General features: G+C 36.9%; 22 protein-coding genes across 29 annotated transcripts in view; 12 read left to right on the top strand and 10 right to left on the bottom strand.

Moving 5' to 3' along the window:
- Positions 1-5,725: 5,725 nt before the first annotated feature.
- On the bottom strand, positions 5,726-8,121 carry LOC121811509 (phosphatidylglycerophosphate phosphatase 1, chloroplastic/mitochondrial-like). The gene is made up of 5 exons (XM_042212386.1): positions 7,336-8,121; positions 7,178-7,255; positions 6,967-7,040; positions 6,749-6,856; positions 5,726-5,881 (listed from the first exon to the last, which is right to left on the bottom strand). The coding sequence occupies exons 1-5, from the start codon at positions 7,961-7,963 to the stop codon at positions 5,768-5,770; spliced, it is 1,002 nt and encodes a 333-aa protein (XP_042068320.1). The 5' UTR covers positions 7,964-8,121; the 3' UTR covers positions 5,726-5,767.
- A 3,517-nt stretch (positions 8,122-11,638) lies between these two features.
- LOC121742528 (xyloglucan endotransglucosylase/hydrolase 2-like) lies at positions 11,639-12,956 on the top strand. Its single transcript, XM_042135685.1, has 3 exons — positions 11,639-11,964; positions 12,047-12,240; positions 12,428-12,956. The coding sequence occupies exons 1-3, from the start codon at positions 11,683-11,685 to the stop codon at positions 12,819-12,821; spliced, it is 870 nt and encodes a 289-aa protein (XP_041991619.1). The 5' UTR covers positions 11,639-11,682; the 3' UTR covers positions 12,822-12,956.
- Positions 12,957-17,607: 4,651 nt separating this feature from the next.
- On the bottom strand, positions 17,608-20,307 carry LOC121742527 (acetylornithine aminotransferase, chloroplastic/mitochondrial-like). The gene is made up of 3 exons (XM_042135684.1): positions 19,780-20,307; positions 18,442-18,876; positions 17,608-18,358 (listed from the first exon to the last, which is right to left on the bottom strand). The coding sequence occupies exons 1-3, from the start codon at positions 20,167-20,169 to the stop codon at positions 17,819-17,821; spliced, it is 1,365 nt and encodes a 454-aa protein (XP_041991618.1). The 5' UTR covers positions 20,170-20,307; the 3' UTR covers positions 17,608-17,818.
- Positions 20,308-29,588: 9,281 nt separating this feature from the next.
- On the bottom strand, positions 29,589-33,975 carry LOC121811594 (integrin-linked protein kinase 1-like). 2 transcript variants are annotated; one of them, XM_042212461.1, is made up of 12 exons: positions 33,664-33,975; positions 33,026-33,100; positions 32,814-32,909; positions 32,569-32,654; positions 32,329-32,449; positions 32,003-32,082; positions 31,550-31,612; positions 31,300-31,418; positions 30,930-31,015; positions 30,626-30,747; positions 30,309-30,420; positions 29,589-29,874 (listed from the first exon to the last, which is right to left on the bottom strand). In XM_042212461.1, the coding sequence occupies exons 1-12, from the start codon at positions 33,973-33,975 to the stop codon at positions 29,773-29,775; spliced, it is 1,374 nt and encodes a 457-aa protein (XP_042068395.1). In that variant the 3' UTR covers positions 29,589-29,772. The 2 variants fall into 2 exon arrangements, with proteins under 2 accessions (XP_042068395.1, XP_042068396.1); XM_042212462.1 differs by having other exon boundaries at positions 33,026-33,090; positions 33,664-33,743.
- A 3,917-nt stretch (positions 33,976-37,892) lies between these two features.
- Positions 37,893-45,869, top strand: LOC121810244 (serine/threonine-protein phosphatase 5-like). 2 transcript variants are annotated; one of them, XM_042211011.1, is made up of 13 exons: positions 37,893-38,137; positions 38,290-38,459; positions 38,593-38,664; positions 39,653-39,803; positions 40,391-40,594; positions 41,715-41,823; positions 41,996-42,113; positions 42,643-42,790; positions 43,460-43,708; positions 44,296-44,421; positions 44,505-44,605; positions 45,214-45,288; positions 45,530-45,869. In XM_042211011.1, exons 1-13 carry the CDS (start codon positions 38,053-38,055, stop codon positions 45,587-45,589), a joined length of 1,668 nt encoding a protein of 555 aa, XP_042066945.1. In that variant the 5' UTR covers positions 37,893-38,052; the 3' UTR covers positions 45,590-45,869. The 2 variants fall into 2 exon arrangements, with proteins under 2 accessions (XP_042066945.1, XP_042066946.1); XM_042211012.1 differs by lacking the exon at positions 40,391-40,594.
- Positions 45,870-46,174: 305 nt separating this feature from the next.
- LOC121811392 (receptor like protein 29-like) lies at positions 46,175-47,890 on the top strand. The gene has a single exon (XM_042212241.1). The coding sequence runs from the start codon at positions 46,439-46,441 to the stop codon at positions 47,801-47,803; it is 1,365 nt and encodes a 454-aa protein (XP_042068175.1). The 5' UTR covers positions 46,175-46,438; the 3' UTR covers positions 47,804-47,890.
- A 3,912-nt stretch (positions 47,891-51,802) lies between these two features.
- Positions 51,803-54,970, top strand: LOC121811274 (ubiquinone biosynthesis O-methyltransferase, mitochondrial-like). Its single transcript, XM_042212104.1, has 9 exons — positions 51,803-52,011; positions 52,118-52,207; positions 52,302-52,380; positions 52,623-52,700; positions 53,195-53,243; positions 53,554-53,603; positions 53,862-54,011; positions 54,549-54,629; positions 54,700-54,970. Exons 1-9 carry the CDS (start codon positions 51,803-51,805, stop codon positions 54,802-54,804), a joined length of 891 nt encoding a protein of 296 aa, XP_042068038.1. The 3' UTR covers positions 54,805-54,970.
- Positions 54,971-54,980: 10 nt separating this feature from the next.
- LOC121811273 (protein trichome birefringence-like 43) lies at positions 54,981-59,345 on the bottom strand. Its single transcript, XM_042212103.1, has 5 exons — positions 58,973-59,345; positions 56,828-56,999; positions 55,945-56,120; positions 55,563-55,721; positions 54,981-55,423 (listed from the first exon to the last, which is right to left on the bottom strand). The coding sequence occupies exons 1-5, from the start codon at positions 59,209-59,211 to the stop codon at positions 55,171-55,173; spliced, it is 999 nt and encodes a 332-aa protein (XP_042068037.1). The 5' UTR covers positions 59,212-59,345; the 3' UTR covers positions 54,981-55,170.
- A 1,186-nt stretch (positions 59,346-60,531) lies between these two features.
- Positions 60,532-62,835, bottom strand: LOC121741420. Of its 2 annotated transcripts, XR_006037861.1 has the most exons (6): positions 62,650-62,835; positions 61,950-62,063; positions 61,629-61,866; positions 61,409-61,530; positions 61,077-61,241; positions 60,532-60,762 (listed from the first exon to the last, which is right to left on the bottom strand). XR_006037861.1 is itself a non-coding variant. In XM_042134155.1 (5 exons), the coding sequence occupies exons 1-4, from the start codon at positions 62,746-62,748 to the stop codon at positions 61,445-61,447; spliced, it is 537 nt and encodes a 178-aa protein (XP_041990089.1). In that variant the 5' UTR covers positions 62,749-62,835; the 3' UTR covers positions 60,532-61,241; positions 61,409-61,444. The 2 variants fall into 2 exon arrangements, 1 of the variants encoding a protein (XP_041990089.1); XM_042134155.1 differs by having other exon boundaries at positions 60,532-61,241.
- Positions 62,836-62,981: 146 nt separating this feature from the next.
- On the top strand, positions 62,982-66,210 carry LOC121741419 (disease resistance protein RPP13-like). Of its 3 annotated transcripts, XM_042134154.1 has the most exons (3): positions 62,982-64,737; positions 65,335-65,910; positions 66,012-66,210. In XM_042134154.1, exon 1 carries the CDS (start codon positions 63,303-63,305, stop codon positions 64,311-64,313), a length of 1,011 nt encoding a protein of 336 aa, XP_041990088.1. In that variant the 5' UTR covers positions 62,982-63,302; the 3' UTR covers positions 64,314-64,737; positions 65,335-65,910; positions 66,012-66,210. The 3 variants fall into 2 exon arrangements, with proteins under 3 accessions (XP_041990088.1, XP_041990086.1, XP_041990087.1); XM_042134152.1 differs by having other exon boundaries at positions 62,982-65,910.
- A 341-nt stretch (positions 66,211-66,551) lies between these two features.
- On the bottom strand, positions 66,552-71,853 carry LOC121741535 (pentatricopeptide repeat-containing protein At4g33990-like). 3 transcript variants are annotated; one of them, XM_042134346.1, is made up of 5 exons: positions 71,656-71,853; positions 70,334-70,422; positions 67,533-70,066; positions 67,220-67,281; positions 66,552-66,967 (listed from the first exon to the last, which is right to left on the bottom strand). In XM_042134346.1, exons 2-3 carry the CDS (start codon positions 70,339-70,341, stop codon positions 67,615-67,617), a joined length of 2,460 nt encoding a protein of 819 aa, XP_041990280.1. In that variant the 5' UTR covers positions 70,342-70,422; positions 71,656-71,853; the 3' UTR covers positions 66,552-66,967; positions 67,220-67,281; positions 67,533-67,614. The 3 variants fall into 3 exon arrangements, with proteins under 3 accessions (XP_041990280.1, XP_041990279.1, XP_041990278.1); XM_042134345.1 differs by having other exon boundaries at positions 67,220-67,346; positions 67,528-70,066; positions 71,656-71,852; XM_042134344.1 differs by having other exon boundaries at positions 67,528-70,066; positions 71,656-71,851.
- A 1,772-nt stretch (positions 71,854-73,625) lies between these two features.
- Positions 73,626-75,906, top strand: LOC121741537 (heat stress transcription factor A-4c-like). Its single transcript, XM_042134347.1, has 2 exons — positions 73,626-74,417; positions 74,731-75,906. Exons 1-2 carry the CDS (start codon positions 74,202-74,204, stop codon positions 75,682-75,684), a joined length of 1,170 nt encoding a protein of 389 aa, XP_041990281.1. The 5' UTR covers positions 73,626-74,201; the 3' UTR covers positions 75,685-75,906.
- Positions 75,907-76,682: 776 nt separating this feature from the next.
- Positions 76,683-82,562, top strand: LOC121742035 (probable sugar phosphate/phosphate translocator At1g06470). Its single transcript, XM_042135052.1, has 13 exons — positions 76,683-76,900; positions 77,184-77,883; positions 78,008-78,174; positions 78,722-78,807; positions 79,641-79,690; positions 80,401-80,468; positions 80,563-80,663; positions 80,821-80,833; positions 81,005-81,189; positions 81,359-81,445; positions 81,586-81,680; positions 81,872-82,001; positions 82,279-82,562. The coding sequence occupies exons 2-12, from the start codon at positions 77,375-77,377 to the stop codon at positions 81,993-81,995; spliced, it is 1,485 nt and encodes a 494-aa protein (XP_041990986.1). The 5' UTR covers positions 76,683-76,900; positions 77,184-77,374; the 3' UTR covers positions 81,996-82,001; positions 82,279-82,562.
- A 6,750-nt stretch (positions 82,563-89,312) lies between these two features.
- LOC121740794 (cytochrome P450 CYP72A219-like) lies at positions 89,313-91,789 on the top strand. The gene is made up of 5 exons (XM_042133424.1): positions 89,313-89,612; positions 89,708-89,922; positions 90,225-90,469; positions 90,630-91,014; positions 91,114-91,789. The coding sequence occupies exons 1-5, from the start codon at positions 89,339-89,341 to the stop codon at positions 91,537-91,539; spliced, it is 1,545 nt and encodes a 514-aa protein (XP_041989358.1). The 5' UTR covers positions 89,313-89,338; the 3' UTR covers positions 91,540-91,789.
- A 1,294-nt stretch (positions 91,790-93,083) lies between these two features.
- LOC121811142 (cytochrome P450 CYP72A219-like) lies at positions 93,084-95,748 on the top strand. The gene is made up of 5 exons (XM_042211939.1): positions 93,084-93,472; positions 93,901-94,118; positions 94,213-94,457; positions 94,635-95,019; positions 95,183-95,748. The coding sequence occupies exons 1-5, from the start codon at positions 93,202-93,204 to the stop codon at positions 95,612-95,614; spliced, it is 1,551 nt and encodes a 516-aa protein (XP_042067873.1). The 5' UTR covers positions 93,084-93,201; the 3' UTR covers positions 95,615-95,748.
- Positions 95,749-103,718: 7,970 nt separating this feature from the next.
- On the bottom strand, positions 103,719-106,012 carry LOC121742609 (cytochrome P450 72A397-like). The gene is made up of 5 exons (XM_042135804.1): positions 105,778-106,012; positions 105,353-105,573; positions 105,035-105,270; positions 104,505-104,892; positions 103,719-104,269 (listed from the first exon to the last, which is right to left on the bottom strand). The coding sequence occupies exons 1-5, from the start codon at positions 105,899-105,901 to the stop codon at positions 103,841-103,843; spliced, it is 1,398 nt and encodes a 465-aa protein (XP_041991738.1). The 5' UTR covers positions 105,902-106,012; the 3' UTR covers positions 103,719-103,840.
- Positions 106,013-110,847: 4,835 nt separating this feature from the next.
- On the bottom strand, positions 110,848-111,576 carry LOC121742610. Its single transcript, XM_042135805.1, has one exon. The coding sequence runs from the start codon at positions 111,366-111,368 to the stop codon at positions 110,961-110,963; it is 408 nt and encodes a 135-aa protein (XP_041991739.1). The 5' UTR covers positions 111,369-111,576; the 3' UTR covers positions 110,848-110,960.
- Positions 111,577-115,424: 3,848 nt separating this feature from the next.
- Positions 115,425-117,722, bottom strand: LOC121810994 (cytochrome P450 CYP72A219-like). Its single transcript, XM_042211743.1, has 4 exons — positions 117,422-117,722; positions 116,979-117,199; positions 116,657-116,901; positions 115,425-116,380 (listed from the first exon to the last, which is right to left on the bottom strand). The coding sequence occupies exons 1-4, from the start codon at positions 117,699-117,701 to the stop codon at positions 115,573-115,575; spliced, it is 1,554 nt and encodes a 517-aa protein (XP_042067677.1). The 5' UTR covers positions 117,702-117,722; the 3' UTR covers positions 115,425-115,572.
- A 2,958-nt stretch (positions 117,723-120,680) lies between these two features.
- On the bottom strand, positions 120,681-124,087 carry LOC121741244 (cytochrome P450 CYP72A219-like). The gene is made up of 5 exons (XM_042133955.1): positions 123,799-124,087; positions 122,467-122,684; positions 122,132-122,376; positions 121,459-121,843; positions 120,681-121,298 (listed from the first exon to the last, which is right to left on the bottom strand). Exons 1-5 carry the CDS (start codon positions 124,067-124,069, stop codon positions 120,867-120,869), a joined length of 1,551 nt encoding a protein of 516 aa, XP_041989889.1. The 5' UTR covers positions 124,070-124,087; the 3' UTR covers positions 120,681-120,866.
- Positions 124,088-124,614: 527 nt separating this feature from the next.
- On the top strand, positions 124,615-125,268 carry LOC121810802 (secreted RxLR effector protein 161-like). Its single transcript, XM_042211528.1, has one exon. The coding sequence runs from the start codon at positions 124,615-124,617 to the stop codon at positions 125,266-125,268; it is 654 nt and encodes a 217-aa protein (XP_042067462.1).
- A 4,807-nt stretch (positions 125,269-130,075) lies between these two features.
- LOC121740864 (cytochrome P450 72A397-like) lies at positions 130,076-132,436 on the top strand. The gene is made up of 5 exons (XM_042133505.1): positions 130,076-130,482; positions 130,717-130,937; positions 131,020-131,258; positions 131,356-131,743; positions 131,855-132,436. Exons 1-5 carry the CDS (start codon positions 130,206-130,208, stop codon positions 132,272-132,274), a joined length of 1,545 nt encoding a protein of 514 aa, XP_041989439.1. The 5' UTR covers positions 130,076-130,205; the 3' UTR covers positions 132,275-132,436.
- A 3,526-nt stretch (positions 132,437-135,962) lies between these two features.
- The window catches only part of LOC121741553 (ATP-dependent zinc metalloprotease FTSH 2, chloroplastic), a 2,666-nt gene continuing 622 nt past the window's right edge, over positions 135,963-138,006 (top strand). Inside the window, exons 1-3 of the mRNA XM_042134383.1 lie at positions 135,963-137,148; positions 137,212-137,525; positions 137,840-138,006. The exon at positions 137,840-138,006 is cut by the window's right edge and continues 74 nt beyond it. Coding sequence (XP_041990317.1) covers positions 135,976-137,148; positions 137,212-137,525; positions 137,840-138,006 — 1,654 coding nt within the window. The 5' untranslated portion in view covers positions 135,963-135,975. The remainder of the gene's footprint in view (positions 137,149-137,211; positions 137,526-137,839) is intronic.

Raw genomic sequence — 138,006 nt, forward strand, 5'->3', positions numbered from 1 at the left:
TTGCTAGTGAATTATAACACGAGTTTTAATGCAAAATCATTAAGTATGATAAACATAAAAAAATAGTTAAGTACGGTCAATTCACATTATTAGAGAGTGAAACTTACTAAAAAAATAGAAATGACATTTTTTTTGGACGGCTTAAAATGGAAAAACACGACTATTGGTTGTAGCAGGAGGGAGTCGTATATTGGCAGCACTGCTTCATTCATCAAATAGTTAAGATGCAATTGTTGACAATATAGTGCCCTATGGTGCAAGCGTAGATTGTTCATTGCGGGGTAGTGAGTCGGGTTGTAGACTTGTCCATGCCGTATGAAATTGGTCAATCTGGGAGCACCACGTGTCATCGATAATTTGAAATTTTAAATTTTTAGTTTTTGTGGTCTGGCTTAATTTCGTGCCCTGTGAATTTTGGGTGCTCGGGTTTGGCCTAAAAATCTTATGTGAGAGTACGTGAACAATATAGGTTTGATTCGGATTTGTGGCATGTGATCTAAGTACCCTAGGTAAAACACCAATTTAGTACCTATTTCCCGCCTTTTTCTTATTTAAAAATCTACACGTTGAATAAAATGGATTAATTATGATAGTGATTAGGTGTTAATGATAGGTGTTGGACCAGGCTAGGTAGATGCAATACCACAATATTGTTAATTAATGTGCACGTTCCATTTTTGTGTCACAAAACTTTTATACTTAATTGAAGTCGGCATGTGTCAACGTTCACAAGTTCTTCCCATGCATATTAATTATGTTTGCAAAGTTTATCTTGTATTCTTCATTTTCTTGAACATTAGATTTGGCTTTGAGGAGTTTGTATAGTTTACTATATGGGCATCTTAGGATTATGTTTGTCAATTTTTGGCTTTGAGCATTTTTTATTTGTAAAAAACAATGAAATTATTTCAGCATTGTAGTTTAGAGATCTTTTTCTATTTATTTAATTCAACCATTAAAGAAATACTACTATATTGACAAAAGATCTCGTTTGCCAACTCAATATGCCCAAGACCAAAAAATTAAATTTGAAAATAAAAATAAAATCAAAACAAAACAAAATAAAACAGTTGCACAAGAAAATTAGAATTGAATCACAGTAAAGGCAGTGGCAGAGAAGTAGTTGAAAGGGCTGAAAAATGATGAAATTGCACTGCCACATTAAATTTGAATAATAAATGAGGTCCATCACCTAAAACATTACTATTAATAAAAGAATATTTGTGGCCTTTTTTACTACACCTTTTTTGTAAATTGCATCACTCTGATGAGAGATAGAGAGAGAGATGTGAAGTTTTGAAATATTTATTAAATTGAGCTGTCTATTCAATAATAACATAATTGGGGTAAGTTGTTGCTGGTGTGAGCTTTAATTGTTAGTAGTAGTATTATTCAAAGTTTTTAGTAGTGTATAAAATCATTTAATAACATTTGTAAAACTGTTAATTATACAAATATTTTCATTTTCGGTGATGATAGTGATAATAGACTATTGATAGAGGCCTGTGTGCCTATATCTCTAGTGGTGAAGCTTTTATTACTATTTGATTTACAGTTGAAATTTGTTGGTTTGCGAAGTAAATGGTGAATTTAATTTACTTAGTAAATGCATGTACGTTGATAATAATGCCCACTATAAAGAGCCATCTCTCTCACGAGGTTTCAGGCTTCATATTTGTTGCTACAGGTGAACAAAATATTTGGTCCGAATCAAATTGACATAAAAAAATTTGGTTTGATATTTTTTATATCATTTCAATTCTTTTTTGAGTTTTAGCAAATTTCAGTTTTTCAATCAGTTCGAATCGATTCATATATAAAATAAAAAAGTAAAAACACCAAATTTAATTTTAATATTATGTTATATTAATTATTATCATTTATATCATTTCTGATCAATACCAACTTCTGAAACGAGCATAACTTTTTAAATTTTCTCAATTATTAAACGATAGTCTAAATTGAAAGTAATTAGGTAAAGTCTGACATTAAAATATATTTATATTTGTTTATATTAAAAGATGTTATAATATTATGATTTTATTAAGATGGTAATTGTTTGAATATGTTAATTAATCTATACTATTTAAATTTTTTGCAAATTCAAAGACATATAACTTTTGGGTTTCTATATTTTTGTTTTTTAATATATTTGTGCAATTTTGGTTTTTGAATTCGAATTATTTTCATGGTTTAGATTTTGATTTATTTTCATTTTTTTGGATAATTCAATTTTGATCGATTTTATTTTTAAAAAGTCAGTTTTCAGTTCAATTCAGTTTAACAATACCGAACTTGATAAAGAATGCTTAACCTTATTTGTTGGTTTATTTCTGAGTGATTTGAGTATTAAATCTTCAAGCTTATGATGAAATTATGATGTTTAAGGTTCAATAAGATTGTCGCCTTTTGATAATGATAGTTATCAGTTAAGATAGACGATGATCGATCAACTTCAAGAATTAATGTTTCAGACTACAAGTCTCTTTTATTTGGAATTTTTTGCATCAGTGAATACTTTTTTTCTTATTGTTAAATCCAACAAATAAAATGAACGCAGTAAATTTTCTGAAGTTTGCATTTGTTGATGTATATGACTTTTTTTTTTCCAATTGTTAGAAATTCCTTTATCTATTTTTAAAATTGAAGTACTTAAAAGAATACTATAATTGTTTCAAAATTATTAGATACACAATTTATAATAGTAGCAACAGATAAACATAAAATTAACATACACATTATTGCTCATTAATTTGCTTCTATATAACATGGACATAACCGATAAATCAAGTGTTGAACATCTAAATTATTTTTCACTTACAAAAAGTGGTTAGGCTGCCCCACGTCATGAAATGATTTCCACAATGATTTGTTGAATTTAATTTCGTGCTTCATATAATTATTGCTAGCATTGAAGAATTTCAGCTTACTAGTTAAGTCAAATTTCATGGATTAAGATTTAGATGTCAGTTATACCTATCTAGGGTTGTAATCCGTTTGCTATCTTTTTCTTAAATTGCTAGCTTGCTAACTCATTTACGTAGTGTATTAAAAATATCAACACGATAATATTGAAATGTTAACATAAACTTACGTTGATGTTTTAATACATTGTGTTTTAATATTTAAATGTCAACATCATTTGTTAAAATGTCAACACAAATATGTGTTGACATTTTAATGTGATCGTGTTGACATTTTTAGTACACTACATTGATGAGTTAACAATTTAAGAAAAGTTAGCATTACAATTTGAAGTTTCTTCAGGGCTTCAATTTGATTTAATTGTACCATTCCCACTTTCAAAACTTAACCAATAAGAAATTCACTATCTTAGGACTCTCATAATTATGATAATTAGTAAAGATTAGTGGTTTTTAGTAAATATTCCATTTGTCTCATTAAAAATGAAACATTTCCTAAAATAGATTAACTCTATTTCTAATTTTTTTCATCTCTCTTACTTTACTCTTTCTTCACTAACTCACAAATAAATACTATATAAAATCCCGTGCCGATTCCCAAATGTTACATATTTAATGGGACGGAGGGAGTATGTCGCTCGGCTCTTGTCACTACGGCCCCCTTTGTGAGGAGGCATCCATTCTCTTAAAGTTATGAGGATTTTTGCCTAGGTAGATGACCACATGGTCCACATGTGTAGCTAGGAATGATACTATCAAATCATATTGAACCCTCTAAATCAAAGAAGACATTTCAAATTGAAATTAAAGCTTGTACTTATTTTGGTAAGATTTTAATTTTTTTTCTTTTTTGAGCTGGACAATAATATAGACTTTTAGGTCATCTTTCTAAATGAGTTGAAGTACATTGGGCTTAAATCAAATTGTTAATTTTGGAGCCCCTACCTATATCCCTTCCTTTTATCGAAACTAATAAATGTATTCGCCATACCACGTTTTTTTCACATTAGAATTTTATTTGACAAACAAGCTTAGTTGGAGAACTAATACAAATATTAGTCTTAATTACTACTCCCTCCGTCCCATGCTACTCGCACTTTTCATTTTTGGCCGTAAATTTGGGATTGATTTTTTTGTGTAATTAAAAAAGAATTTTAGGTGTAATGAGACATCACTTAATAAAAGAGCTCTTAACTTAAACTAACATATTAATTAAATGCATTAATTCTAACTTAAATTATAAATAGTGTAAGGACTTTGTGACGAGCCGAAAAGCAAACGTGCGAGTAGCACGGGACGGAGGGAGTATATTATAATTGAGAAGTTTTGCAACAGTAAAAAACTTTATACTTTCAAATTAAACCGCTTAACGAGCTAATCAGCTCAATTTTGTTGGTTTAAGTAACAAGCTAGAACAAATTTCTATTGCGTGCTCATGCACAAGGGGCACAAGTCCAACCCAGCCAAGTCCGATAATAACTTTTCAATCATAAGAACAATTACTTTTAAAAATACATTTTTTTCTTAGAACTAATGATCACGAGGTCAATAACATAGGATTTAATAATCCAGCCTGTGATGGTCCCATAATTCTGATCTATGAAAATCTGATGAAAAGAATGAAAAAATCATTTTCCCATCAAACTCGAAATACATAGCAGTAAATACGGCACTACCAAACGATACAAGAATTAAAAGGGCATTACCAATTTGTACAAGACTTTTTTTTTTCTTATTTTATAATTACTAGTACTTTTTTTCTCAATTCTGCGTCTTACCAACTGAATTGCATTTCATCGTCAAGACCTTAACAACTGAACTGCATTTCATCATCAAGACATGGCAGGGGAGGAATTAACACATTTAAAAACTATGGAAGATAGAAATATTGAGTTGCACCTGCTATTCATGTAAACTCTAACATTGATATCATTCCCCAGCACGAAACCAACCGTGCACTGCACTGCTCTTAGAGAAATACGAAAACAAGACTTCACTCAACGTGAGATACTGAGTTCAATTCTTACAAGTAGCGCGATATTCTAAACCATATCAACCATCATCATACTTAAATCAACAAGTTTCATGCATAAGTCCTATCCAAATTTCCTAACAAGTAAAGCATATAATGTTATTCCTTAAGCAAAAGACAACTTCAAAGAAGGGCAACAAGAATAAGTAGGCCATTCAGCAAGAAGAAAGAATTCAACGAAGCAACATCAAGTGCTATATTTTTCAAGCTCATGGTCATTTACTCGTTTCCCTCGTGAGTCTGCTATGATGTGTCATGTTGAGAGCCTAAAACCATATGGTTCATTTCATGAACAAATACACTCATGTAACAATCCGAGATATATTGCAACAAGGAAAATTCCAACACTAACTAACAATATAGCAGAATTTTGATAATATTCTCTTCCAATTGCTCATGAGTAAAACCAAAGAATACAGAAGGTTGCAGGGCAAGGTAATAGACTAATAGGTTAGCCATCAACCTACTGAAAAGTTCGATTATGCCTCAACACTTAAATGCAGCAGAAGTTACTAAGTTATGGGTAAATAAGCACACTAGTGATGTTTCATGATCATTCTAAAAGCACTCTCTAACTGATAACAAGTTTTTATAAAGAAAACACATAAGTGTAAGGTTTCTGACATTAAGTTGGCTCTTTAGCAACTGTGTGTGAGATCAACTATGGTCCTTTGGGTAACTAACTCATTGAGATGCTAATTTCTGATAATTTACTTAAGTCCTGCCAATTCACGAAAATATTTTTTGAAAAACGAAAAAAAAGAATATGTAAAGAATGAATGATCTTTTTCTTCATTATTAATGAGAATTTTCAGATGGGTACATCCTTAACACACTTTGCTGGGTCTGGAAATAGCTTGTGACTGACGGGCATTATACCCTTATTGGACCACCGTTTAATAAGGGCCACTTCAAGCAGCCTCACCTGCGTAGAATCCTTTCGTCAACAAATTTCACAATATAAAGATTTTGAAAAGAATTACATGACCAAAGTAGAAAATAAGAGTGAAAAAACAGATAATAAACCAAAATTCAATTTCTTCTTACTTTGACAATGTACAACTGTACAAGAGTGTGAAATAAGTGAAGTAATGATAGATAAACATCCACCTGTCCTTGAGGCTTGAGTTACAATCAGTTTACCCATCCTTAATGTTATGCAATCCGCACAATGGCTTTACGGATACTAGTTTTATATCCTTTAAGTGGTCAAATAGAACTTCAGAGCAATCATGCCCGAGGGCCCAAAATTATGTAGACTGGTCAAGTAAGGAAAATGAGGCCATTGGCATTTCAACCTTCAGTCATGATATAGTTAGTTAACATGCAATCTGCTGCCAAAAAGTTACAAAAACCACAGCCATCATGCCTCCAAACACAATATTGTCAGCTTTCAGCAACAACAAAGATTTGGTTTTAGCAGGATTATGGTAAAGACAATTAACATCTAAGGCTTCTATTCTATTATACGCCGCCGTGTTGCTACTTTTAAGCACCAGACGATACTAGTCTACCTCAAGATGTTTAAGCAGCCTTCGATATTACTCTTTTCTCTATTTATGAAGTTGAAATTATACTGCAGCACATGGATGCAACATTATTAGTTACAAAACAATCCGCAACCACCAACAGTTCCATGACAATTCAGTATACGCAAAAACTTCCCCACCATTCCGAAAGAGAAGTTAATAGTAAGACTCGTAACTAAAGCTCTATATCGACTAAATTTCAAATCACAATCAATAAAAGTTCTTAGGAAGCACAGAGATGAATATAATTTGAAGAGACCAACCTGCCTCACAATCAAAGGCTCCTTTTCATGAATAAGCGGTTCACTTAGTATTGTGAAAAAACCATTTCTGTTCCCATAAACAATGTCCGTGAAAGGCCGATCACCAACCTAGCATTTGCACAGCCAACATACCATAATCAACAGTATGAATTTTCAATCGAATCATACCAGAAATATAACGATAGAGAGGAAAAAACAATTACAAGACGGGATCTCACCATAATAAGTCTAGAGGATTCACAACCAAAGTTATTTTCGATTTCTTCAGCTGTTCCTGCTGGCTTCTTCACCTCTACAATAAATTGAACAAACGAAAGCAACAAACTCACTAAGTGATCCAACATTTTTCCCACATCAATTAATGCTAAACCTAATTAATACACACAATTATAAAGATTGAGATTTGGAAAGTGGAATGAGAAAACATACTGTGCCTTATGACTTTGATGCCGATTGCTTCCTCGAGAGCTCTTGCCTTTCTACCATCAGGGTCATACTCAGACAGCCCTAAATCAACAAACCACACACTTAATTAAGCAACAAAAACCAAAATTAGCTCAAATAAACGAAATAAAACCAAAAATTACCCGCAGAGTTGCTGAACACAGCGATATTCGAGCCGAACAAAGATTTACACTGCTCAATCGTAGGCGCAAGAGGCGCCCACAAGCTCAAGGAGTAAGGAACAGTGATAGTGTTATCCTTATCAAAAACCACACCTTGAAAACCCCTCTTTTTCAGCTCCGCCCAATCAATGTACCGGATATCAGGCACGGCGACATGCGGAATCGACAACTGCTTGTCTTTCGAGAAAATCCCAACGGAGCAAGCGATGCCTTCGAAATTAATCCGCTGCCCTAACTCGGCTTTGAAATCAGCCCACCCCATGCTCGACGAAATGCCTGAAGAAGTATCCGCCTCAAATCCCCGCTCCTCCTCGAAATTAGGTTCCTGATCTTCGATGGAAGAGCGGAATCCGTGCAGGAACTCGCTGTTTTCTCGATTGTTAAACTTGTGCTTGCTCTCTTGCTCCTTGCAGCAACTATGCGTGGAGGTGAGTGCGACGAGGTTGTGATTTGTGAATTGGGAATTACGAGGCCGGGAGTTGAGGGTGATGTTGGTGGGAATCCGAGGGTGGGAGAGATTATTGGGAAGGGGATAGTGGCAGCAGCAAGTGTGCCAGGAAGAGGGGATTGAAATTGAAGTAGCTTGCATAATTAAATAATTGACATGAGATTTGTTTGGTTAAATATGTGGAAAGTTCGGCAATGGTGGAAATTGCAAAGCTTGAATTTGGGAAGTGGAGATGAAGGCTAGAATCCAAAAGGTTTGAAGTGCCACAGCCATGGCGGAATTTTTCCAAGTCCATTGGGCCTTCTGATATCTCAGTTTGAGGCTTTCATTTTCGTAGCCATATCTTTTAATAGGACACGTGTATATTCTTTTTATTTTATTTTTATTTCAAAAAAAACAACAACTTAAAATTGACGATGATGGTAAATTGATGGATTTGATACTCATTTATAACAATTTAGTTTATTTTTATTATATTTAAATAGTTCTAATATTTATATATTATATTATAAATTAATATGACTCACGTTTTAATAGGTTTTTCAACTTATACTTTTTAAAAATTTGTGCTGAATAAAAAGTAGGACTAATATTGTTGGACGGGACAAAGTAACTCAATTTACACAATGGATTTATGATGCTCTTAAATTATGTCTAGTTCTACATTGGCGATCAAATTCACAATTCGAAATAGGTTAATTAGTGATTACAGGTTAAAACAGTCTAGTTCAAAGCTAGGCCAGGTTTGATTGTGAATTATATTAATAAATACGAATTATTCACAACTGGGCTATATTTTAACATTATTAAGAGTATTTATTACAAAGAGAGGTAATTCTAGTCGAAAACGGCATGATTTTGTGAAGAAAATGTGTACAAAATAAGGGCGTGTAGTGACACATTCTCCTTGATAAATATCACTAATAGAGTTTTGAGTTGAATTAATCTCTTCTTTTATATTGAAACCGCCATCATTTAATAAGTTCTTAGGTGGACAAACAATAGGTCTAGTAAATAAATTTCGCTAGACAATTAATGATAAATAACATTTAAATTTTTTCTTAATCGGCACCAAAATGAGTCATTTAATTTTCATCTTTTAAAAAAGTTGGAGGGAAGCATATTCCATAAGGAAATAAATCGCTATGAGTGTATTTTATGTATTAAATGTACTTTATACTTATGAAAAAGTCACAACTGAATAATTTATTTGTTAAAGCTTTGGGGTCCAATCATGTCCAGCTGCCTAGTATCTTAGCAAATTGCATTTTCTATCTATTTTATTGGTACATTTTTAATATTGTAACAGAAATCAAATTTGGTTAACGCACGATCGAACATTTATACCAGTCCTTTTATTTCCTTAATGTCCATATACAATATAGCATATATTTATAGAAAATAGTACAAATAAAAAAACTTTTATTGAAAAAGATCGCAATGAATTTAATTTAAGAGATAATATTCAAATTTTTCGTGCTCAAGCTCAATTGTTTTTACATTGATTGAATTTCGAGTTTGAATGAACTACAATAGCAATAATATTTATTAGGATCAGTTATCGAATTCATCCTGACCTCATTCTATCAATTTATCAAACTTTTGAAATTTTATCCTTACCATTTGTTAATAATAATGTTAGTTTTATCCCAATTTTGTAACTTATCGATTTTGTTTAATTCAACTTGTTTCTATTAATAAGTATTTCAGTTATTTCCAAAATATAAAAATAAAAATAAAATATCAATACTTTTATATACTAGTACAACTTATTTTAGAGAAAAATAATATTTCATCTTCTGTCAAGTTATGTTATAATTCCACGTGAAATTCGGTTATAAATTTGATACAAGTTGAAAGACTATAATATGATTGAATTGATAAGTTAATAAAATTGGAATTATTATAGGTAGGATAAAATTGATAAATTTCAAAAGTTGAATAAATTTGATAAAACCACTAATGTGACGTATTAAATACTAGCTGACTCTATTTATTAACAATCTTGGATATAATTTTCAATATAAATAAAACTCACGAGTTAATGAATATCTTAATTCATATTTTTGAATGGTCAAAAGTCAAAAGCCACCTATAAATCCTATGCATTTTATAATTCGGTGCATCTATAACACGGTATTCTATTTTTGTTAGTTAAATGTGACGTGTAAAAATAGAGTTATCATTAAATTCATTATTTTTTCTTCAACACTATATTTTTATAGCTGATTTGTGAATTTAATTTTAGTTTTTTCTTTGACGTCGAACAAATGAATGCATCACGAAAATAACGATCAGAAACATAAACGACAGAAAAAAGATCAAATCAACATATTAAAAGACTAATAATGTAGTACTATACAACATAAGAGATGTAACGTAGCAATGCAAGTAACACATGAGCATAAGGGTACTAGTTAAATGTCTGTTTAATCTAAGTCTAAATTTGGAAAGCTTTTAACCAATTACACACCACTGATAATGTGAATCTCACAATCCACTAACAATACTTCAATTATCTTTTTCCTCTCTTTTTCTTATTTGGTCACATCTCTCTCTTACTTTACCAATTGCACGTTAAAACCCGTGCCATATACTCCCTCTGTCCCAACTAAGTTGAGTTGTATTTCGTTTTGCGATGTCCAAACAAAGCTGAGTCATTTCTTTAAAAAAAAAAACAAAATATCCAACCACTCTTACTTTATGCAATTACCTACTTTACTCTCTCTTTATCTTTATTACTTTATTCACCTCTTCTACTTTTTAACACAATTTCTTAATTTTCATACTCAAAAATTTTGACTAAACTTAATCAGGATGGAGAAAGTTAAATCAGTCTATTTTTTTTAAAATGGAAGGAGTATACTAGTATTTGTCAAGTTTGTTGAAATTATCATATCCTCGATCGTTAGTTCGTTACATCCAATAAGAAAAAAGAATAATATAAATAAATGAAATTATGCGGTGAAGGTCGCTTAGAAAACGACTACATAACTCCAATTAGACTCTATTTAAAATAAAAAGAAGGCTACAATCATGGCATTTAATTTATCAAAGTGGTAAATTTAGTCCATATGAGATTAATACTCCATTTAGTTGTTGCAAATGACCAATTTCTCACGCTCGATTATCGTTTTACTTGCAAGCAAGTGGTCGATATATGAGGGCAAATTAACATTATTTATGAATTTTGGCAAATGAACAATTTCCCACTCTTGATTAACGTTTTACAATTGTACTTTTAATGCAAGCAAGTCGTCTATATAGGAGCGCAAATTAATATTATTTATCTTGATTGGATACATATAGCATAAAACTCTTACCTTAAGGCTTAGAATTAGACTAAGTTTTAATTCTATTTGCTATTACTTATAATTATAGTAAAAAAAAGTGTTTCGAATTGAATTGGCCATTTTTTATGGATAAATAAAAAAATTTAAAAGTCACGTGGATTCAAATCCGAAATCTTTACGTTTAGACATTAATCACTCTAGTCTAGACATTAATCAAACACAAGATATATTTGATCATTTCTTATCATATGCTGATAAATTCGATCATCCTTTATTACCACATAAAATTTCATATTAATTATTTTTATCGAAGGCATGATTTACAATATATTGGATACATAATTGATTGATGAACGAACCAAATTCAGACAATTTTTTTCCAGCTGTTTGCAGTTGTTATCATAAGATACGTCGTTGATCACTACTTCAAAGAATGTCAACTATTTGCCAACATTTTCCTCCACCTATATATATGTTACACCAATCCAAATTAAATACCACAATCACAATCACAAGAAGAAAAGCAAAAAAGTTAGAAAAAATAAACAAAAGAGAAGAATTCATTCCATGGATTCTTCTATTAGGGCTACAAAAGCTCTCTATGTTTTAGTAGCCACCGCATTCCTCCTCGTCTCCGCCGCGTCGGCCGGGAATTTCAACCAAGACGTCAGCGTAACGTTTGGCGGCCCCCGTACTCAGATATTCAATGGCGGGCAGCTTCTCACCCTTTCGCTCGACAACATCACCGGCTGCGGTTTCGAGTCCAAAAACCAATACTTATTCGCTAGGTTCGACGTGCAGCTCAAGCTCATCCAGGGAGACTCGGCCGGGACCGTGACCACTTTTTACGTACGAGAAAAAAATTATGCGCATTTTAACGCTTTTGGTATTATAAAATAATATTTCAATCTAATCTCGTATTTTACTGCAGTTGTCGTCCCTTGGCGCGAATCACGACGAGATCGATTTCGAGTTTTTGGGAAATTCGTCGGGGCAGCCGTATACCATCCACACCAATGTTTACACCCAAGGAGTGGGCAATAGGGAGCAACAATTCCGCCCTTGGTACGACCCAACTAATGCGTTCCACACGTACACTATTATGTGGAACCCACAACGCATAATGTAAGTCTATGTTACACATTAGTTCATTTACAAATAATTAACTAATATGATGATGATGATGATGATGATGATGATGATGATGATGATGATGATGATGATGATGATGATGATGATGATGATGATGATGATGATGATGATGATGATGATGATGATGATGATGTCATTTTATACACGTGGTTCTGTGCAGTTTCATGGTGGACAATATGCCAATTAGGGTTTTCAACAACTACGCGGCGCGTGGGGTTCCGTTCCCGACAAGCCAGCCGATGAGGTTGTACGCCAGCCTTTGGAACGCGGACGACTGGGCGACACAGGGCGGCAGGGTGAAGACAGATTGGACCAAGATGCCCTTCACGGCCTCGTACCAGAACTACAACGCAGTCGGGTGTGTGGTCGGCCCCTCTGGCAATTCGTGCAACGGAAACTTGAACGGGCAGCCATGGCAGACGCAGGGACTTGATGCAAATGGGAGGAACCGAATTCGATGGATCCAAGATAAGTACATGATCTATAACTATTGCTCCGATGTTAAAAGGTTTCTTCAAGGGCGTCCGAGGGAATGCAGGTTGCCGAGGTTTTAGATTGGAAATTTGACTACGGGAGAATGGATGATCGATGATCGAGTTTTTGTTGTTGTTGTTGTTGTTATTGATTGATACGTATTGGTTTCGATGTGGGAATTGAAGTGTTTTTATTTTACTCAAAAGCTCAATTGGATTTGTAACGTTGTTCAATAAAAATATATGCATTTATAAAAGTTGTTGGATTTTTACTTGATTTAAAGAAATAGTCTAGGGTTAGTTCTGTATTGATACTCTAATTGTAGCATGAGCTAAGTATTTGTCATCTTGTTAATTTCGGATTAATGATACAAATTACAATGACTTACTTAGGGCAGGAGGACTAGTACTGAGCTAGCATGGCACACATCAAGTAATTAGGTACCAATATAATATAATCTATAGAACATTGTAGCTTAAATTATACTCCTATATTATTTGATTGAGTTTTGATAAATTCATGTATATTTTGAATTAAACAGTAACTAATTATAAGTAGTTCGTAAGTGTCCATATAATGATTTTTTTTACTGGAGTTGGTGGTGGAGTGGAAGTCAACCCAACTACATACAGTCTTGATTAAAACCACACATGTTGCACATCGATAACTACACGTTCAACATAGTCAACCGAACCTCGCTATGATACAAGTGTAAGGGTTGAATGATGCACATCTGAACTCCATATTAGTTTAACATTACCGGACTTGAGTCGAGCTCTTGCAGTTTCACATTTGGAACAAACCCAAAAAAGTTAGTATGGATTTTAAAAACTTTTAATTATACTATATATGTGGAATGAGTTCGTACCTCATATTGAACTAGAATTTTATACTACTATTGATTGGAAGATAACTGAAATAATTTGAATTTTATACTACTATTAATTGGAAGATAACTGAAATTTATGATTTAAATGACCATTTCTGGTTATGATCTATTTCAAATTGGTGTTAGCCTGTTAGGTAGTTAATTAAAATCAATAGACGTTAATGCACAGAAGAAATTAGTTTGCATCTAGCAATTAGAATTAATTTCCTCAAAAGCAATTTTAATTAGTTACTGATTGTGAGAAGTATTGCTACATATCTAGCGCCGACCATGGCCCTATAAATATGTCACAAAATGGCAAGTGTCCTAATTACTAAGGCTTAAACTTCAAAAGTCAAAATAGCTAAGCTATTCCTTATCGAATTACTGAACATTAATCTCGTTCTTATTTTAAATGTAGGTTCTCATTTAAACATTTCAATAGATATAAGGTTTAGGGGATTCAAAGTCATGATTATTAAATTTATGCAACAAGGTGATGAATAATATCTCCAATCTATATCATCTAATTAAGGAATAAAAATAGTTCGTGGTTGACATTTAAAATAAAGTAATTTTCAAACAAAGAACATTCATTTATTAGCGATTTAGTGGAGGATCACTCGGTGTTTTTGTTTAATGTTCAAAAATCAAAATGTGGGTTGGTGATTCGACAAATTTCACAAATGTCCTTAGAATATCAAGGTCTCTTTCTATGTCTACTATATTGTAATATCCGAAAAAAAAATGTGTGAATATTGTTTTTTTTTAAGGAATGAATTTTGTGAATATCTTGTTTAAGATATGGTTTGGTAAGTCTTAATTGTTTTATATTATTTTTGGGATATGATTATTTACCTAAGCATCATGTAATTGAAATAATTAATTAAGCTATGAATTAAAATCCTAATTAACAAATTAAACCTCTCTCTCCCTATTTTCGAAACCCCTCCCCCTCACCCCACTATTTTCTCAACCTCCCCACTCCCACATAACCGATACATTATCCCCTTTCCAATCACAATCATCGGTTTCTCTCATCTCCCTCTCGCTTTTGTTCTCAACACCGGTAAGGTCTCTCTCTCTCTCTTTCTCCCTCTCGGTTCTCACCTTTCCCCCACTCACTCCCTCTCATTGATTTCTTGAATTCATCAAGGTATCACACTCTCGCGTACCGATTTGGAGTCGGAGTAGGGAAGGCTTTCGAACTACATTTGAACTCTTCGAGAAGGTAGTCCAAAACCCTATTTCCATACCCGAACCACATGCATTTAGGACGTTTTGAATGTTTTAGATGCTGAATAGGTTTTGTGATCATGTGTTTGTGTGGGGTATGTTTTCGGTGGTGACTGACAGTGGGTTCCGACCCCTTTTTGACTGATCAAACGATCTCCTTTTGGTACGAAATTTTAACTGTATAAACTTGGGTGTGTCTTCTGTGTGGTGTGTAAATTTCAGCTTCATTGGACGTCAGATGATTTTATAATGATTTTTGTAAGTAAACTGCGCAGTTCTGCGAGATGTACGTTTCTGGGTGATGTGTTTTTGTGCAATGGGTGTGAATCTGGGTGTTTTGATATTGTGATGTATGTGGGTGTGATTGGCCAGGGGATGGCTCGGAGGAATTAGCGTTTGGTTCGGGTGGTTTGTGTGTGTTGGCCGAGAGACTTAGGGTTTGGCCTAGGGTGGTGTAGTGGAGAGTTTTGGAGGTTTGATCTCATGTTTTCGGGTGTGTTTTGGGATGTAGAATGAGTGGTGTGAGTGTCGTATAAGGTTTGAGAATCGTTGGTTGGGGGAAAACTGGTGTGCACTTGATCGGGCCAGCGGCCGAGACGCCGAGCCAGATGCCGAGCCAGATGCCGAGACAGGTGCCGAGCCAGTGCCGAGAGAGGTGCCGAGACAGGTGCCGAGCCAGACGCCGAGACATGTGCCGAGCCAGGCGGCCGAGACGGTCGGCCGAGGTGCCGAGCCAGGGGCCGAGACGGTCGGCCGAGGTGCCGAGCCAGGCGGCCGAGACGGTCGGCCGAGGTGCCGAGCCAGGCCGAGACACCGAGCCTTTTCCGAACCTTTTCCGAGCCAAGTGAGCCGTTTGCACAAGGAGGGTATACCGGGAGTACGAGTGTTTCGGGTGTGTGTCGTGTGCGCGTCGTGGGTGCGTGGTATGCGTGTCGGGTGCGTGCGTGGTGTGTTTCGGACGTGTGATTTTGTGTGATTGACTTATAAGATGTTGTTAAGTGTGTGTACGTGTAACGTGCTAGATGTTGAAGTCATCCACGTAGGAATCATGCATTGTCGTTTAAACCTCGTCTTTCCTGACTCTAATCATGACATTTATTTATCTTTCAAAAGGGTGATCTTTTACGAGGAAATTGTGGTTGAAGAAGGGAACTGTTTAAAAGCTAAGCAATTGAGGTGGGCTTTTCTACCCTACTATTTTGTGGGTTATCTTTAATACGGACTCTGTTCCGGAAATGTTTATGGAGGTGAACTGTTTGTCTTGCCAACTGTTTTGCTTTGAAACCTATCTGAAGTGGTTTACCACATATGTTTAATCGAATTCGGGTCTGTAGGGCTGCGAACCCTCAGGCTAGTGTACACGAGACCGGGAGCCATCTGAGAGCAAGTTGGCCGGTCTAGTTGACCTGGGGTGTGGCCACGCCCCTTGTCACCCGTTGGATCAGATAGTGTATGATGGTGGGAATAAGGGTGGCAATAACTGAAAATGACTGCGCAGTCGAATTTATGAAATATGTTTTAGTGTACTTGGGTTATTTTCTTTACACTTAAAACCCCAAGGTTACACTGTTATGGCATGACAAACTATGATTTTGGCGTGTGTCCACTGAGTGAAATAGGTACTCAGCCCTGCATGTTGTTTTCTTAATGTGCAGGTTGAGCGACGATGGGGATGACGGATGTTGAGCAATTAAAGCCAAAATTGTGTTTTTACTTTGCCTTTTGGATGGTGTCGTGTCGTCATACCCGGCATTATCTATCTCTTGGTCTTTTCCGCTGCTTTGTAATCCGATACAATGTTTTTATTTAAACTCTGATTACTTTAACTTTAGTAATGTCGTCACAGTACAATGTTTTGAAGTGAACTTCCTTTTATTAAATGTTTTCGGGTCAAGTATTCTTGTTCTCCCCCTTTCTTCCCCGCTTCTTCATTCCTCCCCTAGTCGCGGTCCACCGTACTTCCTATCCTTAGGAAATGCGGGCGTGACATATATGATTTAGGATAACATAATCGATTTTCTCCCATTGTTGGGAGCTTTTATTTAAAAATGTCATCATTTGGTACTATTACTATTCTACTTTTAGGAGTAAATCGTCCTACAAAAAAATTTCAATAATATATCGACACGTAATAGTTGAAATTACACATTGATTACTTAATTGACTGAGTAATTTTGGTTGCTATGTCAATATTCCGATTGTCGAAATTATTTTCATGACATTTTAATCGAAAAAATGACACTATAGGTACTAAATGGTTATTTTAAAACGATGAGACATAAGTAACGCTCAAAACAATGTGACAAAATCGATCTGTTGCTCTATAATTTATACAGTAATGTAAACAGCTTTCCGATTATACTTTTCAGATATTTTACATTAAAAATCAATTTATAAATATTAATTAATTTAAAATAAATTGATACTAATCATTCAACAACTTTTAGAAAAATATGGAGTAATATTTTAAATTAATATATACAAATTTAAGAAAATATTACATTTAAATTAATCATAAATTTTCCATATCATTTCTTTTTTAATACTGTTGAATATTATAACTAATCACAAACCTTATGTTTTATATAATTCAGTTGAATTTCAAATTTAGGGGTATTGCGCAATTTATATAAATTTTTCTTTATTCAACTTTTTTAGTTTACACTTATTTAACATAATTGGTAATCCCTAAAAACATAAGTGTAGTAAATTAATACAAAAGAGTATATTCTTAATATACTTTCAACCAATTGAAATCCCTATTTTAATTTAAAGATTCATCATATGCTTCATTTCAATATAAAGTTCAAGACATTATTGCTACACATGTTTCAGAAATCAAATACTTCTATAGTACTCCATATAGTATAATATGGAAGCACATAATTAGACAACATATTACAATTCCAAACCTCAAAATCCAAGAAAAGGTGAAGAAAGTGATACTACAAGTAAAGGCAATTTCAATGGCAGCTAAGTGCTGGTAGCCTCATCAAGAACATGAATGCATTTCTTCAAGATCCCAACAGCTTTATCCACTTCCTCCTTGGATATGATCAACGGCGGCACGATCCGAACCACATTTCCCTTCCCCGCAGTTAAAACGAGCAGACCCGACTGCTGGCACGCTTCGACCAAGGGGGATGCGGACACATCCAGGTCTATGCCGATGATCAGCCCAAAGCCTCGAATCTCTTTCACGTGGGAGTTCCCTCCTATGCTTGAGACTAGTAAATCTTTGAAATACTGACCTTTCTCAGTAACACTGGCCAAGAAGCTCGGATCCGAAATTTTGTCAAGAACCGAGGTCGCAGCACTGCAGACGAGAGGGTTGCCAGCAAATGTGCTGCCATGGTCTCCATACTCGATGGCTGCAGCAACCTGTTCGGTCACTAGGACAGCACCGATGGGTAGACCTCCAGCTAGAGGCTTGGCAAGAGTCATTATATCAGGGTATACATTGTAAGCTTCATGAGCCCAGAGATAGCCCGTTCGACCCAAGCCACATTGTACCTGATGTGGATCCACACGTTTGTTATACTAATCCTCAATAGTAAACGCATCCTAATAAGGTCGAGAGCACCATGTATTATTACCTCGTCGAATACAAGAAGGCTCCCAGCTTTGTCACAGGCAGTTCGCAAGGATTGCAAGAATTCCTTCGTGGAGCTGTATATACCACCTTCGCCTTGGATTGGCTCCACAAACACTGCAGCAACCTTTCCGCTCTGAATCTTCTCCACTGCTGCTTGAGTATCACCGTATTCTAAGAAAGTGACCCCAGGCATGACAGGTTGGAACGGTGTCCTGTAGTGCTCTTTGCTCGTTAAAGCGAGAGCACCCATTGTTCTACCGTGGAAGCAGTTTGAGAAGGCGATGAACTCCATGGGAGGGTCAGTTTTATCTGGATTTGAATGTCGTTGGAACTTTCTTGAAAACTTAATTGCTGCTTCATTGGCCTCAGTTCCGGAATTGCAGAAGAATACACGATCAGCAAAAGAGCTGGCAACCAGCCGTTTTGCAAGCTCTACCTGCACACATCCACCAATTTGTGCGTAAAACGACAAAAACCATACTCCACTAGCAAATAGCAATCAGTCATCAGAGTTTATCAATAACACTTTCAAGGCGAGTGATAATTTGATACTATAAGCTAAATGATGCAGCTCTTAAGATAATAGTCAGAACTTTAATGAAATTATATCAATTTTGTAATAAGCATAGTTCTGAACTTCCGATGCAACAAAGAAAAAGAAGTGCAAAATTCTTAACAACATTAAGCTTCTCCTGCGTTTCTCATATCAATGACATTATCATCAGATACCTCCGTGAATGCGGAGTCTGAAATCACACAGCCCTGAAAAACCCATTACCACTCAAGAGTACTTTTTCCAAAGTGAGTTAGCATTTAGGGACGATAGCATACGCATTTCTCTCATACAAGAGGAACATTGTATCACTGTCAGCTGAAATATTTGCTTCATTCTCATCACATTCAGAAATGCAGACCAAAAAACCATGATATAAGCTCCAAACTCTGCCAATTCATATCATCCCCAGCAGTAATGAACTGTATATTCACTTGATGACCAAAAAGACTCTCTCTCATTCACACACACACACACAGTGTGCTTCACTCATCCTAATCAAAATCCAAGTTTTTTTCAGTACAACAACAGAATCCATTAACAGATAAATCAAAATACACATATACACTAAAAAGGGGGGAAAGAGTGTAATCAACAGTGCATTCACTTCTTTTTCTTCTTGATGACAAAAAGGACTCTTTCTCTCACTCTCACACACACACTATGTGATACACTCATCCTAATAAAAATCCAAGCTTTTTTCTGTACAACAGCAGAATAAAATCAAAATACACAGACATTCAAAGGGGGAAATATAAAAACAAAAAAGAAAAAGAAATCAATTACCTGCGGAAGAGAGTAGTAAACATTGCTGACATGCGCGAGCGCCTCAGCTTGCTGCGAAAGGGCGCGGAGCCAATCAGAATCCCCATGGCCCAGGTCATTGACGGCGATCCCTGAGGTGAGATCCAGATACTCCCGCCCTTCCACATCGTACAAATTACAGCCCTTGCCACTCTCCAGCACCACCGGCGCCCTAGCGTAAGTCCCCACGATGAATTTCTTCTCGTCGGCAATTATTTCCGAGCTCCGTTTGCCCTTGAGCGGCCTAGCCTGGTCGGAATCGGGTGCGCGCGTGTCCACATTGAGGCAGGCGGCGAAGTAATTGGCGGGTCTGGAGGTTAGCAAGCGGTGAGGGGCGGCGTTGTTGAGGGGGAGATGCAGCGACCAGCTCATTTTTTTTCAGGTGAAGAGGAAGTGATGATTGCGCTGTTGCTCAATTTGAAGTGAGAATGAACGGTGGTGGCGGCGGCGGCGGAGTTCAATCAAACAAATGGAATTATACAAATTGCAGAAAAATTGAGAAACTAACTAACTAATAAAGCGTCTTCAACAAATTCTCGTTTTGTCTATATTTAAATAGATTTATTTAATTTACAATTATTCTTTACTTTGGTTTTAGTGAGATGTAGATATGTGGGTGAATTTATAAAAGATTATTATAATTATTATTTTCAAGTATTTCTTTTTATGTGAAACGATGAAGGCACTGTATAATTACTTAACTTTTAATATTACTAGTATCAATACGTATCAAGTTTTCTTTATATAAAATTGAAAATGTAATTAAATAAATTATAATAAAAAGAAAATTTATATAAAGTTTTTAAATCACTAATACAATAAAAACCAATGACATTAATTACGAAGCAATCTTAATTATGTTATTAATTTTTTTGGTAATGTTGAAAAATTAAAATATCTTTCCATATTTTCTTATGGATTTTTTTTAACAATGTTGAAATTCTAATCTTATACTTATGTTTGAATTAATTACATTGTTCATCAATCCGTTTAATTATTAATCATATAACATTCAATAATTTCACTAATAGAAACAATTGATTGACAATAGAAAATTAATCAACTTCATTAATAAAATATTATAGATCAAATATTATAGATCATAATGCAACTAAGAAATGAAGAAATCGGTAAAAAATAGTAGAATCCAGAATCATCTATGCTCATGTAGCTCTGGCCCACCGCCCATCAGCCTCCATATATCTCCAATAGCTTTCATCTTCTCCGCTCATCGTCTTCAACACTTTTATCGTCCTGCGTCGACACCATCTTCTCCATCAGGTCAGTTTGCTCTCATATGTAGATAAGAACTTAAAACAAAAGTCAACTAAATACCCCATATTACAATTCGATAAATATTTTCATTCATGAACAATGCAAATACAACTTTACGTTTTGTACTATAAAATTTTATAAATTACTCACCGATTTCAAAACCAAATTTGGCAAGCGGAATGCTTCCATAATTTCAACATTTGATTGATAAAGTTGTGGTAGTTTGTAGATCACTAAGAGAGATTAATTCCATTTCCATAGTTTCAACCATCCTATCCGGTAAGAACACAACAACAAATATTAGTAACATAATAATCACACAAAAAATAATGCTTAAAGTGGTTAAATATAAAAAGATACTATTGATAAAAAGCATGAACCATACTGAAAACAAATATTTTTTTTTGTAGAAAATTTAGTGATGCAATAGATTATAGGTGAAGGTAATGAGAAAGTGGCTAATAAGCTCGCAAATGACACACACACACATATATATATATAGACAAAAAAATATAGAGAATATATAGTATGTTAAAATTTTCATTAACTTATTATTAATACAATTACTAATAATGTATAATAATGTGGCGGTTACAAAGTTAATCTCTAGTTCGTGTAATCCCAAATGATATTTATGACTGGTGAATTGTAACAACTACATTAAATAATTGAATTAATTTTTTTATATACCAACCAAAATATATAACATTTACAATACAATCCAAAACTTATAAATATTTGCAATTAAGGCTAAAGCTCGTCTTTTATATATGTATAGATAGATTATATGGTATATTTAGTGATTTTGTGGTAATATGTATTTTAATAAGACATATAGATATTGGGGTATGAAATTGCTAACTTGAATATAACGATTTCAAATTAAGATCAATTGTTAGTTATCTATACTACTTAAAAGTGGCATTTAGATAAAAAGCCGTTAATATTCTTTTTGGAGGGAAAATAGAAAGTGATGTGTAATAGATGTTGTGTCATTTATTTATTCACTTTATTTTGAGTCTCCCAAAATATTTACATAATTATTTCGCAGAGAGAGTTCTTAAAAGTTATGTTACTGCGATGTAGCTTTCATTTTCGGGAGTGGATCCTCTGCGGTGGATTAATCACATCAGAGGGTGCTGTGGAGTGAAACACGGTCGTTTTTAACACAAATATGAGATTCCTACTTTTACTTCTTTCTATCCTAAATATTTTATTCATTTCCAATGGTGCTATAGTGTTTTTTTCCTTTTTCTCCTATTATTTTTTTCTTTCGCCTTTTTTGTTTTTCTTTCTTTCATTGATTAATAAATTAGTTAGTGATTTTCTTATAGATAAGTGTTACTATTTTATTTTTCTATCTGTAAAATATAGCGTAACTCATTATTTTTGTATTCGCTCATAACTTATTTAATACAGTACATAAGTTCAAAATTTTATCAAATCTTGCAAAATATTTAAATAGTTCTATCACATCGTATTAAACTGCGTGTGATTGATCTTGCAAAATTTATAAATTATTTAATATAATTATTAATAGAATGTTAAGAGCCTCCTGCTCCTAACGTCGATAACTCCGATCGACAAACGTCCGGCGCCCTTAGCACAGGGTCGGCGGAATCCCGAAGGGGCTGTGCGCGAGTTCTACTCGTCGGGCAGCGCAGCTTCTGGGTTTTCTTGATAGTGAAGCAACGAAAATAGGCCAAGCAATATTCTTATTATTGAACGAGATGATTTCCAATAATACAAATCTAAGCCTATTTATAATACTAGGATATATGATAGGATATGGTGAATCCCTAATATTTCTAAACTACCCTAATATATCTAAACTAAATAATATAATAGAAGAGGCTCGTATCAACTCTCCCCCGGTTAAAATCCACCTTGTCCTCAAGGTGGAAACTACGAAGCAACAAAGTGTCGAACGCAAAAGCTTTGACGAGGTATCTCTGCCTGGATCAAAAACCCACCGAACAGTTGGATGTGTTACTTCACCTTTTCCATCAAAAATCATCAAGGTAGGATCCAAACAGTCGTCAAAATTCAGCGCTAATACGTGGAGCTTGTCAACACATCCATGAATTCCCAAACAAGTCGTGTAATTTCGCGGCGGGATCATCCGTGCGTCGATGGCAAGCAACGTAGGTCGATGAATCATTATTGCAACATCACTATCACGCAAATCTCCAATTTCACCCAAACCATTCTCAATAACCTCTTGGGATGTCACTCGAGCAACGACAACCTTCTTTACTTCCCCCATGGAATCACCCTCTTCTTCGTCATCTAACGGTGATTCGTCCTCACCCATGATATAGGGGCTGCACGGCGAAGAGATCACGATGGGTGGAGGAGGTTCATCTAACAATCCACCCTCTTTTCCAGCGTCGTCGTCGGGGCTGCAAGACGGGGCTGGTTGGGGAAGATTCGAAGATAGGACAGCAGTTGTAGAGGGCGGTGGCGCTACTGAATGGCAGTGGCTCGTCATGCTCGAGCGTTGTGGTGATTGGAAATCCGACCTGCGATTGGTGTACTCGATGGTGCGTTGTCGTGGTGGAGCCGATGAGATGTTGGGGGGTAAACCCAACGGCACAAAAGGGACCATGGTATTTCTCGATGGATGATACGTCATCTTTCGGAGTGGTGCCGAAACATTGGGCTGATCAAGATCGGGCTCGGGCTGCAGTGATCGGTATGTAGGCTGCTTGGCGCGGCCATTATGAAGATGTTGGTGTCGTCTCGGATACTCCTCAAAACCCTGTCGCTGACGGTGGTCTATGCGATCGTCCCACCCCCCTTGATCCCAATTGTTAGCAATGGTTCGCGGATGGGGTTGGTCGTGAAAGCGCCCCCGATACCTCGCGTTAGGATGTCGTGGAGGAGTTGGTCCCTCTGCGAGCGGGAGCGGCGATGGGTCTCGCCATGGTTGTCTTGTACTTCGATGTTCTCCCCGGTCGAAAACTGGCTCAGGTCGTGGCGGAGCATATGATCTTCCGATACGACGATCCGTGGCATCCCACTTGTTCTCCCACTTATCAAAAACAGCCAGGATATGATCCAGCTTGGCATGAATCTCTTGGTCGTGTGCGGTCTCTGCTGTTCTAGGAATCGTCGAGAAGCTGTACCTGTACGGCTGGTCGAGCGGCTGCTGTGGGTGGCCGAATTGCGAAGGCTCTCCTCCCTCGGCCTTCCAGGCTGCTGGAACCCGTTTGGGGGGCGGTTGAAAGCTGTTAAACCCGCGTGGCAACGCCTTGCGATAGTGAAACTCTAAATCGGGCAGCGGCTGTGTATGCTTGTGAACGAAATGGTGATGGTGATGGTGATTGTGTGTCATGATGACAGATCGAGGCGTTGCTGTGCGCGGAATGTTTTCCGTCGGGCAGCGGTGTCGCTTCGGTTCGAGATGGTGGGAGGGTCAGCTCTCAATGAAAGCACCAGTTGTTAAGAGCCTCCTGCTCCTAACGTCGATAACTCCGATCGACAAACGTCCGGCGCCCTTAGCACAGGGTCGGCGGAATCCCGAAGGGGCTGTGCGCGAGTTCTACTCGTCGGGCAGCGCAGCTTCTGGGTTTTCTTGATAGTGAAGCAACGAAAATAGGCCAAGCAATATTCTTATTATTGAACGAGATGATTTCCAATAATACAAATCTAAGCCTATTTATAATACTAGGATATATGATAGGATATGGTGAATCCCTAATATTTCTAAACTACCCTAATATATCTAAACTAAATAATATAATAGAAGAGGCTCGTATCATAGAACTATACTTTAAAAAACATAAATTATCACGGTCTACACGTAAGTTATCAAAACTATCAATTGAATCTTACATAGTACAAGTGTACAACCCTGAAAAATATGATATTCCCTCGTCATATAATAAATGTCACACTTTCTTTTTCAATTTGTCTCATAAAAAATGTTTCATTCTTGTTTTAGAAAATCGTTTCCAACCACCAAACACTGAGCAGCACGGGTGTGCTCGCAAATTTCTGACAACATTGCAAGCACATTTGTGAGCAAAAATTAAAATAAGTGAGCATTTTCCGAGCACATCTACATAGCCACAAAATATGTAAAATGATGAATATAACAAAGCAATTTCCAAGTACCATGAGTGGTGCTCGGAAGCAAATCCGGCGCGAATAGAGCGGTAGAAAGAAGTAAAACAAAACAACTTTATTGGGAATAAGCACATTCGTTTTTATATTTTTATGAGCTCTATTAGATAATTACACAATATGAAATAATTTATGTGCTTACCAAATGCTAATGAGTTATATTTCATTACTATATATTTCTTAGAAAATTAAAATAGCAGCACTCTCAATTGATAAGAAAATCGGTCGGTTATAGTAATATGTGAAAGAAAGAAAACAAACAAGACGAAAGAAAAAAATAACAAGGCAAAAAAGGAACAAAACACTGTAGCACCTTTGAAAATGAATAAAATATTTAAGAATAGAAAAAATGAATAAAATATTTAAGAATAGAAAGAAGTAAAAGTAGGAATCTCATATTTGTGTTAAAACGACTATGAAATGAGACAACTTTTGTGGGACGGGCGAAAATGAGACAAACTTTCATGGACGGAGGGAGTGATAAACTTAGTCAATTTCTCAATTAATATCACACACTAATATTATTATTGTGATAATAAATGTAATAGTAAAATAAAGTACATAATTTAATTATGAAAAGTTTCGAATTGTAACAAAAATTAATTATTACAAAACAATAATTTTTTAGAATAAGATTTAAAGATTGTTAATATTTAAGAATTTATTCTAATTTATTATTCTACTATGTTTTTATAAAACTTTAAGTTAAAAAAATAACTTAATTGATTATAAGTAAATAAAGAATAATATATTAAAATTGAAAATAACTAAATTACCAAACCTAAAATTTCAAAGTTATCGGCTTATAATTATAGTGAGATTTGAATATTCATTTGATGTATTTATGGAGTTAGTTCCCAATTAATTGTAGAAGTTAATTATAATAAATTATACTATATTACTAATTATATTCTGTTAGAGAAGTTACAACTTTAATTATATACAAATACCAAACCTAAAATTTCAAAAGTAATACGTTTTTAATTATTGTAAATTTTGATATTTATTTCGGTGTATATATGTAGTTAATTTGCAATTATTTGAGAACTAATTTATAGTAAGGTCTATGACACGAATCACATGTTAATCTTTACTGAAAAAATTAGTTTGTTAAAAAATTATTATAATTAATACTTATAATTTATACTTGTAGGTATATTTGGTTATGCTTTCATCAATCTTTTTAATATAATCATAAATTTTATTATTTTATAAATACTACTCCCTCCGTCCACGAAAAATAGGGCACTTTCTGAATTACACGGGTTTTAATGTAGAATTGGTAAAGTAAAAGAGAAGTGGTGTTAGTGGAATGTGAGGTCCATGTTATTAGTAGGATAGAAAGGAAAAAGGTAAAAAAGTAGTGTTAGTGAAATGTGTGGTCCATATTATTAGTAAGAGGGAAGGGAAAAAAGTAAGAGAGAAGTTGTAGAAAACTTTCCTTTTTTGAATGTGCCCTATTTTTCGTGGACGGATGGAGTATTATTTTCACTTTTGTATTTTAATTATAATAAAGTTAAAATAAATTCTTGTCAACAAACCAAACTAATGAACAATTTTTATTCCTTTCGGGTTATGCCAAAGTAGTTGAGTCATTATAAAAAATATACTACTTAATACAATTTCGACTTTAAATGTTTTTATTTTATTGATTGGTAAATTAAATTTATTGTGGTATAATTAAATTATTGTAATGAGTATTTGTAGATATAATTTATTTTATAATAAAATTATTAATCATATTTATAATACATTTACTTATTTTTGGCCGGGAAAGATAAAGAGAGAGTGATACGGAGGCGTCATTTTGTGTATTGTGCAGGGTTTGATGAAATATTATGTACTGTATATTGTTTGGGCTATTACGTATTCAGATTTATTTCTATGCCCATAATATTTACTTTAGCTATTCTATAGTGTATTCAGATTTATTTTTATGTCCAATGTATTTTATAATTAGGCAGTCTCTATATATTACGTTGTAGTAGTACATATTTGTTTCGTATATAGGTGCAAGTTTATCCAACACCAATCTGTGCGAAGTTAACCGATACAGACACGTACGTTTAGGGTTTGAGACCTTAGGTCTACCCAATAAGAACTCGAAGATTTCGGGTCTAGTTAGGGTCAGATTTCTTATCTCCCGTGCATAGCATTGATAATACATGATTCATTTATTTTTATTTTATTTTACTCCAAGAAACATTACATTACTAAATCAAATTTAAAACGAAAAGAAAGAAAGCCAGATTAAAATCACAATTACTAATATTCTTTTGACTCTCATCTCGTATAGGTTTCACAGATGCTATATAAAATTTGAAAATAATTAGCTAGTAACCCATATAAATATGAATATTGAACTCGTAGATGCAAATGTAACAATTATCCAGTGATTAATATCAAGAAAAGTATAATATGAGACTCGTAGATGCAAATGTAACAATTATCCAGCGATTAATATCAAAAAAAGTAGTACGGTACATAAAAAGAACACGCTACACTACCATATTCTTAATTGAACATTCAAAAGGAAAGCTCCCTCATTCTAAACAAGGAAGCACAAATCTCTTCAATAATCTCAAGAAACATCAGCTTCGGAGCCTTCACAACAAGCCTAGAAACGGCATAACACCGAAGCGTCGGCTTCTCCATCTCCGGAAAGCCCGAACACGAGTCTCCGCCATCAAGTTGAGGGTTTTCAAACAAAGCTGCGGACGCAGAAGAACATTTTGAATTTTTTTTTTAAAAACTGAAAATTATTTATAATAAATTTAATTTAACTTGTTTTAAAAAATTACTATCATATAGCTTTTGTGGGTAAATGTGTAATTTAAATAATATACTATAGATACAAATGACATTTTTTAAGTATTAAGATATTCTTTTGGGTTTAAATTTGTAAAGATGATAAAAAAAATAATATACTCCATCCGTCCGCAAATAGGAGTCTCATTTTTCCATTATAGTCTGCCCGCGAATAAGAGTAGGGTCTTATATTCTACAACTCATCCCACTCACATTTCATATAAAACTAATATATACAAGTGAGACTCATTTTGCACTAACTTTTTTCACTCAATCCTCTTAACATTTCTTAAAACTAATTTTTAAAAATCGGACCAGACCAGCCGATTCGACCCGGTCGGACCGCGAACCGGCAGCTAGTCTGGTCCGATTCGCCCCTTTAAACCAGCACCACATTGGACCACCGTGAACACGTGGAATCGGTGGACCGTGAACCGGAAAATGGGTTTTTATTATTTTTTTTATCAATTTTTTTTAGAATTTGTTGTTAGTAGAGTGCTTGAACACATGACCTCTCCTCTAATCAACAAGCTCTCTAACACTCCACTACAAGAGCCTCATTGAACAATTTGAACATTAAACATTCTTATACATTAAACATTAAATTTTTTTATCTACATAATCTAATAATTCTTTTTAATTTTATATTCTTTAATATAATTATTAATTATAATATACTATATAATTATCATCCTCTAAATTTTAATGATACTTTACTTGTTACTAACATTATTATTTTCATATAAGATTCATTATTTACTATAAATAAATATTAATGTAGTATATATTTAATTTATATCCTAACTACTTATATCAATGAATATTCTCATCTAAACTAAGTAATGATTCATATTTAATTATAATATTATTTTACCACATAAACGTTTTTGAATTAATATGAACTTTATCTATTTTAATACATGAAATATTAGATTTTTTATCTACACTAAATAATAATTTATATATTTGATTATATTTACTGAATTTTAATATATTTATATAGAACTAATTATCTGTAAGGTTCAATATTTTGTGATATATTATTAATTGTATTTTATCATTTCCTAAATTTAATATATTTTTTTGTATTATATATATTTGTAATAGTAAAACGGTTCAACCAGTGGTTTAACCGGCCCCACCGGTTGAACCATGAACCAGTAGCATTGCCAATTCACTTGCTGGTTCTGTTTTTAAAACAAGCTTAAAACCTGTGCCGCCAAGAAATGGACTCCTAATGGGTCATGGCTGACGGAGGAAGTAACAGTCAACACAGGCATCCATTCACCCTAAAAATTAATATTTGTTGGATGTACTTCAGTATTGTAGTTTAAATTTAATAAAATTTTGCCTTAATTTTGTTTCTTATATTTTTTACTAGTAATTTTTATCTAATATAGTCATATTGTCTAGAAAAATTATACAGTATTTGACACAGAGGGATGGATAAAATATAGGAATACACATATTCAGTGAAGTGAGAGAGTAGATTTGTGCAAGAAAAAGATTTGAGTAATATTTTTATGCATGATAAGAGCAATATCCTCTCCAAAAATAAAGGAATGAGAAGAACACAGAGAAACAGCTCTACAAAAAAGGATATGAAAAAATTCTGCATTTACAGAAACTTTTGCTAGCAAGTAGTGCTAAGGAAGCAACAAAAAATAGGAGGCAAATTTGCAAACCACAGAAATGATCGCTTTTAGCATTTTATTCTTCTTTTTTCCCATTTTCTTGGTCGTCGTCGTCAAAGAAATTAATCACTCATCTAACTGTTGAGCCAGAAGGATTACTCCGGGAAGAAGAAGTAGAATGATTCAACTTCAAGACTGACTCGAATTTACGGAGAATATTCAGTGCTTTTCTCTGCAGAAGATACCACAAACAAAGTTAGTATCCACTATTCAGTTAACTGACAAAAAGATATCTCAGTAAGCATGACTTTAAATGGGGATATTTATATGGCAATGATACATCTTATGACACTACTACTACTGATGCAAAGCAGATGAATTACCCTCAATTTCTGATTTGAAACTACGTAGAAACGCCTGTTCTAGACTACTGGGGAGTAAGCCTAATCTGTTAGGTTGTCATTGTATTGTACTCCACAATGCATAAAATGATTTCAATGGATATTGTGCTTCCTATAAGTATATTAAGTCCAGCAGCTGAATAGAATTATAAAAATTGCATAGAGTTGTTTGATGCGGCAGTATGTGGAAGTGTTTTTCTTTCCAAGGTCAAGAGTACATGTGTATGCAGCATAAAGACACAGAGCTATTGAGATAGATTCTTACCTTCCACCGTCTTTTCTTTATGAGAGTTTTGTTTGTTGCATCCAACTTCACAATTATTTCCTTGAAAGTTGGTCTTTTTGATGGCTTGTCGTGCCAACAATCTTCGATTAATCTGTTTGGAAGAACAGATTTAGAGGTTAAGAGAAGAAAACAGGAATGCTTCATTGAGGGATGTTTGGAAATAAGTTTAACATGACATGGGAGGTGAAGTGAATGTAGAGCCCAAGACTTGAACCTACTATCATTCTCCAAGAACAAAAGAAAACAATATTGGAAAAAACCCTTTGAACGGAACTACAGGAAATCGCAAGGCTTACCGTCGCAGTCCATAAGCATAATGTTTGATTGGAGCTTCAAAAGGTGGGCGCTCATTGGCAGCATATGCTTTAGCAACTTCAATGTCATTCCTTTTAGGAAAGGGTGGATGACCCTCAATCATCTGTGGGCAAAATATACAGGTTCAAACAGGAATCAAACCGAAAAAATTATTCCTACTTATAAAGGTAGTAAAACAATATGTTGCTCATACAAATCAAGTTCCATGTGTGCGAAATAGCAGCAATACTGAACCATTTAACATATATGTGCAGAAAGTGAAAGTAGGTCATTGAGAAGCATTACCTCTTGTAATATCAATGCAAATGAAAACACATCCACCTTAGTATCATATTCCTCATTTCTGAAAACTTCAGGAGCCATGTATCGCCCTGAGTTTGGGAAAGGGTTGGTCAATCATCAATTAGCCAATGTTCAGCACATGATCATTTTTAAGATAGCAATAATCACCGGTGCATCTTCTACATTTCAGGCATCTAAGATACATATTAATCAAACAATCATGTAAGTGAAGCAACATGTGATACAGGCTTCAACAATAATATTTAGAATAAAGAGTAAGGACAATGCTTTTCCAAATGATCAGTTATTAAATTGAAAAGTAACTATTCAGAAAAAAAAAGAAAGAACGTATGCCAATCAACTGGATACTTACAAGACGTCTGTTGCCAAGACACATGTTTGTCTTCTTTGACTGTTTTGGTAACTTTCATCAGCTTGCTTAGCCCAAAGTCAGCAACTTTAAGATGACCAGAATCATCCCGCAATATGTTTCTGTCATATTTGATAATCCTCAATTGATCAAAAGTTTTCATATACTATAATTTGAACAATCTTTAGAGCCAAAGATAGAGTTATTTAAATAAATATGGCATGGCTAAAAAAGGGAAGAAGAGAATACATACGACGGTTCAAGATCTCGATGTATTATGGCTTCAGGCTTATTCTCATGCAAGTAGTTCATTCCTCTGTAGTAAAAATCATGAAACAAACACTCATATGCATCAAGGCAACAAAAATACCACCATTCCCAAAAAAATCCCTTAAATTAGACAAAAAAATGAGTTTTACTCATCGCTTATAGCATGTATCCTTTTATTCCTTTTGCAGAAATAATTAATGTGATTGTGAAATTGATGACCAATATAGAAGGAATTAGTCCTTTACATGACATCATAAACTAAGCTGATCTTTTTTTAGATGAAGAAGAAGCTTGAAAATTATCACCATGAACAGCTACATGTATTATAAATCTACATGCATTTTGCTTCTAATTAGTGGTGAGCCATCATCTGCTAGGTGGAGCTCATGATGTGAAGTTAACAACCAAACATAGTGCAAGAACCTAAAAAACTAACCTCGCAATATCCAAGGCAAACTTGATAGTGGTTTTCAACTTTAAAGCATGTTTTCTTTTCAGGTATGCACACAAATCCCCCTGCAAAAAGGCTTTACTTAATTGTGATTGTTGTAAAAATAAATTACTCCTGAAGAAAATTAATAAGATCCTAAAGCATAATGCAATCTGCTCAAAATGGTGTAACCAACAAGACAGAGAAATAAGAATTTTCTTTTGATAAGAAAGCCCAATATTCTTTGTCATTTTTATAACTTTTCCAGCACGAAACGTCATAATGGAAAGGCTAAGCAGATAAAGTTCAAAGTTTAATAGTTTAAGAGATACCTTTGGGAGATATTCAGTAACAATCATCATTGGAGTACATTGAGTCACAGCACCAAGAAACTGTACGACATTCGGGTGGCGTATCTTTTGAAGTAGAGCAAGCTCATCCCTGAATGCATTTCTGCAAAACAACAGCTCACCTAGTAAAATAAACAGATCAATATTCCCCAGTACAAGAAAGGAGACCTTCGTTAATGGAAGCAAAAATTATCTTTCACGTAAAAGGTTAAACCAACCCACACTTTCTCTTCGTCAATGAAAAATTCCTCAGCAAATTTCTTAACAGCAACCTGAATCCCACGCCATGAGGCAATGCAAAATGTTCCCTGTAGCAATTTTGGTCAACAAAAACAAGTGAAAAGTTACAGTTAAGATCATTATTTAACTACAAATCTGAAGACATTGGGAAGAGCTTATGCTATATCCAAGCTTGTTTTACAACGAAGAGATGATACTACATGTAAAATAACACAAGAAGATCTTACCTTAGTTATTTCCACGCTGTTGGTGAAGTCTAGCTCTTTTGGATCAATTTCATACTCAGGAACCTCACGATCATTTTCAACATGCATGGGAGCCATCTAACAAAATTATTCAAAAAGATTTATGATCATAAAATGAAACAGCATAGATAAAACAAAAGCTGAAGGAGGATCACGAAGAAGATCTCCACACTGGACAGGCATGTGAAACTTACCGGAGGTTTTGCTCCGTTTGCCTCCAAAAGCTTTATAATGTCATTGTTTTTGTAGTAAATTGCATCTGCAAGGGGCTATTCAATTAAACCTTGTCATTACCATACCTATCCACTGTTCATTCGACAATCCATAACTAATATATTCGACACATAATGCATAAAAGGATGACTATAGTCTATAGGTAGCATCAAGTTTCACAAAATAGTAGTAATAGTTATACATTTTCACTTCTAGCCTAAGGAGCATCTCCAGCTCCAGTTGCAATTTGTTTAAACTAAAAAATAAGGTGAACAACAAAGCTGACAATGTCTTTATTCTGTACAATAAAATATTCCTTAAGAAGTTAATGGTCCACTAGCAAAAGGCAACTTCTTTTAATGGAATGACAGGACAGAAACCAATGCAAGTTTATCAACTTAGTTCATAGCACTCAGTTTCATTCTGATGGAGGTTTTCAAATCTACCAATAATTCTGTTATAACTAACTGCAACAGCTATATCTGTATATCATCACTACTTAACAGATCACCTCTCTGAGATGCGAAAACCTACAACTACAAATTGGAAGTCAAATCTAGCGATTAATATTCACATTGACAGTAAGATATTCACCAATTTGCAGAGAATTGACACATACCGTGCTGCCCCAGCGATCCTCGACGTCGACTTCGGCGCCGTGGCGGAGGAGCAAGTCCACGACGTTCGTCCGCCCCTGGCAGGCGGCGACGTGTAGGGCGCTGCGGTTGTCAATGTCTCTGAAATTGACGGCGGTTCCGGAGTCGAGCAGCTCCTGAATCCCCTCCAAATCGCCCTCGTTGGCCAAGTACATTAGCCTGACGCCGGAGTCCATGGCGTCCTCAATGCTTCCGGAGGCGAGAACTGCGTCGTTCTCAGGGTCGCCGGAAGACGGCCGCCCCGTCGTGAAACGCCGCTGAGGCTTTGAGTCCATTGAAAGCACCGATTTTGGAAAAAGCAGTAACTATATTTGTACGTATTTGTATATATAGGCAGAGCCACTGTGGGGCCCTCGCCCGATATGCGCAAATATATTCCATAATATTAAATGCGCAAATATTGGGAATATCTGTTTTTACATTTTTTATATATACATTGAATTTTATGGTGTAATTTTTTGATTAAATATGATTTCAAAATTATTTTAAAATATTGTTAAAAATTGACTCACTAATAACAACTCTGCATTGTTAAAATATTTGAGTACTAATAGCTTTATTGTATGTAAATGTATACGTATATATATATACAGAGAGAGTTGGAAATGCGAAAGGCGTGATTGCTCGTTTGCTTGAAGTAAAAGGAGAAATGAAGCAAAAGAGAGCCCATGAGATTGAAATAGCAGCTATATCTGAGTAGGAGAAAATGATAGAGAATATTACTAGTAATTATGAAAATGATTGCATTTTCCCTTTTTAGTCATTGAAACGTTCATAATTGCAAATATGTCCAAATATAACGCTGTACATTTTTTAAAATTTTATAGTAGAGATCATACTTGGATCGAAAGTTTTTGTTTGTATCAAATGCAATTTGATGGATAGATTTATGCATTTGAAAAGTAAAGCATTCACGTTTTGGAACCGGCAGTTCCCGTTCCGAAAAATGCAGAACTGAAACTAGCCAAACAAACGAAAATCGTGAGGCTTCGGTTCAAAATTGCTATTTTCTTGTTTTATCTTTACGGGTTTGTCATTTTATCTCACGTTTTTTATGATTATTTCACTGATTTTGAGTCAAGTGGAGATTAACAGCTGGTGACAGTTCCAAAAGTTTTAGAACTGAATTGGCATGTAGGAGTACATTGGTTCTGAATCTTCTGATTCAAAGTGGTTTCCATTTGAAAATTGAAATCGTGGATTCGATTCATGAGGAACCAATTGTTTGTATTTAACCATGTTTCCATACGAGTAATTGATTAGACACACCACGTGGCGATATATTCTTCGGGTTTTTTTTATTCTACAAAGTGGTGGAGTTATTTCACGTTAAATACATATAGTTTTACATGAAGTTATTGAAAAGGTACTAGATCATAAATGAAAATTTTGAAAGTCTGATGCCAAATGAACGACCAACGTAAATATAACTCGATTTTACACGACCCCTACAATTCTATCGAATCATTACAAGTTTAATTCCATACATTTTTACAAAGTTGTTGAGCTTAGTTGATACTCCATTAAACTTAGATCCTTGCCTCTAGTATAAATGAATATATACATTAATATCTTGTTTGAACTCAAAAAAAACATGACTACATTGTGTCAAATCAAGTATTAATTATAAACATAAAGTATTTACTTTTATTATACTCCCTCCCTCCGTCCCCCATTAATTGTCTACTTTAATTCCTACACGGGTTTTAAGGAAGGTAAAAGAAAGTGAGTTAAGAGCATCCTCAATGGCGGACGTCGACGCGGAATTCCCACGGATTTGGCGGAATTCCGTGGCGGACGTCCGCCATTAGGCCACACACGCGCGGATACAGAATTCGCATGAGGACGTCGCAGGTCCGCGCCCTTCCGCGGAATTCCGTTCTAACGTCCGCCATTGCGTGGATTGCCACGGAATTCCGCACGGAATTCCGATTTTTGCATTTATTTTTTTATTTTTAATTAATTATGTATCTTTTTAATGAAGTATGCTTTTTTAAAAATAAAGTGTGGTCGTTTTCTCCGTATTCGCGTCGAAATTTTAATTCCGCAAATTATTTACTTCCGGAAATTGGTTAATTTGTGAATTTGTGAATTTTTTTAATGTGGGAATTCCGTCGGGAATTCCGTAGGGGAATTCCGCCACTGTGCAGTGGGAAGTCCTTATGACGTGGCAGAGCAGTGAGAAGTCCTTATGACGTGGCAGTGGGAATTCCGCGGGGAGGGGTACCGGGACATCCGCACCACTGCGGATGCCCTAAAGAGTTAGTGGAATATGAGTCCCATTTTTATTTATTGGTTTTATAATAAAATGTGAGTGGAATAAGTTAGTGGGATGTGGAACATACTTATCGGTAAAAGTGAAAGTGGATAATTAATGGGAGACGGAGGGAGTATTACTCTATGCATGCAACGGTAAGGTTTCACCGTAAGCGCGCGCGCACTATGTCTGCGAGTGGCGAAACCACGTGCAAAAAAAGCAAGCTAATGCTAGGGTTTCAAGACCTAGCGTGAGATGATAGGGAAATGAAGTGAAAACGGTGAACTGGACTTTGAAGAGGAGCAAGGAGAGGGCAACACTATGGCTAAACTCAATGTTCACGACAGAGGCAATGTGTGATAGGCCACAATCTTAGTCAATCGTGGTTTCATAGGCAACGACACATGCTTCGACCATGACGGTTTAAAGCAGGTGATGATTTAGAAGAGGTGATGGGCTTGTGGAGCGTTGGCATAGCCATTTCAGCTCTTCACATTCATGGTGGATGTGCTTGCTAGTCGAATTTTTGTACGCACGAATGACAGAGAAAAAAGGTTGTCGTAAAAGCCACCCAACATAATGCACCAAAATGCAAAGCTTATGTATGCATTTGCGATTGTCGGAAAATCACAGAGATTTCATATAAGAAGAATACACGCAAATATTACCTCATTAAATTTCATGTAGGTAAGCCGTAGAAAATTCCGCAAGGTGATAATCCCAAAAAATGTAATTTCATAATTGAATACTACTCTTTTATTTCAAACCTTTACACAATACTAACAAGAATTTAACCAAAGTTTATACTACTAATATTAGGAACACATCTAACTAGGAGAGCTCACTAACTATCTTTGAATTTAGAGGGAACATAATTTTTAGTCCCTCAACTTTGCCAAAGTATCATTTTAGGTCCGTGAACTTTGAAAATATCATTTTAGGTCCGTGAACTTTGAGTTAGTATCATTTGAGGTACTGTTCAAGTTTTTTTGGACGAAAATACCCTCAATACCTTAAAGTGTATATATTTTTAATAAATTTATCATATACTCATAATTTTTTTTAAATATCTTTACAATATATTTTTGACAAATTTTCTAAATATAATTTGACCTTAAATATTATCGCTTAATTTTGTGACATGCAAGTAAAATTGCTTCTTCAATTTTTTATATTAATTTTTTTAAAAATTGAATAAAGAACTTTTCTTTAATAATAAAAAATTGACAAATATATTTTTTTTGACAAATTCTTTAAAAATTGACTTTACAATATATTTTTGACAAAATTAAGAAAAGTTCAATTCTTTAAAAATTGACGTTACAATATATTTTTGACAAATATATCTTTTATTCAATTTTTTATTATTAAAGAAAAGTTCTTTATTCAATTTTTTAAAAAATTAATATAAAAATTGAAGAAGCAATTTTACTTGCATGTCACAAAATTAAGTGATAATATTTAAGGTTAAATTATATTTAGAAAATTTGTCAAAAATATATTGTAAAGATATTTATAAAAAATTATGAGTATATGATAAATTTATTAAAAATATATACATTTTAAGGTATTGAGGGTATTTTCGTCCAAAAAAACTTGGAAATAGTAAAAAGTACCTCAAATGATACTAACTCAAAGTTCACGGACCTAAAATGATATTTTCAAAGTTCACGGACCTAAAATGATACTTTGGCAAAGTTCGTGGACTAAAAATGATGTTCCATCTTGAATTTATAACCCTTATTTTTTTATTTTTTATTTTTGTAATTTAGAAGACCAGTTTTTATTATTGGTTGGTTCGCAAAATAGATTTAATTTAATTTAATTTAATTTAATTTAATTTAATTTAATTTAATTTAATTTAATTTAATTTAATTTAATTTAATTTAATTTAATTTAATTTAATTTAATTTCACACTCCGAGACCGAGAAACATCTAGGTCAGAGACCTCTTTTCCCCTCTTCATCTTCGTCATCGTTCTCATCCTCTATAATCTCACACACCACTCCACACGCACTGAAAAGGTAATACAGAATCCACTTTCCACAAACAGCAAAGAGGACCAATCATTGCAGCTCCTTAATTTACCTTATTATGCCCCCTAGCATGGCGACTGAAAATTCCACAAACACTTCACGAGCTGAAGAATTCAAAGTCCAAGCAAATGAAGCCTTTAAAGGTAGTATTGCCAACGATTGTAATAAAAGTTTGTATTTTTATTTGTTTTTTTTTCTTTCTATTGCATATGTTTAATGGATGATACTGGTATTTGTAGTTTTGATTTTCATGTGTATGCGTGTTTAATAATCTATCGATTTATTGCGTTTGCAGCGCATAAATACTCGCAAGCAATTGATTTGTACACGCAAGCGATAGAGGTGAATAATGATAATGCGGTTTACTGGGCTAACCGTGCGTTTGCGCACGCTAAGTTGGAGGAGTACGGGAGTGCTATCCAGGATGCTACATCGGCTATTGAGATCGATCCGAAGTATTCGAAGGCAAGTACTGTTGGGTTCTGCTTTGTATTCGAGGGGAAGTGAGTTTTTTTTTTTGTGCATTTGAGGTCTGAGATTGGTGAAAGGGTGCAGTGATGTGGCTTGTTGGAAATGATATTCTTCTTTTTCAATGCAGGGTTATTACAGGCGAGGTGCGGCCTATTTGGCGATGGGGAAATTTAAGGAAGCTCTTAAGGACTTTCAACAAGTGGGGTTTCTTTACTGCTGTGTTTGATACTCCGCGTGTTTGCTGAATATTTGTTAATTTGGAATAAAACTGCAAGGGCTTTTTGTGCAAGATTTGGGCTTGGTGATTTTGGTTGGGGTTTTTGTGGAGTGCATTGGAGAAAATTAAGTAAGAGGAGCTGGGATCCATTCATCATCAAATAGCTAAATGGTTTAGTCACTATAAAATTACATATAACTGAGTGCATGCATGTGCTGATATGTAACATACCAAACTATTAGTATATTATACTTGTAGTGAAATAATCTAATGGTTTAATTGGTGTTTGCTTTGGATCTATAAACATGTGAGGGCTAATGGCATTTACTAAAGGGACACACCATGTTCATCTAAAAGATAAAAACATGCGTCATTTAAGAGAGAGTGGTGCTGAGTTTCTGTGTCGCCTTTACATAAATTTCTTGTATTACTCGTCTTATATATGAAGGTGATGGATAGTCTCTACGTTGTTACCTATAACATCCAAGATAAATCAAGGAGAACATCTTGTCTTGCATGAAAATTGAAAATGCTTGACTATTTTATTTGTTGTGATACTTTATATGATAGCTTCAATGTTTTGGTAATCTAAGTAAAAGATCACAATAGAATTAGAAGCACATGGAAGCAAAATTCATAATATAGGTGTAGCCAGGAATAAGTATCGATGTGGCTTTTAAGCTAACTAAACCGTTCTTGATGGATATTGGTTATGATATTCTGTTTATTCCCAAATAAGGGTTTGGAAGTTTCTTATTTTCCAGTCTGATCAAGGCTTGCACTGCGTATGGTAAGAAGTTTATAAGAAGTGCTGTTGAAACTTTAGGTTTTGGAGTATCTACTGCTTCGTGAATTTTTGTTACTGTATTTGTTTTTCTCTATTTTCCCCATTGTGGCCTTTTTGAGGCAAATTGTGATTGTTTTTATGTATTTTAATTTATGTCTTCTTTTGATTATTTATTAAATTTAGGTCAAAAGACTTTGCCCAAATGATCCTGATGCTGCCAAGAAATTAAAGGAGTGCGAGAAGGCGGTCATGAAGCTAAAATTTGAAGAAGCTATTTCTGTACCTGAATCAGAAAAGCGTTCAGTAGCTGACTCTATTGATTATCACACAATAGGTGTGTTCTTATTGATTGATGCGACAATTGTAGATTTTCTGCTGGTTTCGTACTCAATTTTTTATGCAAATTCAACTATTTTCAAACTTCTCTCTCATTATTTGATCAGTTCTGAGTATATTGCCACAGATTGAATTTTATATATGCCAATCTCTGTTCTATGTTGCTAAAAAGTAATGTCTTCCTTTGTAGTACATTATGGGGTAAATGAGTAATCCCATCTGTTCTAACTCTGATTCTATGGTAATCTGTTATATATTTTTTGACATGCAATTTATCCCGTGTCTGTCTTTCGAGTACTTGCACATTTCATGTGTCATGTATCATGGATATGCTACAACACTGGTTGTGAACTCATGAAGGTTATTAGAGGTATTAATGTGCATTATAGTATGCTATTGGGGCGGGGGGCTGGGCATGTTAGACCAAATAGTAATGCAGAGTGGATGAGTATTGGGTCGAAGACAGCCTTGTGTAATAACCGGGAGAAAGGCATTGAACTTGTGCGTTTCATGTTAACAAGTATGTAGAAATGTACATTGGTTACTCTTATACTTACTAGTACATTACCTATTTTATCATGATAGGGACTAGTCCTGGCTCATCTTATGTTTCCCTGAAAGTTACTGCTGTAGCAGCGGCAGTAGCACTACTGGCAGTATATGTTCGGACTAAAGGATCCATAGCAGTGGCAACAACAGCTATGACGATTGTATTGGTGGTCTTGGGAACATGTTGGCAAGGCCGATGCAAAGAAAGTGTCTTTACCAAGGGTCGAACACTTGACTTAGGTTAGACCTTTTAAGATCAAATGAAGCATTAAGAATAAATTAAAAAATGACAATGTCATAAAACTTTAGTCTTTACGTAGTAAGGGGCAGTACATGACATACATCAGTCTGTATGGAGAAGGATATTTTCTATAAGGCAATCAATGTTCACTGATTCTAGGACTTACTCCAGTGTGAAATGGCCATAATTTTAAAACTTTTCTTCGTCCTGCTGTGGAGCAATGAATTAATAAAACTACATTCCGGTGGTTGTATTTCCTTCTCTGGTTATTCATTTTTCGAAGGACTTCAAGGAAAAGATGGGAATTCTTTCCCCTTTGTTCATAATTATAGTTTGTGTGTGATTATAGCATAACTGTTTCAAACTGTCACTTAAAAGTAAAAGTATCTTAAAGGACAATACCTCAAGTCACTGATAATTATGTTCATCCATTGCTCGGTACTGATTGATGTTAGCTTTCTTTATTTATTAGATTGGTTGTATTATCAGTAATCTGAGCTAGTATATGTTGCTAGAGGCATATGACCTCTTCATTTAGGAGCACTTTTCTTTATGCTTGTGCTTCTACTTTGACTGACCTTCTAGTATAGAAAATCATTAGTGCGGAGATCCTCAGAAATTAAAGTAGAATGATACGAACCTCCTTTGTTGACTGAAAAGTGTTTCTTTCTTATGGCTGACATGATCAATTGCACCACTGTCCTGTGTCCTAAAGAAGTTACACATAGGTCTTTTCTTCAATGAAACTTAAACACGCATCTCCTGAATTATTTTTTCTTTTTATATTACTTCAACTATAATGACTGATTCTGCTGTGGGATTCCTCAGCCAATTTTACTTCAGTTCTTTTTTCGGTGATAAAATTTTCATCTTTTTATGACAGGTAGCAGAAATCAGTAATAAATGGAAAAACCACCCCATTGACTATGTTTTTTTGTCTGGGGCTCATTAATAAACAATTAATAATATTAATAATAACGGCTTATGTTGCTAAATGTTTGTTTCAAGCCCATTTTGACTTTTTTGTACACTTTAAAAAAGGATATGATAATTTGCTAGATATGCTACAGAACAATAAAACCAACCAATTGACTGTGTTTTGTGTTTTATTTCAAACAGAGGTTGACTCACAATATTCTGGAGCAAGAATAGAGGGGGATGTTGTTACATTAGATTTTGTCAAGAAAATGCTGGAGGACTTCAAGAATCAGAAGTTCCTACACAAAAGGTATACTGTTCAAGTGTAGTAAATTACATGTTTTGTTTTATTATTTCTTGTTTCTAGATGAGTATGCCTAGAGCAAGTCCTGCACTTCTATGGCTAATTTATGTTATTAATATTCCTTGTATTTTTTGAAGTGGTTTATTTAAATCTCAGTATTAGATTTTTTTGGTTACAGATATGCATGCCAGATCGTGCTGCAAATGAGAGATTTGTTGCGAGAATTGCCATCTCTAGTTGATATTCATGTTCCCGATGGAAAGCATTTCACTGTATGCGGTGATGTACATGGTCAGGTAGTACAGATCCTTTATTGTATAAGACTCAGTGAGCTGCCTCACCCCTTTAGTTCATATGTCAATTTGCCAACACTACTTAACTGTCTTAACTCTTAAGTGCCTTCATGACTGCCACATTCTGTCTTACAAATTTGCTGTCCAGGCTTTCATCTGGTCAACTGTCATATTCAATAAACATGTAGTTATGAAGTGCAATATGGATGGATATGCTACACGTACACTAGAGAGCTAAGCCATTTATTCAGCTTTTCATTTCCATTTATGAGTTGCTTGAATCTTTATTCAAAGCTGCATTTGAAAATCTTGCATCTTTAAACTCCAATAAAGGAAATCTTTAGGCTGCATTTCTTTCCTGTTCTTTTGACGGCTAATTTTCTAGGTTCTTCCGGGGTTTGTGTTTGATAAACAAATCTTATTTCCCTTATTATTGTGAAAACAACGACATGAGATGCTCTGTTGGACTTCTATTCATTATGTGTGACCTTCCTGAACTAATTTATTTTCATGACTCATATTGTGTTTGCAGTTTTATGATTTGATAAATATATTTGAGCTCAATGGACTTCCTTCCGAAGACAATCCCTATCTGTTCAATGGAGACTTCGTAGATAGAGGTTCATTTTCTTTAGAGGTTATACTGACACTGTTTGCCTTCAAGTGCATGTGCCCATCAGGTGATCCACACATCTTTGTTTTTATTTTTACTTGCATTCCTAGTTTCTTACATACCTGAGCCGTTTTCAGATTATCCTGCTCGCTTGAGTTCAAGAGATTCCCTTTCCTATAAATTGCATTTTATGCATCATGCATAGTTAGAACTCCCTCCGTTTCTTAAAAATAGAAACTTTCCATTTTAGGAAACTTCTTTCTTTCTAATGAGGTGGGACCCATTTTCTACTGGCATACTTTTTCTTTCTATCCCTCTCTTACTTTACCAATTTTGCTTTAAAACCCATGTCGTTTCAAAAGTTCCTATTTTTAAGAAACGTTAGGAGTACAAAAATTCTACATTCATGCCTGTTGATCAACTAATGTTGAGTATTTATAAGTGTAGGGCAGCATGATAAGGAGCCTAAAAAGTCACAAAATCTACAAATTATCACTGTGCATCAAGTTTTTAATATTTTGAGTATCTCTCTTAAGTGGTGGTTCATGAATTACCTCTTGTCCTGTTAATTATATACTGTATATTTTTAATTATTTATTTCAGCTTAGTCATAAATATTTTGTCTCTGACAGGTAGCCTAAAAAGTCACAAAATCTACAAATTATCATTGTGCATCATCTTAGTCATAAATATTTTGTAGCATTGGTTCTGACATATCTGCTTATTCTAATTTCAGCTATTTACCTTTCTCGAGGGAACCATGAAAGCAAGGGCATGAATAAGATTTATGGTTTCGAGGGTGAAGTTAGATCCAAATTGAATGATACATTTGTGGAACTATTTGCCGAAGTGTTCTGTTGCTTACCTTTGGCTCATGTCATAAACAACAAAGTTTTTGTCGTCCATGGAGGTCTTTTTAGTGTTGATGGAGTGAAGCTATCTGACATCCGTGCAATTGACCGTTTTTGTGAGCCTCCTGAGGAGGGTAAGCTTGAGATGCAACATTTCAGTTCCTTATTTATATGTTCTGTTTGCAGTACACTTTGGCTTTTAAAGTTCTTTATTAACTGGGGAATTTATCTCCCTTGAAATAAGTCTGCCACTTCACATTATCCAAAAAGAGTTATAAAGCATGTTTTATTGTGGAAAATATAAAAGGTAGAAGAAGAGTTTGGCTTCTCCTGCAACCGCAAGTAGCTTAGATCTATACTGTGACACCTTTTCTAGATTTTGAATCTTCATTCTCTGCCTTGACTACTGTCTAATATCTCCTTATTATCATTTCTTTTGTGTTCCCACGGTCCCACCTAATAATAAAATCATTATTAATTAGAAGCATTTTATCCAGATTCCATTGTCTTTTGATTCATTTCATTAATATTATCTTGTGCTTAAATCTGGTAGCTTAATGTTGATAGCATATTTCCTCGTGATCGTTCTATCTTGATAAATTTTATGATGCTGTTAGCTTGATAAAGCTCTAGCTGAACTCTGTAACAACATAAGTTATCTCAGTTAGCAAGGACAAGTGATTTAGGTAAGTTTAACGCATTATCTGTCACTGTTATCCAGGGTTGATGTGTGAATTACTGTGGAGTGATCCACAACCTCAGCTTGGCAGGGGACCAAGCAAGCGTGGTGTTGGTCTTTCGTTCGGTGGAGATGTAACGAAAAGATTTTTGGAGGACAATAACCTAGGTAAATCTCCGTCTTTCACGTAAACGACCATGTTTTCATTTACAAGTTCTACTTGTACTATTGCCCAACATATTATTTTACAGATTTAGTAGTGCGGTCACATGAAGTTAAGGATGAGGGTTACGAGATTGAGCATGATGGCAAACTCATTACTGTATTCTCTGCTCCAAATTATTGTGATCAGGTAATGTGTTTTTTTAATCCAGCTTATTCTTATAGCCTGTTTTGAGTCTACTCATCGAATGCTTCACAGTACTGGAGCTGGAGTTAGTTTCGGTGAACTGTTTTTTTGTAGGGGATGTGCACGTGCGTGTACATCATACTCTCTCCAACCCATTAGTGTTGAGGCGTTTCTTTTGGCCACGGAGATTAAGGAATAAATAATTAGTGATTTAATTGGAGTGAGAATAAAGTAGGAGAGATAATAATAGATAAGTAATTAGAGAACAAAGTAGGAGAGAGAAAAGTAAGAGATTAAGTGTGTTGGATTTTTTGCTAAAAGGGAAATGACTTAGCTATAATGGGGCAGCTTAGAAAAGAATACGATTCAACATTAATGGGATGGATGGAGTATTTGTTTGCTTCGAATTGTTCTGTTTTCCCATGTTAGGCTGCAGTAGTCTTAGTCTCCTTGTTACATTATTTTACACTTCATAATTCAAAAAATGATATGCTGAATGTCGCTCTCACTTCAGACACTCAAGTCTGCTTGTAAATTTTATTGCGATGAATTTACTTTGCTCGAAATTAAAGCCTGTCCCCGCATCTGAATTTCTTTTAATCTTGCCGCAGATGGGAAACAAAGGTGCATTTATTCGTTTTGAAGCACCAGATCTCAAACCCAATATCGCAACGTTCTCAGCAGTGGTTAGTAGCTTCTGTCCTTCGCGTGCCTTCTGAACTGCAACATTCACAAAAACGAAACATGAAACCTCGCCTTTGTTTTGTTCATCTGGAAACAAATTTTAATTTGCAAACAAAGGAAAAAAAAACTACTCAATTTTGTCAAGCATCATTGTTACATCTTCATTGTATTGGGCAACACCAATCTTTCCTTCCGTTTTTAGAAAATTAATCGACATTTTCCTTTGTATTCTTTGATCTGCAGCCGCACCCTGATGTCAAACCAATGGCATACGCAAACAACTTCCTACGGATGTTCTCGTAATCCTCGAGCCCTATTTATTACCTTTCTACTTTTCCTTTTAGTGCAAGACATTCTTCTTGCTTCCCAAAAGTGCAGAATCACGAAGGGCTCAAGACTCGGGCTATTCGATCAAACTATAACATGTGTACATTGGAGGAATTGCTGTTTTGCTTTAAAATTGAGTGCTAAGTTGCTAAAGGTGGCAACTAGGTGTACTGTACCTTGTACAACATGATTAATTTACATTAATTTTGTGTATGATTAATATAACCAGTTGGTTGTTCTTGGTTGCTGAATCTAAGATTTTGAAATTCATCATTAATCTCATGGTTGAAAGCAGTACAGTAAAATGACTGTAGAAAATTATTGTGTTAGGTGATAATTTAGGGACATTTGGTCTACTTCTAGGTTTAGTATCATAGGGTAGAAAGTTATTATAGTAGAGTAAATCTTGAGATATAACCCCAGAAATGGTAAAAATGATCGTGATAAGCCTATTGGCTCCTTTCACCTCAATACTTGCTTTATTTCTCCTTTAAATACTTTCATTCATTTTATTTGATGTTTGCCATTGTCATCATCAACTCTGATAATATGTAACATGTCCTATTTTTTTCTCAACTCATAATTCTCAAGAAACATCACTTGGCCCTACCCTTTGGTTTCAATTTTCTCACTCAAGCTCTTGACCCCACCTATCTTGTCAATCAAATCTTGGCTCTTGACTCCATTTACTCCCTCCTCTCTCTCTCTCTCTCTCTCTAAGTTTGAATCAAATGTGATTAAACAACTTTCTTCCCATATTAAAACAGTTCTCAGTCCATTAGCCTATTAGCAGCAAACACAAGACAAAGAAGAAACCAGAGAAAAATGCTCTCTCCATTCCTATTCCCTCTTCACATTCTGCTGCTATTCACCTTCTCCACCAATCAACCATCCTTAGCAGCTGACAACACCACACCTTCCAGCAGCATGAGCCGCCACGAGCTCGAAACGTTGTACAAGATCATGGAGAGCCTCTCGGCCGACCAGGACTGGAGAGTCGCTTACCCGAACCCCTGCCAGCCCGGCTCGGGCTGGCAGGGGATCGAGTGCAAGCACTCGACCCCCGACAACCTCTTCCACGTCACCCGCCTCGACCTTGGCACCTTTCCCAATCCATCTTGCAAGAACTCTGCCACATTCCCACCAGAAATCTTCCACCTCCCGAATCTCGACGCAATCTTCATCTTCCAATGCTTCACCAACGCCCCGACACGAATCACGATCCCTCCGAACAACCTCCTCCCTGCCTCCCCTCTCCAGCAGCTCAGCCTGAGATCAAACTCTGCACTCATTGGCACAATCCCACCTCAAATCTCCACTCTGAAGTCCCTCAAAATCCTCACATTGTCCCAGAACCGGCTAATGGGGCAAATCCCGACCGAGATCTTCACCTCCAGCGCCCTCGTGCACCTCGACCTGAGCTACAACGCCCTCACGGGCGCAATCCCATTAGAGCTAGGCAATCTTGGAAACCTTGTAGGCCTTGACCTGAGCTACAACAAGCTCACAGGGCCAATCCCTTCCGCAATAGGAGAGCTTCGGATTCTCCAGAAGCTCGACCTCAGCTCGAATCTCCTCACTGGAACCATCCCAGACTCCATCAATCACCTCCAGTCTCTAGTTTTCCTAGCACTCAGCAGCAACAGATTGCATGGTGCATTCCCCAAAGGCCTCATCAACCTCCACAGCTTGCAGTATTTCTTGATGGACAGCAATCCCATGTCCGTTTCCCTGCCCGTGGAACTCGGGCAGCTGAAGAAGCTGCAGGAGCTTCGCCTCTCGAACTCTGGCTACTCCGGCACCATCCCTTCTGCATACTCCCAGCTCCTCAACCTCAGCTCTCTGTCACTCCAAAACAACAAACTATCAGGAAAAATCCCAGATGCATTCTCCAATCTCTCCCACATCTACCACCTCAACCTCAGCAGGAACTTTCTAGAAGGTGTTGTCCCCTTCAACTCAACCTTCTTAAAAAGGCTTGGGAGGAACCTGGACCTTAGTGGCAACCTGGGGCTGTGTTTAAGCCCTTCTGCTGCCTATGATGGAGTCGGTGTCGGCGTCTGTGGTGACAACAACAGAATCAGCAGCAAACCAATCAAGACATCTGAAGCTGCATTGCTGCAATGTTCCACTCTGCTCTTTACCTTCTTCACCATTCTATCATTTCATCACACAAATTATTATTTCTAGTCTACTTCTGCCCCATGTTTAGTTTATTCAGTTTGTTGTAATAGAGTGGACTGAACCAGCTTATCCATTCAACCATTTGACTGTGCATGCCTCTAAGACAACAATGTAGGGAAGGTCATTACCATTTTCCAAGAGAATGTCTGAACTTTCTCATCACCAACATCATCATCATAATCATCATCCACCAATTTTGCACTAACAGTTACTTCCAGTCTCAAAAATTCACCTCACCTACTGTGTCTTAGGAATTTTCAGATTACTGTCTGATATGATATCACTGCCAGAAAACAAAAACTTCTTGATCCCATAAAAAATGGAGTACTATAATAATATTATAAAAAATTAATTTTTTTTTGAAATTTTAAAGGGCATGCTGTGTTTGATTAAACAAGACCACTGAACACAAGGACACCACCTGGATCCCACAGATTCAAATTTACTCCCAACTTTTCAAAACATTTTCCCCCTTTTCCAAGTTTCTTTATGGTACAAAATGGTGCATCTTCTGTTGTGGCATTGGCCCATTATTTTACCTCTCAATTCATGAAAAATACAATCTTGGTAATGAGTGACCAGTCATTATCTTAAGTACCTGAGAATTTATTACTGTCAACTTCCAACCCTTTTCATAAACTCCAAGACTCTTGATGACCGTGGAAGAAATATAATTAAGATGGCTAAAAACAATTATGTGACACGTCACATCAAAGCATGGTGTTTTTATCTCTAAAAACACCATCTTTTTAGAATATAAGGGAATGTATAGGTTAGTAGTATAAGAGAATTTTGCTTTCCCATTTGACAGTGTTAAAAAAGGGATCTTGGAGTGAGAGAAAAGAATCTAAAAATATAATGAAGATGCCTGAACCTTAATAGCTACCCTATTCATCCACACTCCAAAGGAAAAGATACCTAAGTCTAAACTGTAAAAAAACATATGTAGAGTTGTAGACTGTCCCAACACTAGACATGATGAAAGATTGAGATAATATACTACTACTAGTATTTGCTTTTTTTGCTCGTGACCATTTTTTAAAAATATCAATTCTTGAAATTTCTAGGAATTATTAGCAATACAAGTCTAGCATGGGAATTTGACATCACATAAATGATGTATCAATTACAATACTGTATGTATATGTGATAGAAAGAGGAGTAACAAATATTCTCGCTTTGCATTTGGTCCAAAGATAACAGAAACTAGAAAACAAAAAACTAGTAGAGTGCCCCCCTATTGCTTTGATATTTTTTGTAATTATTTTATTTATTTCTAGTAAGGGTAAGAGCAGTGTTACACAGATTGTTTGGTACACTAAATTACTACAAAATACTGTTCTCATGTAGTAAGCTTGATGAGATGTCTATTCCACATGGTGGTCGCTTCAAATACAACAATAATGCATGCCCGTGGCGGATCCGGTGTTTGATTTTAGAGGGCCCCGGAATCGATAGAAGTGAATGAATGAGGGAGAAATGAAGCTGTGTTTTTACTTAGTAATTTTCAGAAAAATAAGTTTTAAAAAATCTAGAAACCACCATTTGCAATTGAATTGGGATATTGATGTTAATAAAACTGTAGACCTACTCATGATCGTATGCTACTATATCATACACTTTAATTTCTTCAAATTAGTTTACACTTTTTAACATTTATGAACACATGCAAAATTATCCAAATATAGTTGAGACTCAGATTTTGGGACCCTTAGCAATTTGATGAGATGTCAGTTTCATATCACTTTTTGAAAATATTGTAGGCAATTGGATAAAACAATGGAAACTGAAAAAGATAAGTAATAACCACTCCTTACCATTGAGGGCAAATGAAAAGAGATGTTCAATTGGAGGGAAAGAGGTTTTGTATTACTCCCCACGTCCCCCAAATTTTGTCACAGTTTAACTGAGTACGAGTTTTAAGAAATGTAATGGAAGGTGGATTGAAAAAGTTAGTAGGGTGAATGGTCCTACTTTTAAAGTATTAGTTTTATAATAAAATATGAGTGGGAATAAGTTAGCGGAATGTGGAGTCTACTATAAAAAATGGTAAAAAGTGAAATGTGATAAATTTTGTGGGACGGACGGAACTGAAAAAATGTGACAAAATTTCAGGGACGAAAGGAGTACTATTCAAGATTGACTTGTCATGGACTCAAATTGAATTGAACTAAGATGAATTTATCACACGGTGGCGTTGTCTCAGTATTAAGTATCAAACTTTATATATTTAATCGAACAATATTCATAAGACTTATTATTATCTAATTCATCAAATCGAACACCGAACAACATCATAAGACTCAATATCATTTAATCCATCAAATCGAACACCATAATTATGATCTGTCATTTATTTGATTATGATAGGATAAAAACGATAAATTAGAAAGGGCAAATAGCTAAAAAATCATAAAGTTTGATCAAATTCTATTATGTCTTACAACTTGAAAAATTAGCCAGAAAAATCATGAAATTTTTGATTTGTTCACAATTATCTCACGACAATAATTTTGATAAAATTATAATGGCAGTCGAAAAACTATATGCGAATATCACCACACGCAAGTTAAATAAAGTCGCATATTCATCGGAAAAATACATCGTTTATTCGAAAATCAAACATCAACAATATATTACACGTAACTTAACAATTTTTTTTACTATAGGAGAATTGCGAACAAATTCAAATTTTATAGTATTTTTTTATTTTTTCAATTTCAATTTAAACTATAATTTGATTAATCCAAGGAGTGTGGTCGAGTGACTGAGACTCGTCCATCCTTAACCAAATGGTCAGGGGATCGATTAGTCACCGAATCCGCCAGGGGATACCCTTGGTAATAAAAAAAAACTATAATTTGAATAAACTTTATGATTTTTTTTTACCAACTTATCCGATTATATAAATGATGTCACAACTCACAACTAGCACCATTCTAATGTAAACCAATAAATTATGTTTCATTTGCATTAAAAGTTGGGGTGTAATTTCAATACTATATAAATAAAAGAATGAGAAAAATAAAAAAACTTAAGTATATGGCATGAAAGACAAAAGATGGTCACAGAAGCTCACGTGGGATAGTGATTAGTGAAGCACACTCGTGTTTGTGTATATTTAAGTACTTCCCCACTCTAACAAAAACAATTGCTTTCATATATTTTTCTCTTCTTTTTGTGTTTTTGGACAAATCAAAATGTTTTCTCTCTGAGTATTAAATTCTCACTGACAGTGTACTCTATGTATAATTCTTGAAATTTGTACCAATTTAATTTCTTACCTATTACTCCATATTTTCCTTTTTACTTTGGTACTCTTAATAAATTAAATGAACGACTTGAATAAAACTACTATACACATAACATTTGAAAGGTGACAAACAATTGATATGTATGTTTGAGATTATAATTTAATCTCTCAAAAGTATTATTGGCATTTCTTTATCATTCTTTTTAAAAATCAATAATATGATTTTCTATTTATCTATCCGTCGTGATGACTTGAACTTTACTTATTGATTGACGGGAATATAGAAGGGGCGATTGACGAGGCCACCCATGAGAGTGCAACACATTCGACCCGTACAATTGCTATCCCAAGCAACCTCCCATCCGACCAAGTCGTCGTTCGCCATCACTGATAATCTTAATTGCATCTTGTTGAGATATTTGCAAATGAATAGTCCAACGTAAGAAATGTGAATTTGAAAATGATAGAATTCAACTTGAATATCTCTTGTTTCATTTTTACTATACCAATTGTTGGTTTTGTTGGCATTGAGTGACGCAATTCCTAATTACAAGTAAAAAAATTGGGCGTAGTTTTAATTTTAGTAGTTGTATTTATAAAAAATCACCTATTTTTAGTATATGCCGTTCAATAGGCCCAATAACTAACCGAAAGCCTGGCCCAATTTGATTTACAGTTAGTTTCTGGCCCAGCCCATTATCTCTTTCTTTCCCACGTCCAAAAAGCCACCGGCATTTTCTTCCATTTCGACAATGATATCTAAACATATTTTAGCCCGAGCCCGGTTGCTAGCCCGGCCCGGTGGTCGTAGTTCACAGCCGTTGAATAAGCTCCAAAGCCGGCGTTATTCGGCAGCTCCGGCCGTTCCGGCTTCTACTCCTTCAACGGCGGCTAATGTACCTTCAAAAAGCTCTTTGAATGAAGATGAGCTGAAGAAGTTCGCCGCCATTGCCGAGACATGGTTTTCAATTTTTCTTAAAAGAGGAATTGCATCTTCTGTTTGTTAATTTTGAAGATTTCGCTTGATTATGTTTTATTGCTTTGTCAATTTGTTGAATTGGTGTTAGGTGGGAAGCTGAAGGACCGTTCAAGCCGCTGCATGCGATGAATCCGACAAGGCTTGCGTTTATTAGGTCCACGTTGTGTCGACATTTTGGGTAATTTTAGTTTGCTTTTGCATTTTTACTTGTTTCTGTATTGAGTATTTTCCCCCTCTTTGATGTGGAAAATTGAGATTGAAACACGTTTCAGGAAGGATCCATGCTGTTCGAGGCCATTTGAAGGATTGAAATTTGTGGATATTGGTTGTGGAGGAGGGATTTTGTCTGAGGTATAAGTATAACTTTTAACTACTATGGTGGCCTTGAAACCTGGCATGATTCATTGATAGATATTTGGAGTAGGAGTTTGCTGAAAATTGTTCTTCGAAATTTGTGAATTGTTTGTCAATGAAGGTATACTTGTACATCATGATTCATGACATGTATCCGTAGTATTTCTTGTATTCATTTGTGTCTTATACTTATGGTGACTCCTTTCTGGCCTTCAATGCTCTTTTTGATCATATTTCAGCCTTTAGCACGCATGGGTGCAAGTGTTACAGGAGTTGATGCTGTGGAAAAGAATATCAAGATCGCCCGGCTTCATGCGGTATGTCTTATTTGAGGAGGAAACAGAGAATTTAACTAGTTCAGTGCATTCCATCCACTGTCCACATGTATAACGGCCATTGGCTCTTGTATGATTTAGATTTTTGAAAATGCATGTAATCTAGTTTCATCTGCAATCATATAGTATGAAGTACTGGAAAACTAAAACATGGGAGGCAACCCAGTTCAATATCAGTAGAAGATGTGATCGTAATTTGGGAAAATTAAAATGGAATAATTCTATCCATCAATATATTAACAAAACTGTCACTGTGAAACAAAAACTGATTTAAGAATAGTAATAACGTTTAATTCCCACTCCCAGCTTGTTGAACTTCTTGATGTGTTCCCTGCTTGATATTATAGGGATGAACTGAAATTTTTACCTTTTTTATCAACCTGTCTCCTTATACTTAAAAAGTGCATGCCATTTATATAACAAAAAAAGAAACTTATGCTATTGTTTATGCCAGTGAGAGTGTATATATTTTGCAGGATTTGGATCCAACAACTTCCTCTATTGACTATCTTTGTACAACAGCTGGTATATGCCATACTTCTATTTTCAGTGTGAAGGTTAAAACGATTGATTAATTATATTGATTTCTTTTACATATTTTAGTCACTCTCTTGAGCGTGGAACTTAATGATTTTGTATTTGCGTATTATAATTTATAACTCAGTAAAGCTCCTGTAGTTATTAATTGCCTATCAATTGTGAGGCAAAAAAGAATTTTCTCATCTTCTGGGAATTAACGTTTGTAGACATATTATTTGATTCATTTTAAAAGATTTACTTTCTGGATTTCTATACCTATTCTTCTGAAGCTGATGCTACTGCTATATTTTGACAGAGAAATTGGTGGAAGATCATAGGAAATTTGATGCTGTACTTGCGCTAGAGGTATGTTATTAATGTTTTAAACAAAGATGCTATAATGGTCTGATAGTCAACAATACTAGGGAAAATTTTGATCTCCCATGTGCAGTTTTTTTTTTATCAAAATTCAGTAAATCCATATCATCTGCTCTTTCATGATTCATGACTGAGCCGATGCACTCTTCAAAATTATAATATGAAATCTAGGCATCTATATTTGTTGCCTTCCCGTGATACTTAGGATTGTGGAGATGTCCATCTGATTGTTTACATGCTATCTAGGTAATCGAGCATGTGGCAGATCCTGCTGATTTCTGCAAATCGTTGTCAGCTTTGACTGAGAATGGTGGAGCTACTCTGATCTCAACTATAAATAGATCAATGAGAGCATATGCAACAACTATCGTTGTGGCAGAATATCTCTTGCATTTGGTATGCTACTTTTCCATATTGCTTGAGGTGGTTAAGACATGCTTAGTCACCACGAAGATGTCAATCCTACAAAGAAAAAAATAAGAAACAGAAAGTCTTTCTGTTATTCATCCATATTGAAATATCACAGCCTGTGAGTTCAACTTTTGATCTATTATAATCTCTGGAAACGGAAGGTTTCTCCAAAAGTTCAACTAGGATATAGTTAGACATGAGTTGTGTGGTTGGCAGTAATAAGAGAAGAAGAAAAACAATAGAATGGAGTCAGATATGTTTTGGACACTGCAGTGACAAGTTAGACCTTGTTTTCTGTACAGATCACCGACCACATAATGCAATAGTATTCTTCATCTTCTTGTATCCCTTCATTTTTCTTCTCTATAGTTTCTTCAATAGGTTATTTGGATTCTTGGGGGATTACACGCTCATAATCGTTTTGGCAAGCTATGCTTTATAAACTCGAACTGTGTGGAGGTCTAGTGTTAAAGTCCATATCTAGGCTGTAGTAGCTGTCCTAACATTCATAAAATCTTTCAGCTACCAGCAGGGACGCATGACTGGTCGAGCTTTCTCACTCCAGAAGAGCTAGTCCTAATTCTTCAGCGAGCCTCAGTTTCTGTAAGTTCGAAGCAAATCTCCATTTCCTATAATTCACGCGATGTAAACTGCTACTTGCATTATCTTCCAGGTCCAAGAGATGGCTGGGTTTGTCTACAACCCCCTGACAGGGCGATGGTCTCTCTCTGACGATATCGTTGTAAATTTCATTGCATACGGGCTCAAAGAACTGTGAATAGATCAGGCGAAATAGTGCAGGATTTGAGAATACTGAAACTTCCAATTACACGTGATTATCTTATGAGAGTATAAATTCTTTGAAATACAGTAGCAATTAAAACTTTGTTTTTATATACTTGTCATCAATAACTAATATACTACTCCCGAAATTTTAAAGATCATTTGTGTATATACATTAAATTTCTCTAAATTAATAAAATTCTCCAATCCCAACAATATTAGTTTACAGAGGTTTTACTGTATATGCAAAAAAAGTATACAAACATGCATTCTTTATCAATAACAATAACAATAACAATATTAATAACAACAATAACAATAATAGTATTGCAATTGACAAATTGCTCAATTTCATAATGGACTAATTAATAGAGGCATTTAAGAGTTCATTCCAAATGTCAGGAACTCCACTTAGACACCAATGGGTGCAGTCCAAATCCCTATGGCCTCCATGCCCATAAACAGATGGATGTCCATCAATTCTCAACTGTGATAATCCTGTGATCTTCTGTAAATAGACATCTTTGTCCGTTGCTCTCAGAACTTTCTCCAGCACCACCTCTGCTGGGTGAGGGCTTCCTGGACTTTTCACTGGTTCTGTATGCCCCGTGCACCTTTTCATGACCATATAGAAATGTTATGCTACATATTCTACGTGAGTATCATTTGTGAGCATCACTTTCGTTTAACTCATATTAACACTAGTTTTATAAATTGTGCGGAATATCATAAGTCAATTTCTTATTTTCTTACGAGTCGTGATCAGGCGAAACGCCCTGGAAGAATACTTGAGTTTTGGTTGGATCAATGTTGGAATCGATCCATTTGGCCCATGTGTTGAGTGCTTTCTCATATGCAACCATACGGTCGAGGTCTTTCACCGTCGTGTTTCCGTACACAACCCAATCCCAACTGAGAACAAGCCAAACACAAACATGTAAGAAATTTGTACAATTAATTACTACTTCACCTGTCCCAATCTTTTTGGGACGTCCCAAGTTAAATGAGTTATTTTGAATTCATTCTTTATCCATTTATCTATTTTATTGTTTCTCGAATTTTATTCTCTCCTCTCTCATGCCCAAAAGAAACATCCCGATTACTTTGGAGGGAAAAACGGAAAAGGAATACTTACGGTTGTTTCCTGCCGGTGTGTAGCCACCAATGCCAAGAGTCGAAAATAACATAGTCCATTCCTCCCCAAATTTGGCTTGAACTTAGTGAATCCAACATTAGAACCCTCCCTCTATCCTCATTCTTAATATCCACCAAGAATGCATTTCGGTAGAACTTTAGCGATACATCGTAATCCTATATATATAGACACACATCATAACTATACACACATGACATAACTATAAAAAATGTTACATGGGACAAAATACTTGTTGAATACTCCTATTGTAGCAATAATCTCTTGGAGTTGTTAGATTTACAAAGATTATGCAGTAATAATCTTTGGGAGATGATCGATTTTACTGAGGCTAGATGTGTTCTTTTAGTAATACCCTTTGGAGTTAGATGTTAGATTTTACAAAGTCTAGGTCTATTGCATGAAGTAGCTAGTGATAATCTCTTATAGATGTTAGATTTTCCAGAGGCTAGATGGTCTCATTCATTGAAGCGTACCTAGTACCTAAAGGGAATAAACTAATTAGATGTGAATATCTCAACACGTCCTCACATATGTGAGTTATTCGAATGTGTTAATATTTGAACATGATCACTCATGCCTCGTCGCATCCGTACTATTGGATTGCACAAGGTAGACCCAGTGTCATAGGTTGAAGCACACCCGATACTTGCAGGGTAGACCAACTTATAAACTCTAGTGATCGAGGTTTCATCCTAAAATAACCAATGATATGAGTGATTCTCTAGGTATTGAAAGTGATGTATTTTTACTTTATATTTTCGATATGAAAGGACTCACACGTGAATATCTTTACGAATATTAATCTCAAATGGCAAAACATGAGTAAAATAATTTTTTCGAAAAAAAGTGTGATTAATCTTACATGAAATGTGAAAGTAGAGAGGCCTTGTACGGTCTTGGTGGTGTACTTAGCATGAGGTACAAGCACATGGAGCATGCATGTAAGAGATTGCCACTGATTAAGACTTAGTGAATCTCCAACAAACATCATCTGTTTGCCCTTTAATTTTCTCAAAAATTCCTCACCATTCAACCTACAATAATTCAATTAATTACTTATTTAGATATATATGTACATGAAAGAAATATAAAAAAAGGTGACAAAACTCGAACAGTAATTGAAGTCTGAGTCATGAGATCGCTCACTCCATCGACTAGAGCAACCTAAGCCGTTGGTGTAGTTAAGGCTTCTAAAACCCAAGAGAGTAGTACTAGTAGATGATGTTAAGATCATCACAATCAGTATCAACTTTAAAGACTGAAATTGAAAAGAAAGAAAAAAAAATGTGGACAGAAATTGACAAAAGGATATGAAAGTAACGTTATACCAGAAATTAACAAAGGATATGAAATAACGTTCTACCAAAATATTAATTAATTCTTAATTTAAATTCATTCACAATCAGGACCCAATTATTCCAAAATTTTAATTATTGCTGGTGAAGGACGAATAGTCCATGCAATTTTGGGAAATGAGTAATTAATTAATTAATTAATATAAGCAAGTTGTTGAGAAATAGCAAGATCGAAATGGTCCAAAAGCAATTTTGTAATTGTCTATATTATGAGTCACATCGCAATCGAAAAGGAAAACCATGACTATAAGGTCATGTTTATCATCACATAATAAACTCTATGATAGAGCTTAGTTAAGTTCTACGAGTCTAAAAGATTGAATCAAATTTTTCTTTAGAATCAAATTCTCAAACAGGATTTTAGTTGCTACGAAGATTACCCAAAAGCGGTATAGCTAGGGCTGGAAAAAAATACCGAATTACCGAAATACCGGCCTTATCGTACCGAAAAAATACCAAAAATACCGAATGTTCGGTATACCGTGACTTTCGATACGGTATGATATCTTACCGAAAGATTTCGGTAAGGTAACGGTATGAATTTTCATATACCGTGGTATACCGTGGCATACCGATATTCGGTATATACCGTAAATTAAGGTGTATACCGTAAAATATAAATATAATTATATATAATATATGTTTTTTATATTTTTAAATTATTAAATTATTAAAATCTATTGTGAAATATAGTTATAATTATGAATAAAATATATTTAACATATTTTTAAAATTATAAAATATACATAATATTTTAAAAACTCAAATATTCTATTTTCATTGATGTTGAAAATAAGGTATGCCGAACTTCAGTATGGTATACCGAGAATGAGGTATGGTATCAGTATGGAAATTTGCTATACCGAAAATAAGGTATACCGAAGTACGGTATACCAAAAATTTTGATAAGGTAAAGGTATGATTTTTTCATATACCGAATTTACGGTAAGGTATACGGTATGGTGGTTTTGGTAAGGTATACCATACCTACCCACCCCTAGGTATAGCGCATGCAGCAACACTTACGAGTAAGCCAGATATAAAAATAGCGTCTAGGGTTGCAATTCCTATATTATGATTATAGTAGTATAATTCTAAGACCCCAACATATTTATCAAAAGATAGTTTATTTTATGCTGAAATCGTCAATGAATAGAATAGGGATTATGGCTACACAAAACGTCGAGAACAATTCTAGACCGGCTCCTGAGTGGGATCGACCCTATTGATATAAGTAGTAGAGCCAGAAATTTTACGTTGGGTCCAATAAAAATTTCATAGCATACTTAATACTTACATTTCTTTTTAAAATCAAAACAAATTTCATAATCAACTTATAAATTTAAACAGATCTCTAAAAATCATACTCATACTATTAATTTTAGAAAACCGAATAATTACATATAGAAATAAATCAGCATTGGATTAAATCTCCAAAATGAAACAAATTCACAATTCCCAAATTGAACTAATTAAATAATACTAGTATATTAAATATTTATAGTTTTATTGAATGGTATTAAATTTTTAGAATTGCAACGTTACATGTATAACACATGCCTACACACGTTACTTAGTGTTGAAGAACGTGGTCACAAAAGAGTGATATAAAATACAAACAAAACTTTGCATAAAATAACAAAGAAAGTTACCGCGGCAGAAGGCAGCCGGCGGCGGAGGGCTGCCACCGGTAGCGGGTGTAGTCGGTGTCGGGGCGGCCCTTGAGGCGGCAGTCGAACTGCTCTTCGATGAACGGACACTGCGAGGAGAGGTAGTACGGATAGGAGGCGTCGACAACCCATTCACCCGAGAATATATCGCACCCTTTGTGGGCTATTTTCGCCTCCGCCTTCCATATCACTATGCCTAATAACAATGCTAATATTCCCATCACACTCACTGTGTGTCTGTGTGTGTGCTATATATATATATATATATATATATAGACAGGGATGAATGTGGGTGGAAAATGATACTTTTGGAGTGATTATGAGAAGAGCCAAACAATTGGGGTGGAAAATCTGATCCTTTTTTAAATTTGGAAAACCGTGGTTAGATAAGATAGATCACGTATTTATATATTTTAATTTAGCTTTTTCTTTAATTTTGTTCTTTTTCTAAGAAGAATGGGATAATTGTGGTTAAATTGCGTTGACTTCTAGTCAGTCTCATTGTTGTTGAAATCGGAAATAAAAATCATAACTTTTCATTATTTTAGAATCGTCCCATAGCGCGGGTCCTAATTTACGTGTAATTACTGGTAATGTGGCAATCGGAAATATTTTACGTGGACAAAACGTTATGTCGAATTGTCATTTAAATCATATATTTCGGCTGACTTCTGAACAAATTCATAGATTTTGAAACAAGAAATTAAAAATTACAATTTTTAATGTTTTGCAATTGGCTTAGGGGTCCTGATTTCGGAGAAATTGATGGTGACGTGTGGCAGTCGAAAATCATACTTGGATAAAACGTTCGATCAGCAGAGAGGCACAACCATGGCGGCCGGGGAGAGACTAATGTTGTACTCCCTCCGTCCCATATAATTTGACCTAGTTTTCCATTTTGGGCCATCCCACATAATTTGACTCATTTCACTTTTACCATTTTTGGTAGTGGACCCCACATTCCACTAACTCATTCCTACTCACATTTAAGTATAAAACTAATATATAAAAGTAGGACCCACATTCCACTAACTTTTTCAACTCACTTTTCATTATATTTCTTAAAACCCGTGCCTGATCAAAGTGTCCCAAATTATGTGGGACGGAGGGAGTATAAGATTTTCATTTATTTAACCTTTTATTTTATAAGCCAAATAATCTGCAAGAAAACATGTAAGCGTAAGACCATCTCCAACTGTACTCCAAAAATTAGTTTTGGTGTAGAAATCTTCTTCATCCATACATCAAACTTAAACTCATTTTTGGTATTTTTTGTGAAACAACAATATATGGTGTTACTGCAAAAATTTTGTAAGACAAAAATTCAAAAATTATGTAAATTTTGAATTTGGTGTAAATAGTTGGAGTAGAACTACTTTTTGGTGTGACGTATGCTAAAAATGGGTTGAGTTTGATGTAAATGATTGGAAATGAGCTGAGTGCTAGAAAAAGTTTTCGTCGAATGCTAAATTAATATTTTATGATGTTTCATATTTTATTTAGTTTATGCAGAATGCCAAATTAAAATTCAACACAAGTAGTAGTTGGTAATAAGCAAGTGTAATATATCCTGGTTACAGAAGTTCCAGCATTGTTTACATATACATATCTCTTTATGATAATTACTTAACAAATACACACACACACACACACACACACATTGCTGTTTGGTAACACAGAACAGCTATCTGTATATTTAGACCTACATGTATGCCTTCCTCAGCCACCGTAGCCCGGAAAGTTTGGGAATCTTAACGCAAAGCAGCCCGTCCCTGCACCACAAACACATCCTCATCAATTATAATTTGAGAGGAGACAAAGGAAGCATTTTTACACAGACCGAACTGCCAGATTTTCGAGACAACTGAACATTTGAAATCTCCTTGCTTTGCTAGTAAACGATTTATTGCATCGAACGAACAGATGACAAGAATAACGAGCATGTATGAGTTGAAATGGTGCTTTATTTACTTGCATGTCACAACATTGACAAGAGGTCTTTTAAATCCATCAGAAAACGGAAACATACTTCAAATATCTGTGGAACGAAAGAGAACTCCAACCGCGAATAAAAAATGAAACTTACTGAATTTCTGCTGATACATTATCCTTTTGTGCGTTACTAGGAAGTGGCCAAACAATTTGATATGGCCCCCGTGAAATCTCCCTTATGTGATAAGTCATGATCGGCTTGTTGGAACATAGCCCTCCACCACACGACCAATTTAGCCGGTTGCCACTTATAACCAGGCTGTCAGAAAATAATTCATCATTACGCCTCAACTAAACCGGATACTCAATGCAGCATTCATATCTTTCACTCCATGACAAAGACAAGATAAAAAACACAATCTAACAATAGAAAGTATGAAGCTGGAGCTATGAACGTTGAAATGAGTCACAAAGATGACATCTTACCTTTGGTCATCAACCTCTATCTTCACATTGTCCCTGCTAAGTGCTAACACCGGGAATTTCTAATGTGATGACATAATTGAATCCAGATTCTACAACATCCATTCTCGGTGACCACTCGGATCCTGTAGAATGAGGTAAAATCCACAAAACAATGCACCATTCTCTTCAAATCAATTGGAAATATTTCCACGAGAGCAATCCAAACAACTAGTTTACTCACCTGTTTGTGCAACATTACGAGCCTTTTCCACAGACTGGAACACGGGCTTCCCTTCTTCAGTAGTTGGCCTTGCAAACACAGGACCTTCTGAAGAAGGGTCAGTATATCCGCAACCTTGATCCATTTTGAAAGGTTCCACTTGAGCAGGTCTAGAATATGATGGCGCATCAAGGGAAGTAGACCCCTTTTTTCCAGAATCCGGGAATTGTGAAGGAACGCTGGGTTGCACGTAGTTCCCCTGTATAACGCGAAAAAGGAGTATGTTACAACACCCTTTCAATGGATCAACATTAAAAAAAGTTACAAAAACATCTAGGGGACCTGTTCATGTAAAGCCTGTCTCATGTAGCAACCTTGAGAACTCGATCCTTGCCGAGCAAAGTGCATCCTGTTGTCGTATCTCCGGATGACAGAGTTCAGACTATTGCTACACCTCTAAAAATGTGAATCAAGAAGTGGAAAACTGTTAACATATAGTGATAAGACTGAGGAAAGAAAAGAAGCATGAAACAGAGACATATAAATATCCTCTTGTAACCTACGTCTATAAAGAAAATATCAGAAAACCAAAATCATCGAATAACTGATATTCTTATCAGATCTTCACTATATTTTCTCTTTAACCTGTTGTAAAAATAATTTCTAAATGCTCAATTTCAATGAGCAAGATCTCTCCTTTTTAGTAGAAATGGAACACTAATACATTCAAATTTCCATCATAAACGCTATATCTTACATTTTCGTTTTCATTCTTATTCTGAACAGAGCTCTTTCTCTATCTATCTCTCAAGAAGATACACAAGAATCCATATGTTGAGCATGAGTAAAGAACCAAAACAAATCAGAATTGGCAGTAAATATCAATAATTATTGAAGATAATTGCATATAAAAAAACAAAACTCAGTATAATACACAACCAGAAACCGATGCTTAATGCTATCGACGATTTCAGAGTAGAAACTGCGATATTATAATTGAGTAAACAGCATACAACAAAAAAATTGGGGAAAGTGCAATTACCATAGGGAAAACGTGTGTAGCAGTGGCTGATATATCTTCATGAATAGCTAAATGGGATGCAATAATATTCGCTCTTCTTCTCACAATTTCACTCTCCATTTTCACAAACACTTTGGACAACCAACCACACTGCAGTGTTTCTGCTGAAGGAATTGCTCAATTTAAGATTGGGTTTCGAGATATTTTTGCCATTGTGATGTGAAATGTTGATTTTTTTGTGAACACAATGATTTGAGCTGAGAAAAGCACCATTGACTCATTCGGAGAGAGAAAAAATCTCCCTCCAAAAATATCGACAACATTTTTGAAGCTGTGACGTGTCATTTTCTTGCTCTGAAATTATTTTTTATAGGGAATTATCCGGTGAAATATTGATAGATTAAAAATACAAATTTTCAAGCATCCATTTGTACCACTGTAGGATGGAGTCATTTTTAAATTCAAATTTTCATACAACTATACAACTTGTGACTTTTCTGCTATAATTGATGTATAAAAGATAGGATTCAAAACCATGTGGAATATATTGTACAAATATAAATATCCCCTTTTTCTTAACACCACGCACATCCAACCTTTGTTTGAAAAATGAATCACCAATCAAGCTGAGCAACTTTATTCCATTTCATTCTTTTTTATCTGTATAGACAGAGATGGCTTATGCAGCTCTTGTCTCACTCACAAACACCATAAACCAAACCCTCAATAGTAATCTATATTCCATCTCCCCTGAAGAGAAGCAACAAATCACACCTCTCCTTGAATATGTCACTCCCTTTCAAGACTTCCTTGATAACTTTCCAGACAAATTCAACAGTTTGGAAGGGCGAATGAGGGATTTAGCAAATGCAGCAGAAGATATCGTAGAATATCTTGTGTTGGAAAAAGTTTATCCAACTCCTGATGAAGACCATCCAAGTGAAAAACATGAACTAGCACAGCTGCAAAATGTGATCAAGGAGATTGATTTGATCGATAAAGAAGTGAAGGAAATTGAAGATACCTCAAGATATAAAAGCATTCAACATGGTGCTCATAGCTCATCATCAACTTCAACTGCTCCTCTCATTCACAAAGATGCCATGGTTGGTTTGGAAGAGTATGTGTTGGATCTAAAGGACCGGATCTGTGGAGAGCCATCCAAAAAGCTGTATGTCATCCCTATCTGTGGCATGGGTGGCATCGGTAAAACTACTCTAGCTAGAAGTGTTTATGATGATCAATTAATCATGGAGAAATTTGAGATTCGTGTTTGGGTTACTATATCACAAGATTATAGTGCAGAGAGAATACTTTCAAACATCCTAGAGTGCTTGAAAGAGTTCAACAAAGATGAAAAGGAAGAAATCGACGATGTATTAGTGCACCAAATTTTAATGGGGAGGAGATATCTGGTTGTGATGGATGATATGTGGAGCACGGAAGCATGGGATATAGTTAGAGGAGTACTACCTGATAATGGTAATGGAAGCCGTGTCATGCTAACCACAAGATTGTATGGTGTGGCTTCCTACCCAGATCCTTCGTGCAAGCTCTACGAGTTGGGATTATTGGATGCAGACCAAAGTTGGAATCTTTTGAAGCAGAAGGTGTTTGCAGATGAAGATTTTCCTCGCGAATTGGAAAGCATTGGGAAGGAGATTGCAGGAAGGTGCAAAGGGTAGCCTCTTGCTATTGTGGTGATTGCTGGACTTCTATCCAGGGTCAGGCAAGATCGAGCTTCGTGGAAGGACATTGCTGAAAATGTGAAACTTGCAGATACAGTGGAACATGGACAGATTGGAGATATACTCTCTTTGAGTTATGTCCACTTACCTCAATATTTGAGGCCATGTTTCTTGTACATGGGATCCTTTCCGGAAGATCATGAGATCCAGGCACAGAAACTCATCAAATTATGGGTCGCTGAGGGCTTTGTGAGATATCCAATAGACTCTGAATCCTTTGAAAAGGTGGGAGAAGAGTGCTTGGAGGATCTCGTCGAGAGAAACCTTGTTTTGATCACAAAGAGGAAACGTCATGGCGGAGTCAAAAGTTGTCGTCTCCACGATCTGATTAGGGATTTCTGCATAAGAAAAGCTCATGAAAGTAAGTTCTTTTTAAGCAAGTTTTCCTTTAATGTTGCGTATAGATATTTCGAGGAGATTAATTTCACAGAGAGAATAAAAAATCAACGTCGTGTAAGCATTAATTCTTCCTATCTAAGTTACCTTTTGAGATGTGATTGCACAACCATCCATTCCATCAAATGCTCCACATACCGTGTGGTAAATCTGGAGTGTCTCAAGAGAGTCAGATTGCTGAGAGTGTTTGATGCAGAAGTAGTTGATGTGGAATGCTCACCATTTCTAGCTCAATTGTATGAGCTATTCCATTTAAGATATCTTGACATTAGATTTAGTCATGGCATTCCTACAACCTTATCAAAGCTTCAAAATCTGCAAACTTTGATCATTCGTGAGCAAACCCACGGCTTTGGCAAAGCAAGTGATATCTGGTTGAGTTGGGGCATGCCACAGTTAAGACATGTTTACTTCTATGGTACAATTCATTTTCATGATCCAAATGAAGTAGTTTGTTCTCTAGAAAGCCTACAAACACTCTCCTATTTATCTCATTGGATTTGCCGTGAAAGGGTCCTGAAAATGATTCCAAACCTGAAAAAGTTGAAGATTGATTGTTCAGGCCGTGTTCATAGTGGAGCTCCAGCTTGTTTGGATGATCTGGGACATCTGCATAGACTTGAGAATTTGGAAATATATGCAGGCCACTGTTTACGATCTCGGCCAAAATACTATAGGTTCACTTTTCCAAGTATGCTGAAGAAGCTGACTCTGAAGGCTCTGGAATTCCCTTGGAACGACATAGTTGTTGTTGGTTCGTTGCCAAATCTTCAAGTACTTAAATTAAAAGGTTGTACTTGTGATGGCGGCACATGGGAAACAAGGGAAGGAGCATTTCCAGAGTTGGAAGTTCTTCTGGTTGAAGATTCGAGTTTTGAGCATTGGATCACTGAAAGCATCCATTTCCCGAGGCTCAAACGGCTGCTGCTTTATTCTTGTAGTTTTCTCAATGAGATTCCCAATGATATTGGAGAAATTCCACCTCTTGAATTGATTGAGATTAAGGGTTATGCGAAGAAGTCTTTAGTGGAGTCAGCTGAACTGATACGAGAGGAACAAGAAGATATGGGAAACAACACTCTTCAAGTTGTCTGCATTCCTAAAGTCAACATCTAGTGGAAGTTTTTATTCTGATGAGGTATTGTATAAACCCTTTTACCTAAATATGACATTATCAGAGCATTTTCTTTTAAGGTGCACGGTTGAAATTGACATGTAGATCTTGGCTTTTTTTCCCAGTATTTTGAGGATGAGGGCTATGATGATCAAGATCTATGACAAGGGTGATTTACCTTCCTCGGGATTCAGATTCAAATAGGATGGATATGTGTTAATGCTTTATCAAAGAGACATTCACTGATGAGGTTTTCTTAAGTAATGTATATTGTGGAACTTGTTTCTATTGGTTAATTTAAATCGTTCTGTAATTGAATGCTAATATGATACTATGTTGTTTCCTTATTGTTAAAAGGTTCATAACCAGAAAGACACAAGAATCACATATGAGTTTAACCAAAAAGAGAGGCTAAAAGTTGAATTGTAAGAGAGGAAAAACAAATCAAAATAGGCAGTAAATATCAAGAAGTATTCACAAATTCTCTTGAAGATAATTGCATGGATAAAACTGAGTATATAATACACAACCAGAAACTCTAAGTGGAGTTATGTTAGGAGATAAAACCGCCGATCCGATGCGAGCACGGGATATGCTCGACGAAATGACACTCGTAAACTCACACGCCACTTGTTTGATAAAAAGTCGCAAAGAGACTCTCAAAGTTTGTGGGAATGGAACTCGGCTTTATTGAATTTGGAATGAAAGAACAACAAGAAATGACAACTGAATTCCTCACGCAGGAGGCCTAACGATATAAATCGTCCTATGCTTGATCTCCCCAAAGATGATTGTATCATCTACGTATGTCCCTATAAATAGGTGATTCCAAACACTAAACTAGGAAATAACAATATAATAATAACTGCTAAAAGATAGGAATTGAATTACAAATGCCGAGATTTGCTCCTCCCTGATTATTCTCCATCAGTTATGATTCTCCTTTATGTCTGGCCAAACAAACGCCTCCCTGATTCTTCTCCATCCCTGATTCTTCTCCATCCGTTAGGATTCTCTCCCGTTGACGGATTCTTCTGGCCAAACAATTTCCCTTTTTCCTCGCTTGTAAACTTTCCACCCGCTATCCGTATCAAGTTAGGTGCAACATGTACCGATGAAGAAGAAGGACAAATATGAGGGTTAGCTTGAAACAGCAGAAGGCTTATTGAGATCAAGGAATTTCCCCCCACAACAAAATTTTGCAGCAACTATAACAGCTGCTAGGGGATCAGATGAGTAAAGCAGCTACATATATATCAACGGTGTACTTGGCTAACTTAACTGCTAATGATAAGTCGCACCAGCATGAACTAGAAATTAGTTTGAAAAGTACCTCATTTCAATAGACAGAGCACCAAAATAGGCTAAACCTTGCACATGCATCCCCCATTCCCCCTGTATCCGTATCCAGGAACAAGACGATATTATATTCACAGGCCAAGCCAAAGGAAAGCAGAATACTGTAAGGTGTCAATGAATTAGATCATTCATATTTCTAGACAATCTCTTAAATCATTTATGTGCCTTTCTCCTGTAATTTTAGGACTTAAGAGTCGTAACAAAAGGTTTTAAATGAAGTACTGTTTACATTTTGACCCATACGGAGACAACACAAACAAAAAAAGAGATCAGCATCCTTACCTTACATGATATATCGGGAACTTCTTGTCTTCTTGAACAGATAACAATATCAATGGAGATTTTCAATTCAGACAACTATTCAACATGTCACCAATAATCACCACAGGAACAAAGCCCATCTTTGAAGTGGTGGAAACGATTAGAATCCCTCACGATAATATCTCTTTCTGTGAGTTTTGATATGAGCTTTGTGAAACTATGACAGTCCCCACATACACGCAGATTCTTGTATATCCTAATACAAGTTTTAGGTGGTGTGTTGAGAATGCCAAAGATAATAGCCAATCTTTCGCTGTGGTGTGCAAGGATATTTTCTTTCTCATCCACTTCAACGTCCTGTAGTACAAAACTAGTGTCGGGGGTATAACCAAGGCCTTTTATCTTAGCATTTATTTTTCCTAGTTCTTCAAGTATCTTTTCATACTGTGGGTCAGACTGATTGCCTGAATAAAAGACTTCTATCTTCTTATTCAGTTCAATTGAGCTCCACCCTGGAGTCTTCCACAAGCCTCTATCCCGAGCCAGTGATCTCACTTCATTCACCCCTTCCCATCGTCCAAAGTTTGCATAAAGATTGGACAGCAAAACATAGTGTCCAGCATCTTGTGAATCAAGTTCAAACAAGTAACTCGAGGCTTTTCTACCCATCTCCACATTTCCGTGGATTCTGCAAGCGCCAAGTAGAGCTCCCCATACTGACGCGTCAGGTTTCATAGGCATGCTCTCAATGAAGTTATATGCAGTTTCTAAAAGTCCAGCCCTGCCAAACATGTCTACCATACAACCATAGTGCTTCAAAGTAGGCATCATTTTATATTCTTGCTGCATCACTTGAAAACACCATTTTCCCTGATCTACCAAACCGGAATGGCTACAAGCATTCAATAAAGATAAAAAGGTCACGTGATCTGGCTTCACTCCTTCGTTTAACATTTCCTCAAAAAATTTCAATGATGTCTCTCCAAGTCCATGAAGTCCATGACATGAGATAATGGTATTCCAAGGTACAGAGGTTTCCCTAGATACCTGATAAAATAAGGATATCGCTTCACTCAACCTCCCACATTTTCCATACAGGTCAACAAGACAAGTACCGACAAAGACATCCAACTCAAGGTTTTCTTTGAGCACCTGACCATGGATTTTCATTCCATCTTTCAAAGCTCCAAGATGAGAATATGCCGGTAAAATGGCGACCCGTGTTCCTTGGTTAGGTTTCAAATCCTCATTTCCTTTCATCCAATTGTATACCTCAACAGCATCAGCAGCAAGACCATTTTGAGCATAGCCCGTGATCATTGTATTCCACGAGATCATATCTTTATGAGAAAGTCTCTCAAAAACCTTCCGTGCAGAATCAGTAATGCCTAATTTGGCATACATGTCAATAACTCCATTTCCAATCACTATATCTTCGGTGATCCAACACTTCCTTGTGATGAATCCATGAACAGATTTAACCCATAAAGGGTCCTTCATTTGAGCAACACAGGAAGACAAGCTGACTACAGTCAGCAAATCTGGTTGAACTTTATTCGCTTGCATCCGATGGAAGAACTTGATTGCAACATATGGATGATTATTTTGCTCATATGCTGCAATTATGGAGTTCCATGACACTATATCTCTGACATGCATATGGTCAAAGACGTTTAGGACACATTTTAATTCACCAAATTTGGCATACATATTAATCAAGGCATTGGAAACAAATACATTAAACTCCAAACCATGTTTAATGACAAATAAATGGATCAACATTCCCCTCAATAAGTCATTCAGTTGCGCACAAACTGAGAGTATAGTAGCAACGGTCACTGAATCCATCTTCACTCCCTCTAGTATCATGTCATCCAAGATACTTAATGCCTCTTTAGCATTATCATTCTGGAAAAATCCAGAAATCATAGAATTCCAACATCCTGTATCACGAAATGGCATGTCCTTGAAAATTGTATATGCTTTACCAGCAAATCCAAAACGGCAATACATATGCACCAAGGAAGAAGCCACAAAAATATCCCATTCCAACCCTGATTTCAAAATACAGCAATGCAAGCTTGTCCCGTCAATTAGAGCACTACAAGCTTTCAACACAGGGGGGAAAGTATGAAAATCAGGTCTAACATCAGTTCTTGACAACATCTCAAATGCACATTTCACTGCTTTACTGGACTGGTGATTTCGGACATAAGCAGATATCATTGAGTTCCAAGTGTAAGAATCCTTGTCTCGGACTTGATCAAAAGTATACCGAGACAAGGAAACATTGCCAAAATAGGAATGCATATTGATAAGCCTGGTGGCGACAAATGAGCTTTTAGCTTTCCCTGATACAGTAAGGAGAGCATGAAGGTGCTTGATATCCTCAGATTTTTTGCAAGCTCTAAATAGCCCCTCAACATCAATCTCTCTGGTTCTTTCATTATTGCCACAACCCAAATTTCTAGTGCATCTCACACTATAACAATGGAAGAGGATGCAACTTGACCTTGACAGATAGTCTAAAGAAATCCCACCCTTACAGACGGGTAGTCGTCTGCAAACAAAATAAATAATTTAAAATGATGAACAACTAAGATAGCAGGTACCAAAACAAAAGACAGTTGAAGTATTTGAAGTGGCAAAAGACAGTTGAAGTATTTGAAGTGACAAACCGAAGAGTTTTACTATATTCCTCACATAAAATATTTAGATACCCCAAGTATATTTCTAAGTTCGAACTCACAAGCACATTAAACACACATGCACATAGTAATATGTATCGGAGTTAAAGAAATTAAACTCTAAAATGCGCATACACTACCTTTGCATGCCCAACAACTTCGATTTACTTATTCTCTCACTCTTGAACCTTATTCCTTCCTTTGTAGCTTGAGCTTGGGTCTTTTACACCTTTGGAGTTAAGCAAATACTTATATAAATACTTTTGTCAATACAAGGTAAACATTATATATAAACCTTCCATTTTTTACATTTAAATATTAAGGTCTAACTATACTTTTGAGGTGGGACTGGTTGAATCGCCGGAGGCCCAGGTCTTCCCGGTGAACGCACATGCGAACTGCCTCGCTTGGCCAGGATGACTGGTCCCACCTCGTTATCGTAGTAAGTGTACATATATATATTTGACTATTATTTCTGGAGTTTAACATGATATACAAATTGCTTACTTTAGTTAATCAAAATAAACAACTAACTTTACTTCTTTCTCCAAACTCTGGCCTTATACAAAGTAGAGCCAATATGCTAAATTCCCTCTAACAAAAGGGTTATCAAGCTTAATTAATAGCATTAGTCTAATATATATGCTCATTTCAAGCATAAAAGGCAAGAAGTCAGAGTCCCCTATTTAAAAGTTATTCTAGGTTAGGCGATCAGATAATATAATGTTTTTAAAGAGAGTTGGCTAAAAATCAGAAGGAATTCAATGGAATTTACCACAGAGACTGACATTTTATTTTCTCCATACATAATTGCATTTCCATTTTGAAAATCCTATTTTATTTTATCTTCAAGAAACAAACTCACAACTTCCACAATTTATCACCTTATCAAATATACAATGCTTCTTCATGTCATCATAATTCTAACAACTGCATAACAAGCAAATGAACACAAATAAAAGTATTACCAACTGATAGTGACAAATAAAATTTTATGATTCTCCAGATATCTTCCTAGCATCTGTTCAAAACTCCTTATACTCAACTGCCAATCCGCGGCCTAACACCATAAATAAGCACGAAAACTCAAAAGCTACAATTTAAAGCAATATAATCCCAGCAACTTATAGGCCACTTCAACAATTCCAAAAGGTTATGTTTTTAGTTTACATTTCTTGTTTAAATCAAGTCTAAGTCTTCCCAAAAATACGTATATAGTAAATTTTATTTAACCAAAACCAATATACAACAAACCTTCCCCAATTCAATCTAGCAATTATTTGGCTTAAAATATTCAATCTAGGAATTCATTTGGCTCGAAATTAATAGTCAAAACATGCTCAGTATAATCCTAGGATTACATAAGCACCAACAATTCATGAAATAATTCACAGGGTTTTCCCAGAGGTAGTGACATTATCATTTCAAGGTTTTAGATGTTTTAGAGTTAACAATACAGTACCTCGGTTCACAGTAATATTAAGCGAATGAATTTCTTGCTTGAACTTGAGCTTCAAATTGATGGAGTTGGAGAAGGGAGAAGACAATAAACTGGACATAGAAGCAAGGTGGCAAAGGCGGAGGTCACAGCGGCGCTAAAAGACGCGGCGGCAATTTCGCGGCGACAGAAAGATGGAGGAGAAATGGAGATTTAATTTTAATTTTGTTTTTTCAATATTGGACTAGAAGAGTGGGCCTTAATTTTGAAGCCCAAATAAATGCATAAGATTATTTATTATAGATGGTCCAGTTTTTATTTCTATATCAAGCTTTTCACTACTTAATTATTTGTATACACCTAAAATACATACGCAGAAAATAAACTTTATAAAGGCTATATGGAGTGTGTTATATTACTAACTCATAATTAAATTGCTAACTATAACTAAATGATGTACATTAGATCTTAAAATTAAAGGCTGAGATCATTCAACTCTAAATATTAATAGAGTGAACGAAAAATATCAATTATGGTATTTATGTCAATTTACAACAAAGTAGTTATAGCTAACTTTTAAAAATATCTAAAACTTTAAATGTATATGAGATCCTATATGCATATGTTTTGAAGTTAAAATTTGAATTTTTTTTGAGTTTTCGTATTTTTGAAGACACATATTTATATCAATACAACTTACATAATATGTCAATATAATGCTTGTAAAATGTCAATATGAAATTGTGTTGACATTCTCATAGCTTCGTGTTGATGTATTTCATACACTATATTAACATTGTGTTTCTAAACCCTAAATTTGATATTTGTTATTATCTTTTTTAATATTAAAAAATGAAAAATGAAATCACACATGACAAATTATAGACCACAAGATTTCTAAAATCCTATAGTCTTAAATTAGTTATAGTTAGCAATTGATCACATCTCGATGCTATATTACATAAAAAAAATTTAAAAGTATATTTTTAAATAATTTAAATGGTTGGCAGAGACTTTTATTTACTTGTTTAGATAAAATGTGAATGAATTTTAAGAGAAAATATTAATTTTTTTATAATGGGCTTAAGTCCTCCACATGGGACCGTCCATGTGCTTCCGTCGTATTTCTTTTCGAGATATCTCAACTAAATTAATTTATTTCTTTTTTGGGGTGAAACAAGGTTGTTGGTTCTGGTTAAAAACTAATAATTGGTGTGCAAGATCATTCTTGAATAAATTTTCAAATTCTTTCACTTACCAACTTATTGAAGGTTTGAAATTAGGGCTGACAATTTTCGACAAGACACGATAATCCGACACGAATCCGCACGAAATTATTGGGTTGGGGTCAAGTCTTAATGGATCCGTGTCCTTACTGGGTTGACCCATTAAGAACCCGATAATTTCGGGTTGGGTTCGGGTCGGATGCGGGTCGGATACGGGTAACCCATTAAGAAATAATATTATTATTTTTATTATTATTTAAAAAAATATATATTACTTCAATGTTTTAATTTCTTATAAATTAGGTTAAAATAGTATAAAACGAATTTTAATTGTGTAAATTAGGTTAAAAATTAAGGTTTAATCGTGTAATATTATGTTTTAATCGTGTAATATCAGGTTCGGGTTGTTATCGTGTCGTGTCAACCCATATTATATCGTGTCGATAACGGGTTCATGTCGGGTGCAGGTCGTGTTCGGATTTGAAGGTAGCAGGTCGGGTTCGTGTTCGGATTTGCAGTTTCCTTAACAGGTCGGGTTCAGGTTAGGCCTTATTGGGTTGGGTCATTATCAGGTTGACCCGATAACGACCCAATCCGCACGATTTGCCAGCCCTATTTGAAATGTTATATATATTAAATAAGAACTGTTTTTATTTTAGTTTATTTTTAAAAATATTTAAAGAGAAACATTCTCTAGACTAGTGTTGTCAAAATTCGGAGTTTGATTCAGAAATGACTATTTATGACTGCGTCTCTGATCTCCGTCACCTCAATTCTCCTCAGTCCTCACCGGAGTTGAATTCAACGAATCAACAGCAATAAACAAATCAAAAGCAGCGCATCTTTGAATTTTCAACTGCATTTCCGAAAGGTTGTATAATAATTACAAATTAGAAAAAGAAAAAACTATGCAACTGAATGGATGTTTTGACTCAAGGTGCTGTTGAAAGCCTTGCATTTGATTACACGCCCAAATCGTCAAAATTTCAAATTTTGACCATGGCACCACAAATCTGCTTTCTCCATGTGTATTTATTCTTCTCACCTCTGGGTTTTGCTTTCTTTTTTCTTCAAGAATCCCGTGCTCTTCCAGTTTCCCTATTTTTCTTCATTTTTGTTATCCCTCAGTTTGCACAAGAAACAGAAATTTGAAAACCCCTTTTTCTATTCTTGAATTGTAAACTTTTTTAACTATGTAAATTAGAATTGTTTCTTGGCATTATATCATACACGTAGAGTGCTTCTAGAAGAAGGAAAAATATTTTGTATTTAGCTGGAACAGTGAGGATTTTGGGGTTTTTTTGGTATTGATTACTGTGAGATTGCAGAGAGAGAGAGGGAGGGATGGATGGAGCAAATGGTAGCTCTAGCTCACCGGCGCCATTTCTGCTGAAAACATATGAAATGGTGGATGATCATCTAACTAATGGTGTTGTATCGTGGAGTCGAACAGGTCTTAGTTTTGTGGTTTGGAATCCGCCTGAGTTTGCTGGTGATTTGTTGCCTAAGTATTTCAAGCACAACAATTTCTCCAGCTTCATCAGACAACTTAATACATATGTAAGCCTCTTCTTTTCTTTGTTCAATCATCTTTCAAGCTACCATGCTAGTTAATCTCATTGTGTTTGCTCAATCACTTGTAATTTGTGTTTTCTGTGTGTTTAGATACTTAAACTGATAAGACAAACCAGACAAATTGCAGATTTCATGATGATCAATGATTTTAATGACTTGTGATTTGTGTTTTGTGTGTTGTGTGTGTGTGTGTTGTGATTTGTGATTTGGTGTTTGGGGATTCAAGTGGTTTAGATGAAGTTCTTGTCTTGGTTAGAATGTTTGAGATGATCCGACTCGAGTTTCGTTCAACTTGTAGGGCTTTAGAAAGGTTGATCCGGAGCAGTGGGAGTTTGCGAATGAAGAGTTTATCCGCGGACAAAGGCATCTACTGAGTAACATCCGCAGGCGAAAGCCTATCCACAGCCATTCGGGCAATGGGAATGCAGTAACCGACTCAGAGAGGGAGGAGTATGAGAAGGAGATCGAAAAGTTGAAGCAAGAAAGAGTTTCCCTCGAGACAGAGGTGGAGAGTTATAGACAGAAGAACCAAGGATACGAGGACGAGCTGAGATCACTGGGGCAGACACTGCAGGGCATTGATCAAAGGCAACGACAGCTGGTAGATAGCTTGGCCCGTCTACTGCAGAGCCCGGGCTATGGCTCGGGTCTCATGGACCAGTCCGAATCCCCAAGCAAGAAGAGACGGCTGATGGCTCTGCGCTACTTGAGAGACGAAGCCAAGCTGATCAAAGAGGATCCCAGCCATTCATCACCTCTTCCAGTGTTGGACTTGAAACACCTTGAGAAACTGGACTCATCTCTAACTTTCTGGGAGACGTTCCTTCGCGAGATCAACCAAATCCCTCCAGAAAACGAGCCATCCTCGCCTATGGAATCTGATATCAACGCCCCACCTTGCACGCCTCCACAAGAGTGTTGTTCTGAATCTTTGGCTTATGTTACATCATCCATACGCATTGATTCTGAGTCGAGGCCTAACAAGCCATCAGGAGCCGACATGAACATAAGTCCGGATGCTAGGTCAGCTGAAGGGAGTGGGGCCATTCAGTCTGTGGCTGCTAATGATGTGTTCTGGCAGCAGTTTCTGACCGAGGCTCCTGCTTCGTCTATGGTGCAGGCGGAGCAGAGAGAGGGGTACGAAAGGACGACAAATCCTAGTAGATTTGCGGATGAACACAAGCCTTGGTGGACTGTGGATGGCCTTACAACACAACACACGGGGCATCTCTCTCAAGCCGAGAGGATCTGACACGGTTCTTTCGGAGTTTTGTAACTGTGTTAGAAGATGCCATGATGAAATACTATTAGATGATGCATTTGGTTTTCTTGTTCTAGATTTTTGTTATTTCACATGTTTTCTTTTGTGCATGATTTGATGAGGAGTATATCTTTGTCTATGTACAGTAAAACTATGCAGATTGCCTTGTCGAAGATTGAAGAAATGGTGTGTGAGCTGTGTTGGAATATTGAATTATTGACCATCAAAACCTAACTATAACATGAAATATTTTGGATATATTTATAAACCAACAACTATGGAGGGAATCTATACTATTGGTCAGTAAAAAAATGCCAATAGAAGCTTCGAAAAAAATATAAAATTCAAATAACATTCTCCTATTAATGTTGGTACAATGATAATGGACATTTCTTGTTTAGGTCTAACGTCATAAATTGAAGGTAAAAGAACATGAAAAATAGTCCAAATAAAACGCCCATTTAACGAAACACAAATTAAATATAGAAATTCAAATATACTAATTTTTGCAAAACCACGATACACCTCCAAGTCCAATCACCAAGTGGAGTGCAGGTTGGTAAAATATCCAAAATTCAAAAATTCGTTTTGTTATAAAACTGATTTGTTATAGAACTAATAATTTGCTTTATTTCCTATATGTCCATTATTATGTACTACTATTTCATTTTACTTAGACACAAATTTTAAGAAATACTATGAGTGAATGAAATGCAAATCATACTTTTACAATAAAATGTGTGTGAAATAAATTAATAAAATTTGAATTTTATTAATAAAAAATAGTAAAATTATAATGAGATATTTAATAAATGTATAAAAATAGAAAAATAAAACATAATTGGAGATATAGGAAGTATTTCTTCAAATATGTAAAATTAATGAGGGAAAAAATTTGTATCATCTTCCAAATATTATAATCTATCGACCATGGAATGATGGAGGGAGTATAATTTTGAAATATTTAGTTTTTGTTTTCAACTTTAGAGCATAGGTTTCGTAGAGTTGAAACATAAGTTCGTTACCAGCAAATATAAAGCAGTTTAACTGCCGACAGATATTCAATCACATTGCACCAAATTCAGAAAAAGCGAACTAACACACGCACAGATCCGATCGATCGATCCTTGAAAGTTGAAACCCACTCTCTATATCTCCCTATACCAAACGCCCAATTTCAGAAAGATCCAAAAAGTGAATAAATCGGGTAGGTTTTCGATCCATCTCTTATTGTCGTCGTTATTTCTGTGTGTTTCTAATTCCTGATCTTGATTTCCGTGGTCCAAATTTTCAATTTTTAGTTATGGGAATGGATTTGTTTGCCGGATTTGATTTTTGGTTAGTTGTTGCTTCCAATTTAAGTAAACAAAGTTTGGCGGTTTTTATATGTGCGGTGTTTGGTGTGATGATTGACTAGAGTTTGAATTTCTGGGACTCTCCTATTTTTTGGGGAAAATGTCTGATTAGTTTCTGTGTACTATTTTGTGTAGTTTTGTTTTAGCTGTCGGCGCAGAAATTTAACTCGGATTGATCTCTTGTTGTTTTTGTTGGGGGATTTGTTGGTTCTGAGGGTTTAAAGTGCTGCTTTATCAAAATCAGTTTGTGTTTGAAGAAGTGGGTGAAGCATTATGTTGTGTAGTGGTTAGTATTTAAATGGCTGGAAAAGAAAGTGGTGAAGGCAATGGTAGAGAGCGATTTGGGAAGTATTGAGGAAGGCAGAAGTGATGAGGTAACTGATAGTGTTAACAGAGTACGAATCAGGCGGGAACCTTCTTTCTCGGGTTGGTGTGATGAAGATGGAATCCCTCGATCAGCTCCATTGCATAATGAGGGAGTGAATGAAGAAGATTTTGATTTTGAGTTGCCTTTGGTTCAGCCGCAAGTATCAGACAAAGGAACTATAGACAGAGAAAGATTTTATTATAGTGAATCTCACCGCAGGATGGACCATAGTGGAAGCAATGGTGGTGTTTCCACTAATGGATTGAGAAATCAAAATGAGTATGTGCCTTTTGACGTTGAAAGTCGGCCTGATGCTGAAATATATTCCGGTAGCACCAATGGCCTTAATCATGTTGATTACAACGATACATCTAGGAAAAAGTTGGAGAACCCGGTTTCTGCTGCTGATGTGCTGAAGACATTGTTCTTTATACTGGTTTGGTACACGTTCAGTACATTTTTGACATTGTAAGTGTGCTCTTTATCATTTTTCTGATTGGTTTTGTGATTGCCTGGATTCTGGTTGCTGGTTCTCAAGTATGTCATTTAGCTGTTATTTATATTTGTCAATTTGTTTTTTTGACTGGATCAGGTACAATAAAACTTTATTAGGAGATGATATGGGGAAATTCCCTGCTCCGTTGTTAATGAATACCATCCATTTTTCAATGCAAGCTGTTTTGTCAAAGGGCATTACATGGTTTTGGTCGGACAGATTTCAACCCTCTGGTATGTCATGGAAGGATTACTTTGTGAGAGGTAGGACAAAGGTTCAGCGCTCATTTATTTTATAACTATGTATTACATGACTTCCACATGATTCATATAGTTAGTCAGCTAATTTTCCGGTCATATCTGTAATAGGCATATTGTTGTAGTGGCCTTGTTTTTTTTTTTGTGACCGAGGTTCCATATCTGCTAATCTTAGAGGTTTCATTTGTTCCTAAAGATAGTGATATAAGAGGTACTTTCTGGCAACTTGGTGTCCCATTTTGAATTTTTGATATTTCATCTCATTAGGTTTGGCTCAACATTTCATCTATGTTATCTTGAACAGCACTTTAATATCTTCCAACCGGTGGATTATGTTCTGAAATAGGTTTGGGTAGATGTAGAAATAAAACTAAGATTTAGTTGATTGTTGATCCAAATGCAAAAAGAAGTTAATGGTCTGTTTTCATTCACCTAAATTTGATGAATAAATCTTTACAAAAGTAACAATTTAATTTATTCATCATTATCTATTTCGCTAGTATCATTAACTTCTCTGACAACTAATGCTACAGATGGCCTTTGCCTTTCACAGTTGTACCGACAGCTCTCAGCACTGCACTGGATATAAATCTGAGTAACCTATCTCTGGTTTTCATCTCTGTTACATTTGCCACCATGGTGAGTCTTCTCTATCAGATCTATTAATTATACTCCCTCCGTACCTTAAATCATTTCTCATTTCTTTCCGGCGCTGATTTTAATAAATGTTGGCTAAGTGTGTACATAAGTGGAAAAAGGAGCCCACATTTATTGTAGGGGAAATGTATTTTATCGTAAATGTTATGTAAGTGTGTAGTTCATGCTTGGTATTTATGTAAATAAGTTGATATAGTAGGAGCATAAGTGGCGAGGTAGTTACCAAAACCGTGCAATGTTTTGGGGGATAGATTAAAATGGAAAAATGGAGAACTGACACATGAAGTGAGTGATAGTAGTCAAATTTGGCTCAAGCATGAAGAGTTCCCAAACCAAATTTGATATGTTGGTCTTTATGCAGCTATTTATAGAATATCATACTTGAGAACTCATAAACAAGACCTTGTTGTGTAGCCTTGACATGAGTATTTTAACAAGGCGAGACACCATAAAACCCGTGGCTATCATGTGTGCAGGACTAAATGAAACCTAAAACTGCGTGAAATGAGCTATACTGAGACTCATCAGTAAAAATAGGAAATACGAACGTAAGGTTGCAAGTCCTGGTGGTTTCTTTCTACATGCTATTCAGGATTATTGATTTTTCTTTGCTTTGCTAATATAAGTTACTAATGTGGACATAGTTTAAGCTTAGAACAGAAGGCTGTATAGGCTTGACTTTACATTCTGAAACATAGATTAAAACATGTGTCCTGACTTACCTTGGACTCTTGTAGACATTATTCTCAATATAGGATATTTTACTCCCTCTTGGGAATGCTTAGATAACGAAATTATTATTTCCTTTCTTGCAGTGTAAATCTGCAGCACCAATATTTCTCCTTCTTTTTGCCTTTGCTTTCAGGTATTTTTCCATAAACTAGCCTGCTTGCTTTACATCACCATGTACCATAAGCCTTTCTAAGAACATTTATTTGAACTGAAATGGGTTTCTCTCTCTGAAACCCACTTATCTTCTCCGGCACCATATGCAGCCTCATTCAGTTTCGACTAAAGTTGTTGTTATGAATCTGACATAGTGTTTAAGTAATACTTAGGGGTCGAAATTGCAGCATTTTTCAAGGTTAATTTGCAAAGTTTAGATAAGGTCAGTTAATAACTCACTTAATGTTCTCTAAATATGGTTATATTTTGCAATATATGCTACTTACTCTTGCTGATGAGATCACTCTGGTTTAAATCGCTAATTTTTGTAACATTAGTTCACTCATTTTGATTTTGAAATCCTTGGGAACTTTTACGAACACATAGTGAATATTCAAAATTAGTCAGCCCTTTGCAGGATATAATAAAATACATGGAAGAAGGGACTAGCCCAGGACCATGCGATTTAGATCGTATAGTAGCAGCAAAATATATTCTTGTTTAACTAACCCGGAAGATCTTGCCATTAATTTTTGTGTCTTACTACTGATTCGAAAATTTGCTATTATTCATATCACTCTAATTTCTTATTTTTCATGGGAAATCCGGGAATATTATTTTTTGGCTGTAAACTGCATAGTATAATTTAGTAATGAACTGACTTTTGACTTGAAAATTGTTTTTCTCAAGGTTGGAGTCACCGAGCTTTAAGCTGCTTGGCATCATGACTGTCATTTCTGCGGGGGTACTATTAACGGGTGAGATGATTTGTGACATCCTTCCTGAGTATTAGAATCAAGATAAAGATAGCCTTAATCATTTGTACCTCGAACTCTTTGTACCGTAATGCAGTTGCAAGAGAGGCAGAATTTGAGTTTTGGGGTTTCATATTTGTTATGCTTGCTGCTGTCATGTCTGGGTTTCGCTGGACAATGACACAAATTCTCCTCCAGGTATAAGCTGGATTATACCTTAGTCAACTAATTAAATTTTTGGTCTCTGAATATTTTTTTCTTGTTTCTGTTATATTATCTTTATATCCTCTCATGGATGTGTCCTTTCTTTTGTTTTTAATGATTGGTACATGATGATATCGAAACTGGAATGAAGAAAGAAACCTATGGTAAGTGATCATATAACTCTCTCGACAACATGTAAACTTTAGTAAGAAGGATACAACGTGCAGTTATTTGTGCTCAAATACTTGTTGGCATAAGTAAATCACGAACTCTCATTTTCTAATCAGCATTGACTTTGGTTTGTGACGCTGTTCCACCTTTCGTATCTTTTCTAGGTCTTAAAAATCCACTTACTTTGATGAGCTATGTGACCCCTGTAATGGCAATTGCAACTGGTCTTCTTTCTTTAATGCTCGATCCATGGCATGAGTTCAGAAAGAGCGATTACTTCAATAGCTCATCACATATTCTGAGAAGTAGTTTGCTGATGTTGTTCGGTGGCACCCTAGCTTTCTTCATGGTAAAATCTCTTTCCCAGTAATTTTATCTTTTCCATATATTGTTTATTTTCCTATGAAAAGCCTATTCTCTTGCTTGGCATCATTTACAGGAGTCGACGCCCATTTTCCTTAAAGTTATGTGTGCTTCAGTTTGAATCTTTTTCTGACAAACGCTTGATACTATTGCAGGTACTAACGGAATATATTCTTGTGTCGGTTACAAGTGCAGTAACAGTAACAATAGCAGGGGTCGTGAAGGAAGCTGTTACTATTTTGGTATAAGAGATTACCTTACTATTTATGTCCTACGTTTCGGTAGAAACTACTAATGTGATAATTTATTTGGCTATTATATGATTCGATGACATTCGATAGTGGAGAGTTTCTTACACATGTTTTTATTGACTCTTTTTCAGGTGGCCGTGCTGTATTTCCATGACCAGTTCACCTGGATGAAAGGGCTCGGCCTTCTGACGATAATGGTCGGTGTCAGTTTGTTTAACTGGTACAAGTAAGTAATCACAATTTCACTCCATATCCCCCAATTTCCTGTTCTAGCTCAGTGACATGTCTGGATTTGCAATTGCTGATTTGTTGTAAACGATTTTCCTCCAAATTTGGTTGCTGTTGAGTGTTGTCTCCTTCACCGATTCATGATTTATGGGACTCTTAACTAACTATTTGATTTTGTTTGCCTATCAGATACGATAAGTTACAGAAGGGAGAGAAATCTATCGAGTCACCAACAGATAATGCAGCCTCAAAATACGCTATCCTCGATGAGATGGATGAGGAAGAAGATAGCCCTTTAAATCCGAATCATTGAACTCGAGTAAGCTCGTTACTGATTTCTCAAATAAGTAGGATTCATTCTTGATGATTTTTAGCATGCTACTTTTAACGCAGTGCACTTTCAACGTTGGAATCATTCTAGATAGGTTACTGAAAATGCTGTTCTCTCTCTTTTTTTGTCTGTGATCCATCGTTGATGTTTAGCCCTTTAAATGATCGTTTCTCGCGTAATTCTAGAAGTGTTAAAATTAGGATATACTATTCCATCCCCTTTCTTTCATGGTGGAGAAGTAGGAATTTATCTTTGATTGTGGCAGGTCGAACGAATCAAGCCCTCGTGTTGTGAGCGTTGGATTTTCTTACGGGTCGTACATCGTTGATTCAATTCTAGGAAGGATCAGACGTTTGGAATACTGGATTTTTTGGTGATTTATCTCTGAATCAAGATCGTTACCGCAAAAGAGTGTAAAGTTTAAACAAATTTTTACCATAAGATAGCAGCTTACCATATTCATCATATTTTGTTGGTCTTCAGCTTCTGGTTGTATTCTATCTTGTATAACTACAACTTTTTATCAATATTCAAAGAATTATCAGCCAAGAGTACTTTTTTTTTCTTGATTTGATATTGAAATACTGTTAAGATTAAGCTCGAGTCTTACTCTTTCCTTCCATTTTCTTGAGAGAATAACTGTGTATTTTTTCATTTCGTTTTCAAATTACTTGTCGGGTGTTGAAGCAATTTCAACTTTATATAATCAATTGAGTGTTGTTTTTTATATTTTCAGAAAATTAAATTAATTTTTAATTATATATTCTTAATTTTAAAAACAGCTCATTCATTTAATTAATTTAAATTTATTAAAATAGAAAATTATACATAAAAAATAAGATAAAATTTATATATATATATATATATAGGGTCATGATCTATGGCAAACACATCTTAACCATATAACTAGAGAGCAAATAATAGCCACAAGATCAAAAAAATCAAGGGCTAGTATTAATTTTTGAATTTAATGAGATATTAGTTCCCTCAATCACAAATTTACTCCACAATAATAAGGCGGGGGTATAATGGTCATTGCACATCCAAAATTAGATTACATCATTGGCATTTGAAAAAGAAACCGCATTCTTCTCTTCTCCTTCTCTTCCTTCTTCTGCAAAATAGTTCTCAGCTCTCCTACCGCCGATTCGTCCGATTGAAGAGGAATTCGATTGGAAATTATCAATATTTTCGCGATTCAAGTGACTCTCTTTCCCCGACGAAGGAATCTGCATCGGTGTCTCCAATCATCACTCTTCCAGCGGCCAACAACACCGCCACCGTCAACAAGGCGGCGGCGGCGCTCCGGAAGGAGCTCATCGCGGTGATCAAGGAGAAGAAGGAGGCGATGGCCAAGGGCGGGCTGCTCTACGACATCTTGTCGCACATGATCGTGGCATCTGACCCCGAGCGGGAACACACAGATCTATGATATAATTTATCCTGCATTTCCCAATTTATCTTCTGTTTTTCTTAGTTTTGATTTCCTTTAATTAGGGAATTAACATTAGGTGATAAGCTATCGTTGCAATTTTTATGATGGGATGTAGTGTAGTATTTGAATTTTGTGAGATTTTAGCTATGCATTTCAGATGTAGCCCCTTTCTGTTTCTTCTTGCTCTGATCTAATTATAATATCAATGTTGAATTGTCCCAAAAATAATCATGCTAAGAGTGAAGAGTGAAGTAAAATCATGCTAAGAGTGATGTGTTTTGTAAACAAGAGTGAAGTAAAATCAGAACAAGAGTGATGTGTTTTGTGAACAAGAGTGAAGTAAAATCAGAACAAGAGTGAAGTGAAATCAGAACAAGAGTGATGTGTTTTGTGAACAAGAGTGAAGTGAAATCAGAACAAGAGTGATGTGTTTTGTGAACAAGAGTGAAGTGAAATCAGAACAAGAGTGATGTGTTTTGTGAACAAGAGTGAAGTAAAATCAGAACAAGAGTGAAGTGAAATCAGAACAAGAGTGATGTGTTTTGTGAACAAGAGTGAAGTGAAATCAGAACAAGAGTGATGTGTTTTGTGAACAAGAGTGAAGTGAAATCAGAACAAGAGTGATGTGTTTTGTGAACAAGAGTGAAGTAAAATCAGAACAAGAGTGAAGTGAAATCAGAACAAGAGTGATGTGTTTTGTGAACAAGAGTGAAGTGAAATCAGAACAAGAGTGATGTGTTTTGTGAACAAGAGTGAAGTAAAATCAGAACAAGAGTGAAGTGAAATCAGAACAAGAGTGATGTGTTTTGTGAACAAGAGTGAAGTGAAATCAGAACAAGAGTGATGTGTTTTGTGAACAAGAGTGAAGTGAAATCAGAACAAGAGTGATGTGTTTTGTGAACAAGAGTGAAGTAAAATCAGAACAAGAGTGATGTTTTGTAAACAAGAGTGAAGTAAAATCACAAGATACATCAGTAACATTAAACGTAGACGGAAACTAACTATATCGAAGACGAATCTTAGAGCCTACAGCCACCGCGCCCCGCTCTTGTTCCGAAACTCCGCTTCTCTTCTACGGCAGCTCATCGTTGCGTCTCCTTACCCGCCGACGCTGATTCCGGTGAGTCCGACGTAGAGGTAGGTTTTGATTTGGGGTTTTTTCAGCATTGGCGCGACGATTGAATCCGCCAACAGCCCCTCCGCCCCGATCGCCTTTGCCAGCTCCCCCACCGCCGCCAGTATCCTCTCCGGCGCCACCCCCAGCTCAGAATTACGATTTGGAAGAAGAAAGGATCGCAGATTTGGAAGATTTCGCGTAATTTGATCGCATGTTTTAATTCAGAAAGTAATTTCCAAAATTACCCTCAGCATATTTTCTATAATTAAAATAAATAATATTTGTTCCATTAAGATGTGTGGCTGAGATTTGTTCTCTAGTTATACACTTAAGGGCGAAGGGCGGTTGGTGGCGAAGGGCGGTTGGTGGTGGGAGAAGGTATGGAGAGGAGTGAGGACGGTTTATTTCATGGTGGCGATGGTTTCGTCGCTGGTGGTGGTGGCGTTGCCGGTGGTGGTAGCGATCGAAAATTGGGTATAGGACTGGTGGTCGCCGAGAATTCCAAATTTTGGGTGAATTGGATTTGTGATGATGTTGTGCTTAGTGAAAGAAAATTTCAGAGAAGTGGTGCAATTGGGAGAAAGAATGATGTGGAGTATGAAGATGAATTTCTGATTTTAAAAAAATATCAGAAGGAAGTGGATTGGTGTTCTTGGAAGGAGACATGGATGTGAGAATAGGCTATTGTTGTGGAGCGGTGGACTCCTATTTGAGATCGAGTCACTGAACTTGAAACTATAACCTCTTGATTTGTCGATGGAGAACTCGATGAATGCTCGGATTTAGAGGATCTCTCCCTCCTATTTAATTCATCAAAAATGTAAATTTAATTTCTTTACAAATGAAATTGTTTGATGAGTACATTTTATATTAATTACTTTTTTTTATAAATGTGGATTAATTACCTTTAAATAATCTAAAGTGATTATAACTCTTCTCAAACTTAAATCTATTTCGAAAAAAATCATTTTGGGAAAATAAATAATGAGATCCGAAATTGAAAATTGAGGCAATTAATTTGGAAAAGGTGGATTATGTGAAATTTTAATTTTACTTATACTTCACTATTGTTAACAAAACACATCACTCTTGTTTACAAAACACTTCACTCTTGTTCAGAAAACACTTCACTCTTGTTCACAAAACACATCACTCTTATTCTGATTTTACTTCACTCTTGTTCACAAAACACATCACTCTTATTCTGATTTTACTTCACTCTTGTTCACAAAACACTTCACTCTTGTTCAGAAAACACTTCACTCTTGTTCACAAAACACATCACTCTTATTCTGATTTTACTCTTGTTCACAAAACACATCACTCTTATTCTGATTTTACTTCACTCTTGTTCACAAAACACTTCACTCTTGTTCAGAAAACACTTCACTTTTGTTTACAAAACACATCACTCGTATTCTGATTTTACATCACTCTTATTTACAAAACACATCACTCTTATTCCGATTTTACTTCACTCTTGTTTACAAAACAAATCACTCTTTTACTTCACTCCATCACTCTTATTGTTAATTTACTTCACTCTTGTTTACAAAACACGTCACTCTTATTGTGATTTTACTTCACTCTTGTTTACAAAACACATCACTCTTATTCCGATTTTACTTCACTCTTGTTTACAAAACACATCACTCTTATTCTGATTTTACTTCACTCTTGTTTACAAAACACATCACTCTTATTCCGATTTTACTTCACTCTTGTTTACAAAACACATCACTCTTATTCTAATTTTAGTTCACTCTTGTTTACAAAGCACATCACTCTTATTCTGATTTTACTTCACTTTTATTTACAAAACACATCACTCTTACCATGATTTTACTTCACTCTTGTTTACAAAACACATCACTCTTAACATGATTTTACTTCACTCTTGTTTACAAAACACATCACTCTTAGCATGATTTTACTTCACTCTTGTTTACAAAACACATCACTCTTAGCATGATTTTACTTCACTCTTGTTTACAAAACACATAACTCTTAACATGAATTTACTTCACTGTTGTTTACAAAACACATCACTATTAACATGAAATCACCAATAGGCTGATACAAGGTTTCACTTGTTTTTATCATAGGGCAGACAAATTCATGCTTATTCTGATTGACCTTAAAAAACACATGACTCTTCTGAGATTGATCATTTATCACAATAGGGAATAAGCTAAGCAGCGCAAGTGTGCATCATATTTTACACACACACGCAACCTTCCTCCTCCCCTTCCTCTCTCTTCCTCTTCCCGTTGCTCTTTATCACCAGCGTGTTTTCCTCCTCTACCGTCACCTGCAGCAATTCCGCACCAATTTCATAAATACCTTCAGCTCGAGCGAGCTATTTCGCATCAATTTCATGAATTCCTAAAGAAATTTCGTTTCAATCAAGCAACAAAGCTTAATTTCTGGTGAATTTCCAGAACAGAGAAGAGGAGAAGAGAGAAGAGTAATTGCGGTTCTTTTTCAAATGAATTCAATTTGCCGGTGAAATCTAATTTTGGCTATGCAATGACTATTATACCCCCGCCTTGTTAGTGTGGAGTAAATTTGTGATTGAGGGAACTAATTTCTCCTTAAATTTGAAAATTACATATTTTAATACTAGCCCTTGATTTTCTTGATCTTGTGGCTATGATTTGTTCTCTAGTTATTTGGTTAAGGGGTGTTTGCCATAGATCACTACCCTATATATATATAGGGACGTATTCATTTCCTTTTTCTATATTTCCTCCTTTTTTCTTCTTAATATCAGCCATTAGATTAGAGAAATGGACGGTCAAGATCAACATTAGATAATTAATCTCGTGTTGCATTATTTGTCCTATTTTGTGCATTATGAGGGTACAATAGTAATCTAATAATGGCTGGAAACCGCTACGAATAATGCACCACATGGTCACGAGTAATGCATATAATTGCCTATATAATGCACAATATGTGAACTGCAATGCATACGAACAAGATGTGTTGTGTTATAATGTTTGACACACGTTTCTTGTTTCCCCTAAGGGTTTAATAAGCTTAGGGGCTAGGGTATAGTACGTAGACATGTATGTAATCTTCACATGGTAACGAGTAATGGATATAATTGACTATATAATGCACAATTTGTGAACTGCAATGCATACGAACAAGATGTGATGTGTTATGATGTTTGACACACGTTTCTTGTTTCCCCTAAGGCTTTAATAAGCTTAGGGGCTAGGGTATAGTACGTACGCATTAATAACAAATTATAAAACGATACGAATAATTCACCAAATTGTCACGAGTAATGGATGTTATTAACTATATAATGCACAATATGTGAACTGCAATGCATACGAATAAGATGTACCATGTTATGATGTTTGACACACGTTTCTTGTTTCCCCTAAGGGTTTAATAAGCTTAGGGGCTAGGGTATAGTACGTAGACATTACTAAATGCACGTATGTAATCTTCAATCCGTTGATTAACCCATATACACAATACCTCTAATAATGCATAATATACTGAGATAATGACAATTAACAACTACATAATGCACTACCTAAACCAAATAATGCACATACGTATATTCCAATAACAACAATTTGTTAGTAATGTCTACGTACTGTACCCTAGCCCCTAAGCTTATTAAACCCTTAGGGGAAACAAGAAACGTGTGTCAAACATCATAACATGGTACATCTTGTTCGTATGCATTGCAGTTCACATATTGTGCATTATATAGTTAATAACATCCATTACTCGTGACAATTTGGTGAATTATTCGTATCGTTTTATAATTTGTTATTAATGCGTACGTACTATACCCTAGCCCCTAAGCTTATTAAACCCTTAGGGGAAACAAGAAACGTGTGTCAAACATCATAACACAGCACATCTTGTTCGTATGCATTGCAGTTCACAAATTGTGCATTATATAGTCAATTATATCCATTACTCGTTACCATGTGAAGATTACATACGTGTCTACGTACTATACCCTAGCCCCTAAGCTTATTAAACCCTTAGGGGAAACAAGAAACTTGTGTCCAAACATCATAACATGGTACATCTTATTCGTATGCATTGCAGTTCACATATTGTGCATTATATAGTCAATTATATGCATTACTCGTGACCATGTGGTGCATTATTCGCAGATACCAAAATGTGGCAGTTACTTTTCCGTCAAATGTCAATAATAACCCTGTAATGCATACAACCACCTTCTATAATGCAACACGGAACCAGTTTTATAGAATCAATCTGATCCGTTGATGCCTTAGATCTAATGCGTAATATTAAAAAGGAAAAAGGATCTAAGATGTGAAAAGGAGAATAACGCTCCCCTATATATATATATATATATATATATATATATATATATATTAATGTTATGCTACATACGTTACATGAGCATCATTCATGAGCGTTGCATTGATCTAGTCTAGTTCACGTTATAATTATTATATTTTATTTTATATATTTAGTTATTTTAATACCTTGCATTTTTTTTATTATTGACAGTAGTAATTTTACGAATTCCATAAAATTCCAATTTTGCTATGACCATATTCATGTCACGTCATTTCTAGAGCCTTTGTCCTTGATGCTGAAGTAATTTGCTATTCTTAATCTCTGATTTTACTTCGTCAATTCTTCTTTGTCGACTAACATAGCAACGAAAATTCAAACTCTCCCACTCATATAACAACGATAGCTCCATTTTTTCATTCCACCAAAATTTTCACAACTTTCTACACAAATTAAAAAAAAAAAACAATGAATCCACTCTACATTTTACTAGCAATTCCTTGTATTGTTGTATCATCAATATATGCATGGAAGTTCCTCAACTGGGCATGGTTTACCCCGAAAAAGCTCGAGAAATCCCTCCGGCAGCAAGGCTTCATCGGCAATCCTTACAAATTCTTGCTAGGAGACTTGAACGAGATCACGAAGATGGACAAAGAGGCGCTCTCGAAGCCCATCTCCTTCTCCGATGATTTCCTTCCTCGGATCATGCCCTTCGTGCACAAAACCCTCGCTAACCACGGTACATATGGGCTTCTGCACAACGATTAGCATAAAATACTGAAAATTCGAGGATGTTATATTGATATATATATTGACTTGATGTTAAAATTTCAGGTAAGAACTCTTTAGTTTGGTTTGGAACTGATCCTACCGTGTTTATATGGGATCACGACAAGATCCGAGAGATTATGTCGAAACCTCTGGTCTTCCGGAAGCCGAGTAATCCGGCAGGCGAGACCTTGGCGAGAGGATTAGTGAGCTACGAGGGCGATAAATGGGCTAAGCATAGGAGATTGATCAATCCGGCATTTCGTCTTGAAAAAATAAAGGTGATCTTTTGAGGTTCAACGTGCGTTTTTAGACTAAAGTCCATTTTGGTCCTTTACGTATGATTATATATATTTTTTAATTTAAGTCGTAAACATTATGTTCGTGTTGTATTGTATAAGTCCTGTACAATATGATTCAAGTCAATCTTTCGTTGTGAAAAGTTCAATTTAATCATGTTGTACAAGATACAAACGACACGAACATATTATTTAATTAGGAGTTAAATAAAGGGCCAAAAATGAACTTAACTCGTTTTTTTGTTGGTACCAACAGTTTTTTGAAGGTAAAACTATTGATGCAGAAAATGCCTACATCATTTTACATGAGCTGTTGTGACATGTTGAGTGAATGGGAGAAGATGGTACCGAGCGATGGAGCGTTCGAGTTAGATGTATGGCCTTTTCTCGAAACCTTAACGAGCGATGCTATTTCACGCACTGCGTTTGGCAGTAGCTACGAACAAGGAAGGAAGATATTCGAGCTTCAGAAAGAGCTAGCCGGCCTTCTCCTCAAGTCGACTATTTCGTTTTTCATCCCCGGATTTAGGTACTAGTCTCTTGGCCTCGATTCTTAATAGGCTAGTATTTTGAGATGAGTTAAACGAGCTTTTTTCTTTAGATAAGACAGTGTTTGGATGAGTTCTCTTTTTTGGTCCGTAAACAAAGACGAGCATCTCTCATGCGTTGTTTGTGCATTTGAACCGCAGGTACTTGCCAACGAGGACGAACAGAAGGATGAGCCACATCAAGAACGAAGTCGAGTCACTCTTGCTTGATTTGATCAATAAAAGAATGAAAGCAATTGAAGCAGGGGAAGTCATCAGTGATAACTTATTGGACATGTTGCTTGAGTCCAATTTCAAGGAAATGCAACAAATTGGTAATAAGTTTGGGATGAGTTTGCAAGATGTGGTTGAAGAGTGCAAGCTTTTCTACATTGCCGGGCAGGAGACAACCGCAGCCTTGCTCGTGTGGACGATGATCCTACTTAGCAAGCACTCAGATTGGCAGGCCCGTGCAAGGGAGGAGATTCGTGGCGCCTTTGAAGGCGGACGACAGCCGGATTTTGAAGGGCTAAATGGCCTCAAAGTTGTAAGTATTGGCAAATGATGCTAAATAGAAATAATAATTAAATATTTCTCATCAGTGTAAAGAGAGAACTGAAATAACTCTGGTGTGAATTCTGTGTAGGTAACAATGATTCTTGACGAGGTTCTGAGGCTTTACACTCCGGTTTTCATGGTTGTTCGGAAAACACACAAGGAAACTGTGATTGGGGATTGGAGAGTACCGGCCGGAGTGAACCTCATACTCCCGTCACTTGAGGTGCACCACGACCGGGGAATATGGGGCGATGACGCGAAGGAGTTCAAGCCAGAGCGGTTTAGTGAGGGAGTTTTGAAGGCAACGGGTGGGCGGCTCACGTATTTCCCTTTCGGGTGGGGGCCCCGGATGTGCATCGGGCAGAACTTCGCTATGTTAGAAGCCAAAATGGCCCTAGCAATGATGTTGCAACGTTACTCGTTCGAGCTTTCGCCCTCGTATTCGCATGCACCTACCTCGGTGCTATTTCTTCAACCACAACATGGCGCACACTTAGTTGTGCGCAGATTGTAGTGTTAGATTTACGGAAGTTAGGTACAAAAATATTTATTTGATTTCCTTTTAACACAAAAATATTTCATAAGTATTTATTTTAATATCTCAAGATCTCATAGGTGTGTCATAAGGTAAAGTTAAAATCTTCATATCTTATTTTCTTTGAGTCTGAACTTTGATCATTATAAGTACCTTTCTTAGTATTAAGTAAACATTTCCAAGTTCATGTATGTAGTAGAAAATGGATATGAAGCATTCTTATTGTAAGAATTTGTAGTGCACTTTTCAACTATTGTAGCTACGTAAGATTCACATTAATATAAATTTCTTTTATTATAAAATAATGATATGTAAGGAAGAACATTTCCAAGAGTCGTCGTGCTTCTCTTCACAGCAGAAGATCCAAGTCCTAGAATTATACATTAAAAAAACAAAAACAAATCCACAAGTACTATATTATATTACAAATGGCCGACCACTTTTTGAAAGTAATTTGTTTTAGGCAAATTAAAAAATTACAAATGGCCGACATCTTTTTAAAAAAATTGTTTTAAGCAAATTAAAAAATTCTATAAACATTCCAAATCCCTAATTAGTGCATCAAATAACAAACGAAGAAAATCAATAGACCATTTGAAAATAAACAATCTGTCTGAATTATTAATTCTACTTCTTGATCTATTGTCCTCGATTCTTGTTAAATCATAAATCAAAATATTTGATTATTGGATTGACAAAAATGTTAAAATTCACAATTTTTGCTATTAATTTTTAATAATATTCCAATGAAACTCATTTAAAATATTTAGTAAAAATATCAACAAAATACACTAATGTACAAAATATATTTATTATGTTATGGATGTTATACTAGTTTGGGACAAGATGTGTAATGTTTTTAGCATACTAAAAACCACTCAGTCAAGTACGAATTATAATTTGATATGTGATACTTAGTATATTAATAATAATTGAGTTTACATTTTTAAACATAAGAATTTCATAATTTTTTTATTTTAATTTTTAATTTTTAAATTTTGATTTTTAATCTTAAAAGTTTAAATTAAATAAGGAGAAAAATTGTTGTACAAAATTGTAGAATATATACTAAAAAAAATACGAATAAAAATATAAAGAGCAAATGAAAAAGTATGTAGTTCCATTAATTAGATATCACCTTATTTTATCATATTAATTGAAATTTTCTTCACATTAAAATTCCCTAAATTAGAATTATCCATAATTACTTTAGAAAGGATATACTCCTTTCGTCCCATAGAAATAAGCCATATTTCATTTTTCGTCTGTCTCATAGAAATAGTCCATATCTATTTATGGAAACTTTTTTCTCCTTTTTTCCTTTATTATTTATGTGCCCCACAATCCACTACGCAATTTCAACTACTTTCTTTCCTTCTTTCTTAATTTACAAATTATACATTAAAACCCGTGCGGACCTAAATGACCTACTTTTATGGGACGGAGAGAATATTTGTAAAAATATAAATTATATTTATGGCAAAATGCCGTAAGAGTATTATGGCATAGAGTCATTACTTCTCTATGCCAAATAATTTCAAATTTAATAACGAGCACTCGATCGCATAAACTGTTAGTAATTGTCATTTTCTGCTCTCATCATCATCTACAAAGCTCATACAATCTCTGTTCAAACTAAAAATGGATTTGTTCATCTGCTTGCAAACAATCTCCGCCATTGTAGTATGCATATACGTCTCCAAAATCTTAAATTGGGTATGGTTCACACCAAGAAACCTCGAGAAACGCCTCCGGCAGCAGGGCTTCACCGGAAATTCTTACCGGATTTTGTTCGGAGACATGAGAGACATGAGACGGATGAGCAAAGAAGCCACCTCAAAACCCATCAATTTTACCCATGACTTCACCCATAGAATCATTCCCATCTTCCATTTTGCTCTCAACAAATATGGTAATATATAGGCTTTTTATCCTGGCATGCTAGTTTTTTCCTACTATTAGTTCCCTTATTTGATCCGTGGCGAGCTTTTTTTCCGATAACTGGTTTTTGGGACGAGTTCTCTTGTTTGGTTTGAATAAGCTTTTTCTTCTTTGATGCTAGTTTTTTTGTGATTAGTTCACTTATTTAATCCGCGACATGCTTTCTCCCTGATAGTCTAGTATTTGGAAAAAATTCTCTTGTTTGATCCATAACATTATGCTTACGAACTTGGTGGCAAGTTTTTTTCTATTGATCTACTAGTCTTTGGGAAAAATTCTTTAGTTTGATGAGTAACATTCTTCTTATGAACTTGTTGAGTCTTGATAGACTAGTCTTTGGGATGAGTTCTCCTGTTTGATTCAGCTGACGAACTTGGTCGCAAAATATTGAAACTGCAGGTGAGAAATGCTTTGTATGGTTCGGACCGAACCCTGCAATTGTTGTGATGAGCCCTGAACTTGTAAGAGAAGTTCTAACAAAGAGTAATGTTTTTCAAAAGCTTCCCGGTCGTCCCTTTGTTAGACTGATGAGTAAAGGACTAGTAACGCTCGAAACGGATAGATGGGCCAAGCATAGGAGACTCATCAATCCTGCATTTCATGTGAATAAACTCGAGGTAGGATCTTTCTACTTTATGATGAACATTAGGTATATACGGTTAAATACAATCGCGTGATTTCGTTCTCGTCTCTTTTGATATAAACAAATAGCATATGGTTCCTTCGTTCTACTTGAGCTGTGATGAGATGTTGAGAAAATGGGATGAGATTGTGGGAAATGGAGGAAGTTGTGAAGTGGATGTGTGGCCTTATCTTCAGACGATGACGAGTGATGTGATTTCAAGAACTGCGTTCGGGAGTAGCCATGAAGAAGGAAGAAAGATCTTTGAACTACAACAGGAATTAACTCAACATATTGTGCTAGCAAATCGATCTGTTTACATACCAGGATACAGGTACTGTTTCTTCAACCGCTCATCTGTATTCATTAATTTAATTCTTCTATACTTTTGATTTGTCTCGTATGTTTCAAAATTTGAATGATAGTTCATAAAGTTTTATTTCAAAATTGACACCAAGTTGGTGGTTTTGTCTTTCTTTGTGTTATGTTTTTTGTTCCTCTCATTGCACAGATTTTTGCCAACAAAAAATAACAAGAGAGTGAAAGAGATCGCCAAGGAAGTGAAGTCGTCTCTGCTCGATATAATCAATCGAAGAATCAAGGCAATGGAAGCAGGGGAAGCTAGCAAGGAAGACTTACTCGGATTACTACTCGAATCCAATTCCAAAGAAATCAAACAACATGGAAATAAGCACGGAATGAGCATGGACGAAGTCATTGAAGAATGCAAACTCTTCTACTTTGCAGGCCACGAGACAACCGCGTCTCTGCTTGTGTGGACAATGGTTCTATTGAGCAAGCACACAGAGTGGCAGACTCGGGCGAGGGATGAGGTTCTGCAAAATTTCAACAACGGAGAATCTAATTATCAACAACTGAATAACAACCTCAAAATTGTAAGTAATACTCTCTCCATCCCATTCAATTCGAAGAATTTCGTTTTCAGCATTAGCTTTTATATAGTGTTGTTTACTGTTGTATTAAGTGAAGAGAGAATAAAGTAGAGTATTTATTTACTTGAATGTTGTTGGAATAACTTGTTTTGCAATTTGTGTGCAGGTAGGCATGATCCTGCACGAGGTGCTACGACTCTACCCTCCTACGTTAATGTTTATGCGAAGGACGAACACAGAAGTTAGGTTAGGGAATGTGAGTGTACCGGAAGGAGTGCAGCTTATGCTGCCCTTGATCTTATTGCATCACGACCCCAAAATATGGGGCGAGGACGCAAAGGAATTCAATCCGGAGAGGTTTAGAGATGGCGTGCCTAAGGTGGCGCAGGGGGCGGGGGCGCTGGCCTACTTCCCATTCAGTTGGGGCCCGAGGATATGCATCGCGCAAAACTTTGCCATGTTGGAAGCTAAAATAGCGATGGCTATGATTCTGAAGCGTTATTCGTTTGAGCTTTCGCCTTCGTATTCGCATGCGCCTTACCAAGTGGTGGCTGTACAACCTCAACGCGGCGCGCATTTGGTTCTTAACAAACTATAAAGGGTTTGCGAAGGGTGGTGTGACGCCCCAACTTTTCCGATTCTTCTTAAGATTGTTCTTGGATCAACGTCGAACCTTTAACCGAATGGCGTCTTTGTTTTATTTTGACAATTTATGGAATTGTTTTTGTTCAAGAGGCCTTGTTTATTTTCACATCTTGCTTGATCGAATAAAGTGTATCTGAAATGCCAAAAGTATAGGTTTATTTGATAATGAAATGAGATCTCAAGATTAAGTTTTTTTTAGCACCTTGAATAAACGAATCTTAAGCCTGCCCAAGTCTATTCCTTAGATAGGAAAATTTACATCAGAGCTTGTATTAATTTCTCGAGCTAGAGTATGTAGTTACCGAAAGTAAATCTAGTTATATTAGACGAAATTTCTCACGAGTCTATTCCCTTAGATAGGAAATTTACATTACAGTTTGTATTAATACTCTTATTAATATCTCAAGCTAGAGTGTAATATATTTATTATCGAAAGTAAATCTAATTATATTAGACTAAATTTCTTACAAGTCTATTCCCTTAGATGGGAAAATTCTCAAACTAAATTAGGTGCTTCATTCATTGCATTAATTATTTTCTAGATGATTGTACCACTCAGGGGTTGCAAAATAGGTAGCGGGTAATTAGTAATTCCCATCTCGGCCCACTATCCGTCGGGTATTGGGTACCTGCTACCCGACGATAACAAGAAATGGGGCGGGATCGGGTGGTGTATTTTAGAGTTTTGCGGGTAGAGAGATGGAGAAAGAATAAAATAGGAGAGGGTAAAAGTAAAAAAAAAATTGGTGCTTTTTATCAAAATAGGAAATGACTCGGCTATAGTGGAACAACAAAAAAAGGAATACAACTCAACTACGGAGTGAGTAAAAAAATATAAATACTGGTGCAAATGATTAAGCTTTTTAATTAAAATTAATTTTATTTATATTTTATGGTGGCAAAATATTGAAACTGTAGGTGAGAATTGCTTTGTATGGTTCGGACCACGCCCAGCTATTGTTGTGATGAACCCAGAAACTGTAAGAGAAGTTCTGTCAAAGATGAATGTATTTCCCAAGCTTCCCGGTCGTCCCTTCGCTAGACTGATGACGAAAGGACTAGTAACGCTCGAAACGGATAGATGGCCAAGCATAGGAGACTCCTCAATCCTGCATTTCATCTTCATAAACTCCAGGTAGGATCTTGCAACTTTATGATGAAAATTAGATATATATTGTTAGAGATTGAGACTTGCAAGTGCAATGAGGATACACAATGAATCAAGGTGGAGCATGTAACACAAGATCAAGAACCAAGTTCAAAAAGTAGTTAAGCCTAACGGCTACTAGCCGTTGGAATCACTCGGTTGGCAGCGGTTATTGAGCTGGATCAAGAATGAAGATCTCGTTCATTCTTTAGTTGTGTAGCTAGTATAAATACTTGTGTAGATAGTTAGGTGTGTAACTCAATCATTCATAGCAAGATTCAATAAAAGCCTTTACACGTTTTTTCCAAGAAGAGGGTTTTCTACTTTCTCTATTTTACATTTCCAAGTCTACGTTGCATCTTGTTCTTGAAGCTGCGAAGCTCGATCCACTATCTCTACAGTTGGCGCCGTCTGTGGGAAGACCAAGGGAGTGGAACGAGCAGTAGAAGAGATGGCGGCTAGACTTGATGTTGAGAAGTTCACGGGTAGAAACGACTACGGCTTATGGAAGTTAAAGATGAGGGCCATTCTGGTGCAGCACGACTTATCTGCTGTTCTTGCCGCAGATGATTCAGATAAGGAGGGGAAGGCCGCTGCACTGGATGAGAGAGCTCAGGCAAAGCAAGATGAAATGCAACTCAAGGCGCATAGCGCGGTTATCCTATGTTTAGGTGACAAGGTTTTGCGGGAAGTGCAGAGTGAGAAGTCTGCTGCAGGTATCTTGGCTAAGCTTGATGATGTTTACTTGGCTAAATCATTAGCTAACCGCTTATACATGAAGAGGAGGCTCTATTCTTATAGCTTCACGGAGGACAAGCCAATAGTGGAACAATTGGAAGATTTTGCCAAATCTGTGGATGATTTGGAAGCTGTGGATGTAAAGATCTCAGATGAAGACAAAGCCATTCTTGTCTTGAATGCTTTACCAAGTTCGTATGATCAGCTAAGAGATGCAATACTATATGGGAGAGACAAGGTGATAACCTATAATGAGGTTCATGCGGCTCTTTTGGCCAAAGATCTGCAGAAAGGATCTCTGAAAATCCCAGTGCAACAAGCTGAGTCATTGAACATCAAGAAATGGAACAAGAAACCATTCAAGAAGAAGGCTGATGAAACCAAACCCGGGAGTTCTGGAGTAATTGAGAAGAGATCCTGCCACTGGTGTAAGAAGCCAGGGCATCTCAAGAGGGACTGTTATGGCTGGAAGAAGAAAATGGCTTCAGAAAATAAGTCCCACACCAATGTAGTCAGTAGTGATGGTGAGGAGCCTGCAGAAGTTCTGAATGTAGTTGACAGGATTGAGAAGGGGTCATGGATCATGGACTCCGGATGCTCTTTCCACATCTGTCCCCATCTCGAATGGTTCCAAGACATGGTGGAATGCAGTGGATCAGTGTTGCTGGGCAATGATAATGCCTGCACCATCAAGGGGATTGGCAACATCAAACTCAAGTTGAGTGATGGATCAGTCAAGATTCTGTCACAAGTGAGGTATATACCAGAGGTGAAACGAAATCTGATCTCTCTGGGAACCCTTGAAAAAAATGGATATTCATTCATTTCTGAAAATGGAGTTATGAAGGTGCTAAGAGGACAAGAAGTAAAGATGGTGGCTCAGAGAGGTGGGAGTTTGTACTATCTTCGAGCCACTGTTATGGTTGGTAAGATTAATGCAACTGTGAGCTCAGATGTTAAGTCTTGGCACCTCAAACTGGGACATCCGGCTGAAGGAACTATAAAAGCAATGATCCACAGAGGGATTATTGGAATCTCTAGCATGGAGAAGATGGAGCAGTGTCAAGACTGCATTCTGGGAAAATCCAAGAAGAAACCTTTTCCAGCAGGCAGCCATTCCTCCACTGCTCCACTGGACTATATACACTCAGACCTCTGGGGCCCATCTCCTACCAAGAGTTTAGGTAGAGGTAAGTACTACATGTCCATCATAGATGATTTTTCAAGAAAAGTTTGGGTGTTTATCTTGAAAGAAAAATCTCAAGCCTTCATCACTTTCAAGAATTGGTGTTCACTGATGAAAAATGAGAAGGGATCCTATCCTAAGGTGCTGAGGACTGATAATGGATTAGAGTATCTATCCAAGGAGTTTGACACTTTCTGCAATGAAAATGGAGTGAGAAGGCACAAAACCGTTCCAACAAATCCTCAACAAAACGGAGTTGTAGAGAGATTGAATCGCACATTACTCGAGAGAGTCAGATGTTTGATGTCTTCCTCAGGTGTTGACAAGAAGTTCTGGGCTGAGGCAGTAACCACTGCTGCTTTCTTGATCAACAAATGTCCTTCCTCAGCTATAGGAGGCTCTATCCCAGATGAAAGATGGTATGGCTCTCCACCTGATTACTCAATGTTAAAACCTTTTGGTTGTAGAGCTTTTGCACACACAAAGCAGGGAAAGCTGAATGCAAGAGCCTTGCAATGCATTATGCTGGGATATGAGAAAGGAGTCAAAGGGTATCGCTTGTGGTGCACTGAATCTGGGAAGCAGAAAGTCGTTATTAGCCGAGATGTTAAGTTCTTGGAGGACAAGATGCCATTTCTTGACTCAAAAAAGGCTAGTGAAGAGTCTGCTGACTCAAATGCTTTTGGATATTATCCAACTCAGATGCAAGGGGTTCTGACTCAGGGAGCAGATGCAGTAAATGAGGAAGTAGGTGGAGGACCTCAAGGGAGTCACAGTGATGATTCTGATCCAGAGCCAACTCAACATGAGCCAGCAAGGGAAAGGCCAAAAAGAAATATCAGGCTACCTTCCAGGTTCAATGGCTATGAGATGTTGTATTATGCTTTGCATGTGGCTGAAGAATTAGAGGCTTATGAACCTAAGTCCTACACAGAAGCAGTAAATGGACCTGAGAATGATCAATGGATCCAGGCTATGAAGGAGGAAATCGATTCCTTGATCAGCAATAAAACATGGATATTAGTTGAGAAAGCAAGATCCAGAAAAGTCATTGGGTGTAAATGGGTTTTTAAGAAAAAGATTGAATCAGCTGATGCTACAAAGGTCAGATTCAAAGCTCGATTGGTGGCTAAGGGGTTCAACCAAGTTGAAGGAATTGATTTCAATGAGATTTACTCTCCAGTGGTCAAGCACAATTCAATAAGAGTTTTGTTGGCTGTGGCTGCTAAGAGAGGATGTGAGCTGGAACAAATGGACGTCAAGACAGCTTTCTTGAATGGGGATCTTGAGGAAACGATATATATGGATCAGCCTCAAGGATTTGAAGTTCCTGGCTCAGAACACCAAGTTTGTATGCTGAAAAAGAGCATATACGGGCTGAAGCAGTCAAGTAGGCAATGGTATATTAAGTTTGGAGAAAGTCTTTCAAGGCTAGGATTCATCAGATCACAATATGACAGCTGTGTATTTGTGAAGAAACAGAAGAATAAGGATCCCATTTACTTACTTTTGTACGTGGATGATATGCTTTTGGCTGGAGAAGATATGAGGGAAATCAACAAAGTCAAAAACCAGCTTAAGGCAGATTTTGAAATGAAAGATCTTGGCAAGGCAAGAAGGATTCTAGGGATTGTGAGAGATAAATCCAGCAAGAGACTTTGGTTATATCAAACTGATTATATACAGAAAACCTTGAAGAAATTCAGGCTTGAAAATATGAAAAGCACAACAACACCTATGCCTGTGCATTTGAAGCTGTGTACTGATCAGAGATCCAAAACAGAGGATGAGAGGAGTGAAATGGAGCTCATTCCCTATTCAAATATTTTTGGGAGTCTCATGTATCTCATGATTTGCACCAGACCAGATATTGCTCATGCGATTAGTGTGACAAGCAGATACATGGGTGATTTTGGCACACAGCACTGGAATGGTTTGAAGTGGTCTCTGAGATATCTTTGTGGTGCAGATAGATTGGGATTGCTATTCAATGGTGAAAGTGAGTCTGAGGTGGAGCCTTTGATAGGCTATTGCGACTCTGACTATGCAGCAAATTTGGATACAAGGAAGTCCCAAACCGGGTATGTGTTCACTTTATATGGAACTGCTGTGTGCTGGAAATCTTGTTTGCAAAGCGTGGTGGCATTGAGCACTACAGAGGCTGAATACATGTTTCTTACATCTGCTGTTAAAGAGAGTAAATGGTTGTTGGGGCTTATATCTGAGTTTGGAATTCAACAGAGCAGTGTTTCAGTTTTCTGTGACAATAATGGAGCGTTATGCTTGGCGAGACATCCTCAATTCCATGAGCGAAGTAAGCATATAGACGTGAGGCTTCATTTTATCAGAGATGAGGTGGAGTATGGAAGGGTGAGGGTGCTGAAGATTGACACGGCTCACAATCCAGCGGATATGCTTACCAAGGCATTGAATAAGGACAAATTTGAGTATTGTTGCAGGCTGATCAGTTTATGTTCCATGAAGATTTGATCATTGCATTGAAGTCTAGGTGGAGATTGTTAGAGATTGAGACTTGCAAGTGCAATGAGGATACACAATGAAGCAAGGTGGAGCATGTAACACAAGATCAAGAACCAAGTTCAAAAAGCAGTTAAGCCTAACGGCTACTAGCCGTTGGAATCACTCGGTTGGCAGCGGTTATTGAGCTGGATCAAGAATGAAGATCTCGTTCATTCTTTAGTTGCGTAGCTAGTATAAATACTTGTGTAGATAGTTAGGTGTGTAACTCAATCATTCATAGCAAGATTCAATAAAAGCCTTTACACGTTTTTTCCAAGAAGAGGGTTTTCTACTTTCTCTATTTTACATTTCCAAGTCTACGTTGCATCTTGTTCTTGAAGCTGCGAAGCTCGATCCACTATCTCTACATATATAACCGTTGACACCGTGTTGACATTTTTTGTTGCTGTTATTTTATCATCTGTTGACATTTTCTAACAGTACAAATCATAGTTTAGAATTTGTACAATATTTAGAGTTTGCATTTGATCACGTCCCTATATATTTATTAATCTTGTTTTTGTCCCTTATTGATAAAAAAAAACAGCATATGGTTCCATATTTCTACTTGAGCTGTAATGAGATGTTGAGCAAATGGGATGAGATTGTGGGAAATGAAGGAAGTTGTGAAGTGGATGTGTGGCCTCATCTTCAGACAATGGCGGGTGATGCGATTTCAAGAACTGTGTTCGGGAGTAACTATCTCGAAGGAAGAAGGATCTTTGAACTACAACATGAATTAGCTCAACAGGTTGTCGCAGCGAATCGATCTGTTAACATCTCAGGATACAGGTGCTGTTTCTTCAACCTCTTCTTGATTTCTGTGTCTTATGTTTTTGTTCCTCTCATTGGGCAGGTTTTTGCCAACAAAAAGTAACAAGAGAGTGAAAGAGATCGCTAAGGAAGTGAAATCGTCTCTGCTCGACATAATCAACCGGAGAATGAGAGCAATGGAAGCTAGCCAGGAAGACTTACTTGGAATGCTACTCGAATCCAATTCCAAAGAAATCAAACAACATGGAAATAAGCATGGACGAAGTAATCGAAGAATGCAAGCTCTTCTACTTTGCAGGCCACGAGACAACCGCGTCTCTGCTCGCCTGGACAATGGTTCTACTGAGCAAGCACACAGAGTGGCCGACTCGGGCGAGGGACGAGGTTCTGAAAGTTTTCAACAATGCAGAATTTGATCATCAACAAGTGAATTACCTCAAAATTGTAAGTTATATATGCAGTGTTTTTTTAGTATGTTAAGTGGAGAGAGAATAAAGTACAGAGTGACACTTTGACCGTGACATAATTAAGGAGTAGGGCAGGTAATTTTTGGCACGACACGAACCCGCACGAAATTAATGAGTATGTGTCAAAGCTTATTGGGTTCGTGTCCTTATCGTGTCGACACGATAACGACACGAAAACTTCGTGTCGTGTTCGTGTTACACGTTAAGAAATAATATTAATATATTATAATATTATTTTTTTATTTATTTTAAATTTTAAAATTAAAATTTTTAATTTAATATTAGAAATAATATTAATATATTATAATATTATTATTATAGTGTCGTTATTGTGTCGTTTCATATATGTGTTGTTATCGTGTCGTGTTGACTCGAAATGGTTCGTGTCGTTAATGGGTTCATGTCGTGTTTGTGTCTGAGGGTAGCGGGTCGTGTTCGTGTTTGTTGTTATCGTGTCGACACGATAACAACACAACACGCACGATTTGTCACCCCTATTAAGGATACAGTAACTCGATTGGAAGTGCGACTTGATATCATATAACCACGAATTAACAGTTTTTGTGTCTGGGGAATGAAAAAATGATAAAACAAGCGAATTCCATCATTTTTAAAAAAAATGATCGTGTAAAAACGGAATAATCGAGAAAAAGATATCACACAATAATACAGTATAGGTGATAAAATAGGAATTCCCATAATGGATCGATATTGAATGACGAATCTACCCTTATCATTAGTATAATCTGAAATTGAAGCAGGCAGTATGCTAGCCGTTGATCCGAAAAAATGGATGGACACGATATTGAATGACGAATCTACCCTTATCACACAAAAATGATCGTGTTTTAATTGATTTAAATATTTTATAGGAGTATAGATACTTGGTACACTGCCTCCATTGACTGCTTACGAGTATATTTTTATTTGAAAAAAAATTATCATTTAAATCACAATTTTTAGTTGATTTCTTGTAATTTCCATAATTTATAAAAATAGCTAAGTAAATCATAACTTTTGCACATCACTCAATTGTCCTATAAAATTAAAATTTTAAAGAAAATTTTCATTTAAATTTAAATCATTAATTTTTGATAGATTTTTAAATAATTATTAATTAATTGGTGAAGATAAAATGACGAATAGGATAAAATCACGACAGATTTCATCAAAATTTAAATTGCATGAGATATATTGTGAAAATTCAATCCACGTAAGTTGAAAATTTTTAGAAAACAACTTTTTCTATACATAATTAGCAAAAATTGCAATTTTATTTACTCCCAAGTTGCGAGAAACCCTCCTTATTTCTTCTCACACAAAGTTGAAAAAGACAATAAAAGAAAGCTAGATCTTGCGAAGGATAAGGTGAGCTCCATGCTGAGGCAGAGTAGTAACAACGGTGAAAGGAGCATGCGTATACGAAGGCGAAAGCTCGAACGAGAAGCGCTGCAGAATCATCGCTACCGCTGTCTTCGCCTCCAACATCGCAAACATTTGCCCCACGCATATGCGCGGCCCCCACCCGAACGGGAAGAATATCCCCTGCCCCCCCTTCTGAGCCTTCAGCATTCCTTCACTGAACCTCTCCGGATTGAACTCCAAAGCGTCATCCCCCCATATCTTCTGGTCGTGATTCAATATCAGGATCGGAAGCGATATCTGCACCCCAGCCGGCAGCCTCATCTTGCCCAACTTCGTCTCCTCGCTCACTCTCCGCCCCAGCGCCACTACAGGTGGGTAAAGCCTCAAAACCTCGTACAGAATCATGGTCACCTACCATAAAGAGCAATAAAATTAGGAAAACAGAAACTTCACTCGAACATCAGACCTTTAGCCATAGACATTAGCCAGTAGACTCTACTGTTAGGCCGCAAACGTAAAGGGGAGACCAACCAAATACTAGGTTCCATCCTAAAACATAGGTGTTTAAGTTGATTTCCCTTACTAAGAAACTAACATAATTTGATCAAATTTCATGATTTCAACGACTATCATCCCATATTCTTACAATCTTGAGGTGACTCAAGCCAGCAAAGTCCGGTTTCCTGCCACCAAAGACGTGCAAAACCTCTTCCCGGGCTTTGGCCTGCCAGTCGGGATGAGCGCTCAGCATCACCATCACCCACACGAGCCACGAGGAGGTGGTCTCCTGCCCTGCAAAGTAGAAGAGCTTGCACTCCTCGACCACCTCGGCTATGCTCAATCCGTAGCCCCTGTTGCCACCCTCTTCAATTTCTAGAAAGTTGGAGTCCAGCAATATCCCAAGAAGGTCGTCCCGGCTCCCGGCTTCCTCTGTTTCCATCGACTTGATCCTTCTGCTGATGAGATCCCGGATCATCGACTGGACTTCTCTCTCAGTCTCCTTCATCCTCCTATTCTTCTTGGTGGGAACATATCTACACTTCATCAACAAACATACTATATACTTACCAAATCTACACATCATCAACAAACATACTATATACTTACCAAATCTACACATCATCAATAGACAACAAATACATAACAAAATTAGTATGATAAAGTTTATATTGGTACCTCCATCCCGGGATATATAAAGACCGCGAAGCTTGCATCACAAACTCTGCCTGCTCTTTCTGGAGCTGGAATATCCTTCTACCTTCTTGGTAGCTGCTCCCGAACGCAGTTCTTGAAATTGCATCACTCGTTAAGCTCTGCAAATCCGGCCATACATCCACCTCACCGGAGACGGCCTTCTCCTCCCATTTGCTCAAGACTTCTTCGCAGCTCAACTGAAAAGCTGGGATCATAAGCTGCACCAACAATCAATCACAGTTAGCTACACCATAGCATGATCCCACCATGAACTATGCAGTAGATAATGATGATGATAACCTTGAGTTTTTCAACATGGAAAGCAGGATTGATGATCTTCCTGTGTTTGGCCCATTTATCTTTTTCTTGGTTGAGAACTCCTTGTACAAGCAGCTTTGTTAGTGGATTCCTGTTTTCTTGCTTTAGGTATAGATAACTCTTGTTGAGCACCTCCTTAATTAGCTCAGGATCCATCAAAATAACTGAGGGTATCGTCCCTAGCCAGAAGAAACACTCATTTCCTGCAATTTTTAGGAATCAAAACCAACCAAATCAGATTTTACCTTTTGTATCCATTCAATTAAATCACAGCAGAATCAAACAATTTTGTGCGAGGGTTATATCGTAATTCAAATTGACTACACGATTAGTAAAATTGGGGATAAAAAACAAAACCTAATTTTGTACATTCAAGTATTAAAGAAGCAAAAATTTCTAAAAAATACCGTATTTCTGAATGATACTGAGGAAAAAAGATTGAAGTCTGGGCTTGATATCATCGTGGAGATTAATTGGGGAAGACCTAGCTTCGATGATCGACTGCATAAGCTCCTTCAAGTCACCATACATCAATTTGTAAGGATTACCCTTTAGCCCTGAAAAGGTGGACACAAATCTGAGGTGAAGAAAGCAGAAATAAACATAGCCATAAATAAACTCAAGATCTCAGAAGTGTTACTGTTTCATTTGTTTTATATTGAGATTACAGACTCAGTCTTTATACTACTTAATGGAATAATCTAGAACTCCAATCAGTTACACAAACAAACACTAAAACTAACAAACTCTCGTACTCACTAATCCTTTCATTAATGCTTCCTTGAACGTACAAGAATTATTCCATGATGCACAAGATCCAGCTGTCTGTGATGGCAATGATCTGGTGCTCACACAATAAGCTTCAGCTCGTGCACTCTCTTTTCCAAATGTGCATGAGTCCATGTCATGACTGCCACGTCCTCCATGCACGTCAGCTTTGCTCTCTTGATCTTTAACGCTATCCACAACTTCATCATCTTTGAGCTCTAGGATCTTGACACTTCTAACATCCCCCCTCAACCTGAGTGAGGCTAGAGAAACTACACCGAGTCTGTTTCGAAGCTTCATGAAAGGTTGTTGACTCAGTGGCTTTGTAAAGATATCAGCCACTTGATCAACAGAAGGAACATGCCTAAGATCAAGTTCTCTATTTAAAACCTTGTCTCTCACAAAGTGTATGTCAAGCTCAATATGTTTGGTCCGAGCATGCAACACAGGATTGGACGCAAGAGCAATGGCACTCAAGTTGTCAACCCACACTATTGGAGCAGATTTGAGTGAAAATTTTAGTTCACTCAATGCAGACCGAAGCCAAGCAACTTCTGCAGCTGCATGAGCTAAACTCCTATATTCTGCCTCTGTGCTCGAACGAGCCACGACCGTTTGCTTCTTGACACACCATGAGATCAGATTGCATCCAAAATAGGTACAAAAACCAGTGGTTGATCTCCTATCATCAAGATCAGAAGCCCAATCTGAATCTGAGAATGCAGATAGAACACCATTTGAAGGTTGAATCTGAATCCCATAGTCCAAAGTCCCTGATAAATATCTGAGAATCCTCTTTACAGCCTTCCAATGAGTATCAAGAGGTGAAGCCATGTATTGGCTCACCTTGTTAACTGCATAGTTAATATCTGGCCTTGTGATAGCGGCATATTGAAGAGCACCTACCACACTCCTATAGAGTTTAGCATTAGCAACAGGGGCACCGATGTTCTTACTGAGCTCACAAGACGACACCATAGGTGTAGGACATCCTTTTGCCCCGGTCATATTAGCCTTCTTCAATAAATCCTTAATGTAAGTTGACTGACACAAATGAAGACCTGCAGCAGTTTTGATAACTTCAACACCAAGGAACAAATTAACCTCACCAAGATTTTTAAGAGAGAAATGAGCATTCAGTTGTGTAATAATTCTCTTGACAGCAGAGGAGCAAGAACCAGTAATGAGAATATCATCAACATATATCAATAGATAAATAACCTCAGTGGCTGACTTCTTGATGAACATTGAAGCATCAGCTCTGGATTGTGTGAAGCCCAGAGACATAAGAGCAGAATGTATGGTGTAAAACCAAGCCCTCGAAGCTTGTTTGAGACCATAGATAGCCTTGTTCAGCTTGCAGACCAAATGGGATCCTCCCTGTTCAAATCCCTGAGGTTGTCTCATGTAGATATCCTCCTTCAATTCTCCATTGAGAAACGCATTGTTCACATCAAGGTGAGTAATTTCCCATCCATAACTAACAGCTATGGTGAGAATAAGCCTTATAGTGGCTGGTTTGACAACCGGACTGAAAGTCTCAGTAAAATCAAAACCAGCTTGTTGTGAGAACCCTTGAGCAACAAGTCTAGCCTTATGCCTAGCAATGTCTCCAGATAGATGAAGCTTCAGCTTAAAAATCCAGGTACACCCAACAAGATTCTTTCCAGGTGGTAGAGTGGTCAAGAACCAGGTCTTGTTCTTGAGAAGAGCCAAATATTCAGCTTCCATAGCACTTTTCCAAGCTGGAATAACAAGAGCTTCTGCAGCTGACTTGGGAGTGTAGTGAGTGACAGCAAGATTGAAGAGCTTAGGTTTAAAGATACCTGCCTTTGACCTAGTAGTCATGTGATGCTTGCTGGATACATTATCATTTGCAACAGCTGGAACAGCAGATTGTGTATGGGCATCTTGTTCAGGTGCTGCAGTACTTCTTCCACTATAAGGAGTAGGAGAAGGTGGAGATACTGAGTCATTATCTGAGCTCATTCCTTGAGCTGGAGATGAAGAGTCTCCAGAAATAGGAACACTAGTTTGCTGATCAGTAAGGCTCGAAGGAGTGAAGAAGTGAGAGCCAAGTGCACCATTATCTGACTCATCAGAGGAAAAAATTGTTGTGTAAGGGAAAGTTTTCTCATCAAACACAACATCTCTAGAAACAATCACTCTTCCATCTGGTAGAAGTGCTTTATACCCTTTGTGAGATCCACTATATCCCAGAAAAACAGATTTTAGTGATCTACTTTCAAGCTTGTGATCATTGTAAGGCCTGACAAGAGGATAACACAAACATCCAAATACCCTCAAGGCTGAATAATCTGGTTTCTTGGAGTAGAGCCTCTGAAATGGAGATATGTTACCAATCACTTTGAAAGGCATTCTGTTGATCAGAAAGACAGCTGAAACAAAGGCATCATCCCAAAAATAAGTTGGGAGTGAAGCTTGTGTTAAGAGAGTAAGTCCAGTCTCCACAATGTGCCTATGTTTCCTCTCTGCTAGGCCATTTTGTTGGGGCGTGTAAGGACATGAAACTCTATGTGATATGCCACTCTGTTTAAGAAAATGAGTCAAGCCTTGATACTCTCCACCCCAATCAGATTGCAAGCACTTAATTCTAGTCCCTAGCAGATTTTCTGATGAGGATTTGAACATCTTGAAAACATCTATCACAGCACTTTTAACCTTGAGTAAATATATCCAGGTAAACCTTGAACAATGATCAACAAATGACACATAATATTTGTAACCATTCCTTGAAGTGATAGGTGATGGCCCCCAGAGATCAGAATGCACAAGTTCAAGAGGGGAATTAACAACAGAATCAGAAGAACCATATGGGAGTCTATGAGCTTTAGAAACACAGCAAGAATGACACAACTGATTTTCATTGATAGAGTTGATAGGAAAATTACAGCTTCTTAGGACACTCTTAACAACATTCAAAGTAGGGTGTCCTAATCTATTGTGCCACAAGCCTAAGTCTAGCTTGAGATCATGATTCAAAATATGACTATGTGCTGAAGAGGCCGAGCTGACAGTGTAGACAGCAGGGCAGTTTTGATTTGAAGCAACAGGAAAAGTAGTGGTGGAGCTAGAGCTTCTCTTGATTGGAGAGTGATCAACAAGAAAATGATATAGTCCTCTGTCAAAAACTCCCTTGAGGACGGTTTCCCGGGTTCCCAGATCCTTTACAAAACAGAGGTCAGGATGAAACTCAAAGAACACAGAATTATCCCTAGCAAACTTAGATACACTCAGTAGATTCTTAGTTATACTAGGAACATGTAATAGATTTTTCAGCATTAGTTTCCTGGAGAAACCAGTATGAGGTTTCAATTCAGTCTCACCAATATTAGAAATATTCACTGCAGACCCATTACCAAGAAGGAGTTTCTTACCTCCATTATACTCAGAGCTGATATTCAGGTTAGCAAGATCACCAGAGACATGGTGAGTGGCTCCAGAGTCTGGATACCAGCTTGTTGATGCAGTGGATTCAAAGCCAAATTCTGATGGTGCTGAGGCAATGGATGGGGAAGGCCTTACTGCAGTAGCCTGAGCAAGATGTGCTGAGGGGTTGAAATACCCTTGATGCTGCTGGTTCTGAGAATTTCCTCTGAATTGAGGTTGTGTCTGAGCAGGGGAGAAGTTTTGCTCAAACCGATGCCAGCACTTTGCAGCTGTGTGGCCAGGCTTTTCACACAGTTGACAGATGACTTTGTTGCCTCCTCTACCAAAGCCTCTGCCTCCTCTACCTCCTCTTTGATTCCTTGAGCCGCCTCTACCATTTCCTGGACCAAAGTTGGAGTTGTAGGGACTGAAATCCTTTTTCTGATTAGCTTGCTGCATCAAATGTAGAGCTGGTTGAGACCCCTCTGAGCTAGAAGAGTGAGACCTTGTGGTTTCCATTCTGGACTCAAAGGTCAGTAGAAAGGCAGTTGCATCACCTAGGGTCCAGGAATCAGGCCTTGAGCTTATGGCGCACACAGCAGGGTCATATTCTTGACCAAGGCCTCCAAGGATGTGCATAACCTGCTCATCTTCTGAGATTCTAGATCCCACAGATCCCAGCAAATCAAAGTAGTTCCTCATTTTCCCAATGTACTCACTCATAGTGAGTGTGTCCTTCTTCTGATTTTGCATCATTTGCCTGTATTGCATTATCTTTGCAGTGGACCTGCTTGCAAAGTTTGTCTCCAGAGCACTCCAAATATCCCTTGCTGACCTCAACCCAACAACTAGGCCGAGAGCTCCTTCCGAAAGAGAGGAAAGAAGCCAGGCTGCAACTCTTCGGTCTTGTCTTTGCCAAGCAATAAAATCCTCATTTGGAGCTACAGATCCTCCCTCACCTTCTGCAATAAATATCGTCTGAGGTGGAGGCTGCTTTTCTCCATTCAAAAAGCCTTCAAGACCATATCCATAGGCTGTGACATCCACCTGCTGCTGCCACATCAAGAAGTTGGCATCAGTCAACTTGACTGAAACAGGTGGAAGCTGAGAGTATACTGATTGAGCCGCTTGGCTCTGGATGGTTCCTCCTGGAGACGAATTGGCACTTGCCATTTTTCAAAAAAAAAAAAAAAAAAACAAGGAAGGAAAAGCAGTATAGAGACAAGATCAAAAAGATCTTGCTCTGATACCATGAAAAGGTGGACACAAATCTGAGGTGAAGAAAGCAGAAATAAACATAGCCATAAATAAACTCAAGATCTCAGAAGTGTTACTGTTTCATTTGTTTTATATTGAGATTACAGACTCAGTCTTTATACTACTTAATGGAATAATCTAGAACTCCAATCAGTTACACAAACAAACACTAAAACTAACAAACTCTCGTACTCACTAATCCTTTCATTAATGCTTCCTTGAACGTACAAGAATTATTCCATGATGCACAAGATCCAGCTGTCTGTGATGGCAATGATCTGGTGCTCACACAATAAGCTTCAGCTCGTGCACTCTCTTTTCCAAATGTGCATGAGTCCATGTCATGACTGCCACGTCCTCCATGCACGTCAGCTTTGCTCTCTTGATCTTTAACGCTATCCACAACTTCATCATCTTTGAGCTCTAGGATCTTGACACTTCTAACAAGCCCCTGCTTCCTGAGGGCTCTCTCCAACTTTTTAGGCTTGATGTATGCCCAATTCAGTAATTTCCAAGTGTAAATCAACGCCAAAAATGCTAAAACAGCAGCAGCCAGTGTTTGGAATCCGACCACCATTGTCATGCCTCCCTTTGGCTATGGCGGCAGCTCTTTATATAGAGCTCGACAGATTCCCAATCTAGTGGAGTATATAGAATGAAAGTGATGAAGCAAAACAAGATCAGGATGAGATTTTGATGAGGATAAGAGTTTCCTCGAACATGCATGGAGAAAGCCTCACTCACCTGTCAACCCACTAACTTTGATGTTTGTAATATGATGATCACATTATTGAATCACCTCATTCATAATATACTACTACATTTTATAATACACTAATAATAACATAAACTTATTTAACACCAACTACTTTTGATTTAAAGGGATTTATTGTGTATTTTTAGTCCTAATATTTGAATTTAATCGTATAAATTATTTATTGTGACATGAAACAAACAAGATGACAAATTTATGAGGATGACATTTTCCACAAAACATGCATTGAGAAGATATAGGAATTCCTAGTCCACACTAGGTTCGATTTTTTTGTAATATTCTTCCGTTTTTTTTCTTTGTAGTACTATATGATTCCGCAAGAATAAAAGATTTGTTAAATAAATTTGTCTGCCAATGGCTGATTATAATCTAACATGAAAATGATGATACAAAAGAAGATGACAAATTAATGAGGATAATAATAGTAATTGCCTTGGAACATGCATGGTGAAGAAAAATGGGCTGGAATATATCAACTCCACACTCCACACACTATGTTTGATTTTTCCAATATGCTTCCATTTTTTTTTCAAAAATGATGACATTTTTCTAATATGCTTCCAAATTTTTGAAAATAATACTCGCCTTCCAAAAAATTTGTCATTTATTTTCATTTTTATATGTAGTATTATTTTTAAAAATAAACTTCACGTTCTATTAACTTATTCTCATTCACATTTTATTATAAAATTAATTACTCTCTCCGTCCGTGATTAAATGTCTCATATTTGACTGATACGAGTTTTAAAAAGTTGTTTGACTTTATGTAGTAAAAGAGTAGAAAAGTGTGGAATGTGAGACCTACTTTTATTTATTGGTTTTATAATAAAATAGGTCATTTATTGATGGATGGACGAAAAAGAGACCTTTAATTACGGACGAAGGGAGTATTTTATAAAAATAATACTCCCTCCGTCCCGCACTACTCGCACTTATTTCCTTTTTGGGCGTCCCAAGTTACTTGCACTCTTTCCATTTTTAGTAAAAAATTTCACAAACAGCCGTCATTTTTGACTTTCCTATGCACTCATTCCTTAATCTCCGAGCCGAAAAGGAAATGAGCGAGTAGCCCAGGACGGAGGGAGTATAAAATTAAGACTTTAATTCCGCTAACTTTTTCCACCTCTTCTATTATTTGCAATTCCAAAGGGACGTGTGTCGCTCTATCATAAAATTCAAATTTGCAGGCCCACGTAACTTTAGTGTCCAAATCAATTGCTATATCCAAAGCAATAAGTGTCATTCAGTCATTGTCTTCTAGAATATAAGAAGAAAAATCCATATTTTCCTCCATTTATAGTTTCTATATATTTTTGCCCACCTCATATACTCTGCAAAACGTTAGTACATTTTCAATTCTAGATACCAATCTTTTGCAAAACTTCAAATTCACTTCAACTGCTCAATTCTGCATTATATCATTATATGAGTGGTGAATTTTCAACCTTCAACACAAATTACTCATTCAATGAACTTTTAATTAAATACTAGCTCATAACTTTTAACCAAGTCATTACTTTATTTGACTTTATATATAACAAAATAATTTATCTAGCTAGTGGTGGTGACCGGTGAGTAATCCTTTTTGCAACACCTCATTTAATCATTTATTCAAGGAGAATTTAGATGATTTTAAGTAGTGCTATAATCAACACACGGTAAGAATGAAAGGAATATGAAATGGAAAGGAATGGTCATTTCTTAGCTAAACAGATGGAATGGATATTACCATGTGAAATGGAATGATAATTCCTAACAAAAATATTTGTCAAGCAAATGAATGGAATAGAGATAGGAATGTCATTCCATTCCCTCTTTCCATTCCACCATACCAAAAAGACGTAAGAATATTCAGAGTGATACTCCAAATGTCCTTCTACTCTCACAGCGATGGGGACTTTGGCTGCCGATTTTTTCGCCTGCAAGGCTCGCGAGCCATGTATGCAGTATGCATGCTGGCTGTTGCCATCAAACCCGTTCCTGTCATCTTTTGAAGTTTATTTTTCGAATTTTATTGTTTTAATATATAAACTAATGTATTGAATTAATGCATACATTATGATGTAATTTAGTGGGAGAAGATGTGTTTTTTGCCCTTGCATAACTTTAAGATAAGAAATCATGTTGTGAATGCCTTAACGTTGAAAATTGACTTGATATACACTAATATATGAGCATCCGCATCGACGTCTCGATGCGGGCTCGGTCTCATCCCGGCGAGACGAGACCGCATCGAGATGCCGATGCAGATGCTCTGTCTCGTCACATAGCCCGGGGGAAGGGGGGGTGGCGGGCGGGCTGTCTAGCCACGCGCTAGACATGGGGGGTGGCGGGCGGGATGTCTAGCCATGCGCCAGAGCTCTGTCACGCGACATGACGCCCACTCGCCGGCACGCGAGTGGGCGTCGTCATGCTGACGCAATAAATATATATATTTTTTAAAAAATTAATTTTTCGAAAAACATTACAAATTTAAAAATTTTTAACGGTATTTTTTTCTTTTTTTATTATATAAGTACTCCTATCTCTTTCATTTTACACAATATCTCTCATCTTTTTTTCTTCTCATCACTATCATATCATCTCTCTTTGTTCGACGAGTACCTGCACATTGGGGAAAGCACTGGAAGACTGTGTTTGATGAACTTCTGCAAAGACGTCTGAGCAGCCTTCACCGATGAATTTCTCAAGAAGCCAAGCACCGCAGATTGTCAGTTTCTGCTCCGACTTCACAAAACAGTGCATGGATTCCCCGGGATGCTCTGCAGCGTCGATTGCATGCATTGGCAATGGAAGAATTGACCTTTGGCGTGGAGGGGATCATACACGAGAGGCCACAAAGGAACCCACCCCACCGTTATACTCGAGGCCGTTGCCAACTACCGGCTATGGATGTGACATGCATTTTTCGGGGTCCCCGGATCGAACAACGACGTCAACGTGCTCAACCAATCCGACCTCTTCAGCAAAGTTTTGAATGGTAAAGTGTCGGCCATCAATTCACCCCTAACAACCGCCAGTATAAAATGGGGTACTATCTTGCCGACGGCATCTATCCGAAGTGGCCAACCTTTGTGAAGACGTTCAATAGGCCGATAAACGAAAAACAGGATCTTTTGCGCAGAAGCAAGAGGCTGCTCGCAAGGATCTGGGAGAGCGTTCGGGGTTCTACAAGCTCGATTCAACATTATCAAATCCCCGGCTCATATGTGGTTTATGCAGAATATGGTCGACATCATGTATACGTGCATAATCTTGCACAACATGATTGTCGCCGACGAAGGACATGAGGCGGGAAATTGGTTCGACCCTGAAACCCCGGGAAGCTCTACCGCAAGTAGTCCGTCTCTCAGTGGAGTGCATCCGTTTTGCAAGAGCGGCTATGTGTTCGGGTAAGGACACGTGATTCTATCACCCACTCCCAACTTCAGGAGGATCTAATGGAGTACATTTGAGCAAAATTTGACAACCGTTAGACGATCACCGCATCACTTTCCATGATTATGCGAATTTCAATAAATTGTAATATTAGGATTTCAATTATGTATTTTTCGTATTTTCGGATGTTGTAATTTTCGTGATTTTTAATGATTTTATAAATTATTAGTATTAATTTAATATTTTAATGAAATATTAATTGAATTTGTTGAAAATAAAAATAAAAAATGAAATTGAATGAATAGTTAAGGGATGAGATGGTTAAGGGATGGATGGATGCATGTGTTGTATCTTAGTTAAGAGATGTGGTAAAAAGTATAATAGGACCCGTGAATAGTGAAGGGATGAGACGGTTAAAAGACGGTATCAAGACAGGGATGCGGATGATGACCTATGAAATGGACATTAAAAATGTGCACATACATGGGCATAAAACACATAAATTGTTTATTAATAACATGAGAATTTATCCAGTGAACACCTCGAATAATAACCACCGGCTCAGTTGGCATGAGGATAGATTGGGAAACATTGTTGATCCTCTTCAAAAAAACAAAAACCAAAACCACGGGCTCTAAAGTTTGCGCAAACGCAAATGAGCCCCATGTTGCGGCCGCGTCGTGAGCCCACCCATAGGAGCATGCGTGTACGACGGCGAGAGCTCAAAACCGAAGCGCATCAACATCATCGAGAGCACCAACTTCGCCTCGATCAATGCAAAATTCTGCCCGATGCATATCCGCGGCCCCCACCCAAACGGAATAAACAAACCCCCCGCATTCGTCACCCCCTCACTAAACCTCTCTGGATCAAACTCCACCGCATTCTCGCCCCATGTCCCGACATCCTGCTGCGCCAACATGACCGGCAACGACACCCGGACCCCGACCGGGAGAGTCAGCCTCCCCAGCCTCGTCTCCGCCCCCACGCTCCGCTCCAAGGCAAGCACCGGCGAGTAAAGCCTCAGCACCTCGTGCAGGATCATCGTCACGATTTTGAGGCGATTTATGCCTTCGGGAGTCGGGTTTCTGTCGTCTCCAAAGACACGGACGGCCTCGTCCCGGGCTTTCGCCTGCCAATCGGGATGCCTACTCAATAAAATCAATGTCCAAACGAGCAATGTTGAAGTGGTTTCTTGCCCTGCGAAGTAGAACAGTCTGCACTCTTCGATTATTTCATCAATCGTTAATCCAAACTTGCTATTACTACCATTTTCTTCAATTTCTTGAAAATTGGACTCCAACATCAACCCCAACAAGTCTGCGTTGATAGCTTCCCCTGCTTTCATTGCTTCCACTCTTTTATGGATGAGGCCACGGATGTTGGACCTCACTTCTTCGTAGATTTGTTTAATCCTTTTGTTTCTTTTGGTTGGAAGAAATCTACACATGATCATCCATATCAGACATACTCCTAGCCAGTGTTTTAAAAATCGGACTGAACTAACCGATTCAACCGTAAATCAGCAAATTCATCCCTTTACAGCATTTTAAAAATCGGACTGGGCCGGTCAATAGATGATGACCGGCCTATTCGACCATATATTAGATGAACCAGTTTCGTCTAATTAACTAAATTAGTGATTCCATTATGATTAGATCAGGACAGCCGACCAATTGAACCATGAATCAATAGCTTCGTCAAAAAGAAGTACCTACCCTGATCCGGGGATATACACCGACTGCATCGCCTTGAAGATAAGCGCAGCTTGCTCCTTTTGAAGCTCGAACACCCTTCTCCCTTCTTCGTAGCTGCTCCCGAACGCAGTTCTTGAAATGGCATCGCTCGTTACACTCTCCAAATACGGGTAAACATCCACCTCACACCACCCTTCCTCCGACACAAGCTTCTCCCATTTCACCAAAACCTCATCGCAGCTCAAATGGAACGCCGGTATCATCATCTGCACCCAAAAATCAAGATCATACATATGCAAATAATGCAACTCGATTTAAAGACAAGGAAGAGAAGATTGGAGACCTTGAGCTTCTCGATGTGGAAAGCAGGGTTGATGATTTTCCTGTGTTTGGCCCATTTTTCCTTCTCATGGCTGAAGAGGCCTTGAGGGAACATCCTCACCACTGGATTCAGCACCTTCGGCTTCTCGTAAACCGAGCTCTTGTTTAGAACTTCCTTGATTAGTTCGGCTTCTGTGATGACGATTACTGGTGTTGGCCCTTTCCAGTAAAAGCAATCCTTTCCTGCAGTTTTTTACCCCCTTTAGTCTGATGATTGAATAATATTCTTACTCGAATTCGAAATACAGTTATTTCGATAAGGTGAATCCTATCAATGGTACTATTATTTCGTTAGTTATTGTATCATTAACCATTTCCTTTTGTTAGCACGAGAAATCTATCATGAATCCGATGATTTAACATAATACTAACAATAATCAAGGATCAGAAATTAACAGTACGGACCGTGTTTGTGGATGGTTTTGAGGAGAAAAGCTTGCAATCTTGGCTTGATGTCGTCGTCAAGAGTGATGGGTTTGGAGTTGGCTTCTTGCATCGCCTTCACCATCTCCTTCATGTCACCGGAGACCGGTGTGTAGGAATTACCATTTAGCCCCTGCTTCCTCAGGATTTTCTCTAGTCTCTTTGGCCTAAGATAGGCCCAATTTAGTAATCTCCATGCGTATGTTAGGACAATTACTATGGAGAAACAAGCTGCAGCAACTATGCTGTAGATCCATTGCATTTTTTTTTTCAACTCTTTATTATTTTGTTATCCTTTATATAGAATCCACGACCTTTTCAAACCTAATGTCGGCTAACACTGAGAAAAGAAAAAGGAGAAGAGAAAAAATAATGCTTGGTGGACCCCATGGTGTTACCCTGGTTCTAGAACTTTAAACACTGTTGAAATAATTGTTAGACGTGGCTTGGGTCAAATCCAATTTGCCTTTCGCTTCATCCATCTATATTCCCTTCGTCCCAACTAAGTTGGGTCGTATTCCTTTTCGAGATGTCCCAACTAAGTTGAATCATTTTCCTTTTTAATAAAAAAATAAAACATCCAATCACTGTTACTTTATTCAATCACATGCTTTACTCTCTCTTTATCTTTTCTACTTTATTCATCTCTTCTACTTTTCAACACAATATCTTAATATCCGTGCCCAAAAATTATGACTCAACTTAGTTGGGACGGAGGGAGTACTATTTGCTCAATATTTTTGATAAGATAATGATACTCCATAAATTACATATACAACATTATCCCAAAAATTTCAATAAAGTAATAGTATATTTACATTAATTAAATTATTACTATATTAGTATTCCTTATCCCATCATACCCTGTGTCATTTTTCTTTTTAGAATGTTCCATCATAAGTATATCATTTACTCACCTTGTCCCTAAAATTTTGTCACATTTTTCTATTTTTATATGTCCAACAAAGTTTGTCACATTTCACTTTTTGCCATTTTTTGTAGTGGATCTCACATTTTATTATAAAACTAATACTTCACTTCAAAAGTAGGACTCACATCCTACCAACTTTTTCAACTCATTTTTCCCTACATTTTTTAAAACCCGTGCCCGGTCAATTTGTGACAATATTTAAGGGACGGAGGGAGTATATTTTAAGTACGTAAAAGTATATTAACATTAATAAACATCACATGGAAGATAATTTATTACAAAAATATAAAAATTGATCATCTAGAAATTGCACACAAGTATGGAGATGAAAGATAATTTCTTTATTTAGCATATTATAAGTAAATTTTTTAATTCAATAAATGGAATTTATTTCATAGTTAAGGTTTAATCGCTCTTTATTTTCCTTACCAAAATTCAATAAAAAGTTTGTAACTGATTTATTTTTCTTCTAGTCTCCCCCCCCCCCCCTCTCCCTATATTCATGTTATGAAGCACGAAAACAAACTATCCACTTCGTCTCTTTGAACATTTGCAAAATTGTTCAAAAAGCATACACTACAATAAATTTTGTAAGTGTAAAAATGTTATGATATCATTGTAAAAGTAGTCATATGTTACTACTTCTTTTGGATTCTTCTAGTTTAGAAACTAAAAAAAATATTCTTAACCAGCTAAGAGTCTAATTTTGGTGTAAAATAATTTCAAGCATCTCGTCTTTTTCTAAGCCATCTTTGCATCTTATACTAGAGCTAAATTGGCAGTCAATTGGTTGCTTTAACAAGTTAACAGGCCTAAAACATAGTACGGAGTAGTAATTTAAAGGAATTCATTTAGTGAAAATAATTTGTGGTCTGAAGTGAAGAACATGTGGTTTTTTTTAGGAGATAAAATTGCAATTTATAATGTAATTTTAAAATTAAAATCCTAGAATGATGCCGGTTGATGTTTTTCATGCTCAATTATCTCTTAATCTAGCCATGTTAGGCTCTTTAGCCATTGTTTTAGCTCACCATATATATGTATTCTATTTAATTTCGATTCAACAATTCATGGTTCTTATTCTCATAATCTTGTTTTTATTCCATCAGTAAACACCCTTTACAGCTTGTTAAGAATCAAAAGAGGGCTAAAACCAGATTAGATGAGATCTTTATCAAGTCGATGTCTATCAATCAAGAACTAATGAATACAGTACCTGTATCCTGGGATGTAAAAAAATCGATTTGCTGCGACAGCATGTTGAGTTAATTCATGTTGTAGTTCAAAGATCTTTCTTCCTTCCAAATAGCTACTCCCGAACGCAGTTCTTGAAATCACATCGCTCGTCAATTTCTGAAGATAAGGCCACACATCTACTTCACAACCTCCTCCATTTCCCACAATCTCATGCCATTTGCTCGACATCTCATCACAGCTCAAGTAGAACGATGGAACCATATGCTGTTGTTTTTTTTTATGATAAAAACAAGAATATTCATAAATATATATACTTACTATATATAAAGTGGAGTAGCAAGATCCTTTTCTACCTGGAGTTTATGAAGATGAAATGCACGATTGAGGAGTCTTAGGGTTTAGGGATTAGGGTTTAGGGTTGGCCCATCTATCCGTTTCAAGCGTTACTAGTCCTTTCGTCATCAGTCTAGCGAAGGGACGACCGGGAAGCTTGGGAAATACATTCATCTTTGACAGAACTTCTCTTACAATTTCTGGGTTCATCACAACAATAGCTGGACGTGGTCCGAACCATACAAAGCAATTCTCACCTACAGTTTCAATATTTTGCCACCATAAAATATAATAAAATTGATTTTAATTAAAAAGCTTAATCATTTGCACCAGTATTTATATTTTTAATTTTATATTTTACTATTCTTTGTTAATATTTTATCATATAAATTAAATTAAAATACCAAAATTATATAATACACAAAAATCTCTGTTGTATTACAATATTGAAAAAAAAAATTCAACGTGAAGCAAACTTAAAATAAAATTGAAATATGCATCGTGGTTAGGTGCCCAGATCTATTGAGTCATATCACGCTGGAGTTGAAGATGGACTTTCTTTTACGTATTGAGCTTAATTTTGGGCTTTTTATTAATTAAAAAATACAATTAATACTTTTGTTTTTAATAATTTTATCTTTATATAAGAGTTAAAACTGTATTTATAAATAAGAATTCTCGGTTTCTATTGATCATCTTTTATAATTAATGGTTGAAGTCGATTTAATTTGATCTGTGATGGAGTAAAAAAGATGATCTTCTAGAAATTGCACACATTTATGGAGACATAAAAGATAATTTCTTTATTTAGCATGTCTTATAATTCATTTTTCTTATCTAATAAATGGAATTTATCTCATAAATAAGGTTTAATTTCGCATTCATTCAATAAGCCCTCAAGCCAGCGAGTAACGGCGTACTTAGCAACCAGAGTCAAAATCCAAGTTTCGACTCTGTGCAAACCCTTTATAGTTTGTTAAGAATCAAATGCGCGCCACGTTGAGGTTGCACGGTCACCACTTGGTGAGGAGCATGCGAATACGAAGGCGAAAGCTCAAACGAATAACGCTTCAGAATCATAGCCATCGCTATTTTAGCTTCCAACATAGCAAAGTTCTGCGCAATGCATATCCTCGGGCCCCAACTGAATGGGAAGTAGGCCAGCGCCCCCGACCCCTGCGCCACCTTGGGCACGCCATCTCTAAACCTCTCCGGGTTGAATTCCTTGGCATCCTCGCCCCATATTTTGGGGTCGTGATGCAATAAGATCAAGGGCAGCATAAGCTGCACTCCTTCCGGTACACTCACATTCCCTAACCTAACTTCTGTGTTCGTCCTTCGCATAAACATTAACGTAGGAGGGTAGAGTCGTAGCACCTCGTGCAGGATCATGCCTACCTGCACACAAATTGCAAAACAAGTTATTCCAACAACATTCAAGTAAATAAATATACTTTATTCTCTCTTCACTTAATACAACAGTAAACATCACTATATAAAAGCTAATGCTGAAAAAGAATTTCTTCGAATTGAATGGGATGGAGAGAGTATTACTTACAATTTTGAGGTTGTTATTCAGTTGTTGATAATTAGATTCTCCTTCGTTCAAATTTTGCAGAACCTCATCCCTCGCCCGAGTCTGCCACTCTGTGTGCTTGCTCAATAGAACCATTGTCCACACAAGCAGAGACGCGGTTGTCTCGTGGCCTGCAAAGTAGAAGAGTTTGCATTCTTCGATGACTTCGTCCATGCTCATTCCGTGCTTAGTTCCATGTTGTTTGATTTCTTTGGAATTGGATTCGAGTAGTAATCCGAGTAAGTCTTCCTTGCTAGCTTCCCCTGCTTCCATTGCCTTGATTCTCCGATTGATTATGTCGAGCAGAGACGATTTCACTTCCTTCGTGATCTCTTTCACTCTCTTGTTATTTTTTGTTGGCAAAAATCTGTGCAATGAGAGGTAAAAAAAACACAACACAAAGAAACACAAAAAAAGGGGAAAAGTAGGCCTTAATTGAGCCACTTTGTGAATGATCATATAAATTTTGAATGACATGAGACAAATCAAAAGCCTAGAAGAATTATGCTAGCAAAAAAAACAAAGATAAATCTATTGAAATCAAGAAGCTACGACTAAAGAAAACCGATGCACAGATTGCAGTGCCAGGTCCGGGTGTGTAGGTGAGCCAGATACGCAGATCCGGAAAAAGAAGAAGCGGTTGAAGAAACAGTACCTGTATCCTGGGATGTAAACAGATCGATTTGCTAGCGCGATATGTTGAGCTAATTCTTGTTGTAGTTCAAAGATCTTGCTTCCTTCCAAATAGCTACTCCCGAACGCAGTTCTTGAAATCACATCGCTCGTCAATTTCTGAAGATAAGGCAACACATCCACTTCACAACTTCCTCCATTTCCCACAATCTCATCCCATTTGCTCAACATATCATCACAGCTCAAGTAGAACGATGGAACCATATGCTGTTTGTTTAAATCATAACGAACAAGAATGAAAACGAATGTATTCGACAATATATACCTAATGTTCATCATAAAGTAGAAAGATCCTACCTCGAGTTTATTCACATGAAATGCAGGATTGATGAGTCTTCTATGCTTGGCCCATCTATCCGTTTCGAGCGTTACTAGTCCTTTACTCATCAGTCTAACAAAGGGACGACCGGGAAGCTTTTGAAAAACATTACTCTTTGTTAGAACTTCTCTTACAAGTTCAGGGCTCATCACAACAATTGCAGGGTTCGGTCCGAACCATACAAAGCATTTCTCACCTGCAGTTTCAATATTTTGCGACCAAGTTCGTCGGCTAAATGTTACGGATCAAATAAGAGAATTCATCCCAAAGACTAGTCCATCAGGAGAAAAACTCATCAACAAGTTCATAAGCAAAATGTTACGGATCAAACAATAGAACTCATCCCAAAATCTAGTCCATCTGGATAAAAAGCTCGCCACCAAGTCAGAAGCAGAATGTACCGAATCAAACAACGAGAATTCATCCTAAAAACTAGTCTATGTTGGAGAAAAAGCTCGCCACCAAGTTAGAAGCAGAATCTTACAAATCAAACAAGAATTCATCCCAAAAACTAGTCTATGAGGAGAAAAGTTTCCTCCAATTTAACACGCAACGGATCAAATAAGAGAATTCATTCCAAAAATCTGTCGGGCGAAAAAGCTTGGCAAAATTTTACGAATCAAACAAGTGAATATAAATCAACCCAAAGACTAGTCCACCAGGAGAAAAAGCTTATCTATTCTGACCAAATAAAAGAATTCATCCCTAGACTAGTCTATCGGAGAAAAAGCATGCCACATATCAAATAAGTAAACTAATGCCAAAAAACTAATCTTTTACCATAAAAAGCCTATTCAGACCAAACAAGAGAACTCGTACCATCATAGGCGGAGCTAGGAATTTAGTTCAACAGGGACAAAAATAAATATATGAATTTTTTTTTAAAATTTGAGATGGGCATTTATAAAAGAAATTAAAAAAATTAGAAATTAAATAAGAAATTAGCATACATAAAATAAATTGAGGTGGGGCTATTGGAGGTGTCCACTATAGTGGCGGAAATAGAATTTTTGGGCGGTGGACAACAAAATTGGGGCTATGGACAAAAACTGGGGTGGGGCTATTGGCTTGTCCGCCTTATAGTGGACACCCTAAGTAGATTCGCCCCTGCGTACCATAAACTAGTCTATCAAGAGAAAAAGCTTGCTAAGGATCAAATAAGTGAACTAATCCCGAAAAACTAGTCTGGCATGATAAAAAGCCTATTCATTCCAAACATGAAAACTCGTCACAAAACACTAATTGATAACATGACAGTTTCTAACAATCAGATAAACTAATTGAAAAAGATTGAGATTAAAGTGCAGTACCATATTTGTTGAGAGCAAAATGGAAGATGGGGATGATTCTGTGGGAGAAATCATGGGAAAAACTGATGGGTTTAGAGGTGGCTTCTTTGGTCATCTGTCTCATGTCTTTCATGTCTCCGAACAAAATCCGGTAAGAATTTCCGGTGAAGCCCTGCTGCCGGAGGCGTTTCTCGAGGTTTCTGGGTGTGAACCATACCCAGTTCAGGATTTTGGAGACGTATATGAATACGACAATGGCGGAGAGTGTTTGGAAGAAGGTGAAGAAATCCATTTTTAGTTTGAAGAGAGCACAGTGATTGTGTGAGCTTTGTAGATGATGAGAGCAGAAAATGACAATAATGCGTTCATGGAATCTTTAGTTGGGTTGAGTTCCCGGTGGTGCACACCCGAACTTCACATTAGTATGATATTGTCCGCTTTGAGCAAAAGCCCTCATGTTTTTGCTCTTGGGTACTCTCCAAAAGGCCTCACACTAATGGAGTTGGGGTAGTCTCTTTATATGCTTGCAACTCTTGTCCATTCTCCGATGTGGGATATGGTTTGCTTCACCACAATCCTCCCCTCAAACCAAGACCACCAGACCAAGACCAGGATCTCACACAGGTCACAGGCTCAACCCAAGGCCACCGGACCAAGATCACACACAGGTCACACCAGGTCTTGGTCGAGCTCACACACCACATCGGAGAACCCTATGTGCTCAAAATTCTGAAGAAATTTAACGTGTTTGATTCTAAGCCGGCTTCAGTTCCTTTAGCTGCTCATTTTATGTTGAGTAAAGATTTGTGTCCCAAATCTGAACATGATATCAATGCCATGAAAAAGGTTCCCTATGCTAATGCTATTGGATCTGTGATGTATTTAATGGTTAGTACTAGGCCTGATATTGCCTATGTTGTGTCTTGTTTGAGTAGATACATGTCTAATCATGGTCCAGTCCATTGGGAAGCCTTGAAGTGGTTGTTAAGATATCTGAAAAATACTTCTAAGTATGGATTGTACTATTCTAGATTTGAAGATGGTGTAAAACTGACTGGTTATGTTGATTCCAATTATGCTAATGATAGAGATAAGAGGAAGTCCACCACCTCCTATGTCTTTACTGTTTACAGATCCTGCATAAGTTGGAAGTCACAGCTGCAGCATATTGTGGCTCTGTCCACTACTGAATCTGAGTACATTGTCATTACTGATGCAATGAAGGAGGCTATATGGTTAAAGGGAGTACTTTCTGAACTCAATTTTGTGAAAACTCTTCCTGTTGTGTTTTCAGATTCACATTCTGCCATTCAATTGTGTAAAAATCCAGTTTTTCATGATAGAACTAAGCACATTGATGTAAGGTTTCATTACATCAGAGATATTGTAGAAAAGAAAGAGGTTTCTCTCTTAAAAGTGCACACTGATAAGAACCCAGCTGACATGGGGACTAAATGCTTACCACTTGAAAAACTTCCTTTCTGCATATAGTATCTGCATTTTGACCTATGATAGCTGCATGTCCCGAGGTTAAAAAGACCTCAGCCTCTTAGCCTACTGTGGTAAGGGTGGCTAGTGGCTGGAGGCACTAAGTCCTCAAGGCTAATGGGTGTCAGCCACTCTGGAGTCTTGTAGGCAAACCTGGTTGTTTCCCTAAGCAAGTGAACTTAGTTCTTTGGTGCTGTAGGGACTGTCTTGTAGGCTATGAGGATTAAAACCTTAGCTAATAGTGCAATTGGTTTCCCAAAAATAATGTCCAAGGTGGAGTATGTTGATTGTGTGGGTTGTTAAGTTGGTGGACTATTATTTGTTGGGCCTGAGATTATTTTGGCCCAGGTAATATTTGGGTTGTGTGCTTGCCTTAGTCCACTACTGCGGATGATATACCCCCCTCACTCCCTCAGTCGTTTCAACACAATTCATTCCCATTCTGATATTTTCTACTCCTCTCTCTCTCGAGTCTTTTGAGTTTCCCTTGAGTTCTTCTTCTCTGATGATTCTTTGAGTGATTAAACTTGTGTGTGGGTGGAGATAAGCAACTGCTTCGGTTGCTTGGGTTCCAGAGAAGTTAGGGTTTCCTGTTGAGAGGTTTCTTGTGGTTGTGAGGTCTGAGAGTGGTCAGATCCGGTGTTGTGGAGTGGTTTGGGGTTGTAATCCGTGGTGTGTGAAGGATTTCACGGTTGGATTCAACGTTGCTCCCTTGGATCGTTGATTTGGTGAATAGATCTGTACTATTAGCGGGTGGCTGAACCATAGCTACAAGATCTATGCGATTCCTTTGTTATCTCTCATTTTACTGCATGTTTTGTTTAGATCCGAAAGGATCTTTCATCCTTTACTAACTAGGGTTTCTAGTGTGCAGGGTTCTCGTGGTTTCTGAGGATTCTGGTCCAGGAGTGCGGTGTCTGAGTTCATTAGTTGGCTTCAATTGTAATAGCTAGTGTTCATGTAATATCAGTCGCTTGGTTGATAGTTTGACTGAGCTATCTTGTAACAATACCAAAGAGGTCTCGGTAAATAGTGAAACCAAAGCTAGTCTGATCCCTACAAGTTGAGTTAGGAAAATCCATTTTTAATTTCGGTGATGATAGGGACAAGTGATTTGGGACTTAACCATAAGTATACCCCTCCATCCCAATTAAGTTGAGTCATATTCCTCTTTGGGATGTCCCAACTAAGTTGAGTCATTTTCTTTTTTAACAAATAAAACAAAATATGTCATCACTCTTACTTTATTCCATCATCTACTTTACTCTCTGTTTATCTTTCCTACTTTATTTCTCTCTCCTATTTTTTTAACACAATTTCGTAATATCTATGCCTAAGAAATTTGTCTTAACTTAGTTGGGACTTAGGGAGTTATAATTAACATATAGATTTATGCGATTTCTAGCTTATTTCATTCAGATATTTAAAATTCAGATATGGTTGAATTTGATTAGAGTGAAGCCATTTCTAAAGTTGTCATCGTCCCGTGATGTAAATCCTCGTTTATTACTCCTTTTGTCCCTAAAAAATTAATACATTTGAAACAGTACAAATTTTAATGTAAAATTGATAAAATAAGTGAGATATATAAATAAAAGGGTGATAGTGGAAAATGAGTTTCAACTCATTAGAGATAAAGAAATTTCTTAAAAAGGAAAGTTTATATTTTTAGAAGATAAACCTAAAAGGAAAACGGTTGAAGTATCAAACTTGGTGTTATCTATATATGAAATTATTTCGTATACATTATTTGACTTCATGTGTTTGTTAATGTTTCAAACTTGGTGTTATCTATATATGAAATTATTTCGTATACATTATTTGACTATGTGTTTGTTAATGTTGAAAAATATGATAAGAATCGAGTCAATTTGTAACAAAACTTACTAGATACTATGACATTCATGACATAATACATTTTGTACTTTTATATTTTGTCAATATTTTTGTTTGACATATTAAATGAGTACCATTGAAGTCATATATAAATGAGTGTATACGTTGTGTATATATAACATATAGGGAGCATAAGGTCACGTTAGGTTGTGATTTTTTGGCCTGATTAAGAACTAAGATGTATTTTCAGCCCCTCATTCACAATTTTCGCATGATGTCAACTAGGGGGCATAATTGTCATTTTCGCGCGATGTCAACTACGATGTCAACATCAAACGTTATTTATGTCAACAACAACATTTTACAAATAATTAATATCAACAACAAATATTTTCATGTCAACGACCTATATTATTTGTGTATAGTTGACATGAATTGTATATGTAGTTGACATTATATGTGTGTAGTTGACCTGAATTGTATATGTAGTTGACAAAAAAACTTTAAAAAATAAAAAAAAAATTAAAATTAAAAAAGGTATTTATTGAATAAAATGTACCATGAAATTGCCATTCTTCCCTTTCATAATTAATTAATCTAAAAATATTTTTCATGTGACAAATTCTGAACCATTCATTTAATAAAAATGAGTGGCTAATAATGTATCTCAATTCTCATTAGGCTAAAAAATCTCATTTGATCACAACCCTAGGGAGTATATGGTAATTGTAAGTAAAACTCTTTACATACCACTTCAGCAATCCCAATACTCCCTCCTCTATCTACATTTTGCTCTCTAAATTTTCAGTTCAACACCTCCAATCATTCAATTTTTAGTAATCTAGTCATCAAAGGGATTCATTTAGTAAGGGCTTATAGACCGTTTCTGAAAAAATTTAAAAAAATAAAAGAAGAAAACCCAAGGAAAATTATTTTTGTTAAAGCCCTATCCATTTTACTCGAATGAAAACGCATATTAACAAATATCTAGAATAGCCCACAAAATATTATGTAAATATTGAGTTTATCAGTTTTATCATGGAATGGTGGAAATGAGACTTGACTATGTGAGAATAATGGAAGTGTCCGGAAATGAAACTTAAATTCAGACTTTACTAATGCCCTATGTGTCACTCTGAATGTGTTTTCTCTGTATTATTGGCTTACTACATTCACACAAAAATGTGTACTTTTCCAATAGCCATTTATATCTTTGTTTGACTAATTATTCTTGCAATTATTGGAACGTGAAATCTATAATTAAAAATGATTAAAATAAAAGGTGACAAATTCGGTGGGACTGATTAAAAATGGAAAATGATAAATATTCCGTAACAAATGGAGTATTATTTTATAAAATGCAGAAACATATTAGAAAAGAGTGATGCTAAATGGCCATAATGTGGCCGGCCATAAAAAGTTAATTTAGTCCATTTACATGTATAAAAAATTAGAATTATCGATATAAACTTATATGTGTGTGAATGGACTTGTGAGTTGATACTTATCTTTGAATTCCATTACGTAAAACACATTAATATCACGAATTACTGTATACGTTGAGCAACAATCAAGAAATGACAGTAGTAATAAGTTGAGCAAAAACTACGAAAGAACAACACTAACATGTTGAACAACATATAATGAAAATGATATAAAAGTAAAATCAAATAGTATTAAATCAAAAATTTGAAAAAAAATCAAATTTTTTTTGTTATTTACTTAATTTATGGTTGGCCATAATGTGGCCGCATAGCATTATTCGATTAGGAAAATGGATGCATATTGGAAAAATCAAACTTAGTGTGGAGCGTGGAGTTGATATATGCCAGCTAGCCCATTTTTCTTCACCATGCATGTTCCAAGGCAATTATTAGTGTTATTTTCAACAATTTGTCAGCTTTTGTATCATTACTTTCATGCCATATACACGAGTCGAGACATATTGGCGGTTTATAATAGATGGTTAACCGTCCATCACAATTTTAAATTTACTAAAAGAAAAATCTATGTTATTTCTGTAACAATTTCAAATTTAACCACACATCACGACATGCAGTTGATAAACCGCCATGTCACAAGATACCTACAGTTAATTTCATAAGATAAAAATAATTTCCTTTCGGTTTCAACCAATGCAAAACCTAATCCTCCAATGTAAAAAATTATATATGGAGTAGTATAAAATAATATTTTACTAATTCAAGTATCTGACTTTAAGTATGGATTATTATGAAATTATAATTTTATGTTATTTTTAAAATAAATTTTATGATTAAAATTTATTTATATATACATCGCCTAGTTGGAATGCGCCAAGTGGGGTGGCGTGTGGCTTGCCAACTCGAGCCGTTCATCTCCACCAAGCGATGTCCAGCACGATGAGACACCTGCAACAGTGTCTCGTCACCACCTCGACAAGACGAGATCGAGCCGGTGATGAGCACCGTTGCAAATACTCTTAGGTTTCCTTTTTTAGGTCGAAAAACTCTATTAAAATCTACGTTCGAGCTGCCTGCAACCTCACATTCCATTCCTGTTTTTCGTTTATCATCCAATTTCAGTGATTGCCGCCACATTATCTTCGACTTTCAACACCAGCGACGATCTTCTTCACTATATCCGAACCTCTTTATACTTAAACGCGCACGCGTTGATGAATGAGCCATGCAAGGATCAAGGCGTGTGCCATGCACGAGGCAATGTCTGTGACAGCTTGAATACAGCTCATCCCACACGAGCCGGTTCCACACGAGCTGAGCTCGTGATTGCTTCGGAGAATACGGCCAAAGAACGGGACCACTGGACCCTTTGGAGAGACGTGGTGATCAGAGGTTTAAAGAAGAAAGTTGTCTAGCAGAGTTGGTTATGATTAAGTTTATTAATCTTGCTTATCTTGTACTAGCTTGATTAGCATAGGATTCTAGATTGTTCCATTGTATTGTATATGTATGAACACGTTGAAAGAATGCAATCAATCACTGAAACAGTAGATTGAGCCCAAGCTATTTGTGGCCAAATGTTTGTGTACATTTTCCCCTTCATGCTTCACGTTGTATGTTTTCATGAAAGAGCTGGTGCCATAGCCAAAGGAAAGCATAAAAATGGAGCTCGGATTTCAACCATTGGCTGCTGCTACTTTAGCATTCGTGGCGTTGATATGCACTTGGAAGATACTGAATTGGGCATACATCAAGCCGAAGAAGCTGGAGAAAGCCCTCAGGAAGCAGCGGCTAAGGGGAAATCCTTACAAATTGGTGTATGGCGACTTCAAGGAGATGATGCAGACCATCATCGAAGCTAGATCTTCCCCCATTAATCTCGACGACGATATCAAGCCTAGAGTCCAAGGATTTTTCCTCAATGTCATTAAAAAATACGGTATTTTTCAGAATTTCTGCTTCTCTTTTGTTGCTGAATGTATCAGAAATTGAATTTGAGAAGTGTTATTGTTATTGCGTCTCTCTCTCTCTGATTTAGCAAATTAGGTTTTGTTTTTGTTGCCGATTAGTCGATTTGAGCTATAATCGAATGATTTCATATGATCTAAATGTTTAATTGATTATGATTTGGTGCAATTTGATTTGGTTGGTTCCGATTCATAAAAAATTGCAGGAAATGAGTGCTTCTTTTGGCTAGGGCCGAAACCCTCGGTTATTTTAACAGATCCTGAGCTAGTGAAGGAGGTGATGAATAAGAGTTATCTATACCTAAAGCCAGAGAACAGGAATCCACTAACAAAGCTGCTTGCGCAAGGAGTTGGCAGCCATGAAAAGGAGAAATGGGCTAAACACAGGAAGATCATCAATCCTGCTTTCCATGTTGAAAAACTCAAGGTTATCATCATCATTATCTACTGCATAGTTCATGGTGGGATCATGCTATGGTGTAGCTAACTGTGATTGATTGTTGGTGCAGCTTATGATCCCAGCTTTTCAATTGAGCTGTGAAGAAGTCTTGACCAAATGGGAGGAGAAGGCCGCCTCCGGTGGTGAGGTGGACGTATGGCCGGATTTGCAGAGCTTAACGAGCGATGCAATTTCAAGAACTGCGTTCGGGAGCAGCTACCAAGAAGGTAGAAGGATATTCCAGATTCAGAAGGAGCAGGCAGAGTACGTGATGCAAGCTTCGCGGTCTTTATATATCCCGGGATGGAGGTAACAATATAAATTCGATCATACTAATTTACTCTTGTGTTTGTTGATGATGTGTAGATTTGTTAATCAGTAGTATGTGATTGTTGATGATGTGTAGATTTGTTCCCACCAAGAAGAATAGGAGGGTGAAGGAGACTGAGAGAGAAGTCCAGTCGATGATCCGGGATCTCATCAACAAAAGGATCAAGTCGATGAAAACAGAGGAAGCCAGGAGCCGGGACGACCTGCTTGGGATATTGCTGGAGTCCAACTTTCAAGAAATTGAAGAGGGTGGCAACAGGAGCTACGGATTGAGCATAGCCGAGGTAGTCGAGGAGTGTAAGCTCTTCTACTTCGCAGGGCAGGAGACCACCTCTGCTTGGCTCGTGTGGGTGATGGTGATGCTGAGCATACATCCCGACTGGCAGGTGAAAGCCCGGGAAGAGGTTTTGCAAGTCTTTGGTGACAGGAAACCGGACTTTGCTGGCCTGAGTCACCTCAAGATTGTAAGAATACAAAATAATACTGTCGTTTTATTCATGAAATTTGATCAAATTCTGGTTAACGAGTCAAGTTTATGTAATACAGTACTAATATGGTTACTCTTTTTATGGCAGGTGACCATGATTCTGTATGAGGTTTTGAGGTTTTACCCGCCGATAGTGGCGTTGCGGCGAAGAGTGAGCGAGGAGACGAAGTTGGGGAAGATGGTACTGCCGGCTGGGGTGCAGATATCACTTCCGATCCTGTTATTGCATCACGACAGGGGGGTATGGGGGGACGACGCTGGGGAATTCAACCCCGAGAGGTTCAGTGAGGGAGTGGCGAAGGCGCAGAAGGGGGTGTTCTTCCCGTTCGGGTGGGGGCCGCGCATATGCGTGGGGCAAGTGTTTGCGATGCTGGAGGCGAAGACAGTGGTGGCGATGATTCTGCAGCGCTTCTCGTTCGAGCTTTCGCCTTCGTACACGCATGCTCCTTGCACCGTTATTACCACTCAGCCTCAGCATGGAGCTCACCTTATCCTTCGCAAAATCTAGCTTTCTTTTATTGTCTTTTGGTTCATAAATCTTAGTTTTTCACTGTTTATGTAATTCGGAAATAATAGGTCTTGTCACAACTTAGGCATAAACAATATTTATTGACTCTGTACCTAACAATATTTTTCATATTCTGATACGAGTCTATTATTATTACTATTATTATTACTGTTACTGCTGTTCCTGCTGCTGTTCCTGTTGCTGTTCCTATTCCTGCTGCTGTTTATTTGCCTATCTTTTCATATATTTATTTCTTGTTCGTTAAGTTAGGGTAGTAGTTCTAGTACTATAAATAAGATAGATTGTTATCATTTTATTCATTCAATTAATATATGAAACTATCGTTATTTTGGCTCAATTGAGCAGCAAACAAGAAATATCTCCTAAGGCTGCCGACGAGTAAATCTCGCGCTCAGCTACCCCTTTTTTGCCATCCAAGTCACGACCCAACGTTGGGCGCTCGACACCGACGACATCTCGTTTCTTGATTTTGTGTGGAAATCGACGTTAAGGATTTAGGTCCTTAACAACTGGTGCTTTCGTTGAGAGCTGACCCTCCCACCATCTCGAACCGAAGCTACACCGCTGCCCGACGGAAAACATTCCGCGCATAGCAACTGCTTTGGTTGTCGAGTCCCGCCTATCCGCCGAGCTCTAGCCACAGGACAACACTACTTCTGCAACGCCGACGGGAAGGATTCCCGCGTGCCGCGTCGAAGTCAGACGATCATCATCCACCACAGCCATGCCTCAGTCCGTCAACATGTCATACGACTATGCCGGCTATCGCCGTCGTCAGTACGACTTCCCTCCGGCCACACAGCCATTCCGTCCCTACCAGCCGGCCCAACCTCGCCGTGTAACCAGTTGGGACCCTCCGAGCAGCCGGGTGGAAGTACTCTGTCCGCCGTCGTGGCCTGATCTAGAATCACCCTACGTCTCACACCACTTGGATCCACCCGATCGTCGCCCACGGTCGAGATACCAGCCCATCGGGTACCGCGATCGCGCGCAAGACGCCTGGCCCCGACACCGCGGTGGCTACGTCGAGAGGGGTGGCCACCTATCTGATCCCGGAGATCATCAGACCCAATTAGGGTTTGATCGCTACCCACCAACCGCAACGCAGCAGCACCGCCCAACGTGGTGGGACCCACCGGCTCAACAGCAGGACCGCGGCTATCCGACCGTTGACCGGCCCCGACGCTCGGAGACGTGCTGGGACCGACCTCGCCCTTGGGAGGAGATGAGAGCGCGAGTCCAGCCCGCCTCCCACCAGCCCCGCTACTCCACCGAAAAGCCAACGCGGGACCTGTACAGTCAGCCCGTGCGTGTGACCAGTCAAACTCCAGAGCAGCCACGCCTGCCGCTAATACGGGTCTCCCAAGTGGAGAAGTCAGAACGGTCCAGGTTGGGTCTCTGCTGGCACTGTCCCGAGAAATGGGTGAGGGGACATGTATGTAAACAACGCATTCTATGTTATGCAGATGATGGGGAGGAGTTTGGGGAGAACATTCAAGATGAGAATTTAGTCGAAGAGAAAACTGATAATACTCCCACAATAGTATTCGGTGATGATGTTCCCAATGACGTTACCGATGTTCACAATGATGGCACTCCTCTTGATGATCCAAACAACGAGTCCCCTGGAGAGTTCATCAAGAACAAAGGGATTGTCAAGAACGACAATGAGTCACCGCAAGTGCTCGTTGGGGTATATGATGAGAAGATTGGTGAAAAGGATGAGACATTGCTAGAAGATAAAGAGGAGGATGGTTCTATTAGTGAAGTGGAGAAGATAATCGCATCGTTCAATGATACTCAAATGTCATCGAAGGATGTTGCGAATTGTTGGTTTAAGAGAGGAAGTGCTTGCACTGGCGTAAGGATAGCTACCTATTTCTATGTGGATTTCTTTGATGGCGATGTTCCAAGTATTGTTCATCGTTCGACATCACTCGACGTCGATACACGATTCATCCCTCCGTGCGATGACACGCCATATTTGAGCATTCTTGGAGGTGATAAAGGGAGACATTCAGCTGTTCGATATGTGATTGATCCAGGAGGAGACGCCTAGCTAAATCTTTTTGCTTTCAACTCTTCGTTGCTTCGTGGTTCCCACCTTGGGGACAAGGTGGATTTTAACCATGGGGGAGTTGATACGAGTCTATTATTATTATTATTATTATTATTATTATTATTATTATTATTATTATTATTATTATTATTATTATTATTATTATTTTGTTTAGATATATTAGGTATTTGCATATCTTTTCATATATCTGTTTCTTGTTCATTAAGTTAGGGTAGTAGTTCTAGTACTATAAATAAGATAGATTGTTATCATTTTATTCATTCAATTAATATATGAAACTATCGTTATTTTGGCTCAATTGAGCAACAAACAAGAAACATCTCCTAAGGCTGCCGACGAGTAAATCTCGCGCTCAGCTTCCCCTTTTTTGCCGTCCAAGTCACGACCCAACGTTGGGCGCTCGACAACGACGACATCTCGTTTCTTGATTTTGTGTGGAAATCGACGTTAAGGATTTAGGTCCTTAACATATTCTCTATTTTATTTAAAAGTAAGTGTATAACTAAAGGAATGACCAATATTGTTAGTTTTGTTAGTAGATGATGACATATGAGTTGGTGTTGTATTTTTTAAGCTACAAGTATATGACCTAACTAACAAATTTAAAGAATTTTATAATTATCATCATATATTAACGTTTGAATATGTAATATTCAAACATTTCCCTATCAAATTTTGTGAAGTCAATAAGAATAAAGAAAAATATTTTTGTGAACAAAAAAAAAGTTTATTTAACACTGGTTGAGACTTGAGATACATGTCCATAAATTGTACACAAGTATAACAACTTATTGGAGTGGCCAATTATACAAGAATGCCCTCAGCCACTTAATATAATTCTATTTTAAGACTAATAACACTAAAGTGTGACAAAATTTGTGAGGAGAAAAGAAAATGTGAATTAAGTTTTTTTTTTTTTCATATCTTCTTTGTAGACTTCCAAAAATATTTCGGGAAATATCACTTTCAAACATAACACTCTTCATTATTTTTTACCTATCACTTTATTAAGCATTTTACCAATTTAGCGAGCATTTTAAAAATTTGTAACAAAACAAACTTTGAAGACCAATCAATTATCCAGAAGAAGCCACGTAGACAGTCTACACACCACATCCATTCTCTTTCTCTATATACATACACTCCCTCCATTTTCCTTCTCCAAACTCACCTCCACCAATTATAGGTAATCGAGTCACCTCGCTTAATTATTATGTGGAGATAAATCCAGTATTTTCGTGGTGGATTTTGAGTAATTTGGTCGAAATAATTGATTTGATTGTGTTAGCTGTCAGTGTTTATAACTTTTCATTTGATTCTTTCCTCTAGTTGTTACTAATTTTTTGAATTTCATGTGTTTGCTAGTTGATTTGAAGTAATATTGCTGCTTAAAGTGAATACTTGAACTATGCATTTCAACCAAAATTGTGAAATTCTTAATTAGAATTGTGCTTGATTTTAATTTATGTTTTCGATTTGAAGGGAAGAAGACTGTTTCCTGATAAAGTTGAATTACAGATGTGTTTAGTTTATGTGACTCGAGTTTTCCACAATAAAAATACTAAATTAAGGTTTGCTGAACTGTAGATTGAAGAAAAAAATGGCTGCTTCATCGGCATGTGTGGTGGGAAATGGCTTAGGAACTGGTCTGAGCAAGGAAATATTCGGCCGGCAGTTTATCCAACCCACTAGTCTTCCGGCATTGAGCAATGCATCCAAATTCGTTACTATAAGAGCGTCTCAGGATCGTAAGATAAATGAAGGAAGACGAGGATTTCTTAAGTTGTTGCTCGGCAATGCTGCTGTTGCAGTGCCTGCATTGGTAGGCAATGGCAATGCAATTGCAGATGATCAAGGTGTTTCTAACTCGAGGATGTCTTATTCTAGGTTTTTGGAGTATCTGGATCAGGATAGAGTGCAAAAGGTGGATGTATTTGAAAATGGCACCATTGCTATTGTTGAGGCTGTTTCCCCTGAGTTGGGAAACCGGGTTCAGAGAGTGCGCGTGCAGCTCCCAGGCCTCAGCCAGGAGCTTCTGCAGAAGCTGAGGGAGAAGAATATTGATTTTGCTGCACACAATGCTCAGGAAGATTCTGGCTCTGTTTTGTTCAACTTGATCGGAAATCTGGCATTCCCGTTGCTTCTAATTGGAGGGCTTTTCCTTCTATCGAGACGAAACTCTGGTGGAATGGGCGGACCTGGTGGCCCGGGTTTCCCTTTGGGCATTGGTCAGTCAAAGGCTAAATTCCAAATGGAACCAAACACTGGGGTGACTTTTGATGATGTTGCTGGGGTGGATGAGGCAAAGCAAGATTTTGTGGAGGTGGTGGAGTTCTTGAAGAGACCCGAGAGGTTCACTGCTGTGGGTGCTCGTATCCCTAAGGGGGTTCTTCTCGTTGGTCCTCCGGGTACGGGGAAGACCTTGCTGGCCAAGGCTATTGCTGGTGAAGCCGGTGTTCCCTTTTTCTCCATTTCAGGTTCTGAGTTTGTTGAGATGTTTGTTGGTGTTGGTGCTTCAAGGGTTCGTGATCTTTTCAAGAAGGCCAAGGAGAACGCGCCTTGTATCGTGTTTGTTGATGAAATTGACGCTGTTGGGCGTCAAAGAGGAGCAGGTATCGGTGGAGGGAACGATGAAAGGGAACAGACGCTGAACCAGCTGTTGACAGAAATGGATGGGTTTGAAGGGAACACCGGTGTGATTGTAGTTGCAGCAACTAACCGTGCAGATATTCTTGACTCTGCCTTGTTACGGCCAGGAAGGTTCGACAGACAGGTAATTTACACTGGCTCTTTGCTTCCCGGAGATGGATTATTGATGTTGCGGACTTTTTTGCAGGTCTCTGTCGATGTCCCCGATGTTCGTGGAAGAACTGACATTCTGAAGGTTCATGCGAGCAACAAAAAGTTCAGTACAGATGTATCCCTTGAGATAATAGCCATGAGGACACCGGGTTTTAGTGGAGCCGATCTTGCTAATCTGTTGAATGAGGCTGCTATTCTGGCTGGTCGCCGTGGCAAGACAGCAATCTCGTCCAAAGAAATCGATGATTCGATTGATCGGATAGTTGCTGGAATGGAGGGAACAGTGATGACTGATGGCAAGAGCAAAAGTCTTGTGGCTTACCATGAAGTAGGTCATGCCATTTGTGGGTAAGTCAAAGCCTAATCTCCTTTATACACATGCTAGCAAGAAATATCGTAGCTGTACTTATTATCATGCTTTCTATTCTTGATTATTATTAAGGATTGGTTTAGAAAGATATAAAATAGTATAGGTGAATCTATAGATTATCAAGAAAGATTGGAACTTTAGGATATTTCAATTCAAGGCAAAGAGCTAGCTAACTTGATTCAAATTCCATTGAATAAGGTAGATTTCGAGATGACCACCTAAGTCGTTTGGAACGATGATTTTGTTGTATCTAGATATTATGAGCGAGTGATCGATTGTGGTCATGTTGCAGAACTCTAACTCCAGGCCACGACGCTGTCCAGAAGGTCACCCTAGTCCCGCGTGGTCAAGCACGTGGTCTGACCTGGTTCATCCCTTCTGACGATCCGACCTTGATATCCAAGCAGCAGCTGTTCGCCAGAATTGTTGGTGGACTCGGTGGTAGAGCTGCCGAGGAGG

Source organism: Salvia splendens, chromosome 7 (genome assembly GCF_004379255.2).
Source record: "Salvia splendens isolate huo1 chromosome 7, SspV2, whole genome shotgun sequence".
NCBI lineage: Eukaryota > Viridiplantae > Streptophyta > Magnoliopsida > Lamiales > Lamiaceae > Salvia > Salvia splendens.

Coding starts and splice junctions, on each gene's coding strand:
- LOC121811509 (XM_042212386.1), bottom strand. CDS start 7,963: ATGCAAGCTACTTCAATTTCAATCCCCTCTTCCTGGCACACTTGCTGC. Junction 7,041..7,177: donor CATCAAAGTCATAAGGCACA/GTATGTTTTCTC, acceptor AATTTATTGTAG/AGGTGAAGAAGCCAGCAGGA. Junction 5,882..6,748: donor AGCCTTTGATTGTGAGGCAG/GTTGGTCTCTTC, acceptor GATTCTACGCAG/GTGAGGCTGCTTGAAGTGGC.
- LOC121742528 (XM_042135685.1), top strand. CDS start 11,683: ATGGATTCTTCTATTAGGGCTACAAAAGCTCTCTATGTTTTAGTAGCC. Junction 11,965..12,046: donor GGACCGTGACCACTTTTTAC/GTACGAGAAAAA, acceptor ATTTTACTGCAG/TTGTCGTCCCTTGGCGCGAA. Junction 12,241..12,427: donor TGGAACCCACAACGCATAAT/GTAAGTCTATGT, acceptor GGTTCTGTGCAG/TTTCATGGTGGACAATATGC.
- LOC121742527 (XM_042135684.1), bottom strand. CDS start 20,169: ATGAGCTGGTCGCTGCATCTCCCCCTCAACAACGCCGCCCCTCACCGC. Junction 18,877..19,779: donor TTTACTACTCTCTTCCGCAG/GTAATTGATTTC, acceptor GGATGTGTGCAG/GTAGAGCTTGCAAAACGGCT. Junction 18,359..18,441: donor GCCTTCTTGTATTCGACGAG/GTAATAATACAT, acceptor GATCCACATCAG/GTACAATGTGGCTTGGGTCG.
- LOC121811594 (XM_042212461.1), bottom strand. CDS start 33,975: ATGGACTCAAAGCCTCAGCGGCGTTTCACGACGGGGCGGCCGTCTTCC. Junction 33,101..33,663: donor AGGATCGCTGGGGCAGCACG/GTATGTGTCAAT, acceptor TTAATTGAATAG/CCCCTTGCAGATGCAATTTA. Junction 32,910..33,025: donor CAAACGGAGCAAAACCTCCG/GTAAGTTTCACA, acceptor TAATTTTGTTAG/ATGGCTCCCATGCATGTTGA.
- LOC121810244 (XM_042211011.1), top strand. CDS start 38,053: ATGCCCCCTAGCATGGCGACTGAAAATTCCACAAACACTTCACGAGCT. Junction 39,804..40,390: donor TATTGATTATCACACAATAG/GTGTGTTCTTAT, acceptor TTATCATGATAG/GGACTAGTCCTGGCTCATCT. Junction 42,114..42,642: donor GCGGTGATGTACATGGTCAG/GTAGTACAGATC, acceptor TTGTGTTTGCAG/TTTTATGATTTGATAAATAT.
- LOC121811392 (XM_042212241.1), top strand. CDS start 46,439: ATGCTCTCTCCATTCCTATTCCCTCTTCACATTCTGCTGCTATTCACC.
- LOC121811274 (XM_042212104.1), top strand. CDS start 51,803: ATGATATCTAAACATATTTTAGCCCGAGCCCGGTTGCTAGCCCGGCCC. Junction 52,381..52,622: donor GAGGAGGGATTTTGTCTGAG/GTATAAGTATAA, acceptor ATCATATTTCAG/CCTTTAGCACGCATGGGTGC. Junction 52,701..53,194: donor AGATCGCCCGGCTTCATGCG/GTATGTCTTATT, acceptor TATATTTTGCAG/GATTTGGATCCAACAACTTC.
- LOC121811273 (XM_042212103.1), bottom strand. CDS start 59,211: ATGGGAATATTAGCATTGTTATTAGGCATAGTGATATGGAAGGCGGAG. Junction 55,722..55,944: donor CACACCGGCAGGAAACAACC/GTAAGTATTCCT, acceptor GCTTGTTCTCAG/TTGGGATTGGGTTGTGTACG. Junction 55,424..55,562: donor GTTTCGCCTGATCACGACTC/GTAAGAAAATAA, acceptor GGTCATGAAAAG/GTGCACGGGGCATACAGAAC.
- LOC121741420 (XM_042134155.1), bottom strand. CDS start 62,748: ATGGAGAGTGAAATTGTGAGAAGAAGAGCGAATATTATTGCATCCCAT. Junction 62,064..62,649: donor CTACACACGTTTTCCCTATG/GTAATTGCACTT, acceptor TCACATTTTTAG/AGGTGTAGCAATAGTCTGAA. Junction 61,531..61,628: donor TCGTAATGTTGCACAAACAG/GTGAGTAAACTA, acceptor CTCATTCTACAG/GATCCGAGTGGTCACCGAGA.
- LOC121741419 (XM_042134152.1), top strand. CDS start 64,494: ATGGGATCCTTTCCGGAAGATCATGAGATCCAGGCACAGAAACTCATC.
- LOC121741537 (XM_042134347.1), top strand. CDS start 74,202: ATGGATGGAGCAAATGGTAGCTCTAGCTCACCGGCGCCATTTCTGCTG. Junction 74,418..74,730: donor TCAGACAACTTAATACATAT/GTAAGCCTCTTC, acceptor TTCAACTTGTAG/GGCTTTAGAAAGGTTGATCC.
- LOC121742035 (XM_042135052.1), top strand. CDS start 77,375: ATGGTAGAGAGCGATTTGGGAAGTATTGAGGAAGGCAGAAGTGATGAG. Junction 77,884..78,007: donor TTCAGTACATTTTTGACATT/GTAAGTGTGCTC, acceptor TGACTGGATCAG/GTACAATAAAACTTTATTAG. Junction 81,681..81,871: donor AGTTTGTTTAACTGGTACAA/GTAAGTAATCAC, acceptor TTTGCCTATCAG/ATACGATAAGTTACAGAAGG.
- LOC121740794 (XM_042133424.1), top strand. CDS start 89,339: ATGAATCCACTCTACATTTTACTAGCAATTCCTTGTATTGTTGTATCA. Junction 89,613..89,707: donor CAAAACCCTCGCTAACCACG/GTACATATGGGC, acceptor TTAAAATTTCAG/GTAAGAACTCTTTAGTTTGG. Junction 91,015..91,113: donor GGCTAAATGGCCTCAAAGTT/GTAAGTATTGGC, acceptor AATTCTGTGTAG/GTAACAATGATTCTTGACGA.
- LOC121811142 (XM_042211939.1), top strand. CDS start 93,202: ATGGATTTGTTCATCTGCTTGCAAACAATCTCCGCCATTGTAGTATGC. Junction 93,473..93,900: donor TTTTGCTCTCAACAAATATG/GTAATATATAGG, acceptor TTGAAACTGCAG/GTGAGAAATGCTTTGTATGG. Junction 95,020..95,182: donor TGAATAACAACCTCAAAATT/GTAAGTAATACT, acceptor ATTTGTGTGCAG/GTAGGCATGATCCTGCACGA.
- LOC121742609 (XM_042135804.1), bottom strand. CDS start 105,901: ATGTATGGTGACTTGAAGGAGCTTATGCAGTCGATCATCGAAGCTAGG. Junction 105,271..105,352: donor TCCATGTTGAAAAACTCAAG/GTTATCATCATC, acceptor TTGTTGGTGCAG/CTTATGATCCCAGCTTTTCA. Junction 104,893..105,034: donor TTATATATCCCGGGATGGAG/GTACCAATATAA, acceptor GATGAAGTGTAG/ATATGTTCCCACCAAGAAGA.
- LOC121742610 (XM_042135805.1), bottom strand. CDS start 111,368: ATGACAATGGTGGTCGGATTCCAAACACTGGCTGCTGCTGTTTTAGCA.
- LOC121810994 (XM_042211743.1), bottom strand. CDS start 117,701: ATGCAATGGATCTACAGCATAGTTGCTGCAGCTTGTTTCTCCATAGTA. Junction 116,902..116,978: donor TCCACATCGAGAAGCTCAAG/GTCTCCAATCTT, acceptor TTTTGGGTGCAG/ATGATGATACCGGCGTTCCA. Junction 116,381..116,656: donor GTGTATATCCCCGGATCAGG/GTAGGTACTTCT, acceptor GATCATGTGTAG/ATTTCTTCCAACCAAAAGAA.
- LOC121741244 (XM_042133955.1), bottom strand. CDS start 124,069: ATGGATTTCTTCACCTTCTTCCAAACACTCTCCGCCATTGTCGTATTC. Junction 122,685..123,798: donor TTTTGCTCTCAACAAATATG/GTACTGCACTTT, acceptor TTGAAACTGCAG/GTGAGAAATGCTTTGTATGG. Junction 122,377..122,466: donor TTCATGTGAATAAACTCGAG/GTAGGATCTTTC, acceptor TTAAACAAACAG/CATATGGTTCCATCGTTCTA.
- LOC121810802 (XM_042211528.1), top strand. CDS start 124,615: ATGAAAAAGGTTCCCTATGCTAATGCTATTGGATCTGTGATGTATTTA.
- LOC121740864 (XM_042133505.1), top strand. CDS start 130,206: ATGGAGCTCGGATTTCAACCATTGGCTGCTGCTACTTTAGCATTCGTG. Junction 130,483..130,716: donor CAATGTCATTAAAAAATACG/GTATTTTTCAGA, acceptor AAAAAATTGCAG/GAAATGAGTGCTTCTTTTGG. Junction 131,744..131,854: donor GCCTGAGTCACCTCAAGATT/GTAAGAATACAA, acceptor TTTTTATGGCAG/GTGACCATGATTCTGTATGA.